Source organism: Salvelinus sp. IW2-2015, linkage group LG8 (assembly GCF_002910315.2).
Source record: "Salvelinus sp. IW2-2015 linkage group LG8, ASM291031v2, whole genome shotgun sequence".
NCBI classification, from domain to species: Eukaryota; Metazoa; Chordata; class Actinopteri; order Salmoniformes; family Salmonidae; genus Salvelinus; species Salvelinus sp. IW2-2015.
The window spans coordinates 43,285,055-43,396,223 of record NC_036848.1 but is presented as its reverse complement, the minus strand read 5'-3'; the positions used below and the strand labels follow the sequence as shown (position 1 = coordinate 43,396,223).

Here is a 111,169-nt window from a genome sequence, read left to right as displayed (position 1 = left end):
TGTAACGAAACTCTAGTTCTTCCTCCTCCTCGGACGAGGAGAGGAGAGAGGGATCGGAAGACCAATTTGCAGCGAGGTATGTAGACATCATGAATTTATTAGACAAGACGAAACTAAACACACGAAGAACACTTGATAATTACAAAACAACAAACGAACGTAGACTGACCTAAAACATGTGAACTTACATATAACGAAGAACGCACGAACAGGTACACGACTACAAACAAACGATACAGTCCCGTGTGGTAACATATACGGACACAGGAGACAACCACCCACAACGAACACTGTGAAACAACCTACCTAAATATGACTCTCAATTAGAGGAACGCCAAACACCTGCCTCTAATTGAGAGCCATACCAGGCAACCCTTAAACCAACATAGAAACAGACAACATAGAATGCCCACCCAAACTCACGTCCTGACCAACTAACACATACAACAAACTAACAGAAATAGGTCAGGAACGTGACAAATTTGGATTTTTTGTCTGCCTGTTTTGACTGCGTTTGAGCCTGTGGATTACTGAAGAAAACGCTTGAACAAAACGGTTTTTGGATATAAAGAGACTTTATGGAACAAAAGGAACATTTATTGAGTAAATGAATGTCTGCTGAGTGCAACCATATGAAGATCATCAAAGGTAAGGGATTAATTTTATCTCTATTTCTGACTTGTGTAACTCTTCTACTTGGCTGGTTACTGTTTGTAATGATTTGTCTGCTGGGCTATGTTCTCAAATAATCGTAAGGTATGCTTTCGCCGTAAAGCATTTTTTAAATCTGACACCGTGGTTGGATTCACAAGAAGTTCATCTTTAAACCTATGTAAAATATGTTTTGTTTTCTGAATTTTTATAATGAGTATTTCTGTATTTGAATTTGGCGCCCAGCAGTTTCACTGGCTGTTGAAGAGGTGGGACGCTAACGTCTCACGTACCCAAGAGAGGTTAACCGTACTCCCTCCTTTGTTATACTGCTGTTGGGAGACCAGTCTAAATCTCTACGGGTGCTCATTGACTCTGGGACAGATGAGAGTTTTATGGATGCTACTCTAGTTTCTGAATTAGGTATTCCCACTCAACTTCTCTCTGTTCCCAGGGACGCTAGAGCACTGAATGGCCGCTCCATAGGTAGTTACCCACAACACTGTTCCTGTTAATCTACGGGTTTCAGGAAATCACAGTGAGGCTATACAGCTGCTTCTCATTGAGTCTCCCCAGGTTCCAGTTGTTTTGGTATTTGTTTGGCTTAAAAAAACGCAACCCTGTTATTGATTGGACCACAAGTTCAATCGTGGGTTGGAGTCCGTTTTCCATTCCCATTGCCTCAAAGCAGGTTAGCCTTCCCCGAGACAGCCTCCTCAGGGCTTAAGTCAAGTCTCGGATTTCTTCACCGTCCCCATAGAGTACCACGATCTCCTGGAGGTTTTCAGCAAGGCACGGGCTACTTCTCTTCCAACGCATCGTCCTTATGACTCTGCCATTGATATCCTCCCAGGCACCACACAACCTCGTGATAGGTTATATTCTCTACCTGGGCCAGAGACCAAGGCCATGGAGGAGTACATAGAGGAGTCTCTGGCTACTGGGACTGTCAGTCTGTCTGCTTCTCCTGCCAGCGCAGGGTTTTTCTTTGTGGAGAAGAAGGACAAGACCCTGCCTCCATGTATTGATATTACGATTAAGAATCATTACCCCCTACCACTCCTCTCCTCGGCTTTTGAACCTCTCTAGGGGGCCACCATTTTTCCCAAGCTAGACCTTCGGAATGCCTACCACCTGGTTCGGATAGGCGAAGGAGATGAGTGGAAGACAGCATTAAACACAGCCAGCAGACATTATGAGTACCAGGTCATGCCGTTTGTACTCACCAACGGGGGCGCTGTCTTCTAGGCTCTGGTAAACGATGTGCTCTGGGACATGCTAAACCAGTTTGTGTTCATATACCTTGATGACATCCTGTTTTTTCCCCGGTCTGCCCAAGAACATGCTCTGCATATCAGACAGGTCCTTAAGCGCCTCCTGTAGAACCAATTGTTTGTAAAAGCCGAGAAGTGTGAGTTCCACCGCTCTACCATCTCCTTTCTGGGATATGTCATTGCTGAAGGAAATGTACAGATGGATCCTGGAAAGGTGAAAGCAGTGGTGGATTGGCCTCAACCCACGTCCAGGGTGCAGTTGCAACGTTTCCCAGGTTTTGCTAACTTCTACCGCCGTTTCATTCGTGGTTACAGCACCCTGGCGGCCCCCCTCTCTGCACTGACCTCTCCCAAAGTTCCGTTTACATGGTCTCCAGCTGTCAACAAAGCCTTTGTGGACCTGAAGCATCGGTTCACAACAGAACCCATCCTCATCCATACGGACCCGTCCCGTCAATTTATGTTTGAGGTTGATGCTTCTGATGTTGGAATGGGGGCCATCCTGTCCCAGCTATCTGCCCAGGAACAAAACCTTCATCCCTGTGCCTTCCTGTTCCATCGACTCAACTCTCAACTCGGCTAGACATCCTGGACCCAGCCCTCATCTCCGATCCACCATCACCCCGGTCAGCCAGTTATGCGCCCAGGTAGGACGGTGGCGTCCCTAGGYGGGGGGGGGGGGGGMACTGTCACGCCCTGATCTGTTTCACCTGTCCCTGTGATTGTCTCCACCCCCTCCAGGTGTCGCTTATTTTCCCTGGTGTATTTATCCCTGTGTTTCCTGTCTCTCTGTGCCAGTTCATCTTGTATGTTTAAGTAAACCAGTGTGTTTATCCCGTGCTCCTGCTTTTCTATTCTCTTAAACTACTCCTCCCAGTTTTGACCTTTGCCTGTTTTTCTGGACTCCATTCCCACCTGCCTGACCATTCTGCCTGCCCTGACCTCGAGCCTGCCTGCCATTCTGTACCTCTGGAACTCTGAACTGGTTTTGAACTTTTGCCTGTCCACGACCATTCTCTTGCCTACCCCTTTTGGATTGTTAATAAACATCTTGGCCTCTAACCATCTGCCTCCTGTGTCTGCATCTGGGTCTCGCCTTGTGCCCTTATAAATATGGACTTGGTATTTTACCAAATAGGGTTATCTTCTGTATACCAACCCTTCCTTGTCACAACACAACTGATTGGCTCAAACGCATTTAAAAAATAAAATTATGGTTTGATTTATCACAGGGTGCTGCAGCACTCTCAGAACCACTACTTCCTGCGGATATGTGTTCTTCTGGGATATAAAGCAGAATTGAGAGACAAGACACACAAGCACACAGGCACACTTTATCGCTGTGTAAAACAACAGAAGCCCTGTTTGGGAGGTTTCAAATACTTCATTGCCTCAAAATACTTTGGACAAATGTCATCATGCCTCCATTTTCCCTCCTCCATAAGATGAAACCAAGACAAGAGACAATCCCAGCCTCGGACTAATTCCATGGCTGATCCCGGTATTCCGGAACGGTGCCATCATCTCCAACAGAAGGGAAGGGGGGTGGAGGGTGGGATAGCCGTTCCATTTGACACCCTGTAGTTGACGAGCTCCAGCGGCGCCAGCCGGGAGGCTTGTTAGACAAACTCTGACAACAAGACGTTGCCCTTGAAAATCAATTATAAACAGGGGAGCTTCCCTCCCTCCCTGGCCTGATCTCGCTGCATCTGTTTCTGCTTGGGACTTTAGTAGCAGCCAGTCACTGTCTGTCTGTCTCTGTCTTCTAACCCCTTTTTTAAAGATCAGACTCCACATAACAGCAGTTGAAATGGCCATCCCCAAGGGATTAGTGATGGCACTTAAGCCTGTGGGACAGTGCTTGTAAATCAGGCAGGATGAACTGGGGCGATGACAGGTCCAGGAGGCCAATGTTACTTCACTGGGCCATTTATTAGAGGGTTTTACACACACAGGGGGGGGGGGGGTCCTCCTCATGATCTGTGCTCAGTGCTTTCTCTGCTGCATTGGACGTGTAAAACAAAAAACACCAAATAAGTTGGACTGTTGGGCGTTGTAGAATGCCATATGGGGTGCTGCTCTGGACTGGAGTTAGACTTAGAGAGGCCCCTAAGTATTGAAGTCTATTAATGGCCCTTCAGCACTTTGCTTACACAACCTGGGGCCAAAGTTACCTTCAATTGATTCAACATGTCACCTTTTCACCGCAGAGCGCCAGGGATCTGTGTTTAAATTAACAAGCTGGGTAAATTCCTCTGCCATTTGAAATTCGCTATAGAGACCCCCTTTTCCCGTTGGCCGCTTGGCCACATCGATTTCACAGCAACCCAGACAACTGAAGAGACCCTAACAAAGTCCTGGCCCATCAATCTTCCTAATGACTGCTTTCCCATGTTTGTTCACCTTTAATCTCAATGGTGCTGCACATTTGGGCAAGTTTGGTCTCCTGCTAGGGAGAAATTAGTCCCCCCCACAAAATAACTCAAACCAAGATATTAGGCTATAGCCGTCTCAGCAATAGCATGCAGAGTATAGGCCTACGCAGCCCTGCCCAGACATATTACTTTGTTTGTCATAAATTATTAGAAGTTAATCAGAGGTTATCCAATGACCAATAGAGGATTATTATTATTATTTTATTTTTTWAAAGATTTTCCAAATGTGCTTATAGTTCTTGTCCAACACACACTATCTTAGTGTTTCCATTTGTTTTCATAAGAGCTGGCGGGTAAATATTTCTTTCTGAATCTTCTCTGAGAGCTGCAATGTTCCAGTCTTGTTTACCCCGAAGACGCCAACCTGGCAAATTCATCTTGCAAAGAAAATATGTACCGCCTGCACCAGATGTATTTTCCGCTTTCACTGACATAGCCTACAGTACATCCCCTCAGCAAACTGTTAGATTACGGTGGTCTAACACTTATCCGTCACCACTCCGAAATGTCCAAATTTCAATACATGCTATAACGCTTTACGGGCTACTCTTGTTTCATTGTCTCTCAAAGAGGATGTTTACAGTCTTTTTCAAGATGCAAAAGTAGAGTGATAAAAGAGCTGCACATTGAGACCACCGTCAGCTGTGGATGAAATCATTGTATAGGCCTTTGAGAGGCTCCTTGTGTTGAGCAGACCTTTCCAAATCAGCCCATTGTTCTTGGGCCTTGTGGGCATTGTTTTTCCACACGGTGCCCATCTGTTCTTGAGGTCCTGGAACTGCCTCGCTGTCGACCCAACAGCTTGAAGAGAAGAGGAGGAGAATAGGAGACCCCACATCACAGAATGGAGAGGAGGAGAGACCCCACATGACCCTACATTACAGAGAGGAGAAGAGGAAAAGGGAGGAGAGAGGAGGAGGCGAGGAGACCCTACATCACGGAGAGGAGGAAAAGGAAGGAGAGAGGAGGAGGTGAGGAGACCCTACATCACAGAGAGAAGAGAAGAGGAGGAAAAGGGAGGAGAGAGGGGGAGGTGAGGAGACCCTACATCACGGAGAGAGGAGGAGGCGAGGAGACCCTACATCACGGAGAGGAGAGGAGGAAAAGGGAGGAAAGAGGAGGAGGTGAGGAGACCTACATCACAGAGAGGAGGAAAGGGGAGGAGAGAGGAGGAGGCGAGGAGACCCTACATCACGGAGAGGAGGAAAAGGGAGAGAGAGGAGGAGGTGAGGAGACCCTACATCACACAGAGGAGAGAAGAGGAGGAAAGGGGAGGAGAGAGGAGGAGGTGAGGAGACCCTATATCACAGAGAGGAGAGAAGAGGAGGAAAGGGGAGGAGAGAGGAGGAGGCGAGGAGACCCTACATCACGGAGAGGAGAGGAGGAAAGGGAGGAGAGAGGAGGAGGTGAGGAGACCCTACATCATGGAGAGGAGAGGAGGAAAAGGGAGGAGAGAGGAGGAGGTGAGGAGACCTACATCACAGAGAGGAGGAAAGGGGAGGAGAGAGGAGGAGGTGAGGAGACCCTACATCACAGAGAGGAGGAAAGGGGAGGAGAGAGGAGGAGGTGAGGAGACCCTACATCACGGAGAGGAGGAAACGGTAGGAGAGAGGAGGAGGCAAGGAGACCCTACATCGTGGAGAGGAAGAGGAGACCCCACGTCACAGAGGAGAGGATGAGAGGAGGAAGAGAGGGTAGGAGAATATAGTACAGGAGGAAGAGAGGAGACCCCACAACACAGAGAGGAGAGGAGGAAGGGGGGAGAGGAGGAAGTGGAGGCATGTCTGGGTTTCTGACCTCTACAGAGCTTCTGTCTTCCCTCTGTCGAGCATCTCAAGCAATTATCCAATCTTTGTTAGACAACTGGAGCCATTACTCTTCAACTGTTATCATGTATAGCTATATAAATCGTCCTTGTGCTCCACATAAGTATGCCATGAAGACTGACATTATAGCCATAATTTGTCACCAAGGGAAGATATTATCACCTGAATAAATTAGAATGAAATCTCCACAAAGTACCTGAAATCTAAACCATCCAGGTCAACAACATAGATCACAGTACTACCTCTCCTTTTGCCCTCATGGCCAGACAGGGAAATGGCGAGATCTGAATGCTGGAAATAATTTCCCTATGGCTCCTCTCCTCTATCCAAGCCTTCGTATTGCATTGGACCAGTAGGAATTCTTCCTAAATGATAGGCGGAACAGCCAGCTCTGCTCCTCATGGTTATGAATGAGTCTGATTGTTAATGTTAATGTGAGAGGCCCTATAACGTTCTACTGGGGCTGTATGTCACTCATCACATCTGGGGGGGCTGCTATACTGGAACTCCAGGGTCTGAGGTAAGGTTACAGCTCAACACACATCCACAGCATCAAGATATGGTTTAAACGTTGGACCCTCCACAACTTTATTCCAGACATCATTAGAGAGGCAATATGAAACAAGACAGGAGCCAATATGAATTCCACTGCAAAAAAAGAAGTGGTGTATAACAATGTAATAAAACATTTTATCACACATATCAAAATCACACAAAAGAGGTTGACTGGTTCAGAGCCAAATCAAATCGTGTAGTACAGCACATAATCATTATCTCCTGTAAAAAAGGTTCTGTGAAGCTGGGTCTGGGATGGGATGTGTCCCAAATGGCACCCTATTCCCTAGGTAGTACACTACTTTTGACCAGGCCCCATAGAGCTCTGGTCAAAAGTGCCTGGTCAAACGCGGGAATGGGGTGACATTTGGAATGCAACCCTAGTGTGTATTGTTGGCATTCATCAGTCCCCTGCATCTTGATGGAGCAACCAGATTACACGGTGTAATCTTGCCAGGAAAGAGAAGAGGACGGGCCATGCAGCAGGAAGCTGTAATGAATGAGATGAATCAGGGAAATGGGATGGCTGGATTGGGATGGGATGCCCGGATCTGATTGGATTACAGCACAGTGCCTTTTGTGCTCAATGAAACCATCTACGATCATATAAAAGATCCACTGCATGATGGTGTAAAATACAAGATGGTTGATACTGGACATTTCAGCAAAACAATTTGATAATGAAATAAACAAATAGGATCTATCATACCTAGGTACATGTATACAAAAAGTAGCCTATTTACTGTAGGCCTAGCTATACATTGGCTGAAATAAATACATCATTTAGGATAGATTCCAATGGTAACAACTCTGTAGCAACGGTATGCTCAGTTGGAACATATGAATTATTACAACACTTTTCCTTAAAGACAACTTTCACTGAGTCTACTTTCTGTTATCATAATCATGCTGATAACCCAGCCAAATAGGCTATTTCTCATAACAACACATGGAAACATTGCAACGTCAGCAAAGACTAGCCTACACTTTATATACTAGCCTACACTTTATATACTAGCCTACACTTTATATACTAGCCTACCACGTTATATACTAGCCTACACTTTTATACTAGCCTACACTTTTTTATACAGCCTACACTTTTTTATACTAGCCTACACTTTATATACTAGCCTACACTTTATATACTAGCCTACACTTTATATACTAGCCTACACTTTTATACTTACTAGCTACACTTTATATACTAGCCTTACACTTATATACTAGCCTACACTTTATATACTAGCCTACACTTTTTATACTAGCCTACACTTTATATACTAGCCTACACTTTATATACTAGCCTACACTTTATATACAGTGTGTATCATAAGTATTTACCCTCTTTGGATTTCTTCACATTTTATTGTGTTACAAAGTGGGATTAAAATATATGTAATAATTTACTGATATACCTTGATTAGATAAGTAATTACACCCCTGAGTCAATACATGTTAGAAACACCTTTGGAAGCGATTAAAGCTGTCAGTCTTCTTGGGTAAATCTGTAAGAGCTTTGCAAACCTTGATTGTGAAATATTGGCCTATTATTATTTTCTAAATTCTTCAAGCTCTGTCAAGGTGTTGGGGATCTACTCTTGCCATAGATTGTCAAGCAGATTTAAGTTAAAAGTGTAATTTAGCAACTCCAGTGTAGATTTGGCCTTGTGTTGTGGGTTAATGTCCTGCTGAAAGGTGAATTTACCACTAGGATTTTGCCTGTGCTTAGATCAATCTTGTTTCTTTTTATCTTGAAAAGCTCCCCAGTCTTTGTTGATGTCAAGCATAACATACCATGATGCAGCCACCACCATGCTTGAAATAAGGATGTAGTTACTCAGTGATGTGTTGTGTTGGATTTGCCACAAACATAAGGCTTTGCATTTAGGCCAAAAGGTGTATTCCTTTGCAAAGATTTTTTGCAGTATTGCTTTAGTAATACTATTTAACTTTAGAATACATGTTTTGGAATATTTTTTATTCTGTATATTTGTATTCTTCTTTTCACTTTCATTTAGGTCATTATTATGGAGTCACTACAATATTGTTGATCCATCCTCAGTTTTCTCCCGTCAAAGCCATTGAACTGTGTAGCTGTTTTAAAATCCCCAATGTCCTCATGGTGACATCCCTGAGCAGTTTCCTTCCTGTCCTGCAGCTCAGGTCAGAAGGACAACTGTATATTTTATGTGTCTGAGTGGTTTAATACATCGTCTAAAGGATCATTATTAACTTGACCATGCTTAAAGAGATATTCAATGTTTGATTTGTTCTTGTTGCCCATCCACCAATCACCGCCCTTCTTTAAGAGGCTTCATGAGACAAGTTGGTGCCGAAGATGGACGCCCTATTGCTAGCTCCCAGTCAACTTTGCAGTCTTTTGTTTCTTTTAGTGTTATTGTGTACTTTATTTGAGTAGACAGTTTCTACACTCTTAGAAAAAAAGGTGCTATCTAGAACCTAAAAGGGTTATTCGACTGTCCCCATAGGAGAATCCTTTGAAGAACCTATTTTGGTTCCAGGTAAATCCTTTCCACAGAGAGTTCTACATGTAACCCTAAAGGGTTATCCTGTGGGGACAGCCGGGGGAACCGTTTTTTTCTAAGAGTGTAGTATTATTTCCTATGACCTACAAGCTTGTTTCTTTTGTATTTMTTGCTTACATTTTGTTTATTTGTGTACTTTTTTGACATTTAACTGCATTGTTAGGAGCTAGTAACATACAGATGTATGGGGGACAGAGGAAGGGGAAGCCTTTCAGAAATCATGTCAACCCCTATTATTTCACACAGAGTGAGTCCATGTAATTTATTATGTGATTTGTAAAGCCAAATTTTACTCCTGAACTAATTTGGGCTTGCCTAAACAAAGGGGGTGAATACTTATGGAACAACTTTATCTTAGTTAATTCATTTTTATTCATTTGAAAAAATGTATAGCATTCTCTTTTCACTTTGACATTATGAAGTATTTTGTGTAGACTAATGACCAAAAGAAAATCACAATTAGATTTTTTTCACAGATGGGATTAAAATGTAAGGCGTTTTATGATACCCACTGTATTGGATACCCACTGTATGTTGAGGGAGCTCGCAAATAAGCATTTCATTGCACCATTTTCGCTGTATCCTGTGCATATGGCGAATAAACTTGATTTGATTTTCACCTACACAGTATATTAGGCTTTATTGTTATGTTTTCTGCCCGAACCCCTGTGTTACTACAGAAGTAAACTGAGGCTGCAAAGTCAAGGCAGGAAAGGAGAGAGCTGAGGATATTAATCAGGCAGCCACCATTGGCAGCCCATGCCATCAGGATGATCACACACATAAATAACAAGCCAAGCAGTGGGGCTACACAGAGGACACGCAAGGGCAGGGAGGCAAAAGGCCAGCCATTGAATTAGAAGGCAATTTAGAGTTAAACGAATCCCATCTGCAACTCAGATTTATTGGACAGCGACAGGGTTTGTCTGGTTGGTAAGCCACTAGTTCAGTTCCAACAAAATGAAAAACAAACTGATATATCTAAATAAACATGTGAACTTGCTGCAACAAATATGTTGTTTGATCTGGAACAAACAGTGGATGTGTTACCTTTGATCGGTTGAGTAAATCCATCAAACTCATCAGCCCTCAAACTCAACTCTGGACCCCGAAGCCAGTTACACTGCATTTTTTTATTGTTTCCCTCTAATCAGGGACAGATTTAGTCATGGGACACCAGGAGGGTGCAATTAATTATCAGGTAGAACAGAACACCCTCGTAGAGTAATAGTTGAATACCCCTGATCTACAGTAACGGACGGGATAAGACTGGAAGTTATCATGACTATAGGAATTTATATGATTAGCTTGATGGCTAAACAAGGGATTCAAGCGATCATGTTCAATAATAATATCTGGAATATTTGTCAAATAAATAGACTGAATTAAAAACGACTGGATCTGACTTTTGAGAGTAAAGAGCAGGGTTCCCAAACTGGCGGCACGTGGACCGAATTTAGCCCACAGGTGGTATTATTTGCCTCTGAGCAAAAAAATGATTTAAAAAAAAATTCTAGAATTTTTTATTGTTGGACATAGAAGACTTTAGAAACACCAGGAAATCAGCTCTAATTGATTTTAATTTAAGAAATCTGTTCCCAAGTATTCCCACGCATTTTTTTTTTTACATTTAACTAGGCAAGTCAGTTAAGAACAAATTCTTATTTACAATGGCGGCTTACAGTACACCGGCCAAACCCAGAAGACGCTGGGTTGGGAGCCCTATGGGACTCCGAATCACAACCAGTTGTGATACAACCTGGATTCGAACCAGGGTGTCTGTAGTGATGCCTCAAGCACTGAGATGCAGTGCCTTAGACCGCTGTACCACTCATGAGTGAAATAATAGAGAGACACGTGATAGTATACAAATGTAAGCAAGGTTTGAAATTATTATGTTTTAGTCAAATATTATATTTGTTTTCTTCTTCTTGCGGTCAATTTGCAGTCAACAAATAATTTGTAATTATGTTCCGTCCCCCCGACCATTCGCTCAAGAAAAAATCAGCACGCGGCTGAATCTAGTTGATGATCCCTGGTATAGAGAAGAAAAAAAACAAATAATTTTGAAATAGAGTGCATTTGGAAAGTTTTCAGACCCATTGACTTTTTCCACATTTTGTTACGTCACAGCCTAAAATTGATTAAATCATCCCCCCATCAATCTACACACATTACCCCAGAATGACAAAGCAAAAAAATGTTTTTTTAAATGTTTGCAAAGAATAAAATAACCCTAAAAATATATAACATGTACATAAGTATTCAGACCCTATAATAAGTACTTTGTTGAAACACTTTTGGCAGCGATTACAGACTCGAGTCTTCTTGGGTATGACGCTACAAGCTTGGCACACCTGTGTTTGGGGAGTTTCTCCCATTCTTCTCTGCAGATCCTCTCAAGCTGTGTCATGTTGGATGGGGAGCGTGGCTGCACAGCTATTTTCAGGTCTCTCTAGAAATGTTTGATCGGGTTCAAGTCTGGGCTCTGGCTGGGCCACTCTAGGACATTCAGAGACTTCTCCCGAAAACACTCCTGCGTTGTCTTGGCTGTGTGCTTAGGGTTGTTGTCCTGTTGGAAGGTGAACCTTCACCCCAGTCTGAGGTCTTGATCACTCTAGAGCAGGTTTTCATTAAGGATCTCTCTGTACTTTGCTCTGTTCATCTTTCCCTCAATCCTGACTAGTCTCCCAGTCCCTGCCACTGAAAAAATCCCCACAACATGATGCTGCCACCACCATGCTTCACTTTAGGGATGGTGCCAGGTTTCCTACAGATGTGACGATTAGCATTCAGGCCAAAGAGTTCGATCTTCGATTCATCAGACCAGAGAATCTTGTTTCTCAGAGTCTGAGAGTATTTCGGTGCCTTTTGGCAAACTCCAAGCGGGCTGTCATGTGCCTTTTACTGAGAAGTGGCTTCCGTCTGGCCACTCTACCATAAAGGCCTGATTGGTGGAGTGCAGCAGAGATGGTTGTCTTTCTGGAACGTTCTCCCATCTCCACAAAGGAACTCCGGAGCTCTGTCAGAGTGACCATTGGGTTCTTGGTCACCTCCCTGACCAAGGCCCTTCTCCTCCGATTGCTCAGTTTGGCCAGGTGGCAAGCTCTAGGAAAAGTCTTGGTGGTTCCAAACTTCCTCCATTTAAGAATGAGGGAGGCCAGCCACTGTGTTCTTGGGGACCTTCAATGCTGCAGAAATGTATTGGTACCCTTCCCCAGATCTGTGCCTTGACACAATCCTGTCTTGGAGCTCTACGGACAATTCCTTCGACCTCATCACTTGGTGTTTGTTCTGACATGCATTGTCAACTGTGGGACCTTATAAACACAGGATTGTACTTTTCAAATCATGTCTAATCAATTGAGTTTACCACAGGTGGACTTGAATCAAGTTGTAGAAATATTTGTATGAACATAACAAGATTCAACAACTGAGACATAAACTGAACAAGTTCCACAGACATGCGACTAACACAAATGGAATAATGTGTCCCTAAACAAAGTGGGGGGTCAAAATCAAAAGTAACAGTCAGTATCTGGTGTGGCCACCAGCTGCATTAAGTACTGCAGTGCATCTCCTCCTCATGGACTGCACCAGATTTGCCAGTTCTTGCTGTGAGATGTTACCCCACTCTTCCACCAAGGCATTTCTGGGGGGAATGGCCCTAGCCCTCACCCTCCGATCCAACAGGTCCCAATCGTGCTCAATGGGATTGAGACCCGTGCTCTTCGCTGGCCATGGCAGAACACTGACATTCCTGTCTTGCAGGAAATCACACACAGAATGAGCAGTATGGCTGGTGGCATTGTCATGCTGGAGGGTCATGTCAGGATGAGCCTGCAGGAAGGGTACCACATGAGGGAGGAGGATGTCTTCCCTGAAACGCACAACGTTGAGATTGCGTTTTTGCCAGTCCTGTCTGGTCTAGTGACGTGGGTTTGTGCCCATAGGCGACGTTGTTGCCGATGATGTCTGGTGACATCACCTTACAACAGGCCTATACGCCCTCAGTCCAGCCTCTCTCAGCCTATTGCGGACAGTCTGAGCACTGATGGAGGGATTGTGCGTTCCTGGTGTAATGTTCGGATGTACCAATCCTGTGCAGGTGTTGTTACACGTGGTCTGCCACTGCGAGGACGATACGCTGTCCGTCCTGTCTCCCTGTAGAGCTGTCTTAGGCGTCATTGTAATTTATTACCCTGGCCACATCTGCAGTCCTCATGCCTCCTTGCAGCATGCCTAAGGCACATTCATGCAGATGAGCAGGGACCCTGGGCATCTTTCTTTTGGTGTTTTTCAGAGTCAGTAGAAAGGCATCTTTAGTGTCCTAAATTTTCATAACTGTGACCTTAATTGCCTACCGCCTGTAAGCTGATAGTGTCTTAACAACCGTTCCACAGGTGCATGTTCATTAATTGTTTATGGTTCATTGAACAAGCATGGGAAACAGTGTTTAAACCCTTTACAATGAAGACCTGTGAAGTTATATGGATTACGAATTATCTTTGAAAGAAAGGGTCCTGAAAAGGGACGTTTCTTTTTTGCTGAGTTTTATATTTAAGCAATTTTAGAATAAGGCTGTAATTTAACAAAATGTGGAAAAAGTCAAGGGGTCTGAGTACTTTCCGAATGCACTGTATTAAGAAAAGTAAAGTGTATCGTTATTAACTTGGAACCTAAAAATAGAGCAGAAAATAGGCTTATCAATATGTGATAGGTCTGCAATCTGCTTCGTTGAATGCAAAATCTAAAGTAAAGAAACATTTTTACTATAAGTTTATGGCAGTGTTCTCCAAGTAGTTGTTGCCTTACAACCTGGATTTAAAATAGATTTTTGTTCGGTTTATATCATTTGATTTACACAACATGCCTACCACTTTGAAGTTGCAAAATATTTTTCATTGTGGAACAGACAAGAAATAAGACAAAAAAACAGAAAACTTGAGCGTGCATAACTATTCACCCCTCCAATGTCAATAATTTGTAGAGCCACCTTTTGCTGCAATTACAGCAGCAAGTCTCTTGGGATATGTCTCTATACACTTGGCACATCTAGCCACTGGGATTGTTGCCCATTCTTCAAGGCAAAACTGCTCCAGCTCCTTCAACTTGGATGGGTTCCGCTGGTGTACAGCAATCTTTAAGTCATACCACAGATTATCAATTGGCTTTGACTAGGCCATTCCAAGACATTTTAAATGTTTCCTCTTAAACCACTCAAGTGTTGCTTTAGCAGTATGCTTAGGGTCATTGTCCTGCTGGATGGTGAACCTCTGTCCCAGTCTCAAATCTCTGGATGACTGAAACAGGTTCCCTCAAGAATTTCCCTATATTTTTCGCCATCCATCATTCCTTAAATTCTAACAAGTTTCCCAGTCTCTGCTGATGAAAAATGTCCCCACGTCATGATGCTGCCACCACCATGCTTCACTATGGGGATGGTGTTCTCGTGGTGATGAGAGGTGTTGGCTTTGTGCCAGACATAGCGTTTTCCTTGATAGCCAAAAAGCTTAATTTGAGTCTCATCTGACCAGAGTACCTTCTTCCATATGTTTGGGGAGGCTCCCACATGCCTTTGGGCGAACACCAAACGTGTTTGGTTATTTATTTCTTTAAGCAATGGCTTTTTTTCTGGCCACTCTTCTGTAAAGCCCATCTCTGTGGAGTGTACGGCTTAAAGTGGTCCGATGGACAGATACTCAAAACTCCGCTGTGGAGCTTTGCAGCTCCTTCCGGGTTATCTTTGATCTCTTTGTTGCCTCTCTGATTAATGCCCTCCTTGCCTGGTCCGTGAGTTTTGGTGAGTGGCCCTGTCTTGGCAGGTTTGTTGTGGTGCCATATTCTTTCCATTATTTAATAATGGATTTAATGGTGCTCTGTGGGATGTTCAAAGTTTCTGATATTTTTTCATCACCCAACCCTGATTTGTACTTCTCCACAACTTTGTCCCTGACCGGTTTGGAGAACTCCTTGGTCTTCATGGTGTCGCTTGCTTGGTGGTGCCCCTTGCTTAGTGGTGTTGCAGACTCTGGGGCCTTTCAGAACAGGTGTATATATACTGAGATCATGTGACAGATCATGTGACACTTAGATTGCACACAGGTGGACTTTATTTAATTAATTATGTGACTTCTTGAAGGTAATTGGTTGCACCAGATCTTATTAGGGGCTTCATAGCAAAGTGGGTGAATACATACAGTGGGAGGAACAAGTATTTGATACACTGCCGATTTTGCAGGTTTTCCTACTTACAAAGCATGTAGAGGTCTGTAATTTTTATCATAGGTACACTTCAACTATGAGAGACGGAATCTAAAACAAAAATCCAGAAAAATCACATTGTATGATTTTTAAGTAATTAATTTGCATTTTATTGCATGACATAAGTATTTGATACATCAGAAAAGAAGAACTTAATATTTGGTACAGAAACCTTTGTTTGCAATTACAGAGATCATACGTTTCCTGTAGTTCTTGACTAGGTTTGCACACACTGCAGCAGGGATTTTGGCCCACTCCTCCCTACAGATCTTCTCCAGATCCTTCAGGTTCGGGGCTGTCGCTGGGCAATACGGACTTTCAGCTCCCTCAAAGATTTTCTATGGTTCAGGTCTGGTTGGTGGAGACTGCAGGCCACTCCAGGACCTTGAGATGCTTCTTACGGAGCCACTCCTTAGTTGCCATGGCTGTGTGCTTCGTGTCGTTGTCATGCTGGAAGACCCAGCCACGACCCATCTTCAATGCTCTTACTGAGGAAGGAGGTTGTTGGCCAAGATCTCGCGATACATGGCCCCATCCATCCTCCCCTCAATACGGTGCAGTCGTCCTGTCCCCTTTGCAGAAAAGCATCCCCAAAGAATGATGTTTCCACCTCCATGCTTCACGGTTGGGATGGTGTTCTTTGGGTTGTACTCATACTTCTTCTTCCTCCAAACACGGCGAGTGGAGTTAGACAAAAAGCTCTATTTTTGTCTCATCAGACCACATGACCTTCTCCCATTCCTCTTCTGGATCATCCAGATGGTCATTGGCAAACTTCAGACGGGCCTGGACATGCACTGGCTTAAGCAGGGGGACCTTGCGTGCGCTGCAGGATTTTAATCCATGACGGCGTAGTGTGTTACTAATGGTTTTCTTTGAGACTGTGGTCCCAGCTCTCTTCAGGTCATTGACCAGGTCCTTGCCGTGTAGTTCTGGGCTGATCCCTCACCTTCCTCATGATCATTGATGCTCCACGAGGTGAAATCTTGCATGGAGCCCCAGACCGAGGGTGATTGACCGTCATCTTGAACTTCTTCCATTTTCTAATAATTGCGCCAACAGTTGTTTCCTTCTCACCAAGCTGCTTGCCTATTGTCCTGTAGCCCATCCCAGCCTTGTGGCAGGTCTACAATTTTATCCCTGATGTCCTTACACAGCTCTCTGGTCTTCCATTGTGGAGAGGTTGGAATCTGTTTGATTGAGTGTGTGGACAGGTGTCTTTTATACAGGTAACGAGTTCAAACAGTGCAGTTAATACAGGTAATGAGTGGAGAACAGGAGGGCTTCTTAAAGAAAAACTAACAGGTCTGTGAGAGCCGGAATTCTTACTGGTTTGGTAGGTGATCAAATACTTATGTCATGCAATAAAATGGCAAATTAATTATTTAAAAACATACAATGTGATTTTTCTGGATTTTGTGTTTTAGATTCCGTCTCTCACAGTTGAAGTGTACCTATGATAAAAATGACAGACCTCTACATGCTTTGTAAGTAGGAAAACCTGCAAAATCGGCAGTGTATCAAATACTTGTTCTCCCCACTGTATGCACGCACCACTTTTCAGTTTTTAATTTTTTTTTTTTTTTTTGAAACAAGTTCTTTTTTTCATTTCACTTCACCAATTTGGACTATTTTTTGTATGTCCATTTCATGAAATCCAAATTAAAATCAATTTAATATACAGGTTGTAATACAACAAAAAGGAAAAACCCTTAACGATAGTCGTCATATCCTCCTCCTCGGACGAGGAGAGGCGAGAAGGATCGGAGGACCAATTTGCAGCGTAGTAATTTGACATACTATTTATTAAACAAGACAAACAACGAACTACACTTGATAATTAACAAAACAAATAAACGATGCAGACTGACCTAAAACATACGAACTTACATACAACGAAGAACGCACGAACAGGAACAGACTACATATAAGAACGACAAAACGAAACGAACGATACAGTCCCGTATGGTGCAACAAACACAGACACAGGAAACAACCACCCAACCAACAATGTGAAAACACCTACCTTAATATGGCTCTCAATCAGAGGAAACGTAAACCACCTGCCTCTAATTGAGAACCATATCAGGTCACCCATTACCAACATAGAAACACATAACATAGAAATGCCCACCCACACTCACGCCCTGACTGACTTAACACATACAAAAACAACAGAAAACAGGTCAGGAACGTGACAAACCCTAAGGGGGTGAATATTTTTGCAAGGCACTGTATAAGGAGGAGTTGGCAAAAGAGCAGAAACAAACAACAGTAGACTTCATTGAAATCAGGACCATCAAGTTTCACATGAATTAAAGGGTTGAATTATTTTTCTTTCCCCTAATTGTCATCTGACCCTTTTTGTTGAAGATTAAGATTCTGGCAATTAAATTGATCTACTTACCCAGAGTCAGATGAACTCGTGGATACCATTTTTATGTTTCTGCATGGAGTATGAAGGAAGTTAGAGGTAGTTTCACAAGCCAATGCTAACTTGGAATTAGCTCAATGATTGGAAGTCTACAGGTACGCTTTTTTGTTTTCTTCTAGGACATCAGGCATGTGATCTACATTGGTGTGTATTCATGGATGCCAAGGCAAGCCAGGCTTCCCCAAAATGTATTGGGGATAATTTATCTTTCATCTCTCTGTGTTTCATAATTATCCTTCAATTCGTAAGAGGCTGAATGTATCTCACCGGAGAAAGCATCCCAGCGAGCAAAACAGAGCCCATCTGTCTCTGTATGTACAGCCCATCTATCTGATGCTGTCTGGTCAAAAAGAGTATTGCATTGTTCCCGCCGTAATATTGAATGCAAGGGAAGCCAGCGAGCATTTGGCCTCCCTTGATGAAAAATTATACAATAAAACGTGTCAAGCAAAGCCAGTTTGGATTTGGCTTCACACCAATCACATCACATCAAAAGCCAATATCATTGACAGAAAAAATGTGCATTGTTGCATCTCCTTGTGTTGTTGTCCTCCGGTGGCTAGCTAGCTAAAATTGGCCCTTTCCTGAATTAGCCATGGAGATAGGGATTTAGACTTGTGGTTTTACTTAATTATCCGTACTGGACAATGATTATAATGGTGATTCTAATCCAACCATAAATTCATACATTGTGCCTCTGGCCTGAGAGGATGGAAGTTCAATATGTAGCTAGATGTAGTAGGCTAATGTTAGCTGGCTAATCGTTGCCCATGAATGGAAGTTAGGCAAGCAAGCATTTTAGCCAGGTAGCCTAGAATGACAAAAGGTTAAAGCTTGTACTGTATAATAGAGTCATAGCCCAATTCGCAACATGAGAGAGATTAGGATGGCATTGGCATTTCTCTACAAGCAAGGTGAGTCAACATGTTTTTTTCTACCTATATGCTGACCACACTGCTCGCGTCATGTGTGTGAGTGTTGCAAAATAAATGTACACATGCATTTTATTCAATCATTGCACCCACACTGCTCGCGAGCGTCTGCGTAGCCATTCGCTAAAATAGACCTTGGTTCTATTTGTGATGCTTGACACAATGCAAGTCCTGCCTCTCCCATCTCCTTATTGGTTTTTAGGATCATATACCCAGGTGCCATCTCCTCATTGGTTTTTAGGAGCATATACCCACGTGGGTGATTGAAAGATGAACTGAGGTCCATGCTCCAGTTGGTAGTGGTAATGCACCTTAAAGTTGGTTGCCAACCCCTATATCAAGTCCAAAGAAGAAGAATTATCCTGAAGGAGGAGAGATTACTAGAAACAAACTCGGTTTACCCTTTTATCAGTGGATTAATTGTCGGAGTAGAGGACCTTGTGCATCTCAGGTAAAATYACAACCCGATGTTTATATCCCAGGACAAATTAGCTAGAAACAGCAAGCTAGCTAGCTAAATTGCCATAAATGTTTAATGCATTTTGACCTGTCCCCAAATTAATATAGTTGGTTCAGAGTTGGTTTTGATATTATTCATGCAACCTTTTTTATATCCATCCAACCTTTTTATGCGAGTAAAGTACATGTCAAATTAAAAATGTCATGACAGGCCTGATGGAAACAGAAACATTTTCGTTAAACTCTCCAAATGTCGACAAAACAAAATAAACTACACAAGGTGGGATATTTTTGTGTTGATAAAATTAATTATGCTAGAAATGTCAGTGGAAACACTTATGCGGAAATATTGATATAATAATCATCCTATCTATGTAAACTTGGAGTCACACAATGTCAATGTTGTGTGGTCCTCCCACTACAACTTGTCAGGAAAGCATGCAGTTTATTAAGCTACAGATTAAATAAATGATGCTGAACTTCACAGGGTGGTGAAAGTGCAAGGTGATGAGGTTGATGCTCCTTTCCAATAAATATAATTTATTCGACATTATATTCGACGCTTGGCTGCCGTTTAACAAATAAAATTAATATCGCTCTAGTGTCCACAATAATAATAGTAATAATAATAACAGTAGTAAAGAACAAGACAACGTTACAATAAAGCGGTGAATTGGGAGCTTTAACAGTGTGTGGGCCTTCTCGTTCTTTACTAGTATTCTTTATTATGACCACATACTTTTCATAATAATTATAATAATCTCCTCATGTAGGCTATATATGCACTCTAGCGCTGAGAGATAGCGCTGTTGGCTAGAGCACACATGACAATACTAAAGTGGGCACACTCATTGTATTACGCATCACTTTTTGTGAGAAAACCATCAGTAGAGTTGAAAATTCAATGGAAACCCATGGGGATTTAAGTGCAAAAGGTATTTTTATGTGCACTACGTCACGACGCACAGCCTTTTATCAGCAACAGGTCAATTTGATGGAAACATCTCTGGTGGGAAAATGTGCATAATGTTTTCATGCAGATTTTTGAATATTTGCATGAAAATCTGTGGCCAATTGGATGGAAACCTAGCGACTGTGTCTTCTTATTTTCTCGGCCTTAGGCCTATATCACGGTGGCAAGGCATATGAACTAACAGGATTTGTAGTGCAAACAATGCAATAAGGCTTTTTTTCTGGCTCGGCTTCCCCAGTGATTTTACCCATGCACCGCTACCGGATGCCAGGACCGGAAGATTTTAAAACTTTAAACAAACTAAACTTTAGGTTTCCCCTTTTACTTGTGTTGGAATTCCTGTTTCTTGTTGTCAATGGTGTGCTCCTTTTTTAAGGCAAGGCCCATGTAACCTAGTGGGCACATAATTTCAACCTGAGATAGGCTACATCATGGGCTGTCACTACTTACTAATAAAAAAGAAAAGGACTAGATGTGCTACATGAGTACCATGTTTGTCTCTGTTGAAGTGTCCCATCAGTGTCAGTGTCACATACTTGTGCTGTGTGTGTTAAGGTGCACGTATGACTTTAAATGATTATGCGTTCAAATGAGGCATCTGAAATGCGCTTGCGCAGGCTCTCTCACCGGAAGTGATTCCCACGCTCAGACGAGGTCAAAATGGCGACTTGCTACATGTGAAGAGGACATAAGGGAGCCGGCTTTATGCTACAAAAACATGTACAAATCGACATGTAGCAGATTCACAGGTGAACACATAGATAATGTGCTTATCGTTCTGATGCACCTGAATAAAATGTTAATTACTGTGCTTTTGCTGGTCGAAAATACCAGGTAAGCTTGCCAACATAAAACTGTTAGCTATGTACCGGTATGTTATGTATATGTCTGTCAGTTAGCAATGCTGTATGACCTTCGATTTAATCCAGCCAATGTGTGCCAATCTACTCTCGATTCATCTAGTCATTTGACACATCGCTATACATATCGTGTGGTGTTGCAGTTCCAGCAACAAACCCGTCAATTATACTTTGCGTTGAAGAGTTATCTAGCTGCCTAGCTAACTAATGCTAGCACCATAAATTGCTGATGATAGCTAGGCTGTCTGTAACTCGATACCCCATTAACGATAATATTTGTTAAGCGCCCCGACGCTTGGTCTAAACATTAACACGCATCGTTTGCGGTACGGTTTGGGGAACATAAGGAGCGTATCTTTAATATCAGCGAGAAATAATAATAAAAAAGTAACATAACTACACACCTTTTTATAATGTTAGTGTTCCCACACGGCATATTTCCATTTTACAGTGTTTGTTTAGGAAACAAAGACGGTAGACTGAGTGTTCTACAGTACCTGTGCTAATTACAGTGCCTTTGGAAAGTTTTCAGACCTCTTGACTTTCTCCACATTTTGTTTAGTTACAGCCTTCTAATATAACTGATTTAAATCAAGTAAAACTCATCAATCTGCACACAATACCCCATAATGACAAAGCAAAAACAGGTTTTTAGAAATGTTTGCTGATTTTGTTAAATAAAAAACAGATACTGAATTTACATAATTATTCAGACCCTTTGCTATGAGACTCGAAATAGAGCTCAGGTGCATCCTGTTTTCATTGATCATCCTTGATGTTTCTACAACTTGACTGGATTCCACCTTTGGTAAATTCAATTGATTGGACATGCTTTGGAAAGGCACACACCTGTCTATATAAAGGTCCCACAGTTGACAGTGCATGTCAGAGCAACAACCAAGCCATGAGGTCAGGGAGGTGACCAAAAACCTGAGGGAAACTCTGACAGAGCTCTAGAGTTTTTCTGTGGAGATGGGAGAACCTTCCAGAAGGGCAACCAACTCTGCAGCACTCCACCAATCAGGCCTTTATGGTAGAGTGGACAGACGGAAGCCACTCCTCAATAAAAGGCACATGACCGCCTGCTTGGAGTTTGCCAAAAAGCACCGAAAGACACTGACCTTGAAAAACAAGATTCTGTGGTCTGATGAAACCAAGATCGATCTCTTTGGCCTGAATGCAAAGCGTCATGTCTGGAGGAAACCTGGCACCATCTCTACGGTGACGCATGGTGGCAGTATCATGCTGTGGGGATGTTTTTCAGCAGCAGGGATTGGGAGACTATTTAGGATCGAGGGAAAGATGAACGGAGCAAAGTACAGTGAGATCCTTGATGAAAACCTGCTCAGGACCTCAGACTGGGGTGAAGGTTCAACTTCCAACAGGACAACGACCTATATCCATCCTGCCCTGCCTATCTAAAGTTTTCTAAAGCCAAGTTAATAAACAGATCACTGACCATTTTGAATCCCACCGTACCTTCTCCGCTGTGCAATCCGGTTTCCGAGCCGGTCACGGGTGCACCTCAGCCACCCTCAAGGTACTAAACGATATCATAACCGCCATCGATAAAAGACAGTACTGTGCAGCCGTCTTCATCGACCTGGTCAAGGCTTTCGACTCTGTCAATCACTGTATTCTTATCGGCAGACTCAATAGCCTTGGTTTTTCTAATGATTGCCTCGCCTGGTTCAACAACTACTTTGCAGACAGAGTTCAGTGTGTCAAATCGGAGGGCATATTGTCCGGACCTCTGGCAGTCTCTATGGGGGTGCCACAGGGTTCAATTGTAGGGCCGACTCTTTTCTCTGTATATATCAATGATGTCGCTCTTGCTGCGTGCGATTCCCTGATCCACCTCTACGCAGACGACACCATTCTGTGTACTTCTGGCCCTTCCTTGGACACTGTGCTAACTAACTTCCAAACGAGCTTCAATGCCATACAACACTCCTTCCGTGGCCTCCAACTGCTCTGAAACGCTAGTAAAACCAAATGCATGCTTTTCAACCGTTCGCTGCCCGCACCCGCCCGCCCGACTAGCATCACCACCCTGGACGGTTCCGACCTAGAATATGTGGACAACTATAAATACCTAGGTGTCTGGTTAGACTGTAAACTCTCCTTCCAGACTCATATRAAACATCTCCAATCCAAAATCAAATCTATAATCGGCTTTCAATTTCACAACAAAGCCTCTTTCACTCACGCCGCCAAACTTACCCTAGTAAAACTGACTATCCTACCGATCCTCGACTTCGGCGACGTCATCTACAAAATAGCTTCCAATACTCTACTCAGCAAACTGGATTCAGTTTATCACAGTGCCATCCGTTTTGTTACTAAAGCACCTTATACGACCCACCACTGCGACCTGTATGCCCTAGTCGGCTGGCCCTCGCTACATGTTCGTCGTCAGACCCACTGGCTCCAGGTCATCTATAAGTCTATGCTAGGTAAAGCTCCGCCGTATCTGAGTTCACTGGTCACGATAACAACACCCACCTGTAGCACACGTTCCAGCAGGTATATCTCACTGATCATCCCCAAAGCCAACACCTCATTTGGCCGCCTTTCCTTCCAGTTCTCTGCTGCCAGTGACGGGAACGAATTGCAAAAAATCGCTGTAGTTAGATACTTTTATTTCCCTCACCAACTTTAAACATCAGCTATCTGAGCAGCTAACCGATCGCTGCAGCTGTACATAGTCCATCTGTAAATAGCCCACCCAATCTACCTCATCCCCATACTGCTTTTATTTTATTTACTTTTCTGCTCTCTTGCACATCATCATCTGCTCATTTATCACTCCAGTGTTAATCTGCTAAATTGTAATTATTCGCTCCTATGGCCTATTTATTGCCTACCTCATGCCTTCTGCACACACTGTATATAGACTTTCCTTTTTTTTCTACTGTGTCATTTACTTGTTTGTGTTATTGGCTTGTTTATTGTTTACTCAATGTGTAACTCTGTTGTTGTCTGTCACACTGCTTTGCTTTATCTTGGCCAGGTCGCAGTTGTAAATAAGAACTTGTTCTCAACAAGCCTACCTGGTTAATTAAAGGTGAAATAAATACAAAATAAAAAACGACCCTAAGCACACAGGCAAGACAACAAGAGACCGAGAGGCACCTTTTCATTATAATGTTGAAGAAAATGCGTTCCTAGCGTGTGAGGAATGTGTTTGCTGGCCTAATAAATCCTAGCCAGCTAGCAAATGTTTCGAATTATAATAATATTTTTTTGGGCTACACTTATGCTAACCCGTTTGCGGTCCTTTTAGGGTTGCTTGCTGGCTAGTTAGCTACAGTATTTGGCTACTGCCGTCAGTGTGTATCATATTTTGCCTATTCCACCATTTGTTGAATGCATACTGGCATTTGAAAATAGTGCGGGAAAAAGGAATCTGGACACGGTAGACACATTTTAAATGTAGGTGTAGAGGGATTACTCGTTCGGAATTCTATGATCAGAACTCTGTGATCAGAATACTCAAGCTGCATGAACTGTTAAGTCTAGACATGGCTTGAGGTGTGGTTCAGGGCAGGGTTCTGGAATTATTTCAGCCTCCTGAGTTTGAAGAGGTGCTGTTGCGCCGTCATCACACTATTTGTAAAGGGACCATTTCAGGTTGTCAGTGATGTGCACACCAAGGAACTTTAATCTTCTGACCCACTCCTCTGCGGCCCCATCGATGTGTCGTGCTCTGTCTGCAGTCTCCTGTAGTCCATGATCAGCCACTTCGTTTTGGCACTCACATCCTCCCTGTCATCAGCAAACTTGATTGAGTCGGAGACGTGCTTGGTCACGCAGTCGTGGGCGAACATGGAGTGAAGGAGGGGGCAGAGCACGTACCCCAGGAGGCGCCCGTTAGAGAATGACCGAGAATATATTGGGCCGATATTATACTTTTTCTGGTCTATAGTCCCTTTATATAGCAAAACTGCTGCTATGCCAGCCGCCACTCACCGCCTGTGCCACGTGTACCTCAATGCCTAGGAATGTCTAGCTGGGAAAATCAGCGTCAAGCTAACTCATTCTCCAACAGAGATGTGATGTATTGAGAAGTGGATGAATTGGCACAGTGACCACAATCCAACTCCTGTTGCAAATTATTAGTTTAGTTATTTCACTAAAAATAAAGCATGTGTCGAACAGGTCCGGATGTGCACGCAATAAGAAAGCTAGCTATCTAATGAAATAGATAGCGGAGGTCAATCAGGTCAGCGGAGTCAATCACCACCTTCCGGAGACACCTGAAACCCCACCTCTTTAAGGAATACCTAGGATAGGATAAAGTAATCCTTCTAACCCCCCCCCCTTAAAAGAGTTAGATGCACTATTGTAAAGTGGTTGTTCCACTGGATATCATAAGGTGAATGCACCAATTTGTAAGTCGCTCTGGATAAGAGCGTCTGCTAAATGACTTAAATGTAATGTAAATGTAAATAGCCATGTGACCTGTTAGCAAAGATTACGATAACTATCCCTTTCATCTGTGGCGTTAACTAGCTAGCGTTATTAGCTACTATGCTAGCTAGCTGGTTAGGTGAATGTGGTGCTAAGATATCAGATATGATCTAATAGCTAGCTAATGTTAGCTGGTTATTATTTTGAACATGCACCATTTTCGGCAACGAGCCATCTGACTTGCAGTGTAACTTTAGCTATTTAATGGTGTACTGATCTGACCAGTAGCAATTGTATCCGTAAATTGACAGTTGATAGTCGGATTGGATTGTCGTAATAGGGAAAAAAGTGTCTTAAAATGCAGAAATAAATATTGATATTGATTTGGTTCCCCCTTTGCTGCTATAACAGCCTCTACTCTTCTGGTAAGGCTTTCCGCTAGGTGTTGGAACATTGCTGCAGGGATTTGCTTCCATTCAGACACGTGCATTAGTGAGGTTGAGCACTGATGTTGTGCGATTAGGCCTAGCTCGCAGTCAGCGTTCCAATTCATCCCAAAGGTGTTCATTCTGTCAGGGTTCTGTGCAGACCCGTCAAGTTCTTCCACACCGATCTCAACAAACCATTTCTGTWTGGACCTTGCTTTGTACACAGGGCCATTGTCATACTGAAACAGGAAAGGGCCTTCCCTAAACTGTTGCCACAAAGTTGGAAGCACAGAATCATCTAGAATGTCATTGTATGCTGTAGCGTTAAGATTTCCCTTCACTGGAACTAAGGGGCCTAGGCCGAACCATGAAAAACAGCCCCAGACTATTATTCATCCACCAAACTTTACAGTTGGCACTGTGCATTGGGGCAGCTAGTGTTCTCCTGGCATTTGCCAAAACCAGATCTATCCGTCAGACTGCCAGATGGTGAAGCTGGATTCATCACCCCAGAGAACGCGTTTCCACTGCTCCGGAGTCCAATGGCGGCGAGTTTTACATCACTCCAGCCAACGCTTGGCATTGTTCTTAGGCTTGTGTGTGGCTGCAGTTTGGAAGTCTGTAGTGAGTGTTGCGACCATGGACAGACAATTTTTAAACGCTTCAGCACTCGGCAGTCCCGTTTTGTGAGTTTGTGTGGTCGATTACAAATMTATACACTTTTCAGCAACTGGTTTGGCTCATATAGCCAAATCCAGAAATTAAGGGGTGTCCACATACTTTTGTATGTATAGTACCAGTCAAAAGTTTGGACACCTACTCATTCCAGGGTTTTTCTTTATTTTTATTATTTTCTACATTGTAGAATAATAATGAAGACATCAAAACTATGAAATAACACATGGAATCATGTAAGTAACTAAAAAAGTGTTAAACAATCAAAACATATTTGAGATTCTTCAAAGTAGCCACCCTTTGCCTTGACAGCTTTGCAAACTCTTGGCATTCTCTCAACCAGCTTCATGAGGTAGTCACCTGGAATTCATTTCAATTAACAGGTGTGGCTTGTTAATTTGTGGAATTTAATTTGTTTTGAGCCAATCAGTTGTGAAGATAGCACTATTTGGTACAAGACCAAGTCCATATTATGGCAAGAACAGCTCAAATAACCAAATAGAAACAACAGTCCATCATTACTTTTAGACATGAATGTCAGTCAATCCGGACAATTTCAAGAACTTTAAATTTTTCTTCAAGTGCAGTTGCAAAAACAATCAAGCACTATGATGAAACTGGCTCACATGAGGACCGCCACTGGAAAGGAAGACCCAGAGTTACCTCTGCTGCAGAGAACAAGTTCATGAGTTACCAGCCTCAGTTTACATCCCAAATAAATGCTTCAGTTCAAGTAACAGACACATCTCAACTTCAACTTTTCAGAGGAGACTGCGTGAATCAGGCCTTCGTGGTCGAATTGCTGCCAAGAAACCACTTCTAGGACACCAATAAGAAGAGACTTGGTTGGGCCAAGAAACACAAGCAATGGACATTAGACCGGTGGAAATCTGTCCGTTGGTCTGATGAGTGCAAATTTGAGATTTTTGGTTCCAACTGCCATGTCTTTGTGAGATGCAGAGTAGGTGAACGGATGATCTCCGTATTTGTGGTTCCCACCGTGAAGTATGGAGGAGGTGGTGTGGGGGTGCTTTGCTGGTAACACTGTCAGTGATTTATTTAGAATTCAAGGCATGTTACATGTAGCCATGTAACCAGCATGGCTACCACAGCATCTGCAGCTATACACCATCCCATCTGGTTTGGGCTTAGTGGGACTATAATTTGTTTTTCAACAGGACAATGACCCAAAACACACCTCCCAGGCTGTGTAAGGGATATTTGACCAAGGAGAGTGATGGAGTGCTGCATCAGATGACCTGGCCTCCACAATCCCCCGACCTCAACCCAATTGAGATGGTTTGGGATGAGTTGGACTGCAGAGTGAAGGAAAAGCAGCCAACAACTGCTCAGCATATGTGGGAACTCCTTCAAGACTGTTGGAAAAGCATTCCTCATAAAGCTGGTTGAGAGGATGCCAAGAGTTTGCAAAGCTGTCAAGGCAAAGAGTGGCTACTTTGAAGAATCTCCTATATATCGATTTTGACACTTTTTCTTTTACTACATTATTTCATAGTTTTGATGTCTTCTCTATTCTACAATGTAAAATAAAGAAAAATCCTTGTATGAGTAGGTGTTTCCAAACTTTTGACACGTGTGTAGATAGATCTCTCTCACATGTAAAGTTTTCGTTTCATGAGCTGCACAAAAAGCTTATGCTCAAATTTTGTGCACAAATTTGTTCACATCCCTATTAGTGAGCATTTCTCCTTTGCCAAGATAATCCATCCACTTGACAGGTGTGGAATATCAAGAAGCTGATTAAGGAGCACGTGCAGTTTTGTCACACAACACAATGCCACAGATGTCTCAAGTTTTGAGGGAGTTTGCATTTGGCATGCTAACTGCAGGAATGTCCACCAGCACTGTTACCAGAGAACTGAATGTTCATCTCTCTACCATAAGCCGCTTTAGAGAATTTGGCAGTACGTCCAACCGGCATCTCAACTGCATGCCGTTGGATGGGCGAGCTGTTTGCTGGTTTTCAACATTGTGAACAGAGTGCCCCATGGTGGCGTTGGGGTATGAGATGGAATAAGCTATCAATGGCAAATTTCATTCATAGAAGTACCGTGACGAGATCCCGAGGCCCATTTCTTTTAAGGTGTCTGTGACCAACAGATGCATATCTGTATTCCCAGTCATGTGAAATCCATAGATTAGGGCCTAATGAATTCATTTAAATTGACTGGTTTCCTCATATGAACTGTAAGTCAGTAAAATCTTTATTGTAGCAGGTTGTGTTTTTGTTCAGTTATTCTATATATTTATTTACTACATCTTTGGGGAAGGTTCACTGTATTCGGTGCATGTGATAACTTAAACTATGGGCAGATTTGAGTTTGCAAAGCTCCTATACTCCTATTGAATATGCATTCACATGTACTGGGAGTAAGCCTATGCCATCTAAATGTCCCTAGTTTATCAAGAGATTTACGATTCAAACAAAATTATTACCGTTACGTAATTTTGGTAAAAACAAAGTAAAATGTATTTAATTTGAAAATGTATGTAATGCATACATGGCTGTCTGGGAAATGTTTGTCTTCAACATTGTCAAATGTAGTATTGAATTTCGTCGTAAAATATTGTCCATCGGTTTCCTAGATCAGCGTGGCGGAGATGTTGTTGCCTACGTTCACCACATGGGCTTGGCCTGTCAGGAAGTCCAGGATCCAGTTGCACAGGGAGGGGTTTGGGCCCTGAGCTTAGTGATGGGCTTGGAGGGCACTATGGTGTTGAAGGCTGAACTGCATTCTTACATGGGTATTCCTCTTGTCCAGGTGGGTTAGGACATTGTGTAGTGCACAGTTGCGTTGTACATGGACCTGTTGGGGCAGTATGCAAATTGTAGTGGATCTAGGGTGTCGGGTAAGATGGAGGTGATATGGTCCTTAACTAGCCTTTCAAAGCACTTCATGATTACAGAAGTGAGTCCTACAGGGTGATAGTCATTTAGTTAATTTACCTTCGCTTTCTTGGGTACAGGAACGATTGTGGACATCTTGAAGTGGGGACAACGGACTGAGAGATTGAAAGTCCCTAAACATTCCAGCCAGCTGGTCTGCACATGCTCTGAGTACAACGCTTGGGATGCCTTCTGGGCCGACAGCCTTGCGAGGGTTAACACTCTTAAATGTCTGACTTACTGTACGTCGCCTACGGAGATCGGGAGCACACAATCCTCGTGAGTGGCGTACCACGTCAGCGGCTTAGTGTTTAACTCGAAGCGGGCGAAGGAGTTTTGCTTGTCCGGAAGCGAGGCTTTGGTGTGCGACGTGGCTGGTTTTCCCTTTCTAATCCGTGATTGTCTGGAGTCCCTGCCACATACGTCTCGTGTTTGAGCTGTTGAATTGTGACTCCACTTTGTCTCTATACTGACGTTTTGCCTCTTTGATTGCCTTATTCATAGGTCATAGTTCTTCCAGAGCCAATTCGCTTTTAAACAAAACCATGTAAGGTCCTTGGACTATAAGGAGTAACGTTAGGCTCCTTTAGTCCATTGTTGGGCTTGCCTCTGTTATAGCAGAGAAGCATAAATTACTTTTCTAGCAAGTCCTCAACAGTGGACATTTTGATGATGCATATTCATGTCATGAACAGGTTTGTTTTGTGTTTTTAGGTCTGGTTGGTGTGAGTGTGAACCAGAAACTATTAGGTAGAAATGCCATTAGAAATCACAAGAGTGCTCGCAGCCTCATCCAGATGTCCAGGAGAGACCCATCACAATGGAGCACGTTTCAGCACCTCAACTTCTTGAAGCGCCAGGTAAGTCACATGCCGCCCATTTTAGCAGGCAACAACAACACTGTTTTGTAAGTGATAGACAACATTCTGTCCTTAGATTGTGCCCTATCATACCAATTGACTTCTCAGTCCATGCTCATGTAACCTAGTTGGCCTATATGTACCAGGTAATGTCAGGACATGTACACAGGATTAGCTGTATTATAATTGCAGCTGTATAGGCTATGTCATGGGCAGCCGCCACGTATTGATCATAAAATAAGAGAACGACTAGCTCGATGTGTTCCATGTTTTTGTCAGCTGTGTGTTATGCCAGTGCCACCTAACCATGTTGTGTGCCAATGTACAAGTATGACTTTCACTGCTTGTACTTTCGAAGGAGGAATATTTGCCATAATGTGCCAATGACAGAGCACCTTTATCTTCACACACACTATCTGCTCTACCTCCCTCTTCCCAGTATGTGATGAGGAGTAACAATGCCCTCTATCAGAGAGCTAAACCTAAGCAGACAGCCATCTTGACCGTCCTCGAGGACCATCGTGATGACGGCATGGACAGTCAAATCCAGCAGGTCCCAACCATCGACCATGTGCCTATGGTCACCGATGTCACACCACAGCCAGAGACCACAACCACAAATATGACTGCAACACCCGTCTCAAGTCCTGTCTCGGCTGTGACAGCACAGGAGAAACTTGCTGTGTTGAAACCTCCCTCCAGCAAGACTGTGTCAACACCACAGACAAAGGCTGTGTCCAGTGCAGCTGAGTCTGGGACTGAGATGTTAGAGGTGCCCCATGTGCACGTGGAGTCTGATGAAGCCAGGGATGCTCGGCTGGACAGGCAGTGGAAGGAGCTCAAGGTGGACCTGGCTGAGCTTCCAGATGTGTACGCCAAACTTTCCAAAATCAAACTCACAGGTATGTTAAGGACTAGGCTAAGCACGCCAGACTACTTGGTAACCAAAAGCAAGTCTTAATTGCTTAGTGATCAAATTTTAGCTAGCATTGACAGTGTTATGATTTGAGGCTTTTTTTTAAATTGTCCGTAAAACCGAAGGAACATGTATGAAAGCATTTCTTATTTTTAATCAAGCATATGCACAATTTGGTCTAGGGTATTGCTTCACCTTTCACAAACGGGAACTTGTAGCATTCGCATATACTCGGGGATGCAAACTCGTCACTTTCCAGCGATATCCGCCATTTTGATTCCAAAATGGGTTGTCCACATGAATCGTGTAGATCCTAAGAAAAAAAGTTTGGTGTGGGGGGTATGTTTCTCGTATTGAAACGATTGACTGAGCACAGAATGAATCCTCACGCGTACTTCAATGAGAATATCAAACAAGGTTCAGAGCGGGATGTCCTATCAGAATGAGTGCTTTATCCAATATCTTCAAATTTAGGATGCAGTTGCCTAATCAATGTAATTATATCTATTTTTCAGGTGTTCCTTAAATTCGGTTTGGTGCCTAACTTTTCGGAGCTGTGTGAGACGGGGGGGGGGGGAGTGTGCGTAAAGTTGTCTGAAGAGTAGGCTAGTAATGGGGGGGGTCGATACAGTTACGTAACGATATGATTTTTGACGATGTATCGTTTTGACTATCGCAATATAATTTTCCCGCTAGTTAGCTGTACCTGCACCAAAACTCCATTATTTTTCCTTCATAGATTGTTCTCCATCTTCTTTTTAAATAGGAGCCGATTTTTGTTTTCAGCACTTATTTCCATAACTTTTTTTTCTCATGACTCTTTCTTGTACCTCTGCAGCAGACATATGGTGAGCAATATGTTTGGAACATCGAATCGCAATTCATATCGCATCGGCAGCCAAGTATCGTGATAATATCGTATCGTGAGGTTCCTGGCCATTCCGGGCCCTACTAAATATGGTTTCATAAACTGTTTTCTCCCCCTTACTGCCACAATGAAAATGCAGATCAATATGTGTTTATATTTTTTGATTACATTCTTCCTGCCAAATCACAAGTAGGCCTTTGGATATGAGCAAATCGGCCATTTTCTGCAGTAGCCCATTCAATGTGTTGTATTGAGTAGAGGTGTGAAGATCAGGGACCGGTTTTTGTGTAGCACAGGTGCAGAATGTATAGAAAACTCTATTGTGATACTTGACCTTGTATCACATCGTTAGTAAAATGTTGTTATCGTGACAACCACACTCTGAAATTAACCAGACTTTCTAGCAGTTTACACAGAATGTTCTTGTGTTTCCGTGTCACCCTTTTCTGGCACTCACCAGTTTGCATTCTTGATCCTGTTCTGCCAGTAATTGCCCAAAGCTGTAGTCCTATAATTGATATGGAAATGATGGTGGGTATTCAAGTATGATAAGCGTGCATGTTGCTTGTGTGTGTAGGTATGATGTTGATATTGTTGTCTGGTTGTTTCAGCATTAGTAGTGTGGACGGCAGCAGCTGGTTTTGCCATGGCTCCAGTGCCCTTTGACCCTGCCACCTTCTTCCTAGCATCCCTCGGGACAGGGCTCGCCTCCTGCACCGCCAACTCCATCAACCAGGTCAGTTGCGTCACAGCTGTGTGCGCGTGTGTCAAAATGATCATGCAGAGTAGCCTGCCTGGGCATTCTTGGTTTGGTTTCAGACATTGCCTTGTTATTGCAGTGAGATATGACCATCGGTAAAGGACTGTGAAGAAAAGCACAATTAGCTGTGTATATAGGCCTGCATTATTATTAATGCATGTATTATTGTGGACTATATCCCCTCCCRGTGATGAACTTTGTTTTACATGGAGAACAAAAGCCAAATCTTTGGTTTCTGGCACTGTATGGGTGGTTAATACCTCAAAACTTTAATGATTCTGCATTTAACATCTTCCCCTGGTCAACCCCAGACTTACAAAACATTAAAATCACTGTAATCGGTCCCGAGTGGTCAATTTTTTTCTTCTTCTCCCTCTTAAGTTGTTTCTCTGAAAGATGGATGAGGTCTCATTTCAACGGCTGGCAAGATTACAGTTGGGTTCTGAAACGCGTAATAGATTTTCATTGCACTTTACACAAACATGAACTCACTGGCTGACAGACATGCACACACACAGTACTGTCCCCTCGTCGTGCACTTCTTGTTGTTCTACAAAACATTGCGGGAGCCATTGACAGCACCTTTGAACTTTAGTTAAATTCCTCTCTCGCTGCGTATCTAAAAAATGCATTAACAGGCGACTCAAACTGGAAAACTGTTATTATTTGCCTGCTGAAAGCTTTTTTGCCCCAAAAAATAAAGTGACCGCTGCGCCTGGACACTTAAAATGCCTGAAATAATCAGACCTCGCTGAGTGTTGCCGCTGTGCGCTGGAATGCGCTCCATGACTTAAGAATATTAGTTTAATGGACAACCTCTCCCTCAGCCCTGAGTTGAACCCCAATTAGCTGTGGCCTTCTGCCTGTAATTTGTCCAGGGCCCTGATTACACTGCAGGTTCCTGCCCTAGGGGGCAGACAGCAGGGTTACGTTCACTAGGTATGCTCCAAACTGAAGAAAACTGACTAAAACTGGGAGGGACTAACCTGAGCTAGTCCAATGAGAAATGCTTGTTTTTGTTGGAAAATGTGTTRGGTTGTAAAGCTCTCCCTTAGCCCTAACACTAGCCCAGCCTTCAACAGCCAAGTTCCAGGCAGTGTCCTCCTCTCTCTCCTTTAGAGCTGGAATTAGGTTATTTTCTCAACCGGGTCACAATGAACGGAACTTATTTGTCCCAACAATCCAAAGCTCTTGGACCTGACCTTTCCGTGCAGGCATGTAGTATTTCCTCTAGTCTAGCGTGTCATTGTCAGGGTGACATCTGTAGAAATTTGAATAGCGTCAATCCATCAAACAAAAAAAATGTCATTGTCCCGTCATTGACTTKTTGGAATTAAACTCTGCCTGCCTTTCCCCTTCAATTGACCTCTTCACCCATCTACCTTACACTGGAGCAGGAGTGTAAAATATCCTATAGGTGTGACAGTTATGTCTCCTTCTCTAAAAGCAGGGGCAGGTTGGTAGTCTCTAATCCCCAGCTGTAGGGCTCCAGGGCCCCAGCCCTGAGGAGTTCAGTGCTGAGAGATGGGAGAGGCGGTAGCTACATCATGTCCATCCCTGTATGTCTGTCCCTATCTGTATCAAGTCAGCGGCTGTCATTCTTAATTTTTTCTATAGGAATTTGTTCGGGGCAAGGAAGGACATGATGATTCATCTTTCATTTAGAGTACTAGATCTTTCTCCTTTCATCATCTCCTCCCAGCACAGCAGTCACCAGCCAGGCCTAGTCAGAACAGAAGCCTGGGGCTTGGGTGAAGGTGAAGTCCAGGGAGCCACCCACTAAGATTGGGTTTAGGTGATGGGTCTGAGGCCCTGCAAAATCAGTTAAATTAGTCTGATTTGGTTTTATTTTCCAGGTTTCTGTTTWTCGCTCTAAAAATCATTAGACCGATGTTAGCAATGTTTCTGTAGTGCTCATCTGATTGCAGTGTTTGCACGACAAATGGCCACTGGAWTGATGCAAATAATCATGAGATCATTCTAGTGGTAGACCAACACGCACGCATAGACGCGGGCATTCCTGTGCCATTTCAAGGAAAATACAAATCACTGATGCATTTTGTTCATGTCTTATGATAATCTTGGGCAAATTAATGCATTTTCTATTAAGTTCAAAACATTTTAYTTGATTTCCTACTAAGTTCAATCCATTTTTGAATTTTGTTTTAATGTCTAGATTCTTTGATTCCGTCCGCCTTCTCCGCAACTCAGTTTTTAATCGGGTCCTAGAGGGGAGTGTGTGGCTGTGGGTTGGCTGCTGTTCTGAAGTGGGCAGTGTGGAACATGTGGACTACCTTCAACCGGACATGAAGGGTAGTAGTCTAAGTTGTAGAGTTGGTAGGTAGTGTTACAGTAGAGCAGGACAAATGGAATTCATGTTGATTTGTTTTGTTTGATGTGTCTCCGCTTTGAAGTCTTAATGGGCCCGCCAGCCAGGCCAGTGCATTATGGGTGGGTGGTGGCGGCGTGCACTTGGCCAACTGACAGTCATTATTCACGCTGGCAAAGAGACACACAGGAAGAAAATTGTGGGTGAGGTAAAAATGCCATTGTCATTGGATCGCAGTAAATTGTCTTTGAAAGTAAATACAGAGCTCTTGTAGGACTGTCTTACCTCAACATGTTTTCCTCCCTCTTTTTTTTTATGTGGATGGCCTTGTTTTTCTCAGACCTTATGTAAGCAGAGCCCGAGTCTCCTCACGGTTCTGTCTGGAATCTGAGGGCATTAAATCTTTAGGCCAGGGCTTCTCTTTCTTGTGGCCAGCACCAGTTGTCAGACAGACCAGGGCTTCACTCCACACAAGGCAGCCCCTGTCTGCCTCCATGTTTCTTGTCTTTCTCAATGTCCCTCTGTGGTGACAGATCCCTGTGATGTCATCCGTTTTAATTGGCAAGATTGAGGGATTGAATTAAATGTAGTTTAAAGGGAAAAGAGCCACCTGGTTCAAGGAGGCCATTTCCTCCAGTTGGTGTCCCAAATGGGGACTTGTTACCCTACATAATGCTCTACTTTTGACTATATAAGGAATAGGGTGCCATTTGGGATYCAGACCTAACCTTACCTATGCTGGTAGTATGCCTGTTCAATGATACCGGCTGGCCAGCGATACTTTCCTTCAAAAAAGATCCAATGAGCCCATAGAGAGATTAGGGTTTTACAGTATTAGTATTTGTTTCTCTAATAGGGTAACACAATTCTTAGACAAAAAAGCCAGTTAAGTTGGTAGTTGCTCCCCTTTTTAAAATATTTATACTGTACGTATGTCTATGCACGTGACTGCCAAGTAGTTGTTGTTTTTGCTTTGTTTGGAAAATAATGTAATTTTATTTTGTGTAATTACACACACACACACACACACACACACAAAGGCCTAGGGGTTGTCGTGTGACACGTAACACTGCGGTGCGTTGCCCCACACACTTTGCTTCCGTGGAGACTCTCTGATCCTCCGCTGTGTCGGCTTGACACACCGGATCATCTGTCAAGGTTTTGTCTCGTGAAAAGAAACACACCCTCACCTGGGCGTAATTGATCTAAACACTTTGGTCGTCCATTTGGTTTTCATAATAATTCCAAAAGAAAGGGAGGGGTACGAAGAAAATATGACACTTCAATTTTTTTATATTTTTAGATGTGGTGCCAAGTGTTTTTTTTCTTTAAGTAGTGCTACAGCGTCAGTGCTGTGGTTGGGCTTGATCAAAGCACACACTTATTTTCTTGATTTGACAAATAAAACTACAGCTTCAAATCAAAGTAAGCAGAGGGTAGATCCCCCACTAAAGATCCACTTCCTATGAATTCCCCCGCCGCCCTTTAATCCTTTAATGTTTTGGGCCCTGAAGACTGAATTGTCGGCAGCGGACGGAGTGTGTGTGCTCCTGTGTGTGTGTGTGTGAGACCACATAAAACAACTGTGGTTGAATTACCTTCAGGAAAGGGAGAAAAGAAAATGTCTTTGGGGAAGAAGAATGCCTGACTTGGGGTTGTATCCCAAATAGCACCATATTCCCTGTATAGTACTACATTTGACCAGAGTTCTATGGGTCCTGGTCAAAAGTAGTGCACTATATAGGGAATGGGGTGTAATTTGGGATTTAACCTGTCTATGAAGCCAGCAAAGGGAAGCCAGACCTTCAGTAGTGCAGCTATCAAAGCCAAGGCTGCTGTTCTTCCCATGGGGGAAGTGCCCGAAGGCAGGCGCTCTCACAGACAGAAATGTTGTGCTTTCTTTTCTTAAACATCCCCATTTCGGGAAACTCACGGAAGGGTGTAAGCGCCTGGAGTCACGTAACAATGGCATGGCACCGTCTGGAGTTTCTCACTGCACTAAAAAGACACAATGACAGTCATATGATTTGACCCCGAGTCAGCGAGCCAGAGAATGATAGTGGGCTTTTGCAGGTTTTTTTCTCTTCCGCAAGAGTTCCCAACAAAACTTAAACAGCTGGCTTGGCAGTTGYATCACCAGCTTTGCTAAACTGGGTATCCAAGTTTGTTTGTCTGTGTGCTTTCCTTGCGGACACAATTTGACGTGGTTCACGACAAACTTTCTGACTACCTCACCAGATGAAATGTGCCCAATTGATTTCACAGACAGGGTGGTAGTCAGAGTTGAATAGCGGGAACTTGGTTACCGTGATTTCCCGCCCAAACACACTCCCTTCTCCTAGGATAAAATAACTGCAAGAAACCGGTAAATTATAATAAATTATTTCTATAAGCAGCATTACGTGAAATGGAACTGTTAAATTGTATGCAATGTCTGAATCTGGCTTCTCTACGGCTTTCTCTCTGTATGATCAATCATCAACGCTCAGGGTGGGGACAGAAGGCGCATCTRGGTATGGACCGCAGTTCACAARGCATGGACCCTCATGGTAGCTTTTTTTCTTGTGACGGGAAYGCCTACATTTGCTGCAGCTTAGCATATACCATAGCAGTATAAGGACMGAATGTGTGTCTAATTTACACATCAGTCTGGCTTTCGGGGGACACTGTTTTTCCATATTTTTATTGTGAAGATGATTTTCTTTTAATTACAGCTGCAGAGTTCTAAAACAGCCTATCACTCGAATATCGTTGCTTTAAATCAGTGAGCAGTCTTTCCATCCGTTACATTCAAATGTCATCAGTAGATAATCCTGTTCAAGATAATACAGTGTACATATATAGATGTCCTACCCTACCTCGTTCAGGTAATACATTCTATGCAGTATTAGCCTTATATTTAGCTAATGAATGATGGGTTATGCATACYCTTCTAACTTATAGCCTCTGTTTCTTGTGCAATATGCACCTGCACTTCGCTGGTCCTTCTCATTAAAAAACACTTCTTAGCTCTTGGAGTCCCAGGAAAAGCTAGACGAGAATAGCTAGATGGACACATATTTTTTGCATTTCTTATACTAATAAACTATTCGATGATTCGTCATTCATCTTGTTTGATGAATGTTAAATACAGCAGCCAGTAGGAGTTTGAAAGAAGAGGACAGGCTATGGCGGTAGGCTATAGCAGTTATTTATTCAGACTCATAACCATTCCATCTGTATCTTATTCTAGTCCAACTATTATTCAAGCATGTCATGACAATGAAGATAAGGACAACAACACTAATTTCATTTAACTGTTGAAAGCGAGGAAGGAATGACACACTAGAGAATGTAATAAACACTAGAGAATGTAACTAGAGAATGTAATAAACACAACATTAGGGTAAATATTATGATATTAAGGTATATCCGTCAGCTTACTAAATGTAAAATGGGTCCTATTATAGTCAAACTTGCTAGCCCATAATTGTAACTTTGTAGGCCGCATGTCCTGCACCAGAATTGCATGTGTTCTCCTAGCTTCATGGTTGGAACGTGGTGTATAATTCCAGTATATAATACAGTTCACGCTCAAAGATTAGCCTACTGGAGCATGTTTCATTTATTTACCCAGGAGATATAGCTACATCTATTTGTTTCTGTTGTTGAAATGTGCTATCCATGTGCTGGATAACAGCACAATCATTTGGGCTGTCATCAGGCTCATGTAGCATCGGGCTTGAATTTTCATGCCGATCAAAACTGTAATCCAAACATTTATATGCTTTAGAATGATACTTCCGGTTTTTGGTGGGAAATACCGTGAAAAACCGGGTTACCTGGGGAAAGTGTTTTATTTTCGGGATGAAACATTTTGTGAAAACCGGAGAATATTCAAACCTAGTGGTAGTGTTTTGTAGTATTGGAACCTGCTTGTGGGATGAGGTGGTGATGGCCTTGTCTGAGGGCTGAGCTTGTGGTTTTCCCTCAGAGCTCCCTGTGTCCTTGCAAACCTTCCAGATGGTTGAACAGCTCTGTAATGGGTTTGGAGACAGGGCCTTGAGTGTTGGAGTGACCTGGAGGTGGTCTGGCCTTCCAAGCCCCTGGGGGTCACAGCAGGGAAGGACTCCCCGGGTGTTCCAGCCATCAGAAGGCCACTCGGGCCCATCTCCCTCCATCACTGACTCCCCACTCTCCGGCCCTAATTTAAGCTAATTGAGTAATTGGGACTGAAGACTGTTTCAAGCTGGGTCTGGTGGTCCTAAAGACCCTGGTTGTAACCTGAGGTCCTCAGCTAAACAAACAGGACCTGGCCTGTACTGTCAAATCAGGATGAAAAGTGCAGTCTAGTAGTGAACTGCTCTGTCCCAAATGGCACCCTCTTCCCTGTATAGTGCCCTACTACAGCCGGTGCACAATATCTAATATTAAGCAAGTCTTGAGGTTTTGCTCGCCTGAGGTAGAGTACCTTTCAAGCTGTAGACCACACTATCTACCAAGAGTTTTCATCTATATTTTTCGTAGCTGTKTATTTACTACCACAAACCGATGCTGGCATTAAGGCCGCACTCAACGAGCTGTATAAGGCCATAAGCAAACAGGAAAATGCTACTCCAGTAGGGGCATCGATGTCGCATCGATGTCGTCCCCACAGTGACCGTGCGTACYTATCCCAACCAGAAGCCATGGATTACAGGCAACATCTGCACTGAGCTAAAGGCTAAAGCTGCCGTTTTCAAGGAGTGGGACACTAATCCAGACACTTTTATAAGAWATCCCGCTATGCCCTCAGACGAACGATCAAACAAGGCAAAGCATCAATACAGGACTAAGAAGGAACCCTTCAAAACCYGTTCTGACACTTGTCGGATGTGGCAGTGTTTGCAAACTATTACGGATTAGGAAGGGAAACCCATCCTAGTAACGCGAGCCTACCAGATGGCCTAAATGCCTTTTTTATGCTTGATTCGAGGCAATCAACACTGAAGCATGCACGAGAGCACCAGCTGTTCCGGACGGCTGTGTGATCATGCTCTCCGTAGCTGATGTGAGCAAGACCTTTTTAAACGGGTCAACATTCTCAACGCCGCGGGTTGTGAATTGATTACCAGGATGTGTACCCAGGATAACAATCTCTCTCTCCACATTAGCAAGACAAAGGAGATGATTGTGGACTACAGGAAAAGGAGGACCGAGCATGCCCTCATTCACATCAATGGGGCTGTAGTGGAGCGGGACGAGAGTTTCAAGTTTGTTGGTGTCCACATCACCAACAAACTATCATTGTTCAAACACACCAAGACAGTCGGGAAGAGGGCACGACAACTCCTATTCCTCCTCAGGAGACTGAAAATATTTGGCATGGGTCCCCAGATCCTCAAAGTTCTACAGCTGCARCATTGAGAACATCCTGACAAGTTGCATCACCACCTGGTTTGGCAACTGCTCAGCATCCCACCATAAGGCACTACAGAGGGTAGTGTGTACAGCCCATTYCATAACTGGGGCCAGTTTTCTACTATCCAGGACCTCTATACTTGGTGGTGTAATGCCCAAAATATTATCAGACTCCAGCCACCCAAGTCATAGACTGTTCTCTCTGATACTGCACGGCTAGCGGTACCGGAGCGCTAAGTCTAGGTCCAAAAGTCTCCTTAACAAGCTTCTACCCCGAAGCCATTGGACTGCTGAACAATTAATAAAATGGCTACCTGGACTTTTTTTTCCCGCTGCTGCTACTCTGTTTATCTATGCATAGTCCCTTTTCCCCCTACCTACATGTACGTATTACCTCGACTAATCTGTACCCCTGCACATTGACTCGGTACCGGTACCCCCTGTATATAGCCTCGTTCTTTTTTGGGGGGGAGGTGGTAAATATTTTGTAAATGTTTATTTAAACTGCCTTGTTGGTTAAGGGCTTATAAGTAAGCATTTCACTGTAAGGTATACACCTGTTGTATTCGGCACGTGTCAAACAATTAGATTTTGACCAGGGCCCATAGCTATCTGGTCAAAAGTGGTGCTCTACATAGGGAATGGGGTACCATTTGGGACTCAGCCTTCTAGCGTGTGAGTGAAGTGTCTCAGTCTAGTATGTGTCATTCTTCACACACACACCAAGGGCTTCCGAGTGGCGCAGCAGTCTAAGGCACTGCATCTCAGTGCAAGAGGCGTCACTGCAGTCCCCGGTGCGAATCAAGGCTGCATCACATCCGGCCGTGATTGGGAGTCCCATAGGGCGGCGCACAATTGTCCAGCGTCGTCCGGGTTTGGCRGGGGTAGGCCGTCATTGTAAATAAGAATTTGTTCTTAACTGACTTGCCTAGTTAAATAAAAGTGTGACTGAGTCTTAAAGATTGTGTGATTTTAGTTTRTTGTTGTGGAAAAACGTTGTCTTTTGTGGCTGTCTGGCATGTCATTTTCCCTGTAGTGTTGAAGGGTGACTGAGTGCTCTTTTGTGCCTGCCTGTCTGTCTAGTTTGTGTCTTTGTCTCCTGCAAAGTGCTGTCTAAGGATGGTGGCACGCGAGCGGCGAGCCCCCACTAGCCCCCCGGCCCGTCCGCTATTACCGCCACTGTGAGCGACGCCCTTCGCTCTTGTCTTGTGGAGGCATGTATTATTAACCCTCCTACAGTATCTCTTCTAACTCCTCTTAGTGGGCTCCTTCAAGCTTTATTGTAATGGTGAGAGGTTAGCATGTCTTGGGGGTATGATATTTGTGTGTATGTAACGTTCTCGCTCATCATTATTCATGATTCATTCAGGACTGTCCGTAACCATGGTAGCATCCACATTAATGTACAAGTGTTTAGAAACATTCTATTCTCCTTTACAATATAAGTGACAAAAAAAATGACACCAATTGACTACTTTAATACACATGGAAGTGAATTTGTCCCAATACTTTTAGTCCCCCCATTTTAAGGGACCATGTACAAAAAATGCTGTAGTCTCTAAACGGTTCACCCTATATGGTTGAAAATACCCTCAAGTTAAAGCTGACAGTCTGACTATGATGCAATGTATCATTTCAATACCAAAGTGCTAGATTACAGAAACCCCCCAAAAATATTGTCACTGTCCCAATACTTTTGGAGCTGTGTGGTATGTATGTATGTATGTATATGTGTGTGTGTGTGTGTGTGTGTGTGTGTATATAGATAGATATATCTTTATATGAGAGCGAGAGCGAATGTGTGTGTGTTTGTGATATACACTACCGTTCAAAGGTTTGGGGTCACTTAGAAATGTCCTTGTTTTTTAAAGAAAACCAKATTTGTTTTGTCCATTTAAAATAACATCCAATTRATCAGAAATASAGTGTAGACGTTGTAAATGACTATTGTAGCTGGAAATAGCTGTTTTACATTTTTAATGGAATGTCTACATACGCTTGTCAGTCATGTTCTGAAGGATATTCCATGCGAGAAATTGCCAAGAAACTGAAGATCTCGTACAGCGCTGTGTACTACTCCCTTCACAGAACTGTGCAAACGGGCTCTAACCAGAATAGAAAGAGGAGTGGGAGGCCCCGGTGCACAACTGAGCAAGAGAACAAGTACATTAGAGTGCCTAGTTTGAGAAACAGTCGCCTCACAAGWCCTCAGCTGGCAGCTTCAATAAATGGTACCAGCAAAACACCAGTCTCGACGTCAACAGTGAAGAGGCGACTCCGGGATGCTGGCCTTCTAGGCAGAGTTGCAAAGAAAAATCCATATCTCAGACTGGCCAATAAAATAAATTAAAAGATTAAGATGGGCAAAATAACAGACACTGGACAGAGGAAGATTGGGAAAATTGTTATTGATCAATGGAAACCGAATGCATTTGACCTCAATTTCAAGTCTCATAGCAAAGGAGACTTTGCAATACTTTTTGCAGAAATMTCAAAAAACTTGTTTTCACTTTGTCGTTATGGGGTGTTGTGTGTAGATTTGATAAAATACATAATACAGCCTTGTTCTAAAATGTAATGTAAAATGTGGTGGGAAAAGTCAAGGGGTCTGAATACTTTCCGAATGCTGTCTGTCTATTCCGGATTATGACATTGCTCGTTGTGATATTTCTTAATTTCTCTCTTTTGGATTATGTGTTTTCTAGGTATTGTTGGAGGAAGAAACACACATTTCACTGCACCTGCGATAACATCTGTGTACGCGATGAACAAACTTTGATTTTAGAGCGAGATTACACAAGCAGCCGGAACAACGGGCGTTCACGCAAGACAGTGTTGTGTTCCTCGACGCGAGCATTTAGCTCATTTGGGAGTTCTGCATCACTGTTTATCTCATGGCTGAGTTTCCTTTGTAATCTGTTATCGTCTGCAAACCCTGCCACATGCAACGAGCGTCGGAGCCGGTGTAATAGGATGCCACCTTGTCCTATGAAGAGGATATACTTTACATGTAATTGGGGCTGAAAGTGACTGGTTGCAGGAATAGTAAATACTTATGTTAACATACTAATGGTTATACATGCAATCAGGAGTAATAGTGACCAGTAGCAGGATACATACTAATAGTAATCAATGGACAGTAGTGTATAGGAGTAATACATCAAATCAATAGTAATTTTAGCAGCAGCGTAGGTTGTGAGAGTGGGTTGAGACTTGTGGATTGGTATATAATAAATGTGGATACTCTGGGAGCGGGAGAGCAGTAGTTATTTGCCATTTAAGTCTTATGGCCAATGGGAAAGAAGCTGTTTTAGGAGTCTGTTTGTCTTAGCCTTGATGCCTGGTACCGCTTGCCGGACGCCATCAATCATCTGTTTTAATTATATTTATCCAAACGCTTGGAGGTCAGATTGAGGTGCTAGCTAGTTGGAATGACTGGGCCCTGAAATGAGTCAGAAAATTCCCCACTGGGATACAATGTCTTGAACCCTCCTTTGGGCACCCCACCTCTAACTTGTGAGGCTGGAAGGGCATTTAAAGAGCTATACTGATGCAAATGTTCAATCTTGTCCGAAGGAAAGCCATTTCAAATCACACTTTAGTAATTTGCTTTAACCACAAAACAAAAATAAATCATTATAGGATAAATTATTGTGATGATAATTTTTTATTTGTCTGGTTATGCCCTACTTCAAAATTACAATTTTGAAGAAATCCCTCTACGTGCAAGAGCCTACATTTTGTCTTTGTTTTTCTGGTTATATTCCCCTCGTTTGAGCTGAGCAGATCATTGTTTAATTTAGACTTGTCTGGCATGGGGGTCCTAATCATGCTATTGAGCTTGAGATGCAATAATGAAGCATGCTAAAGGCTTGCATTTTTTTATGTGGCCCGGTACCTCAATTTCTCTCGTTCCAAAAGCTTGAAAATCAGCATGATGCTGGTTCTAGAACACCTGTGGATCTGATAATGAGCTGATTGGTGATTAGACTACAGTGACTAATTTACTTATGAGGTTTCCAATGGTAACATAGACGGGGATAGGCACCCTCTGTCTCCACAGGCGATTTCCCCACACCCACACACTTTGTGTCGCCTGTCATTTGTTTGGAGAATGAGTGGCTCATGCATGCATCCCCATAGCTTCCCATGCATTTTTTAAATCCACATTTGCATGCATAGGGAGCATTATCAGAGGCAATGTACTGTGACTCAGAGATATGGCGTGTGTGAGAGATGACAGAAACAGTCTAGTTGTGTACTAGAAATTGAGATCTTATAAATAGATGGAGTCATTTATTTAGCTTTATTTTAATTACTACATAACATTTAGGTATTTTAGCATCATACACTCTTATCCAGAGCAACTTATACAGTCAAATGTTCATACTTTCATTTGAAAATGTACTTTTTTCTCAGACATTTTCTAAATGCATAGCCTAATGCTTTATATAATGGTGGAAATAACATCCACATAGCATGCTTATTCTATGCATGTTATCATTCATCTTTAAAGGTGGTGGAACATTAGTTCATTCCCCATTGTAATATCCACCGTCAATTTCAAATGACTTCCTGAGTGCTTTTCAATTGTTGCTGCTATTTGCTTTTCCTTTAGGCGCTGTATTGACACAGAATGGTAGATAAGGTTAGGCGATTGAAGGTCATATCAGGCACTGAATAGCCTACAGTTTGTGTTCACTGAAGTTGGATACCTTGCTGTCGTATCTTCTGAGATACAATCAGTTGGATGTCACCACAGTTCTAAATCTCAACTGTCAATACTAGGTGTCCTCTTCCGGTATTGGTGCCAGCCACATACTGGGCATTCTACCCTCCCTGGGGTAGGCCTACTCAACTACCCAGTGGGGTCCAACTGTCAAGTCCTCTCCCAGGGTTGCCCAAACCCTCCAAGGTTTTAATGTGTTTTGGGGTACCCGTTGTGACATTCTACCTCCAGAAGAGGAACCATTAGTAGTAACAGAACCTCTCAACCTCTCCAACAAGAACACTCCTCTTCAAAGACCATGACAATGCTCTGCTCTAAGAGTTTTATCTGTCCCCTGGTGAGCAGTAGTGACAGAAGATATGCTTTCAAACAGAGCATGAATACTACTATCATGACAACATCCCCACACACCAGGGTTTCTGTTAGGGAAAGTTGGTGCCGGACATTTGACCGGCAGCATTTTAATTTAACGGAGATTTTGATACATTTACTGGACCCATATGCATTGGGTGTGTAACCCAATTAGGGTGTTCACCCACGGTGCTCAGAATGACAGCATTACAGTTAGATTATGGTTATTCTTAAACAGAACATGCAACGACATGCGACTTTGACGATTTCAGATGCACACTTTGAAGATGTTAGAATAACTGCCACATTTGCTACTCCTCAGCAACAAGATGAGTAATGAACGGCAATCTAATATCCCCATAGCAGAAAAGTGTACCTATTCAATTGGTCAGCTTGTCATTCTGTGCAAGAAAGAAATGGCCTCTTCCAAATGGATTCTGGGACAGTTGTTGAATGATGGATCCCAAATTCATATAACCCAGTAGCCCTAGGCTGACAAAAAAAATAAGGCTGATGCAACAGATCAGAACGTTTATCTTAAAATGTTAAACTTTTTATTTCTTCACATAAGCAAGGCAGTAGGCTACGTGCACATGTTCGTTCCATAATGCAGTTAGCGGGAAAACACCATTGTTAAAAGCCCACCGCTCATGTGAGTGGTTTCATGTGACTAAGATTAAAATATCTATTCGAAATTTAGAGAGAGGAAATCCTAAAGATGCAACAACTAGCACGGGTTGCTAATATGACTAGGAGTGTCTACTGGCTGCTGGAAAATGAAAGAAATTTGATTTGAAACTCAATAGAACATAAAAGAAAATAGGCTACTTGTTTCAATGATTGCTTCCACGTTTCTATGGTCGGATTTTACTTTGAAGCAAGGTAAGACATGCCTCATAATATGAAGTAAAATGTTCAGGTTTCAAACAATTAAGTGTGTGTGTTCAAAATGCGTCCTGCCTCCAGCTCATAGCAAAGTCAGTGGTGTGTGACTCGCTGAAGCCTGCCTAAAGTTGCCTATATGCACTTGAATGGCAAATGTGAAGCGCTCTTGAATGACCAGTTGAGAAATAAAAATAGTAGCTCTTTTTAATCTTGGCCATCAGAACTGCTTTTAACACACGATTGCATTTAGAATTGCTACGCAATGATTGGGCTTATAAAAACACATTTCACTCCAGCAACGAATGAGCTGTTTGAGAAGCTGTAGCAGCAGCTCTCGTGCTGTCTGGGGGATTTTCCGCTCATAAGCTCTGTATCTGTATGCTGCGCGGGTTGATAAACATAACTATGAAAATACACACGGCAATTTAATTCCCCTAAATTATGCAAATTAACATAGACCGATAAGCATGACCGGTTAAATATATTTCCATCAATGAAGAGGCAAAAATAACATTTTGCAATGGGATTTTTTTCTTATCCTGGACAATTGTCCGGCGGCAATTTTTTATTTATCGGCAAAAAAATATAGAGGCCAAAAGCCAGCTATTACCATCTAACGGAAACSATGACACACACACACACTCCCTCTAAACATAAAGCTACTTTGAGATGGAATAAAACATTTAAACACCCCATGCCTCCACTCCACCACTTGGAAGAATTGCAACAGACTGTTTCAAAATAACCTCTATGCTGAGGTCAAATAGTTTATGTTTAACTAATCGTTTGTGTGGTGGGCTTCAAAGAAAGCATGAGAAAGACCGATGGACTGCTAGCTCTAGTAATCAATCCATCATTTGGTCATCATATTAGTTCCGCTCTGACTGTGTAATGACGGAGGATTTTGTCTGCATCACATGTTTTTTGGGGGGGTTATTTTTCTCGGTTTTTGATAAAGGTCAGATACATCAGTAGGCTGCCTAAGGAGAGGTTTAACACCACCCTGATCCCTTTGCACAGARGCTGCTGCTGTGTGTGAGAGCTCTTGTTTTCCACCAGCTTTGTTAAAACAATAGAGCTAACTGACCTTTGCCACTTTTTTAGATTTTTGTATTCTCTCTCCTTTTCCACCAAGCTGTGAAGTGAATTCACTGGGGAGCCTTATTATGAGGATGGAAAGTCCCTTGTTGAATCGCTTGGTCGGATCAGGATGGCACGAGAGCAGCCCCGATGGGTTTCATTCATTCTGCGTTGGATTCAAATGAATATTTAACTAGGTGGCACTGTTTAATAGTTAATTTCCTTCAATTCTGTCTGTGTGAGCTGCGGGGTGCCAATCCATGTCAAACTGTACACGACTGGATCTTATGCAGCTTGAGAGAGACCGGAGGAGACCGACGCTTGCCTTTGATAATGCTGTAAAGGAGACCATAGATCTGTGTCCTCAAGAGAAACGCCCGGGGAAAAGAGGGGCCTTGGCTAGTTAAATTATTAGCTTTGTAATCACTGGTGTGGAGGGCTGCAATATTATGAGATCCACTGATATTGTCTTTGTTTTTGTTTTTATGATGAAATCCGAAGTAAATGGCCTATATAGGCTAACTGTATTGACCTCCCCACCTCACAGTTGAAATTAATGCACCTACATTCATGACTGTTCTAGAACAAACACAGTAAGCCAGCCAATCCAATGACGCAAAATGTTCTAGGAATAACAGATTATTTTCTCAAAACACGCACATTAATAAAATATATGTACAGAAACCGTTGAGTTGCTGGTGGCAGTGAATCACATGCCCATTGGAGCAATCATACAGTAAATACAGCATGCATCACGTCTGGCCAATCTGAGTGTGAACCAACAGGAAGAAATCTTGAGTTGCAATGCAAGTGTGCTCACTGATTTCAAATCATTACAAAGTAGTTTAGGAGGCAGGTGGTTAGGAAAATGACCCTAAACAAATGTGTGGTCGGACCACGGTCATTTCTGGTATCCATTGACTTGCTCCTTTTAATGTAAGTCCATAGTCCAGGCCTTCTTTGGGAGAAGCTGAACTGATGAAGCTTCATATCCTCACAAGTGGCGCAGCTGTCTAAGGCACCATCTCCGTGCTAGAGGTGTCACTACAGACACCCTGGTTCAAATCCAGGCTGTATCACCACCGGCCGTGATTGGGAGTCCCATAGGGCGGCGCACAATTGGCCCAGCGTCTTCCATGTATGGCTGGGGTAGGCCGTCATTGTAAATAAGAATATGTTCTTAGCTGACTTGCCTAGTTAAATAAAGGTTAAATATATCTTTTAAACCCTGAACTACCCCTGATATTTTCACTCATGCCACTTGACTTCCTTCTTTGCCCTATTCACCTGAGTCCAGCCTATTGGTCTTTTTTCAGCTCTATGTTGCAAGCAACACTACAGCGCCAGAGTGGTGTTTTTGACAACTGTTTAAACGTTTTGGATGTCAAAATTGGCTGGTTTTGTTGTGAAGACAAGTGGATGATTAGTGGTTTCAAGTAAATCAGCTTTTCAGGCAGCCTGAAGCACTGTAACCTTAACATGGGTCAAGGGTTTGTGGTTTTCCCTCAATTGACCAATTGGACCATTTTCAAGAGGTCTTGTTGCATTAGTTTGCCCTTTAACCTCATGAGCTCTTGTAGTCATACAGTAGCCTAATCTAACCTATATGACTACAATATTACAGTAGCCTAGCCTATACGATTACAGTAGCCTAGCCTATACGACATGACCAAAAGTATATGGACACCTGCTCGTTGAACATCTCATACCAAAATCATGGACATTAATATGGAGGTGGGTGTCACCCCTTTGCTGCTATAACAGCATCTACTCTTCCATTTAGCCATAAAAGCATTAGTGAGGTCAGGCACTGATGTTGGGCGATTAGGTCTGGCTTTTACAGTCGGCGTTCCAATTCATCCCAAAGGTGTTCGATGGGGTTGTGGTCAGGGCTCTGTGCAGGCCGGTGAAGTTCTTCCATGAAACAGGAGATGGCCTCCCCTAAACTTTTGCCACAAAGTTGGAAGCACAGAATTGTCTAGAATGTCATTGTACGCTGTAACGTTTAAGATTTCCCTTCACTGGGCCTAKGGGGCCTAGCCCGAACCATGAAAAAAGGCCCCATACCATTATTCCTCCTCCACCAAACTTTACAGTTTGGTAGAAGTGACCTGCAGTATTAAAGTATGGGCATCTTTGTGTTGCAAGTGCCAGAATAAAATTGGCTATCCAGGTACATTTTACAACTGTGAGTCAGACCGCTGAGAATACTTTCATGGGAATTGCCCCAGGAGGATCCACGACGAGTCATCAGCTTCTTTGATCAAAGGCGTGTGTTTGCAGCGACACACYCTTCTCCCTCGCACGCAAGGTGTCTCTCTGCTCTCTCATCGCCCTGGTCTGTTTATTGTACACACACTTGTCTACAATAGAACCAGCCGTCACCCAGAGAGGAAGACTTCATGACTTACTCGCTGAATGACTGGGCAGGCTGTCTCAACTCAGCCTTACAGGTTCTGACAAAGTGCTGTGATTATGGGCTTCAGTGACCAGCGAGACATGCAGCAGGCCACCAGCTACGGACCTGAGTCAGAGATGAAACGAACCACCACCCTGTACCGGTCTGTCACCAGAGAGTGGGTTATTTTCTTCCCCTCAGCGATTTCGACCAAGAAATGGCACGCGAGGCAATGCAAACGCAGTTACAGCTTTGAGTGCAATCATTTCTCTTTTTCCTCTTTTTAATTTCTTACATATTCCCTTCTTCCACAGCGGTTTTATTTTGAGCAGTTTGAAACAGCTGTCAATATAATTACAAATGGTCGAACAGAGAAGGACAGCAAACAATTCTTTCTTCCTAATTTAAGTCTATGGTGACAAAATGACGAGACCGACCCCATACCTGTATGACAGTGCAGTTGCTTGAGTCATACAGTAAACGGATAGGGATGGTTTCCCAGACCCAGATTGAAACAAATGATTGGACTAAAAAGCATGCTAAATGGACAATCCTAGAAGAGGCTTATGTTATTAATCTGGGTCTGGGAAACTGGCCCTGATAATGTCAAATACCATACCTCATGTCTGAGTTCTCTTACACATGGAAATGGATATGACTGGTCAGCACCTTGGTGGTCCTCTCTAGAGGTGCCTGCTTGTGCAGCCAGTGTGGTGAAGTGGCCCCTTTCTAGTCTGAAGGACACACTGGCCCTACCGTCACTCAGCACCTGAGTGTGTGTGGATAATGGGCTACTGCTGAGTATGCACTCCTTTTAGACGTGTTCCTCTGACTCTCCTCATTGCACTAAGATGCACTCTCAGTSCGCAGCACTAACACGTTGAGGCCATAAGTTCACATCATGCATGTTTTAATGGGCAGCCCCTTCGCGGACCCCTTTGTGCGTTATCGGAGGAGGTTCCTTTACTGCCCTTTGTTACATTTGAGTCATTTAGCAGACGCTCTTATCCGGAGCGACTTACAGGAGCAATTAGGTTTAAGTGCCTTACTCAGGTAGCCTTGTACAAACCATCCTGATCTCTCAAGCTCACATTCTGTTGCCCAGGGGCACATAGACAGATTTTTCACCTAATAGGCTCGGGGATTCGAAGCGGCGACCTTTCGGTTACTGACCCAACACTCTTAACCGCTAGGCTACCTGCTGCCTTGTGGAAGGTTGTGTTACTGAAGTACTGCTGTTAAACCTTTCCACTCTGATGGAAAGAAGGTTTTTACCATTTGTATTCCCCATCAACATTTCCCACAAACTACATCACAGAAAACTACAGTAATTTCATCCATGAGGAAGCCGTTTCTTGAACAACACGTGTTGCATATTTGATCTGGCAAGTCTGCATCCGAGGACGGCTCTTTGTTATTATTGAGTAGTCAGAAATTGCCGAGTTTTTACAATGAAATTACAAAATAATAACTTAAGCACTGGTGCAGAACTTTCAATTACCATGCTAGGATGGCCAATCTGAGAACATGCGTATCTTCTGTGTGATACTATGTTACAAGGATCAGTGAAAGTAAAATAGGATAGGACATTAATGATATCACTTGCTAGTTCTGTCATCGTTGAAAGATTACAATTAAGCCATTTTCCCCTTTGGTCTGCTTCTAAGGTTGGTTTACCTTATTGGATCAGATTAGATGAATATCTAGCCTTGTCAGGCGCATCAGGGTAGTTGTTGCTTGTCTGTTCTAATTAACAACATTTGTGCATAGTTAAATGTGCACCAGAGTGGAAATTCAGACTAGGTGAGTGCTCACAAACAAAGCTTACGTGGGCCAAAATTTGAGTCTCAAGACTCAAGCATTGTTATATGCCTAGGGATTTCTATCTAGGCCTAAATCTTGATTGCAGTAGCATCCTCTGTGCTTCTGTATTGATGAATCTCAAACCTTCCATTCAGCTCCGCCCTCTTGTTTTCCGCTTGAGAAATGTTTTATAAAGCATAGGCGTAATTGTTTACATGCTCTTATGTTTGGAAAGGATGTCGCAGAGGATTGGTTCCATTGAAACGTATCTCATGTACCTTAGCCAAGGCATTGATGGTGAACTAGGCTACTAGTGACACAGTTTTAAGGAATGACCAGGTAGTGGTTGCCATAAAAACACAGAGACCCAATGTTCCCAAATCTAGGTCATTTATTAAGCATCTACCACTTTAAGATCTGTTTTGCTACTTCCTTAGTCGTCGTCTCCTACCCATGGTTGATTTTTACCCCCATAGGGTCTAATGTAGTGCACTATACAGGGAATAGGGTACCATTTGGGGGATACCACTTGTTTGTTCTCAAACTCCCCTCTCCCCTCTCGAAGGTAGCTAACACAGCCAACGGCAAACAGGACCCCTCCATTTAATGTTGAGATGCGTGGATAATTAACAAAAGCAGCACTGTTTTATGGTGTTGCCCACCAGCCAACACTTCATGCTAATTTTACCTCAGTCAAGCAGCTTATGGGGCAAGGGCATCGCTGCTGCCTGGAAAACCAAGATGGCTGCCTGGCAGCATTGACCAAGAACTGTCCTCATGCCTTGGGCCTTGTCTGGGACTCTCCTCGAGCTTTGGTTGCACCTGATGCCATATGAACCTTGGCTTCGTTTAGTCAGGATTGTTTTGGCGGGAGGCTTAATGTATTAATGACCAAGTTGTTCTGATGTGCTAATGATGGAGCTGTAACACTTCTAGATAGCACAAAGGAGATTTAAAGTGATTTTGCGGTACAGCAGATGGTGAGAGTGGTTTAGCAACAACAAAAAATAATCTAGGGTATTTTAGCATAAAGATGTGCCTTGTCAAACCGTCCCAATGCTTCAAGGCATCTACTGACCTGTGAGGTATTAGGGCTTTGAGGTTTGGAAATATCATTGTCTGGGTGTTGCTAGCTATATTTCTGGACAGATTTGGACATCATGTCACTTTTTGGAACACCCTCTACCTCTAAGAATTTCCTACAAAGCACAGTCTGCGCAGTAATGCAAGGTCCTGTTCTAGACAGGCCAGCATTATGTTGTGCTTAGTCTGAACCAGTGTTAATTTAGTCAACAATAACTATCATGAAAAATACTCTGCAGCTACCTATTTTTCCCGACTAAAACTATGACGAGATGCCCTGGGGGGCAAAAAAATATTATTACAGATTACTTTTCATTTTAGTCTCCAAAAATGTGACGAGTGGGCATTTGACTTGAAGCTCCTTTTCAMCTGTTTTGTCCAATCATAAGCATGCATGCATGCAGAATCTTTCAGTTGGCTGTCTAATTGAGCAGATCTGCCCAGCTATCCCACGCAGCTATCAGGCGGTCACTTCAATCACTCATCAATCTTTTGAACTGATGCGAAGCCAGGACACTTGACTTGTAAATAACTCAAAATCTCTCTTACTTTCATGTAGGCTATTTTGCTTTGATCACATCAGAAGCTCTATTTTCCCATGCGCGCTGTTATTCATTCATTTGTGTTGACGCGGTCCGCAAAATTCGAGTTGTAGTTGCTTTTTTCCTATGGGGAAAAACAAATGCTATTTGTTGACTATTAGGAGTACAGTAATATTTCTTGCATTTTTGTATAGCTCAAATTCCCCCCTCTTCAAGGAAAGCAGTAGTGATGGGGGAGAAATCGATAGTTATATTTCGGGATATTATTTGTGACGATTATATTGTATAGTGTTGACAGTATTGCAATATTTGTTATTTTGAGCTAGTTGGCTGTACCTGCACCAAAACTCCAGTATTTTTCCTTCATAATTTGTTCTTAATCTTCTTTTTGAAATAAGGAGCCAATTTTGTTTTCAGCGCTTTTATTTCCATGACTGAGCAAAACTTGTTTTCTCATGGCTCTCTCTTGTCCCTCTGCWGCAGACACATGGTGAGCAATATGTTTGGAACATCGAATTGCAATAAAATCACAGGATCGAGTTGCAGTACATACAGTGCCATCAGAAAGTAGTCATACCTCTTTTTCCCAATTTTGTTATGTTACAGCCTGAGTTTAAAATTGTTTAAATTGCTATTTTTGGGTCACTGGGCAAGGCACAATACCCCCATAATTTCAAAGTGGAATTACGTATTTAGAAATGTTTATAAATTACTAAATTAAAGCTGTAATGTCTTAAGTCATTTAGTATTCAACCCTGTTTGTTGAGCCTAAATACATTCAGGAGTAAAAATGTGCTTAAGTCACAACTTGCATGGACTCACTCTGTGTGCAATAATATTGTTTAACCTGGTTCAGTCTTTCCACCAGACACTGGGAGATGAATTCACCTTTCAGCAGGACAATAACTTAAAACACAAGGCCAAATCTACCGTGGAGTTGCTTACCAAGAAGACAGGGAATGTTCCTGAATGGCTGAGTTAGTTTTGACTTAACCATTTTCAGGTCTTGCAAAAGATTTGTCTATCAACAATAAATTTGACAGAGCTTGAAGAATTTTGAAAATAATAATGGGCAAATGTTGCGCGATCTTGTGGAAAGCTCTTAGATACTTACCCAGAAAAACGCGTAGCTGTCATCGCTGCTAAAGGTTATTCTACAAAGTATTGACTTTGGGGTGTAAATACATATAATACATAATTTTCTGGATTTCATTTTCAATCAATTTGCAAACATTTCTCAAAACATGTTTTCACTGTCATTATGGGATGTTGTGTGTGTAGATGGCTGATTAAAAAAATATATTCAATCAGTTATGAATTCAGGCTGTTACATAACTAAATGTGGAATAAGTCCAGGGGTATGAATACTTTCTGAAGGCACTGTATAGAATCATGACAATCACAATATATCATATCGGCACCGAAATATCATGATAATATGATATTGTGATTTCCCTGGCAATTCCCAGCCCTAGAAACCACTGTTATTTACCCCCTTAACTGTTATGATGGGGAGAAAAACCCGAGCCGGAAATTGTTTAACCAAGGCGTTATAGTCTGTAATTATAGCCACAATACCAATGTTGCCGGCTAAGGTATATGAGGTGATAGTAGGCCTAGTTGGAGAAGGCTTTCTGAATGTGCACATGATGGAAGGTAGACTAAATATGAATTATTTAATAGAAAATAAATAGGCAGACTGAATAAAACTACATACATTTTCCAGAGTGTTTTATTTGACTGACAACTAAAAGCAGGAAATGATAGTCTGAATAGCTACCTTAAATACATAGATTGCAATAACTAACGTGCTGTGTCTGACATTTTTGAAGACATATGATCTGTGTGTGCAATGCAGACCAAACAATGTAGTGAAACGACTGGGATGGTGTCACACAAACTAGCTCCCATCTGCTTTCTAAACAAATGTGAGATGCTGTCTAGTCTTCTTGTTCTCTGATCCCAGCTGCGCTCCTCTCCCAGTCAGCTGGCTCTCACCTGGGGCAGACTTACCTGCCAGGCTGGGGTCCTGGGTGCGGCGATGTAGGGCTGGGAGGTGTGGAGGCGAGAGAGGCCCTGTCTTTCTGGCTGGCCCATGTGGGGTGTCTCTGTGTAGACTGCAGGTGGTCTGGAGGAATGTCCACATGACAGGTAGTAGTGTGTGTAGAAGTTCCCTCTTTAATCCTTCTACTCATTACAGCTCTCCCCATCTCGGGCACACAGCGTCTGTAATACCACACTTTTGTTTTTGAAATGCAACTTTGTTTTTGCGTTACCTAATCTTTCCCCCTTCCAACAGCGTGAAATGACATTAGTTCTCCCTACACTGACGCTTAATAACCGTTTTCCGGATTCTCCATGGCTCACCTGCTAGCTCGCCTCCTCTTAGAAATCTCCCTGTCTCTGTCAACCAAGAACAAAAGAAACCTGAAAGCCTTTGGAGTGTGGCAGGCAGGCACCACTATTTGCTGTTTCTTTATCTAAAGGAGCTGCTGCCATTATGTCTGTGGTGTTTTCTCTAGCTTCACTAAACCAATAGCTWAACACAGTTAGTTGGTGTCATCTTTTTCATGATCCTTTGTTTTGTTGGCACGCGATGAAAGGGTAGTTATATAATCAAACAGGGCCTGATCCAGTAGCGCCTTTCGTTGGATCCTCCTGTCTTCGAACTCGATCTGCCTACCTGTTCCTCGTCGCTCAATACAGAAACGTGATACTCCCACAAAGAAAAATACGACTCCTGAACTTAAACACACACCACCACCACATTTAGCTAGAGATGAAAGGTTCTGTAGCCAGTCATTCAGGTAGGGCAGAGTCTTTTTGCCCATTCATTTCTTACCCTCATGTTGGTAGTTGCAGGGACTCTGTGATCAGCTGTATTTTTCCCTCCTAGTAGGTGTCTGTGTATGAGAGAGAGACACGTTTTGTAATGGAGAGGATAGAACTTGAAACTGCCTTTGTTTCTCCTATCCAAATCCTGGGGATTAACTGTTTCCGCTATGTCTGTCTGAAAGTGTCTAATAAAGTGGGTCTCTATCTTCTTACTCTGGCTTTTTGATGCCTAGAGGCCTTTTATCTGATAGCCTACTTCCTCTTTCTAGTAAATGCTTCCTGACTGATAGAGGGTAGGTAGTAGAAAAGCAGCTCCAGTTTCATCAGCCAACACTATCCTCAGTACATTATAGCTGTAAAATCACACATGTCAGCAAGCCTGTCCTCAGCCATTTAGATGTCCCAGTCCTGAAGTCATGGACCCTGGCTACAGTCCTCTGGGGTCTCCTCTGACTGACTGCTCTCGCTCACTGTCCACACACACACACACACACACACACACACACACACACACCACAGAGACCCAGACAGACAGAGAGAGCCCACTCAACCTCCCCAAGGCTCTCTCTCTTGCACCATGTCTGTCAAAAACCATGTTGTGGCTTTACAGGGACAGACTGTTGACAACTCCGTCTCAGGAGCCATCCAAGGAGCTAACTGGAGTAGATGATGGACAGAGAGAGAGCCTAGGTCTCTGGGGTGTCGCTCATGAAGTGGACACGGAGAGGCTATGACAGAGACTCACCATTCAGTTTGTCTATTCATGGAGGGACTTCCCATCTGCTTTTGCAAATATCATTGTACAATATTATTTATCCTCACTAGTTTTACCCCCTCAGTTCAAACTCCTGTTTCCTGTTTTACCAGTTAATATGCTGCCATCCCCATTGCCAGCATTAAATTAACCTTTAACTCATTCCATTTCCTGTCAAGCAAATGCATGTTGAACTAATAGCGGGTTAGTGGGGGGCATCGGATCAATGCAATCTTTCAACCCCCTCATATAGAGAGTGGGGGGGAACCACAAATACATCCTGGTTCGTAATTAGAGATTATAAAGATGGTGGGAGGACGTTTATTTTCTTCAACTCTCCAGCCCCAGTCTCCATGTGATGGTTGAAGGAATCTCTCTCTCCCTCCCACTCCCTCCCTATGTTGGCCATGTTCAGACACAGCCCTGATATTAACCATGTGCTCTCTGGCAGGCTGGCTCTGTGCTTTACAACACTATATCCTCTTGTTTTCTCTCCCATCAGCATCAAAGCTGCTCTGCTATACTGGAGGATGTGACCTATAGTATGTTGAGGAGGACACATCCAAAAACCAGGGATGCATCACAAAAAGACTTGGGGCTTCTGTACTGTTCTGTACGGTGTTGGACTTGGGGCTTCTGTTTCGTGTGTTATCAGCTGTTTAGTTTACAGAACATGCAGGCAGAGGGAAAGGGAGGGAGAAAGAGGACAAATAAAGGAAGAGCGGGAGGCAGAAGAAAGGCAGACCTGATTGAGGAATGTGATGGAAGGCAGCGTTAGCTGGGTGTCATTGTGTGAGCGGCAGGGCTGTATGGCTGTTTTCAGAAAGAGCCCTGAGACAAGGCAGAACACTGGAGGCCTGTGACCCATGTCTCAGCATGCCAGAGCGCTTACCACAATACCCTGATGGGAAAAAAAATGGAAAAAATGAACCCAGAAGAATTGAATAGGTTTTTCTATGAGGGATGTAGGATGTGTGCATGTGTGCCGATGTGTTTGTGTGTCAGAGACTAAGCCGAAGACTATAGGCTGTGTATTTCTATTGTAGATCACTCAAAAAGATCCAATTAACTAAATAGCCTAATATGTCTGTAAGCCTGTCAGTTTGACATTTTTACCACAAACTCACCAACTTGTCCTGACAGGCACCTAAGAATCATAGATTTTGTTTGTTTTCTCCATTGCCTCATTGGATTTGTATGAATTTGTCCTTTTTCTTAGCCCGGTATCCAACCAAACCAAATATAATTTCCAAAGTCTGATGTCTAAAACCTTAAATGGACAGGCATTTGTGCTGCCCCCCCCCCCCCCCCCAGTTCAGCTGTGTTATAATAGAAATTGGGTAGTGCATCATCAGTTTTCCTTTGCTGGAAGGGGGCCCTGAGTGACAAAGATTAGGGAACACTGTTAGTTCTCCCTGTGTTCTTCGCTGAGAGTTCCATGATGTTCCATCAGCTTGATGAATGACCCTGTCCAGGTGAATGACTGGAAATAACTGTGAGTCGCTGGTGTCCACGGCTTCAACACAAACCTGCCAGAGGTGCTGACGGGCCCCGTCATGTTTAGAGAGATCAGGCCAGGGAGGCCCTCGTTCAGATGTTTGACACGTGTCGTCTCAGACTGAATTGGTAGAACTCCCAAGAGGAGCGCCCCACCTCCCTAGACCACCAAGGGCCCACCATATCTGGGTTGTATTCATTAGGGCACACCGTAGCAAAATGTTTTGTAACAGAAAACGAAATAGTTTTTCTAGTTGGGCAAGTTCAATTAGTTCCTAGTTTTTTCTCTCCATCTGGTGCCGAATGAATACGACCGAGTGCAGGATTCAGGCTGAACCCTTCCTAGGAACCTCTTACTGTTCCACACAGCTGGAGGAGAAGGAGGTACTCTAAACACTCTCATTCTCTCCCCCTATACACAGTCATGCACATGCCTGTTCTCTAACCAAACTGTTGAGACGTACTATTACAAACTTGCGAAACACATGTCATCTCACTCACACACCTTCACAGTTATTGTCAAGTGATAGTAAAATCCCAGAAAGTAGTGTATATTTCCCTTCAAAACATGTGAAGTGTTTGGAACATTGGAACGTGCGAGTGTGCACGCATACAACACACACACACCAAGTCTGGGTAAAGACTAATCTAGTGTGGAGAGTTAATGATTAACAGGAGCCTCAGTGGAATGCTCTTGTTATTAAGTGTGTGTGTGTGTTATCAGTCTGAGACAGAGATGGATATGGCCGGCCAGCCAGTGCTCCAGAGAAAGGGGTTTGTCCTATTAGCACAATTGATGTTTACAGTGGAGTGAGAATAATGGCAGGCCTATCACCTAGCTAATCTGGTTCTATACTGTGTTGTTAACTTTGCCATGGTGTTTGGCTGCAGTGAGTCTGATTGGGAGGGAACTGGGAAGGGATTCATTGTTTTCCTTGTAGGGACATCGTACCAAATCAGGTCAGAAGGACCAAGGCACTAGCCAAGACAGAGGTTTACACCTGTGACAATGCTTGAAATTGGAACRCGTATTGTGATCATGGATTTGCTCATACAGTGCATTCGGAAAGTATTCAGACCCCTTGACTTTTACCACATTTTGTTACGTTACAGCCTTATTCTAAAATTGATTAAATCGTTTTTGCCCCTCATCAATTTACACACAATACCCCATTATGACAAAGCAAAAACAGTTTTTTTGAAATTTTTGTAAATGTATTTAAAAAATAATAAATCAAATTGACAAAAGTATTCACACCCTTTACTCAGTACTTTTATGAAGCACCTTTCGCAGCTATTACAGCCTCGAGTCTTCTTGGGTATGACACTGCAAGCGTGGCAACCTGTATTTGGGGAGTTTCTCCCGTTCTTCTCTGCAGATCCTCTCAAGCTCTGTCAGGTTGGATGGGGAGCATTGCATCCAGCGTCACTGCACAGCTATTTTCAGGTCTCCAGACATGTTCGATCGGGTTCCAGGCTCTAGCTGGGTCACTCAAGGACATTCAGAGACTTGTCCTAAAGCCACTCCTGCATTGTCCTGGATGTGTGCTTAGGGTTGTTGTCTTGTTGGAAGGTGAACCTTTGCCCCAGCTTGAGGTCCTGAGTGCTCTGGAGCAGGTTTTCATTAAGGATCTCTCGGTACTTTGCTCTGTTCATCTTTCCCTCGATCCTGACTAGTCTCCCAGTCCCTGCCGCTGGAAAAACATCCCCACAGCATGATGCTGCCACCACGTGCTTCACTTTATGGATGGTGCCAGGTTTCCTCCAGACGTGACGCTTGGCATTCAGGCCAAAGAGTTCAATCTTGGTTTCATCAGACCAGAGAATCTTGTTTCTCATGGTCTGAGAGTCATTTAGGTGCCTTTTTGGCAAACTCCAAGTGGGCTGTCATGTGCCTTTTACTGAGGAGTGGCTTCTGTCTGGCCACTCTACCATAAAGGCCTGATTGGTGGAGTGTTGCAAAGATGGTTGTCTTTCTGGAAGGTCCGCCCATCTCCACAGAGGAACGCTGGAGCTCTGTCAGAGTGACCATCCATTTCTTGGTCACCTCCCTGACCAAGGCCCTTCTCCCCCAATTGCTCATTTTGTCCCGGGCGGCCAGCTCTAGGTAGAGTCTTGGTGGTTTCAAACTTCTTCCATTTAAGAATGAGAGCACTGTTCTCGGAGACCTTCAATACTGCAGAAATGTTTTGGTACCCCTCTACAGATCTGTGCCTCGATACAATGCTTATATAGACAGGTGTGTGCCTTTCCAAATCATGTCCAATCAATTGAATTTACCACAGGTGCACTCCAAATCATGTTGTAGAAACATCTCAACGATGATCAATGGAAACAGGATGCACCTGAGCTCAATTTCGAGACTCATAGCAAAGGGTCTGAATTCTAATGTAAATGCTTTGTCATTATGGGGTATTGTGTGTAGATTGACAAATGTTTTATTTAATCCATTTTAGAATAAGTTTGTAACGTAACAATGTTTAAAAAGGGAAGGGGTCTGAATATGCACTGTACATTCAGACCTGTTCTCTCTGATGCCACTCAGAGCCATGAACTGCCTCCCAAATCGCACCCTATTCCAGATTAGCCCCGGTCAAAAGTAGTGCACTTTATAGCACCCATAACTTCATGGTGGGAAGCACATTTGACTGTTCTGGGTAGTTTGTTTACAGATGGTTTGAAATATGCAGTGAGGTCAAAACAGGAAGGTATGTCTACCTGCTGCGTGAGACCCTATAAACATGACCTGTAATAGAATACCTCCCTGTGGGTGTTCTATAGCCATAGCTAACCTAATCACCATCTCATCATCCCCACTGCTATCCACTGAGAGCTCAGTGGGTGAGACATGACACACACACACACACACACACTTACGCTCTCACACTTACGCTCTCACACAATAGACATGACACACACACTCACACTGTAGACTGTAACCGGAGCCCTTCCTCTCAGTAGGAGGTGCTGTAGCCGGGTCGTGGTGTTGCCCTAAACGCTGAGCGTAGTGATGCGATATGACATCCTGTTGCTTGTATGGTGAACTAGGTCTCCACCTCAACACGGGACCCTCTTCTCCCCATCCTGCCCCAGGACCCCTGCCACAGAGGTTAAAGACCCTCTTCTCCCCATCCTACCCCAGGACCCCTGCCACAGAGGTTAAAGACCCTCTTCTCCCCATCCTACCCAGGACCCCTGCCAACAGAGGTTAAAGACCCTCTCTCCCATCCTACCCAGGACCCCTGCCAGAGAGGTTAAAGACCCTTTTCTCCCATCCTACCCCAGGACCCCTGCCAGAGGGTTAAAGACCCCTTTCTCCTCACCCTCATCCTACCCAGAACCCCTGCCACAGAGGTTAAAGACCCTCTTCTCCTCATCCTACCCCAGAACCCTGCCACAGAGGTTAAAGACCCTCTTCTCCCCATCCTACCCCAGGACCCCTGCCAGAGAGGTTAAAGACCCTTTTCTCCTCATCCTACCCCAGGACCCCTGCCGTCTCCAACTGCCTCCAACATCCAACCAGAATAGGCAACACTCGTCCATCGTGAGACACCAGTGATGTAGTAGAGGACTTAGGAAATGTCCTTTTATGTTTTCTTAACAACGGGAGCGACAGCCGTGAAAACAGTCTGTGATCGGGTCAGTGAGGCTGGACGAAAAACAGCAGTATGCCAGGGGAAAAAAGGAATTGCAATTGTAGTAGGAATTTGGGGACTTGTCCTGACCTCCGTTTTCCACATCCCAATGTTACCCCCCTCCTCCTCGTCCTCCTCCTCCTCCTAGCCTGTATCTCTTCCTCCTCATCCCTGTCCCCTCCACATATTTATCCTCATTAATCAACCAATTAATTGAGATGGGCCGTGCCAACTCACAGCCAACTGAACCTCTGCCAACACAGTGTTACACTACGGAGCGGGAGAGAGAGAGGGAGGAAGGGATAGATAGAGAGAGCGTGCGCACAAGTGACATGATGTAGCCTAGCACTAGGAACCCCAAAATATGATTCGTACAGCTAATCTATACCTCCATGGTTGAGGGATTTAGTAGGCGGAGAGGTGTAACCCTTACCAGCTCCATATGTCTGGTCTTAGTCCGTCTCTACAGTGGCCTATGTCATGCACATGGTGCCATGCGGACCTCAGAGAGAGAGATCTGTTTCAAATGTTTCAGTGTGTGTCTGAACTCCGCCTTTTGTTAATGTCCCCCATAACCTCCACACACATGGGCCAGAGTGCGATACACACACACCCCCCCTTAGATTCCACTCTGGTGATCCCAGTCATGTCAGCACGCCTCAGGATCAGAGGACTATGGAAATGGCTGGCTGTAGAACCTCAGGAACATCTGCCAGCCGTCCGGTCTGTCTGCTGTTTTATCTCTGACCCCACGGCCGCCGCTAATGGCGTTGCCATCAGCCGTTGAGGAAATGCTTTCTTTGAAATCAATGACAGCTGCTTCATTGCCGCGTTGCGTCACGTCCAATGAGAAATAAAGTTGATTTTGATTGCATATGACCTCGACTAGTAACAATTTAAAGAGTAGGCTACTTGCGGAAAACTGTACCAAAGCTATTGTGCTTACGCATAATCAATGAATATGCTACAGTACATGAGGCAAAAATCCTCTGCTCTCTCAACAACGTGCTCTGTGTAGCAGGTAAATCATCACATTGACGCCATGCTGATGGCAAGGCAACTTGACGAGTATAGTGGAGCTGAATAAATATTGTCCTTTGCACAGCCTCTCTCTCGTTCTCTCGCTCAATGCCAGACAGTCCTCTTGTTAACCCCCTGCTGCGTGTTCACAGTTTAATAAGCACTCTGGAAGACTGTAATCTGGTAAACAGGTTATTCAGGCCCTAGTGAGAAACCACAGCATTGCTCACATAGCTCCAACACTATACTGAGTATACAAAACATTATGTACACCTGCTCTTTCCATGACATAAACTGACAAGGTGAAAGCTATGATCCCTTATTTTCTCTTGGTACATCTACTTCAATCCATGTAGATGAAGGGGAGACAGAAGACAAAGCATTTAAGTGCCTTTGAACGGGGTATGGTAAAAGMTGCCAGGCGCACCAGTTTAAGTGTGTCAAGAACTGCAACGCTACTGGATTTTTCACACTCAACAGTATGTATCAAGAATGGTCCACGACCCAAAGGGGATATCCAGCCAACTTGACACAACTGTGGGAAGTGTTGGAGTCGACATGGGCCAAGCATCCCTGGGGATTTTGCAGGCGAAAACCTGAGGAAATCCAACCCGGAAGTGACTCTTATTTTGAAAAATCACTGTTCCATTGCCTGCCTTTTGTCCATTTTTAAAGGGATATCAACCAGATTAATTTTCCAAAGGCTTCCTCAGGGTGTGAACAGTTTTTAGACTGTTCATTTTTCATTGTTCATTTTTATCAAAACTCGTCAGTGGATAGACGGATGTCCTTCCATTAGTTCATGCGCGCGACACTGGTTGCTCGACATTTTCTTTCTCTCCTGTATTGAATAGTTTACAGTCGGTATGTAGTTAAGTCAGTGCAATATTATTGATGTTAAAAACAACCTGAGGATTGATTATTAAAAACGTTTGACATGTTCTAAACTTTACGATACTATTTGGAATTTTTGTCAAGCCTTGATGACCTGCCTAAGGCTGTGGAATATGAACATAACGCCACCAACAAATTAAGGTTTTTTTTATATAAAATAATCTTTATCGAAAAAAAAGAACATTTATTGTCTAACTGGGAGTCTCGTGAGTGCAAACATCCGAAGATCATCAAAGGTAAGGATTAATTGTATTGCTTTTCTGGCTTTCGTGACCAATCTACATGCTGCTAGGTGTTTAATGTTTGTCTAGTGAGCGATAAACTCACACAAACGCTTGGATTGCTTTGCGTGTAAAGCATATTTAAAATCTGACATGACAGGTGATTAAAACAAGCTAAGCTGTGTTTTGCTATATTGCACTTGTGATTTCATGAATATAATTTTTTTAAGCAATTTCTTTGAATTTGTGCTCTGCAATTCAGCGGTTGTTGATAAATGATTCCGCTAAAGGATCCGTGCGTCAAGAAGTCTAAGCAACTTGGGATGTGTCCGAAATGGCACCCTATTCCCTGTGTAGTGCACTAGTTTTTACTAGGGCCCATAGGTGTATATATATGTTAGCAAGTGTTGGCTCGTGCTGGGTATTCTAAATCATTGGGTGATTGGGTTTGTCCAAACAGTATATTGGAGAGAGTTCACCCTACAGGTTTAGAGGGGTTTGTGGAGAGCTATCAGGTGCTGTTTTAAAGAGGGCTGGCGTATACAAGAAGCTAGAAACCCCCTCCCCCCACGGATGTTTGTAGTTGGAACAGTCTCAATTTCCATTGAGCTCCAGTGTACACTACAGTACAAACAGGTGACAGCCCCAACACGTGATGACTTGGTGTTTTTGTTGAGTTTACCGTATGTACACAGTGCACCTGGGTTTCCCTCAGTACAAAGATAAAAAAAAGAGAGAGGGGTTGATATTGTACAGCTGTGTGTGTGTGTAATGTTAGCAGATCTCTTCTCTTTCCCCGACCTCTGTCGCACTCCTGTTTTGTGTGGCCTGGCTGGTGGGGTGTTTGTCATGTGGGAGGTTGGTAGGGCAACCCCTCTCCCTGCGGGAGTGAGCGGTGCACAATGGGTGCGGGCCTCATAGACACAGGTATGCGATTACTGTTTAAACACTGTAACACCGTGGTTATGATTGACGCCTGAGGGAGGCAGCTGCTTTGAGGTGTGTGTTGTAATAGTGTCCATTCTGACAAGACTGAATGGGTAGAGTGGGGCCCACACAGTTCACATTCACAAACAGCTTCTCGCTCGTTGCCCTTGAGGGTGTATGTGTGTGGGACTGATAGCTTTGGCATCCACATGGTTTATCTCCTAAGTGACAGGTATGTTCCATCTAGCKTTTTATTAAGCCATTATATACTCCGGCCAAGCGGCATCCTCCAGACTCACCCACTTAGACACAATGGCACTGCAAAGTCTCTGTTCATCTCGCCAGACATGAAAGTTCTAGAAGACCCGCTGTGTTTTTACCATCACTATAAATCAGTGTGAAAAAAAACCATATCTTTTTCCTCTAAGTCGACCACAGGAAYAGGAATTGCCACACACGCACACATACTTCACAAGGCCTGTTGTCAATTGAGACTTGGTGGTGGTTGGAGGATCACGTTTTGTCTTTGATTCCCCCAGGATCTGGCAGCTGTAGTGTCTGTATGCTACCCCATTCCCCCGCACCCTCCYTCTCTCCCGCTCTCCATGGTCTCGCCTCTGTTTTCCGCCCTCGTCATCTGGTGGATAATTGTCCCTGCAGCAGTGGTAGGGTGTGTGTGTGTGTGTGTAATCAAAAGCAGCACAACCCCTCCCTAGCTTCCGGTGCAGCTCCCCTCTGGACCCCCTTTCAGTTTTACACCATGTCCATCAATCAAACCACGCCGAGTATCGCTGTGAGCTTTGTCTTCTTTCTGTGAAACCTCAGAGGATGTGAATACTACAGTCTAGAGACTGACTCTGTATCATATCACAATGACAGGCTAGACATAAAACTTACAGCTTTAGCTGTGAGCCTTTTAATGACTGCGTCCCAAATGGAACCCTATTCCCTTTTACACTACAGTARTTTTGACACACACTCTATGGTATCTGATCAAAATTAGTGCACTATAAAGGGAATGGTGTCATTTGGGATGCAGACTTTTTACAGAGCACTTTATGGAGTGGTCAAAAGCCACCCACGGACTCCCCCACCTTACGCCAATCCCACCCCAACAACCAGCATACAGTATCCGTTCTCTATGTTGACAAGTAGTATGAAGCTGTGGCTTGGAGTATTGCTTCTTCAGCATTTGTAATATAATCTCTGTGAATCTGGTGCTGTTTTTTTCCCCATTTAGAGAAATCTTCCATTTGAAGTTGTTTGCCATATTTACTGTAAATTAGTGTGACGGTACCAGGTTTTGCCCACTAGATGCCACTGTTCCTGCAACTGCAACCTTACACTTTTATTCAATTTACCAAATYGAGAAATGGTCTCGTGAATAAAATGTGACAACCCTAATAAAATAATACAATTAAAAWCCATTGCWTGGCAGTCAGGTTTTTCAATAAAATAATTAGAGAACATCTCTATATGTAGTGTGATTTTGAAATTTACTATTAAACCCAATACCATTACCATTGCAAAACACTATGCAGTGTGTGTGTGTTTTGGGACTTTTACCATTAAAGACTATAAGCAGAGATGGGACCAAGTCTCAACTTTTTTTTTAGTCTTGAGTCAAGTCCCACGTTTCACAGCTCAGGTGGAGGAAAGTCACGAGTCCATCATTTTGGGTTTTGAGTACTCAAGTCAATGGTAAAGTGTTTATTGCTAATTTCATTGCAATGCATCAGTGATTTTGGACCCACAAGTTTTACAAACTGCATCCCTTTTTCCCCCACATAGTCTTTGAATGCATTGATTTTTGGGACCAATGCAAAGGTGGCACCATAGGTCCCAGATTGGTGGGGCAAATTGTTTTCCCTGGGACCCAGAACTTTTCCTAATCTGGTAACAGACACAATGACTGCAATTGGACAATAGAACTCACAGGGCTGAGTGTGCTTTATGCAGGCTTGCATCATATAGGCCTATGCAACTGCATTTAAAAAGTAACTCACACAGTCGATTTCTGTAATTGAGTATTGTTTGATTAATTTCAGTTAATCATTTTGGATTGAAAAGGTAAAGGTAGCCTAGCCAGCCAGCCCAAGTTTGAATGTAGCCCAAACCAAATTTGATCACATTCACATTTTCTCCAAACACAAATAAATGGGCTATAAATAGGGCACATAACATTACCACTTTGTTTACTCTGTCCTCTGGCCGAGAGGGGACATYGCGCATTGGCTGTAGCCTATGTAGCTGTGGGCTGCGGTTATAAGTAGCCTAGTTGARKAGACTGAGAAATCGTCTCCTTTTCTTCCCATACAGTTTAGGTGTAGGCTGCTACAACATATCTGTCAAGAGTTTTTGCTTGTGAATGTCGGTAGTGATGTGTTATCAAGTTTGCTAAATAATACCGAAGGACCGTGTAGCGGCGACCACTTTGCTAGATGACGTGCTTTGTGCCCGGCCTGCGRAACCTGGGATTACTGTGAATCTGATTGGAAAAGACACAACCGAATGTGCAGAACCTGCAGCACTCTGAAATAAAGGACAGATAGGCTTACATACTGTAGTGCGCGAGATGACAAGTCTCAAGTCATACTGCTCAAGTCTACTGCTCATACTGCTCAAGTCCAAGTCATAGCCACGAGTCATAGATGGTCAAGTTGAAGTCAAGTGGAAAGTGTTTTTTCTCTTTGCCTAGTCAAGTCTCAAGTCACAAAATTTGCAACTCGAGTCCAAGTCACGTGACRCGAGTCCACATCTCTGACCAATAGAGACCATGGCTGCATTCCAAACACTTAAAAGACACACCCTATTCCCTCAGCCCTCAAATTAAGTGGACACGACTGATGACGTCTGATGAGTATACACTTGCAGGGCAAGGGGAGAGGGAGGAAGGAATTATTTTTTAAATGGAACGCCTTTACCCGGAAAGTTGTCACTCGTTCATCGRGCAATGATCGTGTTTTCAGCCACCGGTAGCTTGTGGGTTCTTTATATACGCTACAGGCAATTATGKGTGCATGTCTACTTATATGAACTATATAATTATTACTATACACCTACTGTATGATAGCTAGCAAATTAATTAGTTAACTAACATTAGCCTGCCTAGCTACTTCTGAAGAAGGAAAATGTTCCAAAAGCTAATCGAACAAAAACATAATTACTTTTACYAGACGTGTTTGTGCATTAGTAGCACAATTTCGAACTTATTTACATTTGTTCTTACTTACACTTGTATGTTGACTCCATATTGACATTGAGGTTTTAAGTTTTGGCTGACTTTTCTTAGCGGATGTACAATCATCGCAAATTGAATTATGGGGTGRTTCAGGCCCCGAAGTGAACATAACTGTACACTCGCAAACTCCATTAAAAACAAAGGCTGAGGGGCTTACGTTTCAAACTTCCCTTGCTTGGCTAATCATTTGGACAGATGACAAATATGGCCGCGGGAATTCCGCCAAGGGRTGAGGGTTTAGGGCCGAGGGCTGTCTACTTTGAGTTTGAAACGCAGCCCATAACATTGAAACTATTAGAACTGCTGTTGCCATGTGGTTTGCTTGTTCACCAGGAATGGTATAACTAATTGTAAAAATATATATATTTTTTTTTTGAAGGGGATAAATCAGAGAGGACCGTTTCCTGGACACAAATTAAGCCTAAGAGAATGACAAACTAAATTGCTTTCATGGAGGACTGGATGGAATTGTGGGGATGACCATACAATCTGTTTTCATCATGAGCAAAAGGTATTGGTTTTCTACCCAAAGTTGCAAAGAAAATGATGWGATCCATTTTTAATGAACACAAGAAACTGCAATATGGATAAAAGTAACAGGAAGAGCGACATCTAGTGGGCACATTCCACACAAATTTATGGTAAATATTGCAAACGGCTAATTTCTCTGAATAGGGAGAAAAAYAACATCACCAGATCCACAGGGAATACGTTAAAAAAGATGAAGAAACAATACTCCAAGCAGCAGCTTCATAGTACTTGTCAACATGGAGAACCGATACTATATACTGGTTGCTGGGTTGGGATTGGCGTGGGGGTCCATGGGTGGCTTTTGATAATTTTTGGGGAATCCTTGTGTCTTATTGTTAGTAAGAATGAAGGTCCAAATRGAATGTTATGTACTATATTTATTGTAGATTATATGAATCCTATAAATTAAAATGGCCAATTTGGGTGCAATCAATGGGACTTAATTTCTCAGAAATCAAATTATATTTCACGAAATGTTTTCAGGAATGCTAATCTTATTTTTTTTATGTACAAACATTTATTTGGAATAAGCTGAGATGGTGGGTGTCGAAATTCTCTTGTACTTTTTGAGGTGGAATGACTTGTTCATTATGATATCAGTTTGACATTTATGTCACTGGTGATGTGATTGGTTGTGATTTAGGCCAGTAGGACGGAGTCTATCCCTCTGAGCATTCTGTTTTACAGGAAGAGACTAGGAGAACAGGAAGTGATTAAGTTGTCATGTTTTTGTGCCAATCAGATTTAAAGAGCTGATTTGATACTCCATTACTTTAAACAGATTTGAACCGCTCCGGCCCTCTTTACCTGCACCTACACAAACGCGTGTGATCGCACACACAGTAGAATGGAATGGCATAATTGTTTAAAGCCGTGGACCCATGTTTGTAGCATATGGGACTGTGTGGTTGTAGGGAAGTAATGACAAGGGGCTGAGAGGAGAGGGCTGGTAGTGATGTGATCCAGATGAGCCAACTTAAAAGGCAGAGAGGAGGAAGGCTAATAGAGGGGGGACACTGTGAAATGATGACACACACTGTCAGCACACAGTCGGCTCACTGAGTAGCTAGAATATGACACCCACATCAAACCAGGGCTCCACGGAGGACTAGCACACAGTCAAACCAGTCAGCTCATTCAGAAATCAATTGAGAATACCTCATCTATTTCAATTTTAGAATTAGAATTTAAGTAGTAAGCAGGATATAGAATTGCAATTAGTTTTAATGAAAGGAAATATAGTTGCATTCAATGAAATTCAAATGCCTCTTCTAATCTATATTAGGTGTAGTCATACTATTGGTCATGTTGAAGTCGGAGGTTTACATACAACTTAGCCAAATACATTTAAAATCTGTTTTTCACAATTCCTGACATTTAAACCTAGTAAAAATTCCCTGTTTTAGGTCAGTTAGGATTACCACTTTATTTTAAGAATGTGAAAATAATAGTAGAGTGATTTATTTTAGCTTTATTTCTTTCATCACATTCCCACTGGGTCAGAAGTTTACATACACTCAATTATTATTTGGTAGCATTACCTTTAAATTGTTTAACTTGGGTCAAACGTTTCGGGTAGCCTTCCACAAGCTTCCCACAATAAGTTGGGTGAATTTTGGCCCATTCCTCCTGACAGAGCTGATGTAACTGAGTCAGTTTTGTAGGCCTCCTCACTCGCACACACTTTTTCAGTTCTTCCCACACATTTTCTATAGGATTGAGGTCAGGGCTTTGTGATAGCCACTCCAATACCTTGACTTTGTGATCCTTAACTTCTTATAGGCAGGTGGGATGGTAGCGTCCCACCTGGCCAACATCCAGTGAAGTTGCAGAGCGCGGAATTCAAACGACAGTATTATAAATATTTAACTTTCATATAATCACAAGTGTAATACTTCAAAATAAAGCTTAACTTCTTGTTAATCCAGCCGCTGTGTCAGATTTCAAAAAGGCTTTACGGTGAAAGCAAACCATGCGATTATCTGAGGACAGTGCACCGCATACAAACACATGAAAAACATATTTCAACCAGGCAGGTGCGACACGAAAGTCAGAAATAGCGATATAAAAAATGCRTTTCCTTTGATCTTCTTCTTCTTCTGTTGGCACTCCAAAGGGTCTGTTACATCACAAATGGTCCTTTTGTTCGGTAATGTCCTTCTTTATATCCATAAAAACTCAGTTTAGCTGGCGCGCTTCAGTCAATAATCCATCCCGTTTCCATCCATCAAAATGCATACAAAATGAATCCCAAACGTGACTAATAAACTTTCCCAAACAAGTCAAACAACGTTTATAATCAAACCMTAGGTACCCTAATACGTAAATAAACTATAACATTTAAGACGGAGAATCGTTACTGTCTTTACCGGTGAAAAATACCAAAGAACGCGCTCTCTTTCACGCGCTTGGAAACACTACAGCCAAAATGGTAGCCACCTAGAAAGACTACAGTTTCTGGCTCATTTTTTCAAAAACCAGCCTGAAACTCTTTCTAAAGACTGTTGACATCTAGTGGAAACCGTAGGAACTGCAATCTGGGAGGACTTGGCCTTATAATAAAAGTGGTAGGCTGAATTGATACTTTTTTAAATTATATTTTTTATATTTGTCCTCGGGGTTTCGCCTGCCATATCAGTTCTGTTATACTCACAGACATAATTTTAACAGTTCTAGAAACTTTTGTGTTTTCTATCCAAATCTACCAATTATATGCATATCCTAGCTTCTGGGCCTGAGTAACAGGCAGTTTACTTTGGGTATGCTTTTCATACGGACGTCAAAATACTGCCTCCTACCCCAGAGAGGTTAAGCCATTTTGCCACAACTTTGGAAGTATGCTTGGGGTCATTATCCATTTGGAAGAGCCATTTGCGACCAAGCTTTAACTTTCTGACTGATGTCTTGAGATGTTGCTTCAATATATCCACATACATTTTCCTTGCTCATGATGCCATCTATTTTGTGAAGTYCACCAGTCCCTCCTGCAGTAAAGCATCCCCACAACATGATGCTGCCACCCTCGTGCTTCACGGTTGGGATGGTGTTCTTCGGGTTGCAAGCCTCCCCCTTTTTCCTCCAAACATAACGATGGTCGTTATGGCCAAACAGTTCTATTTTTGTTTCATCAATTCAGAGGATATTTCTCCAAAACGTACAATCTTTCTCCCCATGTGCAGTTGCAAACCGTAGTCTGCATTTTTTATGGCAGTTTTGGACCAGTGGCTTCTTCCTTGCTGAGCGGCCTTTCAGGTTGTCAATATAGGACTTGTTTTACTGTGGATATAGATACTTTTGTACCTGTTTCCTCCAGCATCTTCACAAGGTCCTTTGCTGTTCTGGGATTGATTTGCATTTTTCGCACCAATGTACATTCATCTCTAGGAGACAGAATGTGTTACCTTCCTGAGCGGTATGACGGCTGTGTGGTCCCATGGTGTTTATACTTGCGTACTATTGTTTGTACAGATGAACGTGCTACCTTCAGGCATTTGGGAATTGCGCCCAAGGATGAACCAAGACTTGTGGAGGTCTACATTTTTTTTKTGAGATCTTGGATGATTTCTTTTGATTTTCCCATGATGTCAAGCAAAGAGGCACTGAGTTTGAAGGTAGGCCTTGAAATATATCCACAGGTACACCGCCAATGGACCCAAATTATGTCAATTGGCCTATCAGAAGCTTCTAAAGCCATGACATCATTTTCTGGAATTTTCCAAGCTGTTTAAAGGCACAGTCAACTTAGTGTATGTGAACTTCTGACCCACTGGAATTGTGATTATGTGAAATAATCTCTGTWAAAAATTGCTGGAAAAATTACTTGTCATGCACAAAGTAGATGTCCTAACCGACTTGCCAAAACTATAATTTGTTAACAAGAAATTTGTGGAGTGGTTGAAAAACTAGTTTTAATGACTCCAACCTAAGTGTATGTAAACTTCTGACTTCAACTGTATATGTGGACACCTGCTCGTCGAACGTCTAATTCCAAAATCATGGACGTTACTATAGTTTTTTCCCCCCATTTGCTGTTATTACTGCCTACATTTTTCTGGGAAGGCTTTCCACTAGATGTTGGAACATTGCTGCTGGGACTTGCTTCCATTCCGCCACGAGCATTAGTGAGGTCTGGCACTGATGTTGGGAGATGAGGCCCGGGCTCGCAGTCGACGTACCAATTCATCCCAAAGGTGTTTGATGGGGTTGAGGTCAGGGCTCTGTGCAGGCCAGTCAAGTTCTTCCACACCAATCTCGACAAACCATTTCTGTATGGACCTCGCTTTGTGCACGGGGGCATTGTCATGCTGAAACAGGAAAGGGCATTCCCCAAACTGTTGCCACAAAGTTGGAAGCACAGAATCATCTAGAATGTCATTGTATGCTGTAGCGTTAAGATTTCCCTTCACMGGAACTAACGGACATACGGACCCCCCCGGACATTTCTGGGGGGAATGGCTCGAGCCCTCACCCTCCGATCCAACAGGTCCCAGACGTGCTCAATGGGATTGAGAGCCGGGCTCTTCGCTGGCCATGGCAGAACACTGACATTCCTGTCTTGCAGGAAATCACGCACAGAACGAGTAGTATGGCTGGTGGTATTGTCATGCTGGAGGGTCATGTCAGGATGAGCCTGCAGGAAGGGTACCACATGAGGGAGGAGAATGTCTTCCCTGTAATGCACAGCATTGAGATTGCCTGCAATGACAAGCTCAGTCCCATGATGCTGTGACACACCGCTCCAGACATGACGGACCCTCCACCTTCAAATCGATCCCACTCCAGAGTACAGGCCTCGGTGTAACGCTCATTCCTTTGACGATAAAATCGAATCCGACCATCACCCCTGGTYAGACAAAACCTCGACTCATCAGTGAAGAGCACTTTTTGCCAGTCCTGTCTGGTCCAGCGATGGTGGGTTTGTGCCCATAGGCGACGTTGTTACAACAGGCCTACAAGCCCTCAGTCCAGCCTCTCTCAGCCTATTGCGCACAGTCTGAGCACTGATGGAAGGATTGTGRGTTCCTGGTGTGACTCGGGCAATTGTTGCCATCCTGTACCTGTATGATGTTCGGATGTACCGATCCTGTGCAGGTGTTACACGTGATCTGCCGCTGCGGGAACGATCAGCTGTCCATCCTGTCTCCCTGTAGCGCTGTCTTAGGTGTCTCACATTACGACGTTGCAATTCTTTGCCCTGGCCACATCTGCAGTCTTCATGTCTCCTTGCAGCATGCCTAAGGCACGTTCACGCAGATGAGCAGGGACCCTGGGCATCTTTCTTTTGGTGTTTTTCAGAGTCAGTAGAAAGGCCTCTAGTGTCCTAAGTGTTCATATCTGTGACCTTAATTGCCTGCCGTCTGTAAGCTGTTCGTACCGTTCCACAGGTGCATGTTCATTAATTGTTTATGGTTCATTGAACAAGCATGGAAAACAGTGTTTAAACCCTTTACAATGAAGATCTGTGAAGTTATTTGGATTTTTACGAATTATCTTTGAAAGACAGGGTCCTGAAAGTTTATGTGTGGGTACACGTGATTTGCGTTTCTGAGGCCGATTGGACATACTGCTAAAATATCTAAAACGACGTTGGAGGTGGCTTATTGTAGAGAAATAAACATTAAATTATCTGGCAACAGCTCTGGTGGATATTCCTGCATTCAGCATGCCAATTGCACGCTCCCTCAACACTTGAGACATCTGTGGCATTGTGTTGTGTGACAAAACTGCACATTTTAGTCGCCTTTTTATTGTCCTCAGCACAAGGTGCACCTTTGTAATGATCAAGCTGTTTAATCAGCTTCTTGATATGCCACACCTGTAAGGTGGATGGATTAAAGGAGAAATGCAGAATTTGAGAGAAATAAGCTTTTTGTGCATATGGAAAATTTATGGAATCTTTTCTTTCAGCTCATGAAACATGGGACCAACACTTTACGTGTTGCGTTTATATTTTTGTTCAGTGTACATCCTCTATAAATACGACAGTAAATACAAAACTTGTTTAGTTTGCCTTACACACATTTAAGTTGTACCTGTCTTTGGCAGTGGATAAGCAGTATGTAGAAGTGTTTGTGCTAAACCACCACAAGGGGTGGCTGGTTGAAGGAATTTAACAAGTTCACAAATTAGCATTGAAATGCAATAACATGCTTTTCATAATGTCACTAGATGTCGGTATCAGCATTTGTCTTGAGTAGATTTACAACAGTGTTTACAACAAAGGACATGTAAACAAACACTTTATGGCAACCATTCAATGAGAGTAAGTTATAACAGAGTGGAGGAGAGGCCCAACTCAGCGGAAAATCTGTCTCCCCCTCCAGCAGGTGGCGTTTTTTTGTTTCCACCACGCAAGGAGTTTTTGTATGGAGGTCAATGAGAGAGTATTGAATTTGGTCAAAAAATGTATGGCTTATTTGCTACGTAAGGTTGATTTGATCAAATAGAAGTTTTGTTACGCTTAAGTTGTTACGAGTGTACTGATATAACTAGGGTACTTGACATCCCGGCAAAATAAATTATATTGTTGTCTCGATGGCTATGCATGTTATTGGCATGAGGCTAGTAGCATACCATCTCTCTCTCCATTGAATACAGGCGTTTGACGTCAACAACCTTCATCAAATATTCAAAAAATGAAAACAATAATGAGATGTATCCACCAATCCAAAGAAAAGATAGGTGGGAGCTAGACAGCCCACCGTACTGCTTTGTGGACAGCGACACCCATTGTTAGGGCAGAGAGACAAATATATTGTCAGTCTATCCATAATCTTTGGTTATAACAAGCAAAAGCTAGCTGGTCTTTACAACAATGTTTTTTTTTACAGAAACCATATCTATTTTACACTGTTATTCAATACAAAGGTATTGGCTATACATTTCAATTGCAAATGGAATGCGTTGATGACAGAACTTTTATGCAGGCAAATGCTTGCCGCACTGGTTTGTCACACATTCTGATTAAGCTAGCTAGCCTACGTTAGCTACTTATCTCATCATGAATGCAAGCGCATGGCCTGAAGGATAGATCTGCGCCAACTGTCTTGCTTTTTGATTATTTCATATTTCGGAAAACTAACAAAATAAGGCCCACTAGCTTACATATTAGGCCCAGACACTAACAGTTTTCACTTTGGCGCCTGTCCAGTTTTGGCACATAAGTAGCACAGATTGCTAACTAGCTAAGCTAACTACCTTGCTGGCTAGTTAGCCAGCTAATGTTAACTAAGTGAGAATGTGAGGACAGGGCTGCTTGCTTGGTGATGTGTACTTTTGATTATTTACTTATTCTAATGTGTTGGCTGTGGCAAGCTACTCACCATCAAATCACCATGCCTACGCTCTCTCACGTTGTGACCTAGGGCTGAATGGTGTTCAATGAACAGCTCGTAGAGTGCCTTCTTCAGGCTACCATTGAAAATGTCAYAAATTGACCGTAATTGGTTTATTCTATGTATATAATATAGGCGCTTTATCTGTGGAATAAAGGCCGATACAAGTGTGTCTGTGAAAGGATCAACCGATTTTTATCGGTCGGGCTCTAAACGTGATTTATTCTTTGGTAACTAGAAGTCATAGAAACTCATGTTCTATGACTGAGTGGAATTTCTTTGAATTGCACTGAATTAAATTCTACTTCCTGTGGGGTGTGGCCAATTTTGAATTTCAATGAATGAGTTGAATGGGAGTGAATAAAAAAAAATGTGAATTGAGCCCAACCCTGCTCCAAACGCTGTATTCCGTGATACACTCCTCTCTTCTGCACCCCTGGTATTTTTGCACACAGGCCTGTAGGGAACGAGGGAGCAAAGCAGAGGTACAGTTATGTGGGTGTCAGAGTTTTATGTGCAGGTCAGAATGATGTCGTTATTGGAAACTGAAACGATTGTGATTTTATGTGACCAACGAGCAGTCCTGCATGTGAGCTCTTGGTCTGCCTGAGGGACAGTTCTGCTCTCGCCCTGGCTGCCGCTCCAACTGCAGTACAGAGCTCTCTTCTCCCTCTCTCTCGCGGCCCCTGACCCCCTGACGCGTTTCCTGACCCAGGAAATAGAATTAACACCTCAGCCTGAGTCCTGGGTCCCATAGCCGCAGCCACAGCTGTTCCCAACCCAGGCCAGCCCGTCATCAGCCCCAGCACAGCAGACCTCAGCTCAAGAGGGAAGGGGAAGACTGACTTTATATGGAGCTTAGCTTATCCCACCACTAAATGTATCCCTTTGGGTGGCTGTGAGCTTATGTTACACAACCTGCCACTGAAACAAAATGAAATGCATCAATTATCAACCCCACACTCTGTATGAAGCCTAGGCCTGACCAGTTGCTCACCTGTTTCAAGCGTATATCGTAGTCCAGAAACAGAGACGTGATAGTCCAGCGTCCCATTGTGACATAGCTACGCGGCTCTGAGAACACCATCCACGGGGGCTGAGGACACGAAGTCTGACCGTGCACCTCGCCACAATTCCCAACCAACGCTGCTCCGGTACGCGTCTATTTATTTGAATGTGTTAACAGTTGGAGAAATTGCTATAGCTGCACGGAGAATTCAAAAAGTATGAAAGCCAACGGTCCAGTATTCTAGAACACTGCTATGCGTACGCTACAAGTTGTGTTGAGGGCCTCGTTAGACCTACCTGCTAGACTGGTCATGAAGTAGTCAGGAACGTTTTAGTCATCTCTGTAGTACTAGTGATTCTTTTGAGGAACAATTCAGTGTGCTTTCCCCTTTATAACGCATTTCGTAGGCAGACACAGAACACGGGTGAATCCTGCAAGTTGCTATGCAACCCCTCATCTATCCAAAAAGGTTTTCCTTTCCTGAGAAAGCAGCATATCAGGTCAAGACGATCCATTCCTTTAGGTCTCCAGAGGGGACACACCGACAGGCCAAGCTGACAGACTTCCCTGTCATAGTTAATGCAAAGAAGTCCCCCCCCCCCCTGCTGTGCAACTAAAGTGGTATGACCCAACTCTCCGAAGGCCTCTAGCGAAATATAAATGTACTCTATATGAAATGTATTACCCACCACGGGTGTTTTTAAATAGAGGCTTTTCTATGTCAAAAGGACCGTAAATTAAGGAAGGGGGAGATGGAGGAGAGAAGTGTATTATCTGTTTATTATATATTTTATTCCAGCCATATTTCAGAAGTAATGGATCTTAATATTCTCTGGTTGTCTGGACTCTAGTCTGAGTGCTCTGTCTGTTTTCATCATTAGGGTGCTGGCTCAGAGATTTAGCTACACACACACGTAGGCCTACACACATGTACACACGTACACATACTAGCTGGTTCCTGCATTTAAGCGCCCCATGTGTTTGCGTTTTAGTCACACATAGCTGATCTCTTGGGGCCACTTTGAAGCAGGCTCTCCCAGAGTAGATCATAAAACAGAAAAATATGTTGTTTTTCACATAATCCTCCCCCTATGTACCCTAGACCCCAGCAACCTCCTCCTAACCACATCCCACCTCAGTCCCCATTCTGCGACGTGAAGGGCCGCTGTTCTGCTCAGAGATTTGTCTTGAGCTGCTTCCCTCACTTTCTTTCACTGCAGATGTTTGACGAAGGCCTGCATTGCTGTGTATTTTCCCCTGTATGTTTACCACAATTTAGCCTAATTTTGGTCATGAAAAATATCAGAAAAGCTTTTCCCTAAGTTTTGTAGCAAAGCTTCTCATGCTCCCATAGAAGATGATATTGGTTAAGACCACAACTATGCCAGAGAGATTGTGTTATGAAAGTGCCACTGATCAGGTGTATGTGGTGATGGGTGACATAGCCAGGCAGTTTAGGGAATGGTGGGTTGACAGGATTACAGGTTACAAAGAAGAACTTGAAAGGCCTCTGAATATGAGTTGTATGTTCTTCCTTCCTTCCTTCCTTCCTTCCTTCCTTCCTTCCTTCCTTCCTTCCTTCCTTCCTTCCTTCCTTCCTTCCTTCCTTCCTTCCTTGACTCCTCCATTAACCCATACTCTGTTCTCTCTTTCTCTCTCCACAGTACTTTGAGGTGCCCTTTGACTCCAACATGAACCGCACAAAGAACCGGCCCCTGGTCAGGGGACAGATAAGGTAAACTAACAATTGTATTCTCTATCCCAAATGGCACCCTATTCCCTATATAGTGTCCTTCTTTTGGCCAGAGTTCAATGGGCCATTGTCAAAAGGTAGTGCATTACATATGGAATAGGGTGCTATTTGGGAGATCCCCTCTGTTTTTGTGTGTAGTTCTGTTTCACAACAATTTTGCATAAAATATATTTTTCACAATCATTCAACTGTTATTTCACACGGATAAAATCCCTTGGCTTTAAAAACCTTCTCTTTTGAGTGAGACCTTGATACCATCACCAAATACATTGCTACTTCCCTTATCATGCCGTCTCCGTATTGAGTAGGTCATCTGATCTAGTGAAGTGTATTACCAGTGGAGAAACTGGATCCTGCCACTTGGCGTAATAACAGCTCTGTGTTATTGCGTGTCTCGTGATAACGAGGGGAGGCATGGAGCACTGTGGGTACACCTTCAATTAAACAATAGTGCTGCAGAGCACAGCAACACCACCCACATCACAGATCCTTTTACACTCTTTTCCCAATCAGTTATGCTGCCAAGCCTGGGACAGGCTACAGGCTGTCTATACAGAGTAGCAGAGTACAGCCAGGAGCCAGGAAGGTTGCTGCCAATATCAGATCAGAAATAGTATGCCTGCAGCACCAACCAGTTCTCCCCTTCCACACCTGCCAGGTGTAACCTGATACTATTTATTGGCAGGCTGGGAGGATGGTGTAGGCTACCTGTACCTGCTCTCTCTTTCTTTCTCTTCTCTCCTCTCTTTCTCGCTCTCTCTTGCTCTAGCCAGCAAAATAAATACAACCATTTTTTCTTTGTTGTGGACATAAGACTGTAAAAACACCAGCAAATCAGCTCCAGTTGATTTTAATTTTGGAAATCTGTTTTGAAATATTCCCACTCATAATAGAGATATGTGATCGTATACAAATCGAAGCTAGTTTTGAAATTACTATGTTTTAGTCAAATATATATGTTTGGGCTTCTTGCAGTCAATGTGTGGTATAAAATGATTTCTAATTATGTTCCGGCCCCCTGACCATCCACTCAGGACAAAAAGGTCCCGGGGCTGAATCTAGTTGATGATCCCTGGCATAGGAAACTCCAGGGTAAATGAGAAGACTCCTACCATAACAACTGTGAGATGCTGAAGCGCTGGTGTTGAACCCTGACCTGGCCCCATCTCCTCATGTCCACAGTGGAATCCTCATGGGATGTGTTGTTTAAAGGGACACTCCTCTTGTTGAGTTGGAGATTTAGGATGTAAACTGTTCTCCAAACAGACCCAGGGTGCTGCCGCTGCCTGGCTTTGTCCGTATATCCTGGTGTTGACGTGACTGAGGACTGTGTGTGACACACACACAACCTGTGGCCTGATGTGGACCAGCTGGATGGCTACAGCAGCATCCCAAATGGCACCCCATTTCCTACATAGGGAATATGACCATAGCCTATGTAGTGCACTACATAGGCTGAGGTCCCATTTGTGACGCAGACAACGCTTACAGTCCCTGTCAAGCAAGCCCTCAGCATCTCACATTCTCACCCTCCATCCTCTCTCTCTCCATCCTCTCTCTCTCTCTCTCCATCCTCTCTCTCTCGCTCCATCCTCGCTCCACCCTCTCCATGAGGCTCCCTGAACCCAGCTCAAGCCTAGTTTAGGTCACAAAGTATGTCCAATGAAGAAATGTTGATTGAAAGTGATTTTTAGTCTAGCTTAATCTGGGTCTTCTAGAAGACCGTCCCTAGACAGCTACCGTCTCCTCTAGCACATCACACTCTTGTGTGGATCTTATTTCAATTGAACACTGAGCCATTCCTTCGTGTAGCCCGCTTCATTGGTCTAATTGGAGAAGCCATGACACTCTCTTCCAGACCCTTTCTTCTTGCCTGCCTGCCACCAACCACCCTCTCATCACGCTGAAGACACCCCTTCAACCCCCCAACTTATGCTCTTGTCTAAGTCCTCATTCTCTCACTCGAGCTTGAAGAACTTTTAGACCACATGTCAAACTCATTCCACGGAGGGCCGAGTGTCTGTGGGTTTTCACTCCTTCCTTGTACTTGATTGATGAATTAAGGTCACTAATTAAAGAATTTCCCTCACCTGGTTGTTTTAGGTCTTAATTGAAAGGAAAACCAAAAATGTCCTAGACACTAAGCCCTCCATGAAATGAGTTCAGTACCCCTGTTTTAGACCTGGGTGAAGAACTTGTAAACCTGGGTGAAGAACTTGTAAACCTGGGTGAAGAACTTGTAAACCTGGGTGAAGAACTTGTAAACCTGGGTGAAGAACTTACTTTCCACAACTGGGGGCTAAGTTCCCTCTTATAGCCAGCCAGCCAGCTACATGGGCTTAGTGCTGACTTTTTATTTACCCCCCTGCTTTCCCCCTCTCTTTACCCATTCAGTCTACCATATACTTTCCTAGACATCCACACCCAATATAGACACAGCCCCCCCCCCCCCCCCCCCCCCCACAGGCCGGGTGACGCAGTCCTCACTTCGACCCCCACAGAGATTACCCAAACTCAGCGAGCACACACACACACTTACACACACCACTGCCACATAAAACAGACATAACACACTAATCACATTAATACCCTATCTCCCAAAATAAAAGCCTGTTTTCGCTTCAGAAGGCCTGCTGCGTTTGTTCAAGATTTTAATCTCCAAATCTCCTCCCTCTAATTTACAGCATATTTACTTGAACCAGCCCTGGAGTCGCTAGCTAGCTGCTTTCAATAAAAGACAGGGGGAGGAGGTCTTCATCCGGTGAAAAGCGGGAGCCTCTGTGGTTAGGGCTGAGGATGGTTTGATCTCTGGGCGTGCGTAATGCGTACAGCCTCGCAGCCACACGCTCATTGTCTTGCAGGGCCACTTTTATCCCTGACAAACGCTGATCACATGAGCTCTCCTCTAAGCCCATGTTTTCAGACTGAGTGCCGGACCGCCACTAACTCTGTCCAAATGTGTGGCCCGGCCGTGTGGCACATGCTGTGTGTGTGTTTACATGGGGCTATTGTCATCTTCTCCTATAATCTCCACAAGTCCACATATCTCAATCAGAGCATGAGAGCAATTGTTGTTCTCTTCTGTCTTTCTGTGTCTTTAAGCCAGGTGTTCAGTATTCTGTGTCTTTAAGCCAGGTGTTCAGTATTTTGAAGGTAGCTTAGCTCTCTATTGTATGCTGAATTTGTTGTTGGTGAAATACAGTGTGGGGAAGTTGTATTAAGAGATTTCTCTGTCTCCCTCCTGATCTCTCCCTCCTTATCCTCTCTCCCTCTCCTTCCCTCCCTTTCTTCCTCCGTCGCACAGTCCTCTCCATGCGGTGGGCTTTGCCCTAGCCTGTGGTGTCCCTGGTATCACTGTGTTGACCCTGGCTGTGAACCCTCTAACAGGGGCCTTGGGGGCCCTCAACATCTTCCTCTACACCTGCTGTTACACACCCCTGAAGAGGCTCAGCATCATCAACACCTGGGTGGGGGCGGTGGTGGGGGCCATTCCCCCCATCATGGGCTGGACGGCTGCTACAGGTGCCCTGGACCCAGGTACTGAACTGGAGGACACACACTCACTGTACGCCTCTCTCTGCTGGGTCCTAGTGTCCTCTCCCACACACACACAGTCATGATACTTGGTCCTATGGGTCTCCCTCACACACACACACACACACACACACACAGTAATGATACACCCCATCTTATGTTTCACGATGAAGCAGCCGGTGTATGACGAGCTGTTCAAACTGAATATGTTGGTAAATGGGGGATTGAGGAGAGAAAAGGATACACCCATACTTGTTCGTCCAACATTGGGTCAAAGAGCAGCTGTGGTGTGTTAAAGTTCATATGTCCATATTAGACTCTGTGTAGACTCATGATAATACATTGGTGTTCGTTCCTACAGTTACGTATGTTAAAGTCTGATAAAGTGGTTCAAATCTGACACTTCAGAGCGATTTTATTATTTTCCAAAGTAGATATCCAGCTAGTGGGAAATACACGGTTTATCACAGCCTAAATGAACATACTGTGTGGTCACTCCCAGGAGAGTTAGGAGCTAGACTGTAGTGTAGACTAGAGGGCCTTTCTGCATGTTGTATATCCATGTCTCCACTGAACTGCAGCTATTCTATAGGTTCAATTCTATTTCTACAGTTTGTCTTGTCATTCCAACACAATTAGTCTCTGCTTGACTCCGTGAGGCCTCTTTCACAACTGACATTCAACACAACAGAGTTTGTATGTATTTCACTGGGTTGACGAGGACCTCTGTGACCAGGCCTGACCCCCCCCCCCCTTACGGCCAGCCTTTTATTTACATACTCCTCAACCCAGAGTCCCACGTTGCTAACACACACAGTATTGTGTGTGTGTGTGTGTGTGTGTGTGTGTGTGTGTGTGTGTGTGTGTGCGTGCAGTTCTCTAGTGGATGAGGAAGGCAGAGCAGAGGGGGGTCTCCTCTCCAGATTGTTTGGCAGACATGTTAAGTGTTCTGTTATGGCAACTGTCAACTGTGTTGCAGCTTGTCACCGGGGTCTCTCCGTAGGGTACACACACTAGTTTACACTCACCAAGCCAAGATCTTGGGACTTGCTCTCAACAAAATGTTAATCATGAATCTATGGGGCTTTTCACGTGGGAGTGAATGTGTTTTATTCCCATTGAACTTCCGCTGGGGGTTTTCTCTTCCCTTGGTGGCCCTCTTGATTCAATGACTGCTCTCATGCTATACAATGACATTCATGCCCTTTATGTAAGAAGGACCCCCTCAGTTTCGGCTATAAGTATGACTTGGACATTGGCATTTTAACCAGGTCAATTGGGGGTCATTTAAACATTAATAAAATAAAGTAATAAAATAATAGAACAGAAGTAAGTCTAAAGTGACAATAGTTACCATKATCTGTCCTGTTAGTTGCTACTACAGGCTGCACTATAGTCCTGTTTGATCACTGTGTTTGGTGAGACCGGAGAGGTTTGCAGTAGAGATGCCTTAAGGCCCTGTTTTCCTAGGGGATTTAGGCTTCTTTTGTGTTTACAAAACGCAAGAACAGCGGAGTGAAACAAAAGGAAACCCTGTATGTAACGCTCGGGTGCCTCTGCAGCGCTGCCGAGTGAGTCTTTGTGCCTCGGCGGCCGGGGCGGGTCTCCTGTTTCTCTCTCTGCTGCTACTTGCTCTCTGGTGGAACGTTTACAACGCCACACCGTACACGTGGCCCCGGGCTGTTTGTTGCCCCCACACACACACAGGATGTGCAAGGCGAGCTGATGAATGGGTCTCTTTCTCTCTGTTTAACCACAGGTCTGAGAGGAACAGAACAGACCGAATGACTAGGGGATTCCTCCTCTCTGACTAGTGTCTACAACATCCATGTTCTCGTATTCAGTTACCCATTCACTCTCTCACCTCACAACGTCTCCTGTATCGTGTACGGAGGCTGTGTCATAGGGGTCAGGGCAGTGAAATGTCCAGGAACGATAAGTTGATTGAAAAAAGACGTAGATTCAGTCAAAGGGGAAATCAGTCCCTCCAAGATTCTGCATTAGGAAAAAAACAAATGTGCAAAGTCAACAATTTCCTGCATATTATGCAACGCACTATTTTACGTCAAATCATCCCTATTTTATCGCATACAACTGACCCATCACCGCTGCACAAAAAGAGGGTAATATGGTTCAATTAAGCCACATGTCAACAAACTTTTTCCCCCATCGCATTTTTGTGACAAATTGGACAGAATCATTGCATATTGCTGTCCAAAATGTCAGAATTGCAGCAGCAAAATCAAGCATTTTTGCCCACAAATCACCATAAATCCCTGTGAGAGGGACTGGGAAATGCAACACCAAGAGATTTGTGAATTCTCTATCTAGTCATTGTCAATATCTTCTCTTCTCCCTCCCCCTCTCTAGGTGCTCTGCTGCTGGGTGGCTTCCTGTACTGCTGGCAGTTCCCCCACTTCAACGCTTTGAGCTGGAACCTGCGTGAGGACTACTCCCGGGGAGGCTACCGTATGATGTCCGTCACCCACCCGGGCATGTGTAAGAGGGTGGCCCTGCGCCACAGCCTGGGTCTGATCGGTCTCTCGGCCCTGGGCCCTGTGCTGGACGTCACCACTTGGACCTTTCCTCTAGTCTCCCTGCCCATTAACCTCTACATCAGTTATCTGGCCTTCCGCTTCTACCAGAAGGGAGACCGCAGCTCCGCCCGCAAGCTCTTCTTCTGCAGTCTGTGGCACCTGCCTATGTTGTTGCTGCTGGCGCTCACCTGTAAGAAGTCCCGAACCGACAAAGAGGGCGTGGCGAAGACCTCGAGCCTAGCCCCAGCACCCCTGCCCCTCGCCATGCAGAACTAGGATAGCCCGTTAGACCCCACCACATCCAACCTCCAACACACTGGCCATTACTTCTCCACCCACCCTTCGTACAAATGGAGGTATTACCTTACGATGTCTTCCTCTCTCTGCCTCTGTATCCTGAGAGAGGGGAGTACTAGGGACACACTCCATTTGATCTGTGTATGTCTGTGGACTTGTGGTGCTCACCGACTGCACTCTCCGTGCCCTCAAGGCAAAGGGACGGGGTGGAAGCAACATGGCTGAAATGGTTGATCAACGAAAACCACACATTGTGAATTCCTGAAATAACCTCAGGGTGTAATGAATCATTTCAGTGGGTGTGTATATATGTATTTATAAAGGAAGGCTGCCCTCTAGTACCTGTCCATGTTGTATATGACTGTTGTTAATGAGAACGTTGTACAGTGTAAATTGCTCCTATGGATTCGCAATTGGGCCCCGATCTTGAAAGAAACCATGCATTGTATCAACACAAGATGACGTCAAGAAAGAATCAAGAGTCAACTGTYATGGCCATGAAGCATTGTAAGATAAGTGAGACAACAGTACATTGAGTTACGTAAATATTTGTGCATCAATTTTTTAAATAATCGATTAAGGAAATAGGTTTTAAATCAACCTAGCCACTGCACTGAAATGCAGTGATAAGTTATTACTTGCCTATATGTTACTTGACTGTAACGATTGCCTATGCCTCTTGGTTTTAGCTGTTCAGCAATCTCAGTGGAGGGTATTCTTCTGTCTGCAACACACTGCTTTAACTCTACACGGTTCACCTGCACCAAAACAAAAGAGAAGTTAACTTGTAAACCATTTTTGTAAGACACAAAAATCATTACAAATGTTCTCTTACAATAAACGTCTTATGATTTAATCAATTTATTTGATTTACTTTTGAGTCAGTTGATTGTCTAATTATTTCATTATACTGTGTCAAGTGTTTCCCATTCAAGCATAGAAATCTTTGTTATCCATATTAAAGCAAATTTAGAGGGTTTCATTAGTGACACCAAGTCCTTCCCACAGGGGGCGTATTCCTATCAGTGCAGATGACGTCATCGTGCTATCTGACATAAAAGGGATGAGTCTTACACATTTGTGTAGATATTCATCACCCACACGTACACCACCACTACATGCCAGCTAGATAATTGTGTTGGCATGGGCATAAACTTTGGTAATGTCAAGATTCAGGTTAATTGTAGCCTCAGTAGACACATGTCCTGTTAGTCACATGAATATCAATATCACCAACACCTATTTAGCAAAAATCAACCCACTGCTGTACCTGTCACTTAGTCCATCACATGCTCCCCTTCCACTCTTTACTCTTAGATTGTTTACGTTAAACATCACCCACCTCCATTAAACAATGCCGGTGTCCCAAATGGCACCCTTTTCCCTATACAGGGCCCATAGGGCTTTGGTCAAAAGTAGTGCACTATTTAGGGAATGGTGTGCAATTTGGAACACCCATTCCTTAGTTAAAGGGGGCTGTGGGATTTGTCCCAAGCATGCTGCAGAGGAACAGAACTGTGTAATATCCTCCGAAAGGGCTCACAATGGATAGTGTTCCATATCAGCACAGCTGTTACTGTATAGGCTGAAAAAACACCACCGCAACCTGTGTGTTTCTCTGTGTCTCTCTGTGTCTCTCTGTGTGTAGATGAAATGTCAGTTGCCAACCTTCTGAGGGCTCAGTCAGTGTGATTGCCTGCCTGTCACGTTTACAACATCCGCTCAGAGGAGGTTGTGAAAGCAGTGTGATAGACTGGACCTCACTCGATTCCATCCACGGGGAGGCAAGGGGGTCTGCCTTGCCCCTGCGGCTCCCTCTCTTCTTTCCCCTGCTGGGGTTTCCTCTCGCCCCTCGGTTCCTTCCGAATGGCACCCTATTCCTTATTCCGAATGGCACCCTATTCCTTAAATAGTGGACAACTGTTGACCAGAACCCTATGGGCCCTGGTCAAAAGTAGTGCACTATGTAGGGAATATGGTGCCATTTGGGACGTAGCCACAGACCTCTACTTTGCTCTCCCTTCCTATCTCAGATGCTGTACAAACTTCATAGGCATTTAATACAGCTCTCACCTGTTGCCTCTATGACAAGTGTATAGCGACTATGACTCGTATTACCAGGCCTCCACTCTGAGATTTCTACAGTCCTGGAGCTCCCTTCGCTGATGGACCTGGTCAACCAGAAGCCTTGATTCCTCACCTGCTGTCTTGTTGACAGGTAAATGATATCCTCCTATGAAGATGGCAGTTGTTCCATCTTTAATAAAGTAGCCTTGTTTTATATTTCAGTAATAGTCTTAAACATTAAAGTTCTTATTTTCCTCGTGCGTGTTTTATTTCATATACATATTTCAGCGCTATTCCCTTTATTTGAAATAAGGCGGGGGGAATGTTTCAAAATGTGGTTTTGGTATGATTTCATGAATTAAAGTATTTAATCGTAAGAATAATTCCTATATTTTATCCCAAAGTTATGCATTTATAATCATTAATTTAAAGGAAGTATCTTCTAAGGGCGTCCCAAATGCACCCTATTTAATGCAGTGCATAGGGAGTTGTGTGCCATTTGGAACTTAAAACCTCTATTCAGCGCAGAGACATGCACCCTTTAAATCGCCGTCAACTGAAGGCACCAGAGTGTCAGGCAGCAGGGCCTTTGCCAGAGTCAACAACAAAGAGTGAAATATTGATAAACACGCGGAAGGAACTTTCCATCCAGACATCCACTGTGAACGCATGCTGGCTTTTATGTCCATACTGACCCGACATCTGGGCTCTGATCTCAGAGAATTAAACGAGAAAATGGCTCACATTCCACGACAACCTAGTTGATGGATCGTATAAAGACTTTGCCTAATAGTAGCCTTTTGTTTTCCACTTTACTATCAGGGGAGATCGAGGCTCTTCGTGTTCTGTACATTTCTAACTTGGATGGGGTCGATCCCTCAATGTTATTTGGTCGATCAAGTTCACTAGCCTACGGTCGGTTGTTAGGCCTGTAGTAGCGTAGTCTAAACAGGATGTAGTGGTTCCGCATGATTTAGGGGCTCTGGAATTATTCGACTTTTTAGAATTGTACAGCCTAAATAAAAATGTGCATGTTCAAAAATATTTATAAGATTTCTTGATTTGAATATTGTCTAGTAGTGCTAGTCTATATGGCCCAATGTTAAACACATAAGAAAGAATGAACCCGAGTCAATTTGGCGTCTATAGGCTACCATTAACAGAAGATACAGCCCGACAGAGATGCACTCCCGACTCCCGAAGGAGGACCGACTTGATTCTTGACCGTAACATCTGGCCGACTCCCCCCGCGCTGCCTTAGTGTGTCTGGTCAGTCGTGTAAAGTGGCCTAACCCTGGTGTCGTGGATTTACCTCCAATGCCTCGGTAATGTAGCATAATTTTGAAGTAACTTGGGGCCTTTTAACAGATCCTGAGCACATTACTTGATCTTCTACGAAATGTTTTTGGGCTTGTGAGATAGTCTCAAGACACAAAAACACTAAGTGTTGCAAAGATTTCAGTGACTCGAATGTATGGAATTGTATAGCTAGGCCTATGTATGTTATAGTGGCCTGTAAATGATCTAGCATACTCATCTCTGAAACCTTTGCAATGTGATGTGTCTTTGACAAAATTGTTCAGGCTAATGTAGGCTAGGTTAATCAGTTATTTTTCAGACTAAGAAATATAACTTATACAATAAGGTTTCCAGTACCTTCGGTGCTCGGACCTCTAATTAATGTGATTTTGGATCGAATGTAGATGTCCTTTGAAGTTAAACTGATCAATTTTAGGGTTGTCATTGACTTGATATCTGCCGTGCAAAGTTAAAATATTGCTGTAATTTAGACCTGTTAAGATCTTTTTCATGTTTATCCTTTTTGATAGTTTTAAAATATATTTTTTTACAAAGATCATGATAAAAGCCTGATATAGAATAGCCTAAAGTAGTTTATTGTCCTCGGAGAATGGGTTTAGTTTTCATGTACCATGCATCACAGAGTTTGTAGGCTGTTGGGCGGTGCGGCAGTCTGTGTGTTACTAGGCTACACCAGTTGCCCTTGCAATTAACGAAAAAAAGACTTGATTGATTGACCAAATATTTGTCTAATTGACTTATTTATGAAGAAAATGTTCACAAGTTCATGAGGTAGCCATATGAGTTCATATTCATTAAGAAATAACACATTATACACATAACATTCATATCCARGTGAGAGTGAAAACGTTCTGAACTATACACATGCGTTTATTTCCTCATGAATAGTCAGCCACCTTCAGCGCGACAGAAAGTTCCAGCACACACTGTTTTCGTTTGAAGTCGACATTTTTCTGCATATTTACATTGAATTTAGGACAACGTGGTCATTTCCGATGGCATACAATTAGTTTAATATTAACAAATAATAATATTAACAAATAATAAACTGATAGGCCAAAGTCCTCTTCAATTGAATGAAGACATGTTTTTTCTTGCAAGAATTGCATAACTCAAAATTCTAATTGGCATCATTTTGTTGTTGTTTTCGATGATAATAATAATAATGATAGGCTAGTAATAATAATAATAATAATCTTGTCGTTTTTGTAATACAACTGCTAATAATTCATGTGTTATTATCAATAATAAAGGTATGAATCATTATTATTAATTAATGACTACTTACGTTCACTGTAAAAAAATGAAGTGGCGAAGTCTACTATTCCTTTGATAAAACCGCTCATTTCTCCATCTAAAATGACTTGCAAGTTGATTTCACCAACGGTTCAACTTCATTATTGTCAAGTATATAGCTAATATCTTCTCCAAGTTCTCTGCCAAAACAATTGGGAAACGACATTGTTATAACTGTTTTTTGTTATGAATACTAATTTGTAGCCTATATCTCGATGTAGCTTTCTTGAAAAAGTAAAATCATCGAAAATATTTTTCTCCTTGAAAATATGGAAGAAAATGTTTTAACTTCTAATGCAGCCTATATACCGTGCTTGGCACAATCGATGGCCCCTTATGTTTGGCAATGCAGAAGATCTCTAACAGCAAAAATTATATTTGGTCATAAAGAGTTTGAGATGACCAGAAAGGTTATAAATAGGCCTATAGAGATATGCGCTTCAGTGATATGCATAATAAATCATTTATTCTCGTAGGCCTATAGGCTATATGACACAGAAGCAGAAAATAGTCCCCTACCCAATCCATTGTGTTAGTTAGTATACACATTAAATAATGCTCAAAGATAAAAAGGGAATAGCACAGCAGGTGGACTTCGCAGCTGCCTCACCAAAAATACAGTTTTAACTATAGAATTTCCCTAGTGATTATATAGAATACCGTTCGTCTCTTCATCCAATAAGAGCGTTTCATCTCTATGGCGAGAATCCCAACGCGAGTGCCCTCCCACACTCTCCTGTGATAGGTCCGTTTCTACCAACAAACAACTGATTATTTAGCTTGCGTGAGTCAATTGGCCATGGTGATTGTCAATCAGATGTATCGGTACGCCCCCTCGTGCTGTAAAAGGTCCAGTCCTCGAGAGAAGGCTCAAAACTAGCAGTTGTTCGAAGGTTTGGCAACGGCGATGCGTGTGAAGAGAGACGGCTAGGGTGTGGAGTAGCACCACTGAAGTGCACCAGTCGTTCGTATCATTTTCCGAATTCTTTACTGTGGCTCTGGTGAATGACGATCATAGCATGCAATGACTTTGCACCAGTGGATACATCATCCGCTTTAGTTTATTTGCTTGCTTTATTAATTTTTTCCGTTTGAAATGAATGGCATGTGCATTTTGCGAGGCTACTTGATGTGCCATCGGGAGTGAGTGGTTTTGGCAATATGTGTCGCTGGAATATGGTATGCACTCGCAAGGCTTATGGAATATAGCCTGGTTTGTCACAATCTGTATGCGCTCTCATTCAGCCCGGTGAAAAATAAAGTATTTCTGCTCGGCATCATGTTTTTACTCTGGGTATACATGCTCTACTCCTGCGTGGGCTACTGTGCCACCATGCCAAGTTTGGTCGTGGACAATTACCGGGGAAAGGAGACAGGGTCTATGGTCGGTAAAAGGATAGAGAATAACGGCAGAGTGGACCTCATGTCCAGACTGCTCCCRAGACCCCAACCCTGGGTGGATATAGAATCCGATTACGACGAACCCTCTGTCCGGACCTCCTCCAGAGACTTGCTCAATAACGATATAGACGCGTACAGAGGAGCAGAAGACTGGGACGAGATGAGGGGCGAGGGGCAGAGAGCTCCTGAGCCCGGTGCGATGTCAAGTTTCTCCAACGGATCAGGGAGCAAGAAGCTTCCCCAGGCGATCATCATCGGTGTAAAGAAAGGAGGGACGCGCGCGCTGCTCGAGTTCCTCCGCGTGCATCCAGACATCCGAGCTGTGGGAGCCGAACCGCACTTCTTCGACCGCAACTACGAGAATGGACTGGAGTGGTACAGGTGAATGAATCTACATTATATGCTCTCACATTCAATGTGCATTAAAGATGATAGGTTATCAGACATACATCAATGATTCCCATAGATGAACCAGCGCTATACAAGAAACGGTGAGAGAATATGCATGACAGTCAAAGCTTCTCATCCAGTTACTAGAGCTGACGTTCCAATAGTTGTCCATAGCAGCCTATTCCTGTCGTTTCGTTGCCTATATCTTCCACAAACATTATATTGGATTGCAAACGGTGGAGGGTTTCTTTGCATTATAACAGTCTAAAATGGACTTAGACTAGCATAGTTGATAATATTAAAATGACAGGAAAAGTTGTATAATCTAATATATCATAAAGCTATAACCAGTATATAATTAAACAATGCAGTGTTTGTAAAATGATTCGATAGTATAATTCAGGATAATTATATCTGTACGTTTTTACAATACGATTTGTATGAATAATTTATCAAATGAAACGAAATATGTTCAGAAGGTCATTTTAGTTAGCTCCATAATGCATAATAATAGGCCTAGATCATATCCTATTCGCTATTTGCAACATAAGTTTATTCTGCATAAATGTTGAGAGATAACGTCAGTGACCATATTTAGGGTAAGGTCAATAGAAAATATAATATCTATAATCTACAGTACAGACTATTATTCCAATAGACRTTTAGTTATGTATATTGGTATGGTGCTTTTCCAAACTCCAAGCAGTTTTGGCGTCAACGTGGACATATAATCGAGTATTCAAACATGAGTAAAACTGTAGGGTCATTGGATAGCATTAAGAGATAACAAATGCATACGTTTGTATTTTTATTTCTTCAGTTTATGATCCGGTAGTAGGCTAGACTATGCCTGAATGAACATGGATTGTCTCAGTATCGCTTGGGCTGAGCCGTTTCCACGTCGTACAGTGGTCTCTGTTGGACACAGTGTAATACTGCAAGTTAACGGGTTACTTTTCAGCGCTGTTAAACTGAGTTTAACTTTTAAATATAAATAAATAATTAGTTGATTATAAACTGAATATAAGTTACTAATAGGTCTATTATACTACAGTCTGAAAAGGTCAGGCAATGTGCAAGTTGTGAATTCGAGATCGATTCATTATTATTAGCCTATTATTGGATTCTATATAGGCCTAATATATTAGAAATAAGATGTGCTTGATTACTTTAATTATCAATTACATTTTTTGTATATTTCAAACTTTCAATGTAAATAAATATGCAACGTAAGGCCATACTTACTATTATAGTTCGGCCTATTTGAGTTGGAAAAAATTATGTTAAGCTTAAATAAATTCTAAGCTAAGCGGATTTGTCCTAGCACTCTCCTTCAAAATGTATACATAATACATGCACTCGAAAGTAACTGTAATCTACAACACAATAGCGCTGGGCTACTCGGAGAACAACAGTAAAAAAAAAAAAACGATTCAAACGTTTCTTAAGAGGGTATACAACCAACTAACCTTTATACCAGTCATTTACATTTTGAACGGATAATGAGTGGGAGGAGGACTAATATACTAGGCTAAGTAGGCTACTGTAGGATAATGAAAGAAAAACGTACCCCAGAATTAATWAAGTAAGAAATCAAACCAAATCCCACCAACAGTATATGAGCTATTCCTTGGTCAATATTTGTAAATACATGACAAACCCCCTCCTATATTAGTCATACATAATTAAACGTTATAAACAACGTGCTCTACCTCACGTTGGATTCTCTTAACTTAGCCTATAAAAGTAGTAGGGCCTATTAACATAATTTAGATGTCATATTCAGTATCATATTCAGCAGGCCACTAGTCAACGACGACTGAGCAATGGCAACTCATATCGAATTAATACGAGTGGAACATTATGTAGCCTAATCCGTTTACCTGAATGAATTAGTCAAATTAAAACTTTAAAAGAATGAAGTCGGTGCATTAAATGCAGCCAGCCTATGTGCGTTTTTAATTTCAGTGTAATATCGCAGTAAAATGCCGAATATAGCGTAGCTGTTGAAGGTCTTTGCAGGAAAATCAGGAACCATGCATAGTGGTTGGTTTCCTCCTTGCTTAAACCCCGGGGACATTGCTTTAGTTTAAGGAGAGTTTCTCCATCTCTTGTCCCTGGACGGCGAGCAGAACTAATAGCTCATCTGACAAGTTGATAAAAACAATTGCATGCCCCTCTGAATAATCGGATTTGGTGCTGTGTGTAAAGAGCCGGGCTGTTAAATATGCGAGGCAGTTGAGGGCCCCCAACTAAAGTAGAGCAGTGAAATGAAAGACAAGCGGAATGAGAAACGTGTGTGTATGGAGGGGGTGTCCGGCTATATGGATTTGATTCAAAATAAAGACACTGTATTTATGCCGAATTTATTATTCAGAGATCCAACTTGAGGTTTTGAATTGGCTTTGATAGCCTACAATTATTTATTAAACTTTGCACACTTTGAAATAAGTTATCCAAATGGTAAGCGCTAATTCTAGCWAATTTTATTTAGATTTCCCATTAACCCAATTTCCTCTTCATCATTGCATACTTTTAGAAAGAACAAACACGAGCAAAACGGAACATTGAGCAGTTAATGATAATGGTAATGAGGAGAATAGCTGCGGTGGATTCCTTTGGGTCGATGTTTCAACCCTCTCTCTGGCCGCTGTTTACAGAGAAAACATGACGCGACGGCCGCCTGCTGGCGGGCACCGTGTGAGGAACGGATAGAATAAACACACATGCACCAGCGTTTTATCTGCGGTTCTGGCTGTGTGGCCCATAAACCCGTATCTGTACCTAGAATGGGGCTGGGTCTTTATTTCGTATTCTCCAGGCTTTTCTTAGGCCTCCGGTTATCCCTCAAATCTGCTCAAGAAATCATACCCTCCAGCCAAGCCTCTCTTTTGGCTTATCATTTGATGGGACAAGAGTAACAATACTGGAACACAGTGTAGTTTGATCTGTTGACAAATGTATGTTAAAATATAGGCCCACACACACACACACACACACACACACACACACACACACACACACACACACACACACACACACACACACACACACACACACACACACACACACACACACACACACACACACACACACACACACACCACACACACACACACACACACACACACACACACAGTTCAACTGACTGAAAAGTTAAGCTAAGCTTTTCCATCTAACCCAGTTTGTCAGAAAGCATCTCATGTTTTAGTAAGCTGTACTGACTTCCCCTCTCATGCAATCACACATGTTGTGTGTCAGACACACCATGCCACGCTGAAATTCTATATCTGGGCACTGGTGTTTTTGCCCGAGACACAAACGCCACACAAACAAAGTGAAGCGTTGTTTTGTTGCTTTCCCTCTGTCTGTCCTGCTCTTATATAACTTGATGATGTGAAACTCACAGTCTGGATGCTTTAACAGTAAGATAAGCAGGGTCAATAAAAGTGACCCAACCCCTACTGAAGTAAAGGAGAGTGTGTGTCAGAGCGAACCAGCTGGCTGTAGTTCTGAATGTAGTTCTCCCTGCATGCTGCTCATGGAACGTTTTGATAAGCTTTCTTTTTTGTCTTCAAGGAGAAGATAAACTAAATAGATGAAATCATACTTCATGATTAATACTCCTAACTACCAATAGTGTCACATACTGGACTTTCCGTACAAGAGAGAGATCATACCGGATGTATTTTGAAAGTTATATATCTTGAAAACTTGATTGCTGACATATATCAACAATGGACTAATGAAACAAATACCCCAAAAAAATTTTGGGTGGAGTTTTCCGTTAAATCATAGTTTATTGTTGCATTATGTGTGGGCCATTTATGAAGTCTTTTGCAATAGTGTAAAGCGATCTTCTGATGCCATGATGTTTATTTGCACAATACTACTGTGCCTTCCACTCTRCTTCTCCGGCTAGTTTGCACCATCTTTGTCTCCGCGGCCCAATGGTCACACAAACTTAGCCTTGGAATTCACTAACTAAATGCAGCCCGAGAGAGAATAGAAAAGAAAAGAGAGAGGGAAGGAGAGGCCGCTGCAAAAGTGAAAGAGAATAGAGCAGTGATAACAGGATTATTGCGATTCTCTGATGTACTTTGACAGTTTTTATTTGGTGTCAAAGACAAACACAAGACTTGTGCAAGGGGGCGCTTTGTATCAGGAGGTACACATTTCCACTGTGAGGTCATGCATGAACAGCCCCTAAGGAGTGAGAGAGAGAGAGCGAGTCAGGGCAGTCTGTGCTGTGTGGACCAACCAGTTCAATTGAGAAGGAAGTTACTGTATGCCCTGTCAGTTGAAAGTATCGATGTTGTACTTTCTGGAATAGAACATGGATCAGTCATTGTTGTTCTACCCATAGATATCCTTCATTCCTAATTCTATGGTTCTGCCTTATTAGTTCCAAAGGTACTGTTAGCACCTGCTACAGTGTGATCGGAATGCCGATGAGTTGGCTGGTCCTTTCAGTCGGACTGTTTTCATTAGCTACTCAATGAATTCTTCACACTTTTTCAGTCTCTATTTCTTGCCATTTTACTGCACTGAACTCCCTGTTGCTTCTGTCATGTCAACGTTTTTACATCCTTTGTTATTTACAACTTAGCCTTTTTGTCGAGTTGATTTTAAATCTCCGTCATTCTGACAGTTTGCGGTGGTGTTACCTCTCTTTCTGTGTTCATATTCCATATAGATATATTGGTCATGAAGGGGCTCTGACATATCATTTATGGTTCTGTGGTTTGCTGATGGGTCATGGGCTCTCGTCTCAGCTGCCTGTCAGATCCATGCAGTGCTGTACTGTGCTCGTTCACTGCTCCTCCCTGAGAGTGTTTTTATGGTTTAACAAGTAGTTCTGAACACTTATGGTCGCAAGGCTCCTAACTTTCATGCTCTATATTTGGAGTCTGTCACTCTTGTGTGAATAACTGAGGAATGATCGATCTGTGCTTGTTCACTACATAATCATCATTCTCCCCAGAATCTRCCTATGAGAAAGATAATTGTTGAGCTTTGTTTGAACAAGATTTTCTCTTGAGTTTCTGGCAGTCAAACTTTTTGCCATGAAAAAATATTGAGTCTTGCCTTGAACTGAAGTGCTTGGGGAAAGTTCAACACTCCTTTGTTGACATGTACTGTATTTGGTTAATGATTGTGCTTATGATACACTACATGGTCAAAAGTATGTGAACGCCCCTTCAAATTAGTGGATTCGGCTATTTCAGCCACACCCATTGCTGACAGGTGTATACATTTGAGCACACGCCCATGCAATCTCCATAGACAAACATTGGTAGTAGAATGGCCTGCAATGAAGAGCTCAGTGATTTTCAACGTGGCACCTTCATAGGATTCCACCTTTCCAACAAGTCAGTTCGTCAAATTTCTGCCCTGCTCGAGCTGCCCCGGTCAACTGTAGGTGCTGTTATTGTGATGTGGAAATGACTAGGAGCAACAACAGCTCAGTCACGAAGTGGTGGGCCATACAAACTCACAAAATGGGAACACAGAGTGCTGAAGCGTGTATGGTGTAAAAATCATCTGTCCTTGGTTGCAACACTTACTACGGAGTGAGTTCCAAACTGCCTCTGGAAGCAACGTCAGCACAAGAACAGTCAGTCGGGAGCTTCATGAAAAGGGTTTCCATGGCTGAGCAGCCACACACAAGCCTAAGATCATCATACGCAATGCCAAGCGTCAGCTGGAGTGGTGTAAAGCTCGCCGCCATTGGACTCTGGAGCAGTGGAAATGCACTGGAGTGATGAATCAAGCTTCACCATCTGGCAGTCCGACGGACAAATCTGGGTTTGGCGGATGCCAGGAGAACGCTACCTGCCCCAATGCATAGTGCCAACTGTAAAGTTTGGTGGAGGAGGAATAATGGTCTGGGGCTGTTTTTCATGGTTTGGGCTAGGCCCCTTAGTTCCAGTGAAGGGAAATCTTACTGCTACAGCATACAATGACATTCTACATGATGATGTGCTTCCATCTTTGTGGCAACAGTTTGGGGAAGGATCTGTCCTGTTTCAGTGTTACAATGACGCCGTGCACAAAGCGAGGTCTATACAGAAATGGTTTGTCGAGATCAGTGTGGAAGAACTTGACTGGCTTGAACAGAGCCTTGACCTCAACATCATTGAACACCTTTGGGATGAATTGGAATGCCGACTGCGAGCCAGGCCTAATCGCCTAACATCAGTGCCCGACCTCACTAAGGCTCTTGTGGCTGAATGGAAGCAAGTCCCTGCACCAATGTTCCAACTAGTGGAAAGCTCCACTCCCAGAAGAGTGGAGGCTGTTATCGCTGCAAAGGGGGGACCAACTCCATACTAATGCTCATGATTTTGGAAAAAGATGTTCGACGAGCASTGTGTCCACATACTTTTGGCTATGTAGTGTGCTTGTGAAATGTCACTTTTATTATTGCACATTAGGGAATTAGGGATGTTTAATGTGATATATAAGCTGAAATAGTTGATCCTTGAGACCGCAAAAGATCCCCAACATGGATGGGCTTTCTCAGCCATGCCAAGTTAATCTGGCTGCTGTTTTGTTTGCAGTGGTTGATCAAAGGTTATGCTTCAGTCTTCTGTTAAAGGAGTAGTTGGACTGAAATGGCGCCATCCCTGAGTGGGGTGTCTTTGTGGGCCGGTGAACCTTTGTATCCCTCCACCCCGTGATAAAGAACCAAAGAAAAAAACGCACTTAATGGCAGCTAGTGTCGGTTAGCTAGCTAGGGCCTGCTTAGAAGCTCCACCACAACAAAGGGACAAGTGGAGCATTGTTCAAAAGGGGAGTTTCAGAGTGGGTAAAAAAATCCTGTTGCGCTATCAAACTGGAGATGGTTGCGAAAGGAAGTCAGTCAGTGTAAAGTTGTTATCTATGGGCCTGCCGGTCCACCCCCCAGCTCCCTGCTTCCAGAGACCAGACAGGGGCTTCTGTCCGTGTCAAGGACAGTTCTGGTTGGATGCCTCTTCTTTTTAACTCCTCACCCCAGGAGCACTCCTGTTTCCATATAGGTGACGTGACCCTACACATCTGCTCTCCACTGACCTCTCCCTCCTTCCTCTCACTGGCAGGCAGAATGTCAGAAACACCACCTGGTTGTAGTGCCACACTGGCAAAGTTCAAACTAACATCATCAACAACAAAATGTCAATTGAATGTGTGCCGTCCAAAAAATAGAGACTAAATGGAGAATGAAGGAGTCAGTGAACCAGTTTCACAAAGTCTTCTCCTGTAATGACTTACAGTAGGGCTTTTATATTCAGCTGTGAAACACAATAATTTTCTTCTCAAGTCAAAAGAATGCTCAACACGCACAGAGATGGACACCATACACACACAGATGACACAGAGCCTTGTCCCTGGGTCCTTAGGGAGTGGTGTGTATTGATTAGTCAGGCCTGATTGGAGGTAAAGCGTGTGGAAGGGTTAGATGGGTTAAGGGCCTTTGACTGGGGGTCAGTGTGGCTGTGTGCTGACTGACAGGGTCTGTGTGCTGACCATCTGCAGAGCAGGAAAATGCTTCTGGACCCTACAGGGCTGCTGGACCCTACAGGGCTACTGGACCCTACAGGGCTGCTGAACCCTACAGGGTTGCTGGACCATACAGGGCTACTGGATCCTACAGGGCTGCTGGACCCTACAGGGTTGCTGAACCCTACAGGGTTGCTGGACCCTACAGGGCTACTGGACCCTACAGGGCTGCTGAACCCTACAGGGTTGGACCCTACAGGGCTACTGGACCCTACAGGGTGCCTGAACCCTACAGGGCTGCTGGACCCTAGGTCCCAGTTGGTATTCTGAGTTGTTTCACTCCCCCAGTCCACACATGGAAATACAGTAAGTTATGTTGATTTAGAGACTAACCTGCTGAGAGCATCCCCTGTCAACACAGGAAAACATGATTTGTTATGTCGATATATAAACCAACATGCTGAATTAAGGAACCCGACTTTTAAAAACTGTCCAACTGTGAGATAGGAAAATATATTCACTATAAGAGTTTTGTCTGATAAAGTCATTGACAGACTGTACAATATCTGAAATCTTATGTGAAACCCCTCAACTGGAGATGGATGCTATTATGTTGTAGTTATAGCTAGAGAGAATGTTGACTCTTCGGCGATCTGATACTTTGACGCTGTGATGGCTTCCTGTATCCTTGCCCTGGCCTTCCCTCCCTCCACAGCTCCCCTCTTCAGGGGCCAACATGGCCGACCAGCAACCGTACCGCTGACAGCAGGTTGACATCCCCTCCTCAAAGAGCGGGAGCCGCAAACATAAAAACAAGTCGCTCGAAAACCATTCCTCTGTGTTGGGTAAGCTTCCCCAGCGGTCCCAAATGAGAGCGGATTATTTTCTTTATGGTCAGGCTTCAACCCTTAGCCCTGGCTGCCCCCCCCCCCCCCGTTCTCCCCCCACCACCCCAAAAACAACCTCTTTTATGAACCTCCTTCTCCATTCTTCAGCTGTGCGCTCCGCCTATTGGCAAAATAAGAATAGTGTCACATGTCGTGCTCTGTTTGCCCGATCCTGGGCGGGTCTCCCTGCAGGCCTCAGTGACCACGAGGTGGTCAGCACGGAATGGAGAAGAGGCCCTCGCTTCCCCGCTGCCTAAGCTGGCATGGCCCTACCGAATGGAGGGGAGAAATAGGGAGAGACTGGGGTGGATGAGGTGAAGGTGGGGGCTGGATGCTGGAGAAAGGCAGCTTTGAGCATTCATCCCCAAATTACCACCAGCTAATTGTGAAAGGGTGGACCTGTGGAAAGGGGAGTGGCAGCTACTAGCGCAGCACTGTGGTGGCCTGGTGGCCCATGTGAGGGGCCCATTCAGCACTACCCACAACAGTGGGGGGGAGATGGCCGCCACAGCAGGAACCTACTGCTAAAACTATGGATACAGGAACTCAGTTTCACACACACACACACACACACACACACACACACACACACACACACACACACACACACACACACACACACAACACACCAACACCACACACACACACACACACACACAAAATTAAGTTTGAAAAACTCTGACTATTCATTCACTCTGGCGGAGGAGAGGATACACTTGTGTGTCTGTCTGTTGTTGCCATTTTTGTTCTCCCTTTTGAGAAATAATTTATGTATTCCCCCCAGAGCTGGAGTCAAAGCAAGACAAGGAAGGCAATGATGAAAAGAGTTGGGAGAAGAAGAAATAATCGAAAAAGAAGAAGAAAAGAAGCTATGTTCTTCTGAGATAGTGATGTTTTCCCCCTCTCTCTTTCTCTCTCCTATAGGCCCTTGTGTACTGACCCTCCTTCTGTGCCACTAGTGAATTGGGTCCTATTTAACGAGGTGATAATTTGGATGTGGGAACACATGTCAGAGCAATACCAGACCTCCCTCCTGAGTTAACGCTCATTCATTGCTGCTAAATAAACACTGTTTGGCACATTAAAAGAGCCCAGGGGCTTGGAATTAGAGAAAAAACACACAAGCGTTCCTATGCGTTGTTAATCATTAGCCTCCTTCTTACTCAATTTTCCTTCCAACACCATGGTCAGTCAGGGTTCTGTTGGCATCGCTCCCCCAGATATTGAGAGATGAGAGAGCGGTAGGTGAGAAAGAGGTGGGCGTAAAAGTGGAGGAGGGTGAGGAGGAGGAGAAAGCGATGACATTAGACCTGGACATGTCCCAGGTATTAAGTCTCGGAGGTCCCCATTAGGGTGTGGGTAGGTGTGGCAGTGGATGGGGCTGTGTCTGGTGCTCGAACCAGGGCTGGGGCTGTGAGAGGGAAAGTAAGAGTTAGGTAGTGGAGACTAGGAGGCCCCCTGAGGTGTTCTATTAACCCTTGGCCATAAAAGAGCACAGCTCATTAGGAGCCCTGAGTGGTCTCTCTCTCTCTCACTCTCTCACACTCTCACTCTCTCTGTGTGTGAATGGGCCTCAGAGGAGAACAGTGAGAACAGCTCAGCTCCAAGGCAACCCAGCAAGCCCAACCCAGGGGACAAACTCCCTCTGGCTCTCTCTCATTCTTTTCCACTCTGTCTATTTTGTCTCTATCTTGTCTTTCCTACTGATCAAAAGTACTGGGTGTTTGGATCTTGTACTCTTCACTTGTGAAATTCTAAAGCTATACAATAGCAGTTGTCCAAACTGAACATTTAACGTAAAAAGTTCAGAGAAATCATTTTACGCTGCAGCAAGGTGTGCACCTTTTCCTCCGCAAATCTCCACCAGAACAATTTGATTATGTCAGGTATGCGTAAATGGTTGTAAAGGAGTCAGGTGCAGGAGAACAGATATGGTGTAGCCAACGGAGCCTTTTATTTTGGCGAAACAAAAACACACGGCAAAGTGAACACGAAATAACAATACGGGTTAACATATCCCAGCGCAACAGAGTAATGTGCGCAATACATGAAACAGAATAAACAATACCACACAAAGACATGGGGGAAACAGAGGGTTAAATACACAACACATAATGAGGGAAATGAGAACCAGGTGTGTGGGAAAACAAGACAAGACAAATGGAAAATGAAAAATGGATCGGCGATGGCTAGAAGACCGGCGACGTCGACCGCCGAGCACCGCCCGAACAAGGAGAGGCATCGACTTCGGTAGAAGTCGTGACAGATTATGTGTTAAAGAAATACACAAATAAGATACAGCAAGGGTATAAAACCGGGGGTCCGCTTAGATATTGCAGGGGGTCCGCAATTTATATATATATACAGTACCAGTTAAAAGTTTGGACACACCTACTTATTCCAGGGTTTTTCTTTATTTTTACTTTTTTTTAACGAAATAACACAAATGGAATCATGTTGTAACCAAAAAAGTGTTAAATAAAAATATGTTTTATATCTGAGATTCTTCAAAGTAGCCACCCTTTGCCTTGATGACAGCTTTGCACACTCTTGGCATTTTCTCAACCAGCTTCATGAGGTAGTCACCTGGAATGCATTTCAATTAACAGGTGTGCCTTGTTAAAAGTTCATTTGTGGAATTTCTTTCCTTCTTGACGCGTTTGAGACGATCAGTTTGGTTGTGACAAGSTAGGGTTGGTATACATAAGATAGCCCTATTTGGTAAAAGACCAAGTCCGTATTATGGCAAGAACAGCTCAAATAAGCAAAGAGAAACGACAATCCATCATTACTTTAAGACATGAAGGTCAGTCAATCTGAGAAATTTCAAGAACTTTGAACATTTCTTCAAGTGCAGTCATGCGCTATGATAAAACTGTCTCTCATGAGGACTGCCACAGGAAAGGAAGACCTAGAGTTACCTCTGCTGCAGAGGATAAGTTCATTAGAGTTAACTGCACCTCAGATTGCAGCCCAAATAAATGCTTCACAGAGTTCAAGTAACAGACATGCCTTAACATCAACTGTTCAGAGGAGACTGTGTGAATTAGGCCTTCATGGTCGAATTGCTGCAAAGAAACCACTACTAAAGGACATCATAAGAAGAAGAGACGTGCTTGGGCCAAGAAACACGAGCAATGGACATTAGGCCGATGGAACTGTCTGTCGTTTGGTCTGATGAGTCCAAATTAAATGAGAGATTTTTGGTTCCAACCGCCGTGTCTTTGGGAGACGCAGAGTAAGTGAACGGATGATCTCCACATGTGTGGTTCCCACCGTGAAGCATGGAGGAGGAGGTGTGATGGTGTGGAGGTGCTTTGCTGGTGACACTGTCAGTGATTTATATTAGAATTCAAGGCGCACTTAACCAGCATGGCTACCACAACATTAGGCAGCGATACGCCATCCCATCTGGTTTGCGCTTAGTGGGACTATCATCGTTTTTCAACAGGACAATGACCCAAAACACACCTCCAGGCTGTGAAATGGCTATTTGACCAAGGAGAGTGATGGAGTGCTCGGGAGAGACGAAGGTCGAAAGCCATGCGTCCTCCGAAACACAACCCAACCAAGCCGCACTGCTTCTTAACACAGCGCGCATCCAACCCGGAAGCCAGTCGCACCAATGTGTCGGAGGAAACACCGTGCACCTGGCAACCTTGGCTAGCGTGCACTGCCCGCCACAGGAGTCGCTGGTGCGCGATGAGACAAGGATATCCCTACCGGCCAAACCCCGCCTAACCCGGACGACGCTAGGCCAATTGTGCGTCGCCCCACGGACCTCCCGGTCGCGGCCAGCTGCGACAGAGCCTGGGCGCGAACCCAGAATCTCTGGTGGCACAGCTAGCGCTGCGATGCAGTGCCCTAGACCACTGCGCCACCCGGGAGGCCTCAAAAATTGATTTTGATTTGTTTAACACTTTTTTGGTTACTACATGATTCCATATGTGTTATTTCATAGTTTTGATGTCATCAATTTTATTCTACAGTGTAGAAAATGAAAAAATAAAGAAAAGCCTTTGAATGAGTAGGTGTCTCCAAACGTTTGACTGGTACTTTATATGTATTTATTTAAATGTTTTAATGGATATAGCTAGCAACAACAGAATAAACACATTTGGGATTTTCATATCTACAGTAGCAAAGAGGAGAATAACGAAGAAGTGTTCTGGCTAAGGCTGACATATTTCCCTGGCAGGGCCCATTTCTCAAATGTCTTTTTAAAATCTGCTTCTTTCTCTTTTTTTCTCTCAAACGACTTGTCTTTCTGGCATGGAGAGCGAGTGGATAGAGTTTTGTTGCAAACCATGAGGCCCTCGCTAGAGACAGCGGAGGGCCAAAAGAGAAAACATTTGTCATCTTGCTCCCGACGTTTCTCCGACATCCAAATGAAATAATGAAACCTTGAAATTGCACTCCACCTTGGACATCAACGCTGGGTGGTAACTTGAACTAGCAGCAGTAGAAAGGGTTAACAACGTGGGTCCCGGCTCGCTCACTGTACTTTCAGCAATTATCTTGTCTTCGAGATGCACTGAGATATCAAAGCAGACAATATCTAGGCTATCATCCAAGACGGAGCTTTAGAATTGCCTGAGGATGCAGGAGCACAACAACACTGCTGTCATTCTTCTCCTCACAAATGAACAGTTTAATTTCACTACTGGAACTATTGCACAATTTGGCTAATTATACGTTAGCCAGAAAGACGGCTTGCCTTAAGGATTTTGTAAACCATTAACCTACACCACAGCTGTACTGTCTGGGAATAATGGAGGAGAGACATGTAATGGTACACACACACACAAACAAACACACACACACAACACACACACACACACACCACACACACACACACACACCACACACACACACACACACACACACACACCACACACACACACACACACACACACAACACACACACACACACACACACACACACAACATAAACACGAGTATAGATCCTTGTACACTGACTGACGGGGAGAATCCCCTCTTTGTAGCTCACCTGCCTTCAAAAAGTGCTCAGGCAGTTACGGATGACAGGCAATTCAAACAAGATGCAAAGTAGCTTTGTATATATATATATACACATATATAACTGTATATATATATATATATATATATATATATATATATTATATATATATATATGATATATATTACTATTATATATATAATTATATTACAAAGCTACTTTGGCATCTTGTTTGAATTGCCTGTCATCCATAACTGCCTGAGCACTTTATATAGTAGCAGTCAAAAGTTTGGACACACTCTTCTCATTCAAGGATTTTTCTTTATTTTTTTTACAATTTTTCTACATTGTACAATAATAGTGAAGACATTAAAACTATGAAATAACACACATGGAATCATGTTGTAACCAAAAAAGTGTTAAATAAAATATATTTTATATCTGAAATTCTTCAAAGTAGCCACCCTTTGCCTTGATGACAGCTTTGCACACTCTTGGCATTTTCTCAACCAGCTTCATGAGGTAGTCACCTGGAATGCATTTCAATTAACAGGGGTGCCTTGTTAAAGTTAATTTGTGGAATTTCTTTCCTTCTTGATGCGTTGAGCCAATCAGTTTTGTTGTGACAAGGTAGAGGTGTATACATAAGATAGACTTATTTGGTAAAAGACCAAGTCCATATTATGGCAAGAACAGCTCAAATAAGCAAAGAGAAACGACAATCCATCATTACTTTAAGACATGAAGGTCAGTCAATGCGGAAAATTTCTTCACCCACCGTGCGTCTACAAAAGCCATCAAGCGCTATGATGAAACTGTCTCTCATGAAGACCCCCACAGGATTGGAAGACCRATAGTCACTTCTGCCTGCAGAGGATAAGTTCATTAGAGTTACCAGCCGCAGAAATTGCGGACCAATAATTGTTTCACAGAGTTCAAGTAACAGACACATCTCACCATCAACTGTTCAGAGAATACTGCATGAATTAGGCCATGGTCGAATTCCTGCAAAGAAACCACAACTAAAGGACACCAATAATAAGAAGAGACTTGCTTGGGCCAAGAAACACGAGCAATGTTCATTAGACCGGTGGAAATCTGTCCTTTGGTCTGATGAGTTKAAATCTGAAAATGTTGGTTCCAGCCACAGTGTCTTTGTGAGACACAGAGTGAGTGAACAGATGATCTCTGCATGTATGGTTCCCACCGTGAAGCATGGAGGAGGGGGTGTGATGGTGTGGGGATGCTTTGCTGGTGACACGGTCAGTGATTTATTTAGAATTCAAGGCACACAACCAGAATGGCTACCACAGCATTCTGCAGCGATACGTCACCCCATCTGGTTTGTGCATAGTTGGACTATCATTTGTTTTTCAACAGGACAATGACCCAAAATACATCTCCAGGCTGTGTAAGGGCTATTTGACCAAGAAAAAGAGTGATGAAGTGCTGCATCAGTTGACCTGGCCTCCACAATCACCTGACCTCAACCCAATTGAGATGGTTTGGGATGAGTTGGACCACAGAGTGAAGGAAAAGCAGCCAACAAGTGCTCAACATATATGGTAACTCCTTTAAGACTGTTGGAAAAGCATTCCGGGTGAAGCTGGTTGAGAGAATGCCAAGAGTGGGCAAAGCTGTCATCAAGGCAAAGGGTGGCTACTTTGAAGAATCAAAAATCTAAAATAGATTTTGATTTGTTCAACACCTTTTTGGTTACTACATGATTCAATATGTGTTATTTCATAGTTTTGATGTCTTCACTATTATTCTACAGGGTAGAACCCTTGAATCAGTAGGTGTGTCCAAACCTTTGACTGGAACTGTTCATATGTGTACTGTATATGTGTGTGTGTGTGTCTCTAGGGGATGATGGTGGTGACATGTATGTTCTTCTATAGTCCGTTTCATCTTTTGTTCATCCTAGCTGTATCTAGATCAGAGAGTCATATCTGTATCTAGATCAGAGAGTCATATCTGTATCTAGATCAGAGAGTCATATCTGTATCTAGATCAGTGAGTCATATCTTGTAAATCTAGATCAGTGAGTCATATCTGTATCTAGATCAGAGAGTCATATCTGTATCTAGATCAGTGAGTCATATCTGTATCTAGATCAGAGAGTTATATGTTCTTTGGAGCATGTCAAATACCTTTAAATCAAAATGTGTGTGACTACTGCTTCTGGTGCGGCACGCAAACACACATCTGAATGAGCTGTATCTGAACGACACCATGATACTGATGAGGACTGAGTCTACAAAGTGACTGGTGTGATGGCGATGCTGGAGTTTGTGGCTGCCTCAGGGGTCACCAGCGGTCTGCTAACACCTTTAACAAACACCCACAGCAAACACAACATAACACACTGATCACAGACGATTACCAGCACTAAGCAAACTCGGGGTTGGTCTCCTGAGTGGCCGCAGCGGTCTAAGGCACTGCATCTCAGTGCAAGAGACATCACTACAGTCCCTGGTTCGAATCCAGGCTGTATCACATCTGGCCGTGATTGGGAGTCCATTAGGGCGGCGCACAATTGGCCCAGCGTCTTCCGGGGTAACCCGTCATTGTAAATTAGAATTTGTTCTTAAACTGATTTGCCTACATAAATAAAAGTTCAACTAAATAAATATATAATACAGACCCAGCACTCGATTACAGCTAGTGTTTGTGTGTGTGTACCTGCAGTAGAACCCTGTGTGCCCAGAGTAGATTTACTTGTTGGCATGGCTCACTCCCGAAGTGTATACCTTATGTTGTATCTCGTCAATCCAAGTGTTGAGGTGTCGCGTTGTCATTCTAAAAGGAATTGTGAAATACAATGGCCCTTTTGGCATAGCTAGTCTTCATTCCTCCCTCGTCAGTGGAAAGTACTACTGAAAATGGCAGCAGCTCAGGGTAGGGACTAGGGTTGCATCCCAAGTGGCATCCTATTCCCTATGTAGTTCACTACTTTTGACCAGGGTCTATAATATTCCCAATTCCCTATTTGACTAGAGCCCTATGYGCCCTGGTCAAAAGAAGTGCCCTACATAGGGAATAGAATGCCATTTGGTACATAACCTCGGTGGGCAGAATGTGTAAAGCATGAGAGGAGGAAGTGAAGTTAGCACTTTCTACTCCCCACCCCCCCACCCCCCGCCACCCTGTTCCCCCACCATCTTAACTGTTTTATTTATACCACATGGAGAGCTGCCTCTCCTTGCACCATGGTCTTGTTATTAACACTCAGTAATTCTGCTCAGCCTGCATGGCCACAGGCATGTACCTCGATGCGGGCCCTCCGAGCAGAAATATGTCACATTCTCACTGTTATTTGTCCTTTCAGAGGTACTGAATAGCAACAAATAAACCCAAAACAGACCGTGTAGCAAATGGTGAGTTATAGAATTGAGTGATTTGTGTGTGTCATGCTGCGGGGATGGTAACCCATCACAAAGGAACCACTGTGGTTGTGAGAGAGGTTTCTGGAGCACTCTAACCTCATTTAAGTGTTTTCAGTTCAAAAACAGAGATTCCAAATGGCACCCTATTCCCTTTATAGTGCACTGCTTCTGAGCAGTCCATGATCAAAAGAGGTGCATTATAAAGGGAATAGGGTGCCATTTGGAACGCACACAAGTATCTGAAGCTGGCGGTTACAGTAGCACAGTGTTGGCGTGTCTTTTTGACACTTTGCCTGACATACAATCCCTAACTCTGTATGGGTCGTTTAGTTTCTGTTTATTTACTCTTCTCTGCTGGTGTCCGATGTTCCCTCCAAGAACCAAGCTGGTCCTTAGCCTAAACTAAAACCATGGAGTTGGACCAAACCAAACCGCAGGGCCCGGGCCAAACTCACACAGACACTAGCAGTAAAACATTTTTTATAAGATTGCAACTTTGTTGACATATTTCTCCCAGTGAGTTCAGTGATGTATGGGGCCATTTAGGTTAACTGTTTGTTAACGTTGAAGCCCAAATGATATTATTTAAAGAGGATGCRCTGAGAGTCTGACTCCTGAAAGACGATAGAGGGTTGAGAGAGGCTGGGCTCAGCCAGCCAGGTCAGTGTGTCTGGGACGATTCGCCTATCTACATTATTCATCTCCCTCTTCAGTAGACAGCTCAGACGGTCTCTTCCAGGGGCTTCCACCCTCCAACAGTGTATGTGTGTSTGTATGTGTGTATCCAACCCGACATCTTCCAGGGATCCAGTGGCACCATTTATTCAGTGAGGTCTATTAATGTGTAACTCCAGGCCTGGATGGAAAGCACCCTGACAATCTGAAGAGGGGCTTCTTCTCMAAGCTTAATGGTCCTTTAGTATCAAATAGAATTCATCACACAGTCAGCATGAGTTATTTACTAACAAAGTCCCAAARAGAGACAACACACACACACACGCACACAATCAAGAGAATGCACACATGCACATTCACTCCTTGCCCTTAGGTTAAGAGGAGATCCCTGGATCTTTTCATACAGGAAATGAGCTGTCAGGAAACTCTAAGTGGCCACATACCAGAACCTACCGTCCACCTCTCTCCCCTACTCTCCTCTCCTCTCACTCTCTCAGTATGGATCTAGTGCCTCTGCCATAAACCGGCACTTTATTATTTTGAATTTATAGCCAAAGCCTTGCTCTGCGGTTAAATACTCTGGGCTCAGTGGGGTATATTTCATAACGTCTGGCTTCTGTGTGTGTGTCTCAACACTGCTTTGGGAATATGTATGTAGTAGGCCAGGAGTGCTGTGCATGCCCGCCTGTCTGCTCAGTCTGTGGCATCCACAGTGTGGGTGTGTTTATATTTCAATCCCATTTCATAGACAGACTAGCTTCTCCTGCTGGACAATTACAAACAGACTGTAGTACATTACTTTCAGAACCCTATAGAGGCTTCATTATGTGCTTATTTACCAGTCAGAGATTCACAAGCTGTTGAATTTGTTCAAATTAGACTTTAAAAAACCTGTGGAATCAAAGACACTTTCCGTTGCTGAATGGATCCTTCATCATCCATGCTTTGATAAATGGTGTTTATGAAAACAACCAGTCTAACTATGCAGAAGGAGTATCTCGCATGCATTCAGAACAGAGAGAGGGGCTCCAATAGAGTACTCAATTGACCACTTTGAGCCCAGACTTAATTGCTAGTCAGCCAGTTGTCTAGAACAGYGGTTAAACCTCCAAACTTTGTGGCCAGTCAAGGAACAAGTGGGCCTCAAGATGTCTATCTTACACCGCAGAAGAGTCTTTGTTTTTTTCGCCGACGACTTTGRAGCCACATCTCTCTACTCCTGTTCATCTGAAGACCTTGGGTGAGAGGTTGGAAGAAACMAAAGAGAGTCTTTCAGTGCTTCTTTCCTTCATTTCCTCCATCTCTCCCTGTCTCCTCCTGTGAAGTGTCACTTAGCTTCTCTCAGATCTCCAGGCTGGTCTCTGAGGGGTTTGGGGACTGCTCCTGATCAATAGCCTATAGAGTATTTTGAGAGGAGGTAAGTGTTTGTAGTGGCTATCCAGGAAGTCTTTAATAAGTTCAGAAAGCATTACGAAGAAGTATTACCAAGTGGGACGACTCAGTGCTCTAAATGGGCAGAAGCTTTTCACCTGACAAGCTACAACAGTAGAATTCTGAGAATAATTATAATTATTTGATTATATATATACAGTGGGGAGAACAAGTATTTGATACACTGCGATTTTGCAGGTTTTCCTACTTAC

General features: G+C 43.4%; 2 protein-coding genes across 4 annotated transcripts; both read left to right on the top strand.

Annotated features, from left to right (window-relative positions):
* Nucleotides 1-20,982: 20,982 nt before the first annotated feature.
* cox10 (cytochrome c oxidase assembly factor heme A:farnesyltransferase COX10) lies at nucleotides 20,983-86,518 on the top strand. 3 transcript variants are annotated; one of them, XM_023993448.2, is made up of 8 exons: nucleotides 21,009-21,101; nucleotides 29,717-29,915; nucleotides 30,351-30,496; nucleotides 30,936-31,398; nucleotides 32,892-33,016; nucleotides 79,182-79,252; nucleotides 82,575-82,807; nucleotides 85,175-86,518. In XM_023993448.2, exons 3-8 carry the CDS (start codon nucleotides 30,434-30,436, stop codon nucleotides 85,615-85,617), a joined length of 1,398 nt encoding a protein of 465 aa, XP_023849216.1. In that variant the 5' UTR covers nucleotides 21,009-21,101; nucleotides 29,717-29,915; nucleotides 30,351-30,433; the 3' UTR covers nucleotides 85,618-86,518. The 3 variants fall into 3 exon arrangements, with proteins under 3 accessions (XP_023849215.1, XP_023849216.1, XP_023849217.1); XM_023993447.2 differs by lacking the exon at nucleotides 29,717-29,915 and having other exon boundaries at nucleotides 20,983-21,101; XM_023993449.2 differs by lacking the exon at nucleotides 29,717-29,915 and having other exon boundaries at nucleotides 21,099-21,186.
* A 4,681-nt stretch (nucleotides 86,519-91,199) lies between these two features.
* Nucleotides 91,200-92,122, top strand: LOC111967973 (heparan sulfate glucosamine 3-O-sulfotransferase 3B1). The gene has a single exon (XM_023993446.2). It carries the CDS (start codon nucleotides 91,520-91,522, stop codon nucleotides 92,105-92,107), a length of 588 nt encoding a protein of 195 aa, XP_023849214.1. The 5' UTR covers nucleotides 91,200-91,519; the 3' UTR covers nucleotides 92,108-92,122.
* The last annotated feature ends 19,047 nt before the right edge of the window (nucleotides 92,123-111,169 follow it).

What these genes read in the sequence shown, in the direction of transcription:
- cox10 (XM_023993447.2), top strand. Translation starts at nt 21,071, where the DNA reads ATGTACAAATCGACATGTAGCAGATTCACAG. An exon ending in TTCCAAAATCAAACTCACAG is followed by an intron (nt 31,399 to 32,891) that starts GTATGTTAAGGA and finishes TGGTTGTTTCAG; the next exon opens with CATTAGTAGTGTGGACGGCA. An exon ending in CTGGTCAGGGGACAGATAAG is followed by an intron (nt 79,253 to 82,574) that starts GTAAACTAACAA and finishes TCCGTCGCACAG; the next exon opens with TCCTCTCCATGCGGTGGGCT.